This window comes from Tympanuchus pallidicinctus, unplaced genomic scaffold (genome assembly GCF_026119805.1).
Source record: "Tympanuchus pallidicinctus isolate F22 unplaced genomic scaffold, pur_lepc_1.0 scaffold17, whole genome shotgun sequence".
Classification (NCBI taxonomy): domain Eukaryota; kingdom Metazoa; phylum Chordata; class Aves; order Galliformes; family Phasianidae; genus Tympanuchus; species Tympanuchus pallidicinctus.
The window spans coordinates 15,976,188-16,102,025 of record NW_026294690.1 but is presented as its reverse complement, the minus strand read 5'-3'; the positions used below and the strand labels follow the sequence as shown (position 1 = coordinate 16,102,025).

Sequence of the window (125,838 nt, the reverse complement as noted above, 5' to 3'; positions counted from 1 at the left end):
CAGAGCAGAGGTCTGCCCTGCTCTGCTCTCCCAGCTCAGCCCCATGTCAGTGCCAGCAGGTGACTCAGCACCATGCGAGCCATGTAATGCCAACAGCCTTCGCCTCAACACCGTGAAATTCCCAGCGAAATTCCCAGCGTAGCACACGCTGATAAGAGCACATCAGGAGCTGTTAGGAAGCATTAATCTGTCACAGCTCCTAGAGCTGGCTGGGGCTGGAGGAGGACTGCCGTGCCTCAGAGCTCTGTGCAAATGGCAGAAGAAACACTCATCTTCCAGACTTGAGAAGCGTGGAAGTCACGTTGCCGTATGGGATGCATGTGGCAAAGGCTGCTTACCTGAGGCTGCTGCTCGTGCTTCAGCCCAGGGTGAGGGCTGGGGAGCCCCAGAGAATGTCCCATTTGTCGCAGCAGGGGGCGGAGATCAGCCCGGCAGCTCTGCTGTGTGTGACCCAGCCATTAAATGGATTTAAAAAAAATAATACAATAAACAGTGGTGCACTTACCTCAGGCAATCCATTAGGAGTGTGATTTAGTGCAGGGAGGGCTATAAAGGCAGTTGGTAAATTCTTTGTGCAGCACAAATAACATTCCTACCAGGGAAAGGGGCCCTCATAACGGGGCAGGGAGGGGCCTCTGGTTTAATGAGGCCATCCAGGAGAAGGTGATATAAAATAACAGAGCAGGAGAATATGGATCTTCTAAATCTCAGGAAGGACTCCATCCCCTGAAGTCATGAGACAGACCTCATTCAGTGCTTCTTTAAAGGCAACCAACTGGTGGTTTGTGTGCTGTGACCTGGAGCTCAGAATCTGGCTCTGTATGATTACAGCTCCTTCTGAGGAGCTCTCTTGCACTGGCTGCTGCTATTTTTATCCTCCTTCATCCTATGGGGCATTTCCAAAGGGGAAGCAGCACAGGAAACAGCAGTGTAGGGAACAACAGTTCCTAACTCTGCTCCCTGCAATGATCCCTATGATGAGAAGAAGGGAGTGAGGCACAGCCCTGTGCCAGGCAGAAGCGGCCGGCATCACTCCAACGCAGACCATAAATCAGAGCTGCTGTGAGTTATGGTGCCATGGTGCTGCTCGGGTGAGGGGGAGTCTTTAAATCAAGCAGACCTCAAATAAATAAATAACAGTGCAGCACACGCTGGGTTGCACGTCTGGTTCCCACTGCAGGCGGTCATTTAACTCTGACACGTGGAGTTTCTCTGCGTTACCTGGGCTGCTGAAGTCACGGGAGGGAGAAAGCAAAATTTTTCTGCGCTTTGGTTGTTGTTGCTAAAGAAACCGTTTCATTTGGTTGCCATGTGTGTAGCAAAGCTGGTTCTGTCTGTCTGGATGGCAAGAACTGGAGGAAACAGCTTTGGGAAGGCAAACATGCAGAGTGCTCTGCTGCTTCCCGGCCCCAAGTTCGGGAGTTCTCTTCTTCAGGGGATCTTCTGTCACTCACGCAGGGGATGGGGTGCCTTCCCAAATCTCTACGGCTGAAGGAGCATTGTGCACTGGGATTTAAGCAGTGCTTATGTTGCAACAGTGATGCTCTGCCCTGGTTTGTAAAGGGCAGTGAGCACTGCTGAAGGGAAATGGCTTTGCTGCAAAGTCCCCAGCATAGCATGGCTTCCCTTGGGCAGTTTGAGCCTGCCCAGGCGGGCCTGACAGAATGGCTCTGAGCCCTCTCCTGTGCTGTACCCCACACAGCACACTGAGCTGAGCAGTGGAGCTGTTGTTTTCCCAGCACCTTGCAACAGAGAATAAAATGACTGCACAACTGAGAGTTCAGCTTTAGCTCTGAGCTGCTGCACTGGGAACTTTTCGGCTGAAGTGCCCCTCTTGACCCCAAAGTGATAAAGGCCCATCATCACGTAATGCTGTGTCCCCTGCCTCAGCGCAGCTGTGTGACACCCAGGTCTGCTGCTGTGCGATGTCACATTGCACGTCTCCCCCATTCTCCAGCACAACCCCATGGGGAACCTCTCAGCACTCTTCCTGCTGTGCCACATCCCTGCCCGCTGCTGGCTAAATCCTGCCTCGCAAATCATTGACCCCATAGGTCATAAATGCTCCTTTACGGTCTGTCAAGACAAACTCAATTCTTTACGTGCACCCTAAGTCAGCACAGTAAAACTTTTATGATGTTTTTAATAACAAGAGCTACTGCACATGAACAGCAACTAATTTTTAAAGCCCCGGTATTTCAGCTGAAACAGGCTTTTCCCTCTCTGTGCTGGAAAAACACTCAAGTCAGCGCGTTCAGAAGGCAACGTCTGAAGCAAACCTCTTTGCCTGAACCCCAGCGCATCTTCAGCCCAAAAGAAGCGGGGGATCCCAGAGGCAGCAGGGTGCCCTCGCCCCAGGCAGATGCAGGATGAGTCCCTGCTGCTGTGAGGCTGCAGCGCTGCGAGAGGCAGCGAGCGCTGTGAATGCTCGGGGGAGCTGCAGGGAGGAACTGTTGCTGTCGATCTGCTAATTAAGATTAATGTGCGAGCTGATAAGGATGACTCCGTGCCAATTGCTGCTACACGCCAAGATCCTGTGAGGCAGCGGCGGGTGCGTTCCTGCTTCCTCGGCAGCTGGAGGCCCCAGCGCTGTGCTGGGGCTCAAAGTGGGCTAGGGGGGCGCTGGGGGCTGCCCTGGCAGAGGGAGGGGGTTTAGCTTTCAGGCAGTGTGAAGGCTGTGCTTTGGTTTTGCCCTCTTGTCTCACTAAGCACGGGAAAATGAAGGATGTTAAAAAAGATAGACTTATAGGATGGTGCGTGTATGGTTTCCTCCCCCTGGCCGGGGCTCTATGGGGGCTGCATGTGCCCATGCAGTGGGACTCCAGCAGTTAGGATTTGCCTTGGCCACGGCTGTTGGTGCATTGGAGAAGCCTCAGCAGCAGCCAAAGCCAAGCCTTCTCAACCTCTCTGTCTGAAGTCATACTTAGTGCAAATTTACCCCAGTCCCACGTGCAGAATTAGATAACCTTATCGCTGCACCCTGAGCAGATCAGTAACTCTGTGACTGTCGGCTCCTTTCAGCCAGACGGCATCGCCTAGCAACGTCGCGCTGTCTCTTTGGATGCAGCCTAATTCAGTTTCTGGTCATCCATAACAAAACCTCACGGAGGCATCTGGCACACTGTGCCATGGCTGCAGGTGAGCAGGAGGAGTTAAAGTCTTCATGTGTGAGTATAAAATGGTGGTTTGTGTGCCACCTGCATAGGACGGACCTGAGCCTTCAAGGAATGAAGTCTGCAAAAGGTTTTTACCCCAAATTGCTGTTATGTCTGGAGGTGACTTATGGCAGAGGCTGGCATTGGGCTTGGCATTGGAACCTATGTCAATGGAAAGGCTGAGCATGGCTGAGTGGCGTTGCACAGCCTTGGCTCAGAGTGGGTTAAAAACCTTAATTTTATCATTTAGAATTTGCCTTTAGGATCCAAATACCAGCATTCAGCTGTATTTCCTCTGCAGAGTCCATCCATACAATACAGTAAGTGGGCAGGGTGGTGGTTAGAGGGCATGGCGGTGATGGGCTGAAGATTGGACTTCGTGATCTTGGATATCTTTCCCAGCCTTAATGATTCTGACATTCTGTAAGTCTCTTTGAAATAAACGAAGTGCTGATGTTTCTTTAGAAAGGATTTATGGGCAGTAGGGTGTAGCTCCAGATGGTGAAACACAGATGGAAACCTAAGCGTGAAGCTGGGTGTAGGAACCAGGGCTGTGGTATGGGTGTGTGCCAGGGCCATACCTGTGCCAGCCCCTCCCTGCTGACCTGCTGCATCCCCACGGTGGGGGAAGTGCTGTCCATGCTGCCACTGTTCTCTTAATGCTGCTGAGCACTGCTGGATCCCCAGGGATGGACTCGTGCTGAAGGCTGTGCAGTGCCATACAGCACTTGGGATGAGGATGTTAACATTTAAATATAAGCAATTTCTGTTTGCATGGGTGAGAGCCCTTTACTGCTGCAGAAATGCTGCCACTTACTCAGTGATTGCTGCTGGGGATGGGAACGTGCTGCAGACTTCCCTCCAGGTCTGCACTTTCCCCAGAGTTGTCTGAGCCCTGGGACCAGAGCCAGCACTGCCATCCTGCCTGCACATTCAGTTCAGAGGCAGTGGATGAGGATTTTTTAGGCTCATCCCAAATTGAGATCTATGACTAAAGCTGCACTATTGGCCTGGAGAAACCCACGCCCTTCCCTCTGCCCAAAGCTCCGCTCCCTCTTGCAGTGCACCTCCAGGTGGAACTCTCAGCAGTTCTCCTACATAGCTATGCTGGCACAGAGCATGAAGTCTGCATCCTGAACCCCAGTGAGCACCCAGCTCCTGCAGCTCAGCCTCCTTGCACCCAGGGAACAACAGGGTGGTTTTGGATCTCACCGTTACAACCTCATGCTCAAGAATTACTACTACTATTATTTCCAAGGAAACAAGGACTCATACACATATCTTTTATGTGATTTCTCACATCCGGAGGTTTGCACGTGACTTTGCTGCCTATTTTTAGCTCCTCAAACATCCCTGCTAGGATGAAAGCTTTAAAGAAAACCCACCCTCAAACTGATGAAACACGCATTTGTTTCAGTGCCGAGTTACTGAGTGCAGCCCCACATCCCTGAACAAATGATGGGCTGCTCTGTTTGCTGTCACAGCCTCCAGGCCCCCAGTTTGGGAGGTATACTTCAATCTTGCAGGAAAAGTGTTTGTCCCACACTGCCTTTGGACATGTTATCCTCCCTCCGCCTTTATTCACGTCTGCATTTGCTTTTAGGGAGCAAACCACAGTGCCATGAGATGGGACCAACCCAAACAACTTCCAGCTGCAGGAACAGCCCAGCTGTGAGTGGTTAGAGCTGATCCCTGCCTGGCTGGGATGGCTAAGAGAGCCCACACTAAATCTCTGCAGATCACTGGCTGCGTGCAGCAGGTGGGTGATGGTGGGAGAGAAACCCCATGAGCCCAGAGCCACCACAGAGCCTGGGGTGCTGCAGAGTATGCCTTCACCTTCCCGATTCTGGGGTTGGAACAGCAAATCCTGGTGGTGCTGACAGCCCTAATCTGAGGGAGAGTGACTGCCCTGGTTGGAGGTGACAGTGTGTTGGGCAGAGAGCTGGGGCTGAGCAGGGCTGGCAGCTGTCTGCCTTCAGCATCTCGTTAGCAGCACTGTTATTAAACGTTCTTGGGGGCAGGTCCCTGCTGAATGCTGCTCTGTTGTCTTCCCTTCTGCTCAGGCAGTCAATGAAAACCCTCTGCCTGCTCAGCTGCTATCACTGTGGAGTGCCCCCCATCTTGAGTTCCTGTCCATGGAAGGGACAGCTCTGTTCATCTGAGCACTGTGCATGGATTTACCTTTTCACGCTCTGGTTACAGAGCTTGGAGACCCCACAGCCCCTGGCCACATGCTCCTGAGGTGTGGGCTAATTGAGACATGACAGCATGGAGCAGCAAATGGTGCTTGCAGAACAGCTTCAGGACCATGTCAGAGCCAAGTGGGGCTTTAAGGCTTCACCACACAGCTGTGGCAATGGCTGCTGCCCTCATCCTCTGGGGTGTGAGCACACAGATAGCTACTGTGGTGGTGCCTGCCTGATGCTGAGATCCTGTGGCTGCAGGATGGCATCTCCTGGGGCTGGGCACAGTGGTGTCTTGCATTGCACCTTCTGCCAGCTCTAGTCTGGGTGGGCTGGCCCAGCCTCTGATTATGTGTTACACTGAGAAAAGCAGAGATAAGCAGTAAAATAGCATGGAAATGACACGTGTAACTGATGTTCTAACCCTTCACCTTCTTATTTGACCCCTTTCCAGCTGCGACCCACAGAGAGGAGGTCAGTGAGGCTGAAATCCTCTGCACAGCTGTGTGCAACAAGCAGCAAAGAGTTGCACTCCTTACCTCCACTATCTGTACTGCTGAGAAGCAGCCTGGGGTTGCCTCCTCCTTGCAGCTCTTTCTGCTGTGCCCAGAATGGGGTTGATTAGGGCTGGGTGCTGTGGGGGTGCACCCTGTGTGCCTCCTGCAGCGCTGTGGGCAAGGCAGGAGCTCAGGATGCTGATGAGAACCCAGGGATCTCTTTGTGATCTGAGCATTTAATTCCATTACTCGCAGGCTCTGAATAGCTGGTTTAAACACCCTTGACCTTCTGCTGCAGAGCAGATCAAAGCCGATCTCTCTGCAGTGATACGCTTTATCTGATTCAAAAGGGAAGCATCCAATGAAGGGCTTGTTTTGAAAACACTCTTTCACGTTGTGCCCTATTAAATTGTTGACATGTTGCCCTCTGGCTATTTGGCATTAGTTACACTCCAAAGCTATCTGAGGCATTAATCTAATTTTGCCTTTCCTCATCTTTGCTCCTTGATCTCCATATTATGCCACTTAACAAATCTGCTCGGGGCCAAAATCACTTCAAGACGGAGCTCAATAAATGGTGGGGGACTGCGGGCAGCATGGGACACATGAGCTGCAGGGTGCAGAACAGCACAGCAGGACAGGGATCTATTCAGCTGATCCTCTGATGATGTTGGGTTTGGGTTGGTGGCAATGCTGCTCTCCTTGCCCACTTGTGATGGCTGTGGTCTTTTCCCTGCACTCTGAGAGTGCTGGGGGTGCTCTGCCCTGTGTGCTGCAGACTCTGGAGTGCAGTTGTGTGCACAGATGCAGGGTCAGGAGCAGTTTGGGAGCAGTGGCTGTTGCGGTTTTCAGAGCACACTCTTGCTCTGGATGTGCTCCACACACTGGATCTCACTTTGTTGGCTTTCAGTTGTGTGCAGTTGCGTCCATATTAGAACCAGGTGAAAAAAAGTGCTCACAAAGCTCTCAGTGGGAAAAAAAAAACAAAGGCTTGATTTAAAAAGTGTTTCATTTTGAAAAGGGGAAGAAAGCCTAAACAATCTGTGTTGTTAATACTTGCCATTCGCTATCTTTTTAATGCAATACCATTTCACCAAAGCTGAGGCTTTCAGCAGCAATGCGGGGCTCCAGGGAAGCAGCTTTCATCAGAAGTGCACAGAAAAGCTCTGCAGAAGTGGATCGGAGGTTTACAAGATGGAAACGGCACTTTTCATGGAGACTTTTCCAAGTTTGTGGCCCTTTCTGGTGGGACTGTAGAGGGTTCGCTTTGTGCCGGTCCCCGTGGAGCATGCAGTGACGATGTCACCGTTGGCTAAATATGTATCTGTGCAATGTTGGCTGCAAAAATGGGTGAAACAAATAAGGAAAGGTACAGCAAAGGCCAGTGCTCCTTGAGGTTGGTGCTCTCATCTGTGCTCTGTAATTCTGAGCTGGGAGAGGAGTGGTAATCCACCTCTATTGCACGTAAACAGTATCATTTACTGTAGGGTCTGGATTTACAAGGGTTTATGAGACCTGAAAGCCATAGATAAGCATTTAGTAGGATTTACTGAAAAGCCATAAATGAGACTTCCAACAGGAGTTGGGTACCTTCTGCAAGTCTCACTAACTTTATACCTACACTTTTAGGGGTGTAAATACCTTCTAAAATCTAACAGACCCTCCCCTCTTACTATATAAATCAAAGCAGGGCAGCCTGAAGGATAGCAAAACCATTTTCTAAGTGGGGAATCTGGACCCTATCAATAAGGTCACCATTCTGCAAATAGTTTTAGCATAAGAGCATAAGAAAAGTTGTTTTCCTACACATGGAGAGCAAATTGTATGTTGTAAGCAGGTGAAGCTGCAGCAAGGCTACAGATGGGCAGGATTTTGAAACTCCTATGGCTTCTTGCTAAAGAGGCTACCCTCCTGCATGTATCCATGCAAGCAATTTGTTCTGTCATCCAAATGGCAAAATGTGCTCTGTGTTTTCTGGGGCCTCCACACAGCTGAGATCCCAGAGCACAGCACTGGGAGCCCTTGCTCTTCCTCATCTGGAGATGCCAAACGTCAGGAGGTCGATGTGAGCAGGTTCCTGTGTGACCCTGCCTTCCAGAAGGGAAAGAACAACACCAGGCTGTGTTCTGCTTTTGAAAAATTCTTCTGATGTGAAGGGGGAAAAATAGTGCTGCAGGGACAAGGATTGAGCTCAGTTCCAAAACTAACAGACAAACAAAAAACCCCAAATAACAGAAGGCCCAGAAGCCATCGATCAAAAGGAGCCAGATCCCCAAGTGGCTGTTCAGTGGGGCAGTCTCCAGCTCCCCAGGTCTCCGTGTACAGCTGAGTGCCAGAAGCGAAGAGATGCATGTGAGGATGATTCTCGCACTGCAGGATCTGGTAATGGTCCCTGGGGCTGTGGTCCCTTGCTGCACAAGTGAAGTGCTGGTGCAGCAATGTCTGAACACTGCTGGCCCTAAGTCTGGTGATTTCTATCCCTATGGGCTGCGGGGTGCAGGTCCTGCAGCAGGAGCAGAGCAGAGCTCAGGCCATCACTGTGCTGTGCGAGCTGCAGGGCTGCTGGGAAAGACAACAAGAGGGATTGTGCTGGAGTGCTTGGCTGATGTGGAAGTAAATCTTAGGAGGCGACGCAGAGTGCAGCTCCTTACATCAAGCTTTAAGACTAATTGATCGCTTTCCCCAAGCACACAAACCTGTCTTTATTTTGAGCCCGAAAGGAAAAGTTCTCTCAAAGTCACCAGAGACAAATAATCCTTCAGGAGTCACTGCTGACAAGGAATTATATTTTCAGTCATTTTTCAGTTGTGTGCGTCTCCATCCCGTCACATTAGTTTGCTAACACTTCCCATGTAACAATGAGACAAACAGAGCATTGTGCTGGTCCAAGCCAAACATTCATCTCTGCTTGGCGCTGGTTCAGCGGGCCTGTCAAAACTCCTTGTGCACTGGCCAGAGCTCATTAACAGTGGTTGGATGCATATTTAGCATGGAAAAGAGCTTTACCGAGGGCTCTTAGTAATGCAGGGCTGAGCAGGGAGGAGGGTGGTGGGAAGCAGAGAGGGGACACGTTCTTTGCAAAGTTGAAATGAAGGGAAAAAGTACGTATCTGTGGAGCAAACATATTTCAAAGCAATGCTTTGTGCAGAAGAGAAGCGAGTTGCAAAATCCCTGGGCCCAACGCCAGCCTTAAATCTGTCTCAGAAGAGGCTCTGATGTTATCGCTCCTCAACGTGCATTCACTTAGAGCTGCTCTCACTGGGATGGGAGAAGATCTGCTGACTACAGCCTTCCTCCCCAGCCAACCTGTGGGGGCTGAGAGTGGTTTGGCCACAGGCAACTCCACTGAAGTCAATGGAAGGATCTGATGGTGGGGTCTCACACCCCTGGGCGCTGTGTGAAGCTAGCTCAGCCCTCAGCAATCTCAGAGGCCTGTTGGGGCTGGTGAGCATTTCAACAGGAGGGAGAGGGAACTAATTACACAGCCTGGGTGTTTGTGTTGAGCTGGTGTCAAGAAAGAACAATCAGGGTGTGAATGACACTTTCCAACTTGTCCGAGGTGTTCTCGTTGCTTTCTGCACATCTTTGCAGCAGAATCCTCCATCTGCAGGAGTGTTGCTGATTTTCAAAGACATGTTGATATATTAAGGAAATCAACCCCCAGAAATGCCCACATGAAATAGAGAAAAGAAATTCTTTCCTATTTCATGTATCCATAGTCAGGTACCCATGTCCCAATTTGTCTGAGAGCACCTATTACTAAATTCCTGTGTGTGGGGATGGGTTGATGGTTGGACAAGGTGTCTTTTCCAACCTTAATGATTCTACAACCTCCTAAAGCTCTCACACAGTTCCAGTAAGTATTCACTCTTGAAAAGGAACAACAGACCCTATGTGCTGCAGGAGAAAGGGAGGAAAAAAGAGAAAACCTGTTGGTATTGAAGAAAGCTTTTAGTTCCTTTGCAGAGAGATGATTCAGTATGAGGGCAAATAATGAAGATGCTGGAATTGAGAAGATCATTAAAAAAAAATGATGAAAGAAGTTATTCATGGACTAATTGCCAGAATGCTTGAAGCAAATGCTAACAGTTAACTGATTGAGTATCTCAAGGTGTGGCTCATTTAAACCTAGCATCTCTTATTGCTTATTCAGTTAACACTTGCATGCTTGCTTGCAAACAACTGCAGTGCTCATTTAACTTTTTCCTTCCTTCTACCTTGCTGTGCTCTGCGAGATCTTGAATGTTCCTAGTCTGATATCTCATAGTGACGTCCATTCTGATCCATGCAAGTTGTTCTGGGCCCCCAGCAGCGTTCTCTGTGCCAGAATCTGCCTTTTGGAGGTGAGCTGTGCAGTTCTGTTTGTGGTCCTTCAGGTGATGAGGGAAAATACAGCGCAAGGCTCAGATCTCTGCTGCACCCTTATCCCAAACCACTGCTGAGAGGAGGAACTGGTGGAGATGGGCAGTAAGAACTCTGCTAAAATAGAACTTCAATTTTAAATATATTTTATTATTTTAGCTGGGGGAAAACAAGTCTAAAGCATGCCAAAAGGGAGAGTTCCAATCACCGTAAGCTAACTGTTGCATACCCTGTGTATCTTTATGACATGAACCTGAATGCGTGTGCTACACCAAGAACCCCTGGCTTTAATATCAATTTGCTTGTAAAGACACATTCCATAAAGAATGAACAGTGTGAGCAGGGTGGGTCTGGCTAGGGGGGAAAGGCTGCTTTTGCACCACTGAATGTCCCCAACTTGCAGCACAGCTGCTGGCCCTGCATGAGATGGACCCTCCCACCTCCAGCATGCATTGTGCATAACTTTGTGCAGGTGGGATCTTGCTTCCAGCCCTCTGCCTATAGGAATGCATTGGATGGCTCGATTCAGTGTTTCGATGCCATGTTCTTCCTATTCCAAATCGCTGTGCAGCACCAGCAGGTGACCCAGATGTTGTTCAAAGGGAGGAGAAAGCTGGTGATGGTGGGGACCACAGTGGGCATTCACAGAGCGAGATGTAATACAACGCAGGAGTAAAACTTCACCTCAGGCAGTAAGGTTTGTGTTGGGCAAAGGGAATAGCAATAAAGACTTTTAGGAGTTACTGTGAAATGTAAGAGTTCCTTAAAATCAATTACCTTGTCCTTCAGAGAGACTGACTTGATTTTATTTTTTTAATAATGCAATAATCAATAATAGATTAAATCTCCATTCCCTTACAAATCCTCTTGCCTGGGAACAAAGGTCTCCCGAGGTCCATTAGGAAAAGCAATCTGAACACCAACCTGGATGGTGTGTGTCTTAATCCAGAACAGGCACATGCACGCAGTGACCCTTTCCCTCTCACAGGCTGCATGATTGAAGAAGCCCATTCCTTCAGGATCAGGCCACAACCTGCTGCAAACAGCCCTCTACAGTCCCTGCCTGCAGGAGCATTCAGCAACCCATTTGTTACCCTCTGATTTGTGGCCACCGCTCACTGAACTGAGAGCTGAGGGATGCAGTAGGGTGAGTTGCAGCCAAAGGTGGGGGGCGAGTCCAAAGCAAGCAGAGCTGTGGCCATGGGGCTGCTGCATTGCTGCTTTCCTCCTGTCCCACTGCACACACAGGGTGCTCAGGGTCGATGGAGGCTTTCCTGGGGCAGTGGCTGCGGGGCATCTAACAGCATGCCTGCTGCTATGGAAAGAGAATGTTTTGCTCTTGTGTGCTGTCCAAGCTGCATCTCTCCAGAGCATTAAGATTAGCTTGGAAAGAAAGGTTTGGAAGGCAAATTGAAGTGTAAAATTGCTTACTTGGTGAGCTCAGGGAGGAGGGAGCGTATCTGCGGACCTTGGGATTCTGGCACACGATGATGCTAAAGTACCTGCGTGTGATGTTTCCTCTGTTGACATCTTAAAAACGCGAAGCAAGCAGAGGCTGGGATGCAGATAAGCGTGGGGCTGATGAATGCTCACAGAGGGAAGCTTAGCTGGAAACCATATGGGCAGTAAAAAGGCAGTTGTGTAGCATGGTCCCTGGTAAGTGGGGCTTTGCTGCTCCAGCCACAGGGCAGGGCAGTACAGCCTGGCTGTAACAGAGCAGCTTGGTCAGAGCTCCCTGGCTTGGCTTCACATCCATGCTGGGTGTTCACAATATGTTGCAGCAATGGTGTAGGATGGGAGCAATGCTGCTCCAGCCCTGCCCTGTGCAGATCCCAAATGCCACTCGGGACACTGGGGAAGGCAAAGCACTGAGAGCATCACTGCTGATCTCCGCGATGCAGAGGTTGACACATTGCATTAAGTGCAGAATGTTTTATTAATCACCAGAGTAAACGAATACATAAAGCCTCCAGAGCTCACTGGCAGGAAGGCAAGTCCTGCTGCCCCAAGGCTGCAATAATTTATGCTCTTCTCTTTTAATGCGGTGTCTTTTCCTGTGACCCCACAAGATTTAATGCCCTTTGGAAAGGGTGCGTGTTAGTAGGCTGCAGGCACTGCTGTCAGAGCACCTCATGCCAGGGTCACTGCAATGTGCATTGCTAAAGCAGCACTCCAGGTTAATGTCCCTGTTGGGTTTTGCTGCTGACCTGAATGGAGCCAGGAGTTCATCTCTGACTGCACAGTAGCCAAACCAGACCTCTTGTCTATGCATCTCCTTGTAAATCCTTTCTGGAAATAGGAGAATAGGTGCAACCTTCAGGTCCTCCCTCAGCAGGACTGGGATCCTCCTTTGGGCTCCATCACTGCGGTGCTGAGGGTGGGCTCCCAGGGCTGCTCTTGCAGCAGACATGCCTCTCTTGGAGCTGCTGAAGGTTTTCCCTGTTGGGAGCCCCCCGGCCAACTGGTGGGCCTCTCACCAGAAATTTGGGCAGAATCGTCTTTGATGGCCTCCTGCTGCTCTTTTCTTTCCACATTCCATCCCACCGCTCCTCCCACCCCCGTTTCTGTTCTTTAAAAGCTTTATTGCAAAACAGTAGGTTGTTTCCTACCTCTGTGCCTCTCCCTTCTCAGACTCCACTCCTTAGCACTTTTTTTTTTTTACTTCTGCTTTTAGATCGACCCAAATGACACTCACTATTCTCAGCTTACAAAATAATCAAATGGTTACAGAAGTACAGAAATGCTCTGGTTTTGGGTTCTGTTGCTGTCCAGCAGGGAGGGTGATGGGAGGTGGGGAGGGGGAGATGCTTTTCTTTCTTCTGCCCCTTTTCAAGGAGTGAAGCCATGCAGTGTGATAGCGACAGGGTGACCAAACTCAAAGGTATGGCAGTGGGGATGGCTGGTGTCTGTGCGTTAGGGACCCCCACAGACCATCTGGAGCTGAGTGACATCTCCCCATTGGATGTCCTGCTTACCATGGTGATCCATGAGCTGTGTGCAAGGAAGAGCCTTGCTGTAACAGGGCTGTGTGTTAATTTGACTCATAGAATCATCAAGGTAGGAAAAGACTACTAAGATCATCAAGTCCAACTGTCAGCCTATCCCTACCATGCCCCAGCTGCCAATACATTCCCACTATGCCGCATCCCTCGGTGCCACATCTACCCTTTTCAGGAAGATCTCCAAGGATGGTGACTCCAAGCCTTCCCTGGGCAAATTTGGGTGCAATGAATGGGCCAATGGAGTAAAATGTGAGTGAGCCTCTGCTGCAGTGCAAAGCAGTTACCTGAGGTGCAGGACATAAAGCAGTAAGATATTCACTTGCTCCTTCTCTGAGCAGTGAGGGCCATTAAAAATAATTGCTCCTTTCACAAAAGCCAGACGAATAAGAAAATTGGTTTCTAAAATTCAGATATGAAGGACTAACGAGGAGAGGTTAACTGGAGTAGGCCACAGCAGCATAGTTTTGGGGCAGTCCTTCGCACGGCATCACTGTCATCTTCAGGGCAAAGATCACCTGAGGTTGGTCTTGCTCAAGCCTCATCATATGTCAGCACTGCAGGCCTGCAAAACCAGGAGGGGAGAATGAAGACAAGCAACACAGTCTCCCCTTATGTAGCAAACTGGAGGCACCATTGCTATCCTGTCCTGGGTGATGTCCCAGCTGTAGATGCAGGAGCAGCGCTCTGGCTGCAGCCGTGCAGCTGCTGATTTTTCTTCCTGGGCTTTCATGCCAACTCTGTTCCCATTGGTACCCTGACGCAGTTTTCTCTATCAGCCCAAGGTGCAGTGCGAACGCACGCAGCGGGAGATGCAGCCCTCGTGGGAAATCTGTGCTGGCTTCAGATAGACCTTAATTTATTTGATAAAGGCAAAACTGTAAACAACCTAATCTCCCCCTTGGGCCTCGCAATCCTTCCTAATTATTAGCACCAGAAGGAAGCTGAGCTAGATGCCTGCTCCACCAAGCTCGGGGGATTGCATCCCTTCCAGGTCTCGCTTGAGTGTTTTCTAGTAGCATGCCTGGGTCTGTGCTGGCAATCAGGAACAAATCCCTGCTCTTCGCTGTGTGTGCCTAATTCTCTGTGCCTGTGAGCAGCACCAACTCCTTGTGACACTTTGTGGATGGGTGTCCTGGGACAAGGATTTTTGGTTCATCTCAGGAAAAGTGATGGTTTCAAAGATGTGCTGAGAAACTTTCTTTTTTTTTTTTTTTTTTTCCCTCTTATTCCTTTTGTTCATACCTCCCAGGTAAAGTCTTCTTTTTGCCCTGGCTTCTTTTTATCTCAGAGGCTTTAATATTCACAACTTAAAAAGGGGAAGTGCATGGAAGAGGTAATCTCCGAAGTCTGAGACTACAAAGCTACTGAACAAGACAGAGCTGTGTGAAGGTAATTGCAGGGGGACAAAGGAAACCAATCCTCATCATAGGACACAGCTATTGAGCTGCTATGGACTTTCCAAATCTGCTCTGCATTTGAGTTTCACATAGCAAAGACATTTTTAAAGGTACCTGTGTTAAATTACAGGGTCTTGAGCAAATGCATTGCTGAGATAGAGACAATCTTATGCCATTCCTGTGCAAAATGCTCCTTCCTCATCCAGTGCTTGTGTGAATGGTTTCCTTCTGTCCTTTCCTCTCCGCTGCATGAATGACTTTCTGCTCTTTTATCTCCTTTTTCTCATATGTGACTTCACTGCTTCTCTTGGGCCTGCTTTAGTTTTCTTCTTAAATAATATTTTTCTGTTTTAATGTCTGCAAATCCATGGCTGAAAATGCAGAGGATGATGAAGCTGAGGAAACTGGGGTGTTTTTAAGGAGGCTGAAGGACAGCAATGATAGGCACCAGCACCAAGCCTGGCTTAGGCATAGGGAGGCAGCTTTCTGGAACCAGAAGTTCTCATAAGCCAAGGGAAAGATTCCCATCAGACTCAATGGGCTTTTGTCTTTTACCTGTCATGGATAGACTCCAATTTTCTGTGTGAAAACAGAGCCCAGACCCCACTGGTATGCAGGTTAAATCTTTCAGATCAACAAAAGTTTCTCCTGATGCACCATGGTCCCATCACCCGCATGCCAGGGCAAGTTTAGGGTGACATCTGTCCCAGCCCAAAGGGCTCAGACTGCAGAACCCCTACAGAGTGTGCAGGTATTTCATGAAGCAGCACCCATCCTGTGCCCATCCCAGCTGCTCCCTGCTGGGACCATGCTTGCCTTGGGCTGTGGGCTGCTGGAAGTTGAGCGTTTCCAATATGCAACTCATTTCAGTGCTGTTCCAGAGGCTGCTGGAATGCAAGACACTTCCAGAGTATTTTAATAAATATAAAAACTTAAAACAAGTGCAGACATGCTGGCTCTTGCCAATTCTCCTTCCTTTCTCAATCAGAGCCTGTGTTGTATTTTTTTTTTCTTGGAGTATCAAGAAAGAGCAAAGGATATGACAATGAGAGGGGGGAGAAAGCTCTGCTACTCCTAATTCACAGCAAACCTGTGTGCATAGCTTGCACCATGCTGTTCTGCCCTGCTGCAAGCACCTGATGGGAGGCATCTCCCTGTGCCTGGTAAAGCAACCTGGCATTGGTGGGACACAGTCTGTTACCTCACTTGGCACCCCACTGCTGACTGTGCGGTTTGGGGCTTCTGGGCACTGGCTGTGGGCTCACTCCCCTGGAGGAGAGCAGAGGCAGCGGGAACCATCCCTCAGCCAGAAGTTAATCCGACTCCACGCGACCAGAACCTTATGCTCCACAGCCACAGAAATTAGCTTTTCCTCCCTCATTTCAAAGCTAATCCTGCCCAGAGCTGCTTCGGCACAGTCTCCTTCCCTGGTATCTGAAGGCACGGAGCCGCAGCCGCGCTGACATTTCTGGCTGCAAATGCTGCCCTCTGCACACACACTTGATGCTGATACAAGGTCTCTTGGCTGCCTGTGCTCAGCCCCATCTGTCGCAGTGGCACTGTGCCCGCCAGCAAGATGCTATGCTATATTTACTGGAGCAGAGGTGCCAAGCGGACCAGATGTTTTCAGCAGGAAAGTGAAGCAGGGAGGCAGGGGCCCTTCTAAAAGCACTGGCCCTCTTGGCAGCACTGCAAGGCAGCAGCACGGGGAAATGAAGCCATGTCACCCAGCTATCAGCACATGGGCAGCCAGCATTCCGCAGCTGAAGGCGGGAGAGCTCCATCCGCAGCACTCCAGGTCAGCTGTGCTGGTACTGAGACGAAGAGCAGAAGATGGTGCTCGCGGTTGGGTTTTGCAGCCATGAGCATTGCATGCTCAGCCATCATATCTGAGGAGAGACAGTGAATAAGGTGATGTTTCCCCTTCCACCTGAGCAGGAATTTCAGGACCAATGGCACTCCCTTGTCCCCCTAGCAGTGCACAGGGCGTGGGATCACTGGATACAGCACCAGGATGGGAAGCACTGTGTGGCTCTGGTGGCACCTGCAGCACTGGGGAAAGCTGTTCCTCCTCTGCTAATCCAGGGCAGCTTAATGTTTTTCAAGAAAGGGCTGGAAAAATAAAAGGCATCGGTAACAGTGGTGAGGGTTGTGGATAACAACTCACTGGTATCTGTTCACACCAGCTACAACGAAACCAACCCAGGATTACAGGCTGCTCAAATCCAGGAATGAAGGGTGTTTGAAGTGCCTCACTGTTAGCAAAACCCCCAGAGTGTTTTCTTGATATCGTTGTCAGGGAAATGTTGAGTTTGGAGATATTCACCCAACAATTACCTTGGCTCTGCCATCAGCTGTGGATGTGCATGGAAGCTGTGTGCCTCGAGATCTCCTGGTGCTGAGCAGAGAATGAGGCAAACCCACAGAGCAGCTCACATGTGGATGGATGCTCAGTGCTGACAATGCTGCTCTGCCCGGGAAGAGATGTGGTTCTCCAGGATTACAGAGAAAAAAGCATGGGAAAAAAAGCAAAAAGTTTGAGCAACTCTTGCAGAAATCTGGCACTTCCAAATTTATTGTTCTGATTGACTTGAAAACTGCACTGCATCTGTGTTATTCCAATCAAGCAGCTCAGTGCTTCTGTGGTGTCGCAGTGAGCATCTTGTCATGAAGTCGAGCTCTGGAAAATAGTTTTGAAGCTCCCGGGATCACAACCTGTGTTCTATTGCTGTTGGCTGATGCTGTTTGTGGAAGTTGGAGCGGCGAGCTGATAATTTGCCAATCACCACCAAACAAGAACTGCTCAGCTTTCCTCGTTGGTGTCCCATGGGAGATCTCTGCTGCTTGAGATGCTCCACAAAGCACAGCAAAGCTTTCTAAATTTATGGGGAATTGGGATGGACCTGGGATGTGAACGCTGCTGGCTCCCAGACAGACAGAGCTCTCTAGTTTTTGTTTTTTAAGTGTGGAAAATGGAGCTCGTGGCTGTCAGGGTTAGCCCATCCCGTGACTTATGAAGCAAATGCTGGGCCAAGCTCAGAGCTCGCAGTGTTTGTTTGTTTTTAGCAGAGCTGGCCAGAACACAGCAGCACTGTGATATTACCAGAGGGAAGCCTTAGGTTTTCTCACCTTTAGTTCTGAAAACCTGGGAGGCACATGGCCCTCTGCTCCAGGCAGCCCACAGCTGCCAATGCAGTGGTGATGCCATGGGTGAGATTGAGCCCTCAGCTCAGAGGCCATCACTGGCAGCTCGGGGAAATCCTCACCAGAAGCACCGCTCCTGTGCGCTGTTGTGTTCCCCCCAAAATCCCCGGTTTCAGGAGATAAAAGCATCACCCACGCGTGACTCATCTTGTTAGGTGTGTTTTCCCTCCTCTTTCGAACTCATCCTGGAGCTGTGTGTGCTGCTGTGAACAGAAAGCAGCAGGACGGAGGGGGTTTTGGGGGAAGGAAGGGTGAGAAATGTTTGTGGTGAGTGAGTGCCGATGGGCATCGGTGCTTGGGAGCATACAGCCTGCTCTCTGCGAGGCACTGAAGAGCGACTGGTGAGGGGAGAACTTGGGTGCATGGGGAGGGATGAGGAAGGCTCTGACCTGCTCCAAACAGATGGGGAAAGTCCCCCTGAGTCTCATTCCCCTGTGGGAAGGCTGGGAGTGAGAGAGGCTCCTCTTCGCCTCACCGCTGGGAACCAGGTATAGCCACTCGAGGTGAATTTAACAAGATTAAAGCTCCCTGTTTGCTCTCCCTTGCTCTCTTCCAGCCCCAATTAACTCCTGCTTAAGCTCCCTGTTCCCAGCCACAGACCCCAGCAGGGGCTGTGTGATGCCCTGAAATGGGGCACGGTGGCACTCGAGCATCAACCATCTGCTCCATTGCTTCTTGCTGTGTCTGCCTTGAGCTCTGGATGCTCTAGAAGAGGAGCAGTGTCCTCAGTTCAGTGGCAAATGGAGGAGATGGTGATGGAAGAGAAATCCATCAGTTGCATCCCTGCACCACTCCCCATCTCCATCTCCATCTTTGCTCATCCTCCCATGTTCAGGACGTCCCTCACTCTGCTGGAGAAGCAGCCACCTTTGAAAGGTATTTTTAACATCACCTTCTGAAAATGTCGAGGCTGAAACCTCCTGGCAGACAGAGAGCTATTCTTCTCTCTGATGAAGAAACTATTTCCTCATACATCTGGTTCATATTTTTCTTTAGGTTTCTGCCAGAAACAATTCCGAAAACAAAACGCAGAGCAGAGTGAATGTATACATTCCTGAAGGATTCCTTCACCGCTCCTCTCTGACCCAAACTACAGCCCTCCTCACCAACCATTCTTTCTTTCTTTTTTTTTTTTTTTTTTTTCCAATTTCTTTTTAATTAGTTTTCCTTTCAAAATGTGAAAACATACGGCCTGATGAGCTCTGGAACGCTGTTGCCTGCGTCATATAAAATGATCTACTTTTAGAAATTAATTACAGAGAATACGACAAGGAAAATACTCTGTTGCAGAAACTGTTGTTTGTTTGTTTTTTCCTAATCATTTGAGCCCATTATCTTTCCAGTCAGATTTTGTCTGGAAATCCTTCTCAGATACAAGTTTTGCCACTCTGAAATGTTGTGTTTTTCTTGGAAATCCAGGTTTTAACCCCCAAAGGGGAAGCAGTGGTGCTTGGAGCTGCAATTAGGGTTGGTGTGCAGCCCTGTGCCGTCTCTGGTCTGGTGCCACAGGAACAGTGCCAAGGCAATGCTGGCAGGGTGCAGCTGGTGGGCAGGGGGAAAGCAAAGAAAAAGCCTAATGGAAAAAAAGCAAAGGGAGAGGGATATCCCAGATCTGCTGCATCTAAGCCCCAACAACTAGGAAGGATGGAGTGGGAAGCTGATGGATTGGTGCAACTGTGCTGCACGCACCTGCAATGCACGGTGTTGTCATAGCACCACACTGCTGCCCCTGGAGCTGCTGCTGGGGAAGCAAAGCGTTTGCAAGACATTGGTTTTCCCTAATTGGGAACAGACATTGTGCATTAAGAAAGAAGAGTGCAGCCCCAAATTATTTACGTCCCTTGTGGGAGCTGTGACTGCTCATTTGCAGTCAGCCTCTGCTCATGGATTTTTTTTATTATTTTTTCTTTTTTTGCCAAGGTACCCAGCAAATGCCTGAGCTAAAGACCCCTCATTTTGCAGTCAGTTCAATGGCAATGGTCGCAAGCAGCTCATGGAGGGAGGCTTGTTGCTGATGCAGAGCAAAGAAACCCAGGCTAGGAGCAGGACTCCCTCTGCCTCCCTCCAAAAAAATATCAGCTTTTCATTTCTAGCTTAGTTTTGCTGTGAAAGAGCGAGTGTGAAACGCCTGGGAGCTTTGCAAAAGCATCCAGGGTTGAAGGCTTTCCTCGGGCGAGCCCGGTGCTCTCACAGCCCGAACCGAGGGAGGTAGGGATGGTTCACACAAGGGCTGAGTGATGCTGCGGGGCGCCGGGAGCAGAGCGGACGGGCGGGCTGGGGCAGAACTCGTGAGGCTCCTCTGGGAGAACAGCAGGTCAGGGCTGGGGGCATCGGGCTGCCCCCAGGGACACCGTGCGTTCAGGGGAGGATGGAGGGCAAGTGGTGGCTGGGGTGTCACCCTGGGAACGCACTTCTGGTCGCGGTTTGACCCGCTGTCCGTGGTTATTCAAACGTCGAGAGCGAGAAGGGTTACAAGGTGGCACTTTCTGGCTTTCCAGGGAAGGAAAACCGCCGGGACGCGGCGTGAACGCTGCAGCTCGGGCTGCTGGAAGGACGGGGCTGCTCCTGCTGGGGGGAATCCGTGCCAGCTGCCTCTCCTGCAGAGAAATGCCGGCTCTCACGCAGTAATTGCTGCTGCTTGTAAGCCGCGCTGCTAAAAGACCAAAGTGACTGATTACAGAAATGGGAAAGGATTAAAATCTCTAAAACAATGCGAGGGGAAGAAAATAGATGAGTTAGCAAGGGAACCGGCTTATCTCTTCTTGAGCAAACAAACAAGTGGAAGCTAATTTTCCGAGCCAGCAGCTGAATGATTAATGGAACTCCCCGTGATTAACCCTCTGTCACAAGCTCACCCCCTCCGGATAACCGCTTCGCACAGCCATTGCTCTGTTTCACGTCGGGATAAAGACGCGGTTTGATGGTCGTAAATCTGCCGCTCAGGTTGTATTTCAAAGGGCTGTGGCGTCCAGGTACATCTGGGGAAGGCAGAAAGCATCTTGCAAAGATGTTCCAGATGCACAGCACACGCACTTGTTCTAAGCACCGTCCGTTTGTGTCCTTCCCAGCATGCCATCACAACAAGCTCTGTGACACGGGAACAACACGCTTTAAAACACGAACTTGTCTTTTTCACCACATTCTGTAAATGATTAATTTGCCTTATATTAACTTAAAATGAGCTCATTAAGAGATTTCTTTTTTTTTTTTTCTTTGAAAGCACTGCTCATTATACTATCATTTTAAGTAATTAAATCAGAATAAATGGCTCTGTGAAGCTATTTTAATGTAACATCTAATTATATCTGACCTAGACGCTGAACTATAATCATTAACTACATGAACTGTGTAATGTTCTGCAGACTCTTAAATAATTTACACTGGCTGGATTCAGCTGCGTGGTGTTGCAAGCTGAAGTCATTAGATCCAATGCACCTGTAGGCTGTGTGGGGCTGGAGGGTAGAGGATGTTGGGTGGGTTTTCCCCAGCACAGGGTCAGGCTGCTGAGCTTTGAGCTCTGTTTGGTTGGGTTGTTTTCCTTTATGTTGTGTGTGAGGATGGAGCACGTGTTTGCCTGATGCTTCCTTCTCTCGGGCTCGCTAATCAAGGTAATACATTGAAATCAGGTGTATTTAAATAGCATTGTCTCTCATTTAGATGCTTTCACACAAGTGGTCAGAGCACTTGGTTACAAGAAGCTTGGGCTTTTGCTGTGCTGAGCTGTATGATTTCTGTTTCCCTTCTACTGAAGCTGTGCCTCCATTTTAAAGAAGTTTTTTGCATCCAGGCTTCTGTTCCCTGAAATACTCAGGTAAGATGTGCTCTTTAAAATGGGTCTCTCTGGGAAATAGACTGGTGGGACTGTAACCTCTTCCTAACTCAAACAGATGGAGAGGGGCCACGTGCTGTCATGCCATCCCATCCATCTTTGTGTGGGAAGGGGGCCGTGAGCACCATGTTGCAACCTATCCAAAAATTGCTGGTGCCACCTATTGGCGGAAAGTAGTCGGTTATAACACGATTAATGTGTGTGATTGTGCCCTCTGCCTCTCATTTTCCAGCTGGCAGGTGGGTCAAACCAGTTCTACTGTTAGTCTTCATATCGCTTACTGTTGGCAAACATTGTTTGCATTCCTCGTGTATCTTGGGTGTGATTTGCAGAGCAGTGGCAGTGATGTGGCTTGTGGCAGTGGCCCCATAGAGCCCTGGGGATGTGTGTGCAGAGAGGGCAGGTCTGTAGACTTGAGCTGGGAGGCTGGAAACCTGGCTTGGAAAAATAGGTGCTTTTAGACAAACAGTTGAAGCCTACTTGGCTTAGGTTGGGCTTTCCTGTGGCAGGGGGCCACAGTCATGGTCAGGAAGATGAAGGATGGCAGTGTAACTTGGGGGTGTATGGCATGGTACTGGGGATTGTGCCCACAAAAAGAAAGTGTGGGAAAGGATCTCCCATCCTTGGGATTATTTCAGCCTTGCAATAGAGGTGAGCAAAAGCTGGCTTCCTGCCGTGCTGCTGCCTCGGTGCATGAGGCCTTCAGCCAAGCCCTGATAGGCAACAAAAAGCCATGCTGGCCTCTTGCCTGGCATGCTTAAGGAGTTTTATAGCTGTCATATAGTGCAGACCTATATTAGCATCGGGTTTAATACTCCCGGGAAACATTCAGCCACAGTACTGACATCATGGACTGAAGGCTCCAAAGGTTCACTTGCTTAAGTGGCTATTTGTAACAGAGTCTTTTAATAAAAGCTCATTAGAGGAGAGCTCCTGCCTGAACCTGATTTCTGAGACAGATGGAGCAGAGCACAAATGCCCAGCATGGCCTGGGCTTTGGGGAGCAGCCCCACGAGGGCACTATTATGGAAGGAGAGAAGCTCTGGGTATTGCATAGGGACCAATTTCAGCTGCTGGAAGGGCTGGTGGGACAGAGGTGAGAAGGGCTCAGGCATTTCCAGCTCCTCCTACTTGCCCTCACTGCTGATTAGTTTGGTCCCCAAGCAAGGAGCAGAGGGTACAGGGTGCTCCCAAGTTAAGATGATGGGATGTTGGTGCTTCTCTGTGCCACTGTGTGCACCCATAGGGGTGCAATGCCCAGCCCTGTGCCACCACCAACACTGTTATGCTAGCCTTGAGCTGCAGTCTGTGTTCAGGGCTTCCTTTATGCTTTCTATTGCAATTTGGCTGAATTTTTTGTTATTTATTCTTGATGCACAGGGTAAAAACAATCTGAATTCTAGGGAAGAGTTTTTTTAAATGCTTGTCTCCTCTGTAATTTTTCTGTCATGTCATAGAGAGGAGCTGCTTGAGATGTTTCAGCAAAGAAATTACTTACTTCAGTCCTAGGTGTTTTTTTTTTGTTGTTGTTGTTATTGTTGGTTTTTTAAATGCCTTAAAAAATTTGCTCTTTGATGTGAAAATTATATGCACTTAGAGATATGCTAATATGAATCTGAATGGAGGAGTGCTGAGCATGGAGAGCAGCTTGTTTCCAGGCTCTCTCCTTCACCACCTGCATCTCAGACAGCCCCAGCCTCATCCATCCCTGTGCAAGTCTCTCTCTATAGCCATGCTATTTACATGCCTATTCCTCATTTAAATTAGGTTTAAAAGCAGATTCTTCATGTTTGCATTGGGAATTTGCCTTTCTTCTTTCTCAAATGAAGAGTTTTATGCCTTTCTGGTGGCTCTGGCTTTGCCAAAAGATGTTGGTGAGATACGGCTCAGGAGATGCTCCAGAACCAGCTGTGCTTTCCATGGCTGCGCCCTCACTGCTCACTGCAGAGCTGAAGCTCAGCCACAGCCCTGGGTCTCTGGTGGTCCCAGGTACTCCCTCGTTTTTGGCTTTGTGTGGATGAAATCTTACTGCTGACTGAGCTAAAGCTGCCTGGCTTGGCCGCCAGTTTTGAGGGGCTGCATGCTTCTGGTGTCTGTCTGCTCTCAGAAATGTTTTGCCTACAGTTTTTTACATATGCAAAACGAGATAAGCTGGTGGAAAAAATGTAGTGGTAGAATAGCAGCCAGGATTGTATCTTCATGTTTACTTCCCTTGCTGGTTTCTGAAGCAGAGCTTGCAGCCTATAAAGGCAGGCTGGTATCATCGCAGCTGGGGATGACGGTTTGCAGCGGTGCCATGCTGTGTGCCCAGCACGATGGCTGAGATGGGAAGAGCTCCTGCAGAAAGCCTGGAAAGCAGGAGGTGTGCTCTTCTGAGAAGCAGGAGCAGCAAGGCTTAACAGGTGCTGGTGACGCCTGTGTCTTTCAGTGTCCCTGTTGCATGGGGCCATTTTCCTGTAGACTTTCAAGTATAGAACCTCAGGCTGGAGAGAAGGGAAGGGCCCTCAGTGCCAGGCCAGCCTGTTGATTTCCCAGCTGTTCTATGGAGCAGCTCCATATCTGTTTGTTGCACTCATGAGTTCAAGGCTTCCCAAGGGACGCACCCAGATTCCTCCAAAGCTTCCAAACCACCGCATGCTCTGACTGCCTTGCATTTGTTTGTGCATTATTTGCTTCCTGGTCTTTTCTAACCAAGAAGGGCACTAAGGATAACCACTAAATTTAAAATGTATCTCAAGAAGTGCAATGCTTATCCACCTATATGGCACCTGAGAAGCTCGCCCCAAAATCTTGGGGATATGACACAGGCAAGTACATGCACCCTTTACACCTGCTCAGGGAAACACCACTAATGAGCTGTGTGGGACTGGTGACTCTTCTCAGTTATGTCCATCCAAGCTCAGCAAAAGCTACAATCCAGCAGCTGGGAGTGGAGCAGTTCTTAACACCCAGTTGGAAGCTTGCTGCACGTTGCCTTTGCTCCCAGCATACACTGCTGGCTATTGGCTCACCCTGCTCCTGCTGTGCAATGTATTGCTGTTCCCAGCCTGGAGTTTGCCCTTTGATTTCCATTGGTGTTAAACTAAATGTTTAATCTAAAACTTGCATGCAAATGTGAAGGCTTGGGTATAGGCTAAGCTTTGCTGCTTTAACTCCTACACCCTAAGTTAACTTAGAGGAATGTAGGCAGCATTTTAACCTTGCCAAAGGGAGGACAAGTAGGCAGATCTTCCTCTAGTAAGTTCAGCTCTGAACAGAGTTGGCATATTTGGGGAGGAAATAACACCCCAGGGTAAGAGTGGAAAAACAAGCTGTATCTATGAAGCTTTGCATGAAATAAATCAATTGAAACCAGCTTTGGCTTTTCCATCACGTGCCGAACTACAGAGCGTGCTGTCTAGGGTTGTGTGGGTAGTTTGGGAAGCTTAGCCTGAGAAGGTTTTATCTAGGGTGCTTGGGTTCTGTATGGGAATGGAGATATTCTGGCTCTTGGGAGGCTGTTAGGGGAAAGGTATCTTAAGTGTCTGAGATGTTGTGCTGTGAGTGTACTTAGAGCTGCAGGTACTTGGCCCATCAACAGTATAGCAATGAATCAAAATGAACACATGCATATGTCCAGTAGAACAAAGGGAGCATTAAACAGGCACTACCCTTTTTGCTGGGGAAGAGCGAAGTTTCAGAGTGCATAAATAAAACCTTTTCCTCTTCTGATAAATGTTCTGAAGGTAACTGGTAGAAACACCAGACAGGTCACAAGCATATTTCAGTTCTGCCCAGTAGAAGGGCTGTGCGGTTGGGTTGATTCACGGCCCTTTGTAATGCCCTGGTTATCCCCTGTCACAGCAGATTTGTGCAGCAAGTGCTACACTGTGTCAGTGCCTTGTTAATATTTTTAGGGGGAACAGAGAACAACCATTTCATAGTTGGCTGATGTCTTTTCTTTCATTTCTTTGGTTATTTGTTAGGGAACGGTCTATACTGAAAGCCTGTGCAGAAATGGTTGTTGATGTGTATATGCTGTGCACACCCAGTGACTTCTGCCATCTTTGAGTTAGCCATCAGTGTGCTGTGAGGGGCTCAGTTCTGTCAGCTGTACCAGCTGTTCAACACAGCAAAGAGATGCTGTGTGCAGGCACACCGGCTGCTACGCTCCTGCTTGCAGCTGGAATGAGACCTTTTGGGATGAAGGGAGGTGATGGACACTGTGCTCTGCTGCTTTGCTGTGCTGAGCTTCAAAGCTGCTCTGTGAAGTACTCATGCTGTGCCTGCAAGTTATCCGTGTCTGAACCAAAGATACTCCTTAGAAGTCCATATTAAGCAACGTAAAGTCAGAACTGGCTGCTCAAGCATGTGCTTTGGTAGGTTTTTCTGACCAGGCAGCAGGAACAGTCCCAGCCATGGCTGAGCTGCCCCCATCACTCCAAGTGTGTTTTGTGCCACAAGCAGGGATGGTGTGGTTGAGATGGGCTTGTGTAGGTGCTGGACCTGCAAAGCTTTCCATTAATCCTTCCTGAGTATCCTTTGTCGTCTGGAGATGCTTGGTAAATCTAACTGGGAAACTTGAAGAAAGTGTATGGTTAGATAATGAATTATGGGCAAGAGATATAAAGTTACAGATTTGTTTATTCATTGTAGCTAAATAGTTATTGATTAACTTACCTGTACTTGTTTTGAACTTGTGCCACTTCTTTCAACATAAGGACGTACTACAGATCCTGTCTTTCTCAGTGTGATGGTTGAGCTCCACAGCACGTATCTATGTAATGCAACCTAGGGTTGCTTCAGAATATTGTTGATGGCTTAGGTTTCTATACATTTATATTTTTATATATTTACTTCTTGTATGGACTCTGAAACATTGCTGAGTATGTATACAGAGGGGAAAAAAATCTTTTTTTTCCTTGGAGAACTCAAGCCAAATGATATGGTTTCTGGAGAGCACTGCTTTTTGAGGACTTAGAGTTACATGGTGTTTGAGTATTGACAGTGGGGCTGTGGGAGCTGGGCACCTGGAAAAGGCATTGGTGTGGAGACAGCTGAGTGAGGTGTCAGTTTTGGCAAGGGGATCAGTGGGGCTTTCCAGAGCTTGCATTTCCATTTTATTTGGGAGTCTGTCACTCAGCAAACACCTTTAACCTGGAGACACCATTTCAAGTGCAGCCTGTTGTCAAGGCTACAAAGAATCGCAGATGTGTGCGTGTGAAGCACTGAGCAAACAGCATGGGGTTTAGGCAGAAGGTTTAGGAGCGGGGTGGTACACAGAATCCCATGCAGATTGCTCACCCAGCTGCAGCCCTTCTGCACTGCAGGTGTTTCCCAGGGGAGAGGCAGACTGCAGGGTGGGCTGGGTGCTAATGGCCTGATCTGTGTCAGGACAAAGGGCCTTTCCCTTCCTTTCCCTTCCACGCTGGGCTGAGATCTGCTTTCCCAGCCCTTCAGCGTAGACATGGTAACATCTGGTGAAGGACCAAATGGGGAATAGCACTTGTGGGAGAACATCAGGAAAAAGATGGAACTCTGAGTCTACTGAGTGGGAGTCTGGTGTTAATTCCCCTTTTTTTTTTTTTTTTCCAAATGGTATTTTCTGAGTAGGTGATAATCACTAGGCTTTTACTATTTAATTAAAGGGCTTAGCAAGGCAAACGATGCAGAGAACATGAAGCCTGGGAGCGGGTGAGAGATGCTCTGTCATGTCCTCGTGGTTTTAATCTGAAGGTTTTAATCCATCTAATAGTCCTTGGCAGTAGTGAATGGGAAGGAAGGCCCAACCCCTGAGGAAGGGGAGGTTTGGAAGGGGAGAAGTGGGTGGCCAACACCATCCTCAACCACCTGGGTTGGTGCAGCTGGAGGAGCCGGCAGCAGCTGTGCTGCTCTGGTCTGAGTGCTGGGAGACAATGCTGTGTCGTCTTCAAATATTGATGTGACCTGCAGATGACGCTTCAGAAATGTGCACTGATGCTCTTCATGTTTCATTGAAATCCCTGAGAGATTTGTCACTGCCTGCTATGAGAAAAATACCATACTCCAAGATTGCTAATTTAATAACTTTCCAGTAGTTGTACTACAAAATGAATGCATACATTAATGTGAGTGTGCAATAAATGTTTGGAGAATTTAACCTAGCGTAGGTTAGTTCTGAGTTTACTTCTCACAGCGCCTGCTGCAACCTCTGCAGCTCCCCAAAGAGACTTGGCCCCTTGGATTGAGAGGGCGTAATTCCTGGATGTCATTTTAATTCTTTAAGCTTCCAAGATCAGTATAAACTTTTGTCTGCTAAATGGTTTTGGAGGTGAAATTGAGGAAAGGAGGGCCTACATATGGAAAGATCCTTCATAAGAGGAAGGCTGTATGTCATGAAGCTGAACCACATTAACTAGTTTCTATCTCCAGCCCATGTTTGGAACCTAGGTGAATATAGTGGTGCTGGTAATTAGTGTGTTCTAGGCAAGGAGGATCATTTAATGCTAAGCTTTTACATTAAGACTGCGGGAAGCGTGCCTGGACTCTCAGCATGAATGTGATCAAATCCATATGAGGACAGGGTTATCAAATTCCCCAGCTTCCCGCAAAAATGTTGTGATTAATCATGCTGAGAGTTGCAATTAGACCAAATAAAAGCAGCATGTTAAAGGAGCAACGAAGGAGGTGAGATGAATGTTATTAATGAGCGGGAGTTCTTGGATTTGTAGTGTTTTTCAGCAGCTCTTGCCTGAAATATGTCAAACAAATAGAAGCGAGATAAATGTAGAATCAGCTGGCTGCACATTACCCACGAGGATTTGAAATGAGTGTTGGGGAGAGGAAGAAAGATCATAATTACCCAAAGGAAAAGGGCTAAATCTGTGGAGTGAAATAATTATTAACGTTAATTGTGGCCATCATTGCACAGATGTGGAAGGCAATGCTGTGAGGTTTTGAATGTGTGCTGTGTTCCAGGATGGTTGGCAGGTTTGGAACGGGCATTTTTGTCCTGCGTAAAGGACACCAAGCCTCCTCCAAACCTTTGTCTCTTATAGGGATATGAACCTGTAGAAGGAGAGGGAATGGGGGAACCTTCAACTGAAAGAACAACACTGGCAAAAAGCATCTTGTAGCCAGGTTGGCCAGTATTCATCTTCCCTTCATGGATTCTTCCATCAGCAGAATGATGCACTGCTGATTATTATCTCTTGTAACTTAATTAAGTTGTCATACAACACCTTTTTCTGGGTTTACTTGAACTTCAACAACTCTTATTTTTTTTCTTCCATTGGTTATAATCTCTGTTTTGGATTGGTTTCATGCTGGTCCTTTCCAGCATACTATGGCTATTCAGCTTTCCTTATCTGCTTTTGTGCTGTGTGCTTGCTGAGATTTATGGGCTGAAGTATTAGATGCAGAGCAGGAAAAGGGGAAATGGAGCTAAAAGCATTAAAATCCTGGAATTCAGGCATTGAAGGAATTAAGTCTTTAAAAGAAATAAGAGGAAAACCTGAACTCAGACCGGTATGTGAAATCCTTGTGCTTGGCCCCTGAAAAAGAACAGTCTGGGACTGCAGTCCAGGCCCTGCATTTCAGGCTGCAGAAAGGGAAACCAACAGTGAACTGTGAGAGATGCCTCTGGTTTGGAAGGGCTCATCCTGGCTGCAGCACCCAAAGGTCTCAGTGGCACCCACACTTAGTTGGAGCCAGGTAATATCTGGCTGTCTCCCTGACTCCTTGTTTGCTTTTACATCCTCTCAGCCACATGAGTGGCTTCCTCAGCTTCAAGGTCAGGTTGGCTCTTCACAGTCTAATGGGGTTTTTGTCATATTTATTGGGTGTTTGTGTATATCTTACCACTCAGCCTTTGAAGCTGTCCTCTCCTGTACCTGTGTCTAGTTTAATTCATCTGCAGTTATTGGCTGTAGTTGAGTATTATGTGGATCTGAATGGTGTAGTTATTAATTTAGCCTTTGGGCTTTTTTATAGGGCTTTAAAAATAAACTGGGATATTGCAGAACAGAGAGGCTAGCAAGGCCTGATTGTGCTGTCTTGTGACCTCTTCCCAGGCAGGCTGAGTTGGCAAAAGACTTAACTACAGAGAACAAGTCATCTCCTCATCTTCTCCCATAAAACAGGGCTCTGTAAAGCCTGAGGTTTGCAGCTGCCAGCTGCAGTAGACCAACAGTTGTACGAGTTTTGAATAGCAGAGATAAAGATAATGACATGTCCTTGCTACTTGGCATTTAGTTGCAGTGATTGTATCCTATAGAATCTGAGCCACTGCTGTTTCCTGTGTCCCCAGCACTGTTCACAGTGTGCTCTGTGTGACAGGACTGATGTTACCCCTCTTGTCAGGTTCCCCCATTTCTGCTTATTGATGATTTTTCCTTATGCTGCGTAGGTGCAGCTACTTACCTGCTTAAATGCTTCCAAAACACTCATTTTAACTAAAACAATGTTAATCCAGAGCAGATGCCTAAGTGCATCTTACAGAAAATTGCTCATGCCTATAGACCTGTCATCGCTCCTCTCGCAGGCACGTTTGTGCTGCTCACGTGGTGGCCACCTGGAGCTGCTGGTAACATGATGGTGATGCCCAAAGTCCTGCTTTGGTTCTCCACCAAATGAGATTTCTTCCTGTGCTCTGTATCTTTTTTTCTTGTGCATGGGGGGCCATGCAAACCCATTTCCATGATCTGGATGTCAACATGAACCTGAAGTGCTTCTTGTCTAAGAAAATTGTTATAGCAAGATGTGTAAGCTGTGCCAGTGGCAGGGTTTGCTGGCTGCCTTGCTGTCTCTTCTAGGAGCTGCTCTGCAGTGTGGTGGCTGTTCTGACTCACAGCCTGAAGAAGCAGCTCAGTTCTTGTGTAGTCCTCAGCTTTATGAAATGCTCCTTGATACGGCCTCTGCTCCTTGAAATGGCCTTTCCTTGGACTGCAGCTTTTAGAATCACTGCATGCTTGGGACTGCCAAGTCCTTTGTGAATGCAGTCCCCCTGCTGGGAAGTGCCAAATGGTATTTGAGTTCGGGGAAGAAAAAATGCAATTGGGAATGTAGTGGGAACATCCTATCCAGGCAGTGGGTTCTGCTGTGGCTCTGCTGTTGGGCTGCCTCCCCAGCTCTGCGCTGTTGCACGTAATTAGCATTGCTCTCCTGCCCTCTCCTCTGCACTAATTTTCAGCCCCATTGGCAACATCTCTACACACGCTATCTCAAGTGGTCAGAGTTCTCCACCCATGGCAGCCTTGATTTTCTTCTGCCGCACTACATGGGAGAAGCTTAAGACACCTCAAGTGGACTTTATTTATTCTGTACCTTGGCCAGAGGGGAGACTGCTAATGCTGTGATGTGAATGACAGCAAAATAAATAAATGCACTAATTGCTGCTGCTTTACCTTGGAAAGGATTCTTGCTTATGAAAACATCTCAATAGGTGTTAAAAAAAAATAAAAAAAATAAAAAATAAAATAAAAAAAGGAGGGCCAGATTAGCTGTCTGTCCTAATGAGCCATTAACACAAGCCTGTTTAAGATAGAATAATAAAAAATCCCCCCTGCTGAACCCAAATGAAGTTCTCATGTTGAGTTCAGCATGCTCTGGGCGATGCTCTTCTTTGTACAGGAGTGGTGGTGAAATGGAGTGTGTGGGACTGGAGGAGAGGCAAGGCAGAGGTAAATCAAGTTGATGCTGTGAAGGAATTCACACCCGCCAGCACTGTGTGCATGGCTGTAACCACGTTCTTCTGCTGCTCGCGAGCCAAAAAATTGACACAAAAAGAAATGACGGGGGGGAAAAAATGCTAATCACCATCTTTCCTTTCATATAAATGTGTTAATGGTTTAGTAAGTGTTTCCAAAAATGTGTGTGTGGGATTAAAATAGAAACCACAGCCAAGTTTAAAATGAGCTCTTGGCTGGAGAGCAGACAGTAGTGCATGTCCTTGTGCTGCGGCTCCAGTGGTGGAGGGGATGTGTGGGAGCACACTGGGGCAGTGGGATGGGAATGGGGTGAACGGGGGGCACTCTGCTGGTGTTTGGGGAGCTCAGCCATCCTGCTTCATAGGAGCAGTGCTCTGCATGAGCAAAAAGTAACACGTTCTGAAGCATGCAAGTGTTGCCATGGAAATCGGGTGTTGTTACTGGGAGCAGGAAAAACATGAATGATCTGAGAAACCATGGGTTATTATAGCTTCCTACCCTCTGCTCTGCAAAACCCTCACCTAAATTATTTAATTATGGTCTAGCAGTTGGCTGTGCATGCATGCTGTGGCTGGAGCCGAGCAGAGAGGCAGGTATGCAATTGTACCATGCTGAAGCTTGTAGCCCATGCACTCCATCATTATGCTGGTCTGCAGTGCTGGCTGTGGGTATCCATACTGGACCTCCCTGGAGAATGCAGCAGCATGTGACCAGCCCCAGAACACCAGGAAGCCATGCCAGTGCCATCACCTGCAGCATCCCAGGGACACAGGGCAAGTGGGGGGAAGCCTAAGGAATCAACTCCAAAAAGATCAGATGGGAGCTCTGTTGAAATGGGTGCAGCAGTGCATGGAAGTGAAATGGTGTTTTGGAACTGCAAGTTGAAATATATTTAACAGCAATGAAGGCTGGAGGTCTGCATTGGAAATGGCAGCACACTTGCTGCTTCCACAGTTTTATTTTAAAGTCAAGATACTGAAATTGCCATTCAGTGTGCCTTCTGAGAGTTGCAGTGCCCCCTGAAACACTGGGTCTGTAATAGCTGAAAGGCTGCAGAGCGGGTCCTGCAGGAGCAGTCTGGGAGCTACTGGAAACTATGGGGTTTACCTTTGGCAGCCTGGTGACTGAGTGTGCAGTGCCCTGTAAGGATGTAGCTGCAGTTTGAAGCCACTCTTGTCTGTGCTTCACAGGCAGCTGTGCTCAGCTACAGGAAGGGAAATAGAATTTACTTCCAAGGATGTTTCTGCTGTCTGTGAACTTGTATATTTGAGTTTGCTTTGAAGAGCCAAACCACTCAACCATATCTGGGTGGCAGGTGATGGAAGGCTTTGGTGCAAGGTGGCACAGTGCAGGTGAGAGCTGAGCAGGGATGATCTGGCTGAGTGACAGTGGTGACCTCATGGACACTGCTGGGCAGCATGTGGCTATGGGGAAGGACCCAGTACTTCCACTGCACTGGGGTATTTTTGGTGTTGCTGTGATTAACTTTCTACCATTGGCCTCCACCTCTGTGCATATAAACTTGAGCCGTTCCTTTAGTAGAGGTCTCAGAGCATCATCTTACAAGGCGGAAAAGAATTTTCATTTATAATCCATGAGCCCTATTCAACCATGGGCTGTTCTCCCCCTCCCACTGCCAATAGGCCTCTAAGTGAACAAACAAATGTCTGGAAATACAAGCAATTTAGCTCGGAAGAGATATCATCAGCATGGTTCAGAGGTTAATGGGCATGGAGGATTTATAACAAACCAGGCCTGTAAAGAACAAAAAAGAAAAAAGGAGGAAAGGAAAAGTGGGGGGGGGGGAAGAGGGGAGGGTGTAATCTAGTTGACATCTATTGTTCTTTGTGTAACAGCTCATCTGTATTCTATCTGGTCGAGGGTATTACAATGAGAATTCAAAAACGTGTGCACGTGCACACGCACGGCTCTCTGTGCGCACATAGATGGGCTCGTATAAACTGAAATATAACGAGGGAAAAAGCCCCTGTAAGTTCGAACCAACAACAGCAATCCATATATCTTTATTTGCTGCCAACATCCAAGCGCTGAACTCTCGAGGAGCCTGGATCTCTGCCATCATCTGTCCGTGTCTGATCTCTTTGGTAAATACGACGGCTGCCAAGAATGAGGCAAACGCAAAGCACTCGCAGATTAGAAAGAAACACATGGCAGCCACTGACCTGCTGAAATCATAAAATACATCATGAAGTAAGAAAAGAGGGAAACAAATCATCCTCTCAGGGACTGCCCATCTGCTCGCATAAAGCCGCAATCATTATTGCAAATAAATACATTCAGACTGGAGAAGCCTGGGAATAATTTAGGGGGTGGGCTATCAGTTTTTGCTTTTCTTTTTCTTTTTTTGGAACCCTCTGGAAGTTTTCCTACATAAACACGATGATATCATCAGGCAGAAATAGATATCTATCAATTGTACCCTTCTTAATTATGTAAAGAGCGAGCCTTTATTTTATAGGTGTAATTATAAAAAGCAATTACCTCCAGGACAGGATGGGGCCATGGTGCTGGAAACAGAGCCCTGCGAAATGGCAGCTCCATGTTTTTTCAATGGAGGGTGGATGTAGAGGTATTTACTTCATCTGAAAGGCTCTGCAAAGAGAACGGTGTCTGTGTTTTTGCTGTGAAACGAAGGAATAAGGCAAATGGCTTCTATTAGATAACTTAATCATGCTTTGCTATTTATTTTTTTTCTTGATGCTCCATAGGGCTTTATCCAGGTATTAAATTCAAGGACACAACTTGGGTTGGATCTTTTTCAATTTTGGGCTTTCTGGATTAAATTTTACCCTAGAGGCCTGGTGTGCATACAGACCTTGCTAAAGCCCAGAGTGAAGGGGTGAAGCAGGGAGGGCTGGCACGGGAGGAGAGAGCTGACAGCTGGAGCGACATGCAAATTTTGTCATCTCTTTTCTTCATTATTTTCTTTCCTCTTGTTCCTTTTCATCAAATTGCTCTGGAAACCTTCCCTGCAGGGGTTATCCTGTATTTCATAGTGCTTGCCTTCTCCTTGAGACAAAGGTGCAGTTGTGAGGCATTTGGTGCCTGGTTCTGCTGAGATGGTTTTCCTTAGTGTGTGGAGTGAAAGCTGTGCATGGTGTGTGTTGGCTGCATGGGGCTGTGTGCTCAGGATGGGTCCTGTGCATCCCCATCTCTCATGTTGAGCTATCTCCATCACCACCACGGCACTCAGAGAAATGCCTTTTCTCTTTAGTGATCACACATGTTCCTTTTGAAATAAGCAAAGGAAGGTGTTAAAAATATCAAAATGGGGAGCAAAAGGTGCTTGCATGGGTTGATTCCCTCCCATTTGGCCAAGCAGCTGAGCGTGTTCCCTCAGACCTGTGCGTTCATCCATACACATGCTCACAAAACCAAGCAGTGTCTGCCAATGGGGTCGGTGTGGAGGGATGCCTTCACATCTCACTAGTTGTCCCCAGGGGTCTCAGACCAGCAGCATTTCTGAGAGGCCCTTGGTCGCATGAGAGCTATGCCACTTGTCTTGGGGCAGGACCTTGCCAACTGCATCCATGCATCCTCCCTACTCCATACAACCAACTAGCTTCCCCTACAGCAGGGAGGAAATGCAGCAGGAAACACACCACAAGTTCAAAACCTTTCCAGTTCCATTTTGGAGTTTCAGGAGTTAAAAGAACAGCAGTTATACCGAGAAAGGCTTTTTTTTATGAGATGACTTAGCAGAGTCAGGAAGAAAATGAGGAAGAATCCCCCAGTGCCAAAGGCAGGCTGGCTGAGTGACCCCTACTTGCTGGGAAGCCAGCAGGGTGGCTGGATCTTGTCACGATGTGTTAATGTATAGGTTCCTCCCATATACATGGAAGTGAAGATTTTGTGCCTGATGCCAAGCAACTCTAAAAGCACAGGGTTTTTCATCGCTGTGAGCTGCTGCTCCTGTTATGTTGTTACGCCTTTAAAACTGCATGAGAATCCCTGCTTTCTGGCTTCTCTGAATTTATTTTTAATACTCCTTGTCTGTTCATTCTTCTGCTTTATACCCAAACTCCTCTGGGAGCCTTTTCTGTGGGTACAGCCCAGCACAGACTGCACAGTGCCAGACAGCAGAGTGGCACCTGGCTGCTCCTCCTGCTCAGTTACAGACACTGACAGTGGTGGGAGCAGTCCCCTGAGCATTTGTTGGCACATGTTATTTTCCTTGGATTTATGAGCATCTTCATACACTTTGCAGTTATATTCTGATCTTCTAATTCTCCTTGTTTCTCTATAGGGCTAAGTTAACATAAGAAATTGAACCTTTGCTTAACTCTTTGCCCAGTTAGCAAAGAAAATCAGTTCTCCTTCTCACCTGTCCTGCAGGACTGGAATTGCTGCCTGGTGTTTTTAGTAGATGGCTCCTTACCAGTATTTATTAGTTTGTGGTATGGCAGAATTTCCAGTTTTCTCCCTTGCTTCGTGCCAAACTTTTTATCCTCAGTGACAATGGGAATCCAGATATATAACATGGGCTGTAATATGTCTTCTTCAGAAAATAACAAGCCAACCAATTTATCATATTTTTAGTTTCCTCTTTATGCATCCCAGGGGATGCTCTGTTTTGTTTTCTTTTGCTTTTTTTTGTCTCCGTTCCAAGATTAGTGATGAAATGACATAACTTATCTTCCTTATTCCCTCAAGATACTGCATTTGCACGCTTGCCATGCTGCAACAGCTAAAGCTCCTCGTTCCCTGGGGGGATGTTGTCTCCTAGTCGCTCAAGCCTTTGCAGGACTGCATGCCAAGCTGTGCTGCCTGAAACACTCCAGCTCTCATATGGCCACAGAGAGGGAGTGCAAGATACAGCTTTGCTGTGGCTTTGCTCCAGTCTCCCCTTGTCATGTTCCTGCTCCCTTGGGAGCTTGTACCTTGCTGTAGGGCCTTTCACAGCTTGCTTCCCTCTTCTGACTCCCAAAACATTGTCCAGTGCAAATGATGAAGTGATGTGGGTATGTATAAGTGACCACAGCAGATGGCAGATTTCACTTACAGTGTGGGCTCTGCATTGTGGCACCCAATTGGCTATTTTCCATGTACAGACTGGGGCTGTGTGCTGAGATGCTGGCTTTGGCGTGGTTCTCCTTCTCAAATGATCATTTAAGGCAGCTAACCTGAATTTTTGGGTGACGCTGGATGTTTGTGGGAATAGCCTTGCTGTAAATGGTTGCTAGGACAGTTGCATCTGAGGACAAGCTGCTTGTTGATAACCAAATGCTGTCAGTCTGAGGGCCTGGTTTTGCCCTCTCCCTGCCACCCTGCAAGCAGAGGTGAGATGGAGTTGCATCATTTTGGCACAAAGCAGGGTTGTGGCTTCAGAGCAGCATGCTGCAGGTGTGAGTCCATGTGGACTAAAACATGCAAGGCAGCATGCAGGCGTTTGTTGAAAGCTGGAACAGATCCATATCTGTTTTCTCCCTCACCTTTAGTAGCCTGCTTGGATGGTTTAAAGGAAAGCTGGTCACGTGCCAGATCACACGCTGATGAACCATGTTGGGCTGTTATGAAAATTATTGCATTAAAAGCATAACATTGGCAAGAAGCTTCTTTAATAGAGCATCCTGGGGAAATTATGCACCTCACTTCAGCTGAAAGCAAGAGCTTGCCTCAACCCCTCTGCTATGAACACGCTTCCCTTCCTCTATGGTTGAGATGTGCTCCCATCCCAGCGCAGGGCTGGAGCCCAACTCCTTCCTCCTCTCTGTGGTGTAAGAGACCTGTTTTGCTCAGGAATTTGGGGCTGTGGGACTGGTGCACGTTCTTACACAGATACATTGTGCTTGTAATGGAAACACATTGCTTTCTGCTTAAAAGCCATGCATCAATCTCTGTATCAGCTGTGAGACACTGAGATATAGATCTGCGTCTTTGGTCTTTAGGCCATGCAGGAAAATAATGTGGCAGACACCTCAGAAACATCAATGGATGTCATCATTGAAGTGTTGCATCAAAGCCAACTTTGTCAGCTGTCACTGAGCCCAAGTGATGTGCTCGTGGTGGAGTGATGGAACACCCCAAACTCTTGGGATAGGAGCATTTCATCCATGGGTAGCCCATAGCGTCTGGGCCTGCAGCACCTCCATACCCTTGGGAAGCCCAAGGGCAGAACCCACCTGTGGAGGCTTCATGCCACAGTGCTGGGGTCTGGGGGAGGACCCACAACTGTGTCTGTCCCACATGGGTGGAGAAAAAAACTGGGTTTGGTACAGTGCAGTCTTGGGGAAAAGCATTTTCTCACCTAAAACCATTCTTCAGAAACATTGAGATATTTTTGGAGGAAAAAAAATCCTAAATTGTACTCTATGAATGTACTTGTAAATCAGGATTGTATCCTGTAAGATGGGAACAGCTGGGCTCTGGATATGGTGGGGGAGAATAAGGACCTGGGAGGCATAGGAAACATTTGGAGGGGTACTAAAGGGGACAAAAGAGGGATTGCTCTGGAGCTGCCTGCGTCTAGGGCAGGGGTTGGATGGGCTGAGCCAACAGCACTGACCTGCTTCCCTCTGACACAAGTCCTAACTGCACGGGGCTGCTAATTTCACCCTAAACTCTTGCTTACAATTTCTGAGATGGGCAAACTGTCTATGCAGTTGGGAAGGAAGAATGTGTATGTCTGTCTGCTTTATACAGATGCAGAAATGCTCTTGTTTGCCGCTGCCTGGCAGCTTTCTGTGAGCTTTGACCAAGTGCTGTGCTATTCCCAAAACTGGAGCACAAACCAATGTCACCTATTGCAGTTGCCTTAACAAGCAGTCCTGGCAGCAGGATGCAGCTCCAGTTTTGTGGTGCTGCAGAATATGTGCCCCAGGGTCAAAAGGAGAAGGAAGGGTCTGTCCCTGATGCCTGTACCTGGGACAGAGGCTGGCTATGACCCTTTGGGGATATATGGTCCTTTGCAGTACTGTAAAGGAAAAAACAACAACATTAAAAAAAAAAATCGCAGCTCATTCATACTGGGGCTTTGGACAGGTGTTAAATCCCTAGCACAGACCATCTTGTGCATCTGTGTGGCTGCTGCGGGTTTGCCTGCATGGGCCACCTGTCCCTTTACGTCTAACTTTATTCTTTGCTTACATTTTCCTAAATGCCTTAGGCAAACAAATGTAATTCTCTTAATGAAAAATGCATATATTTCTGTTAAATGGATCTAGCTGTCACTGTGTGGCTGCATTTCCCCCTTTCAGGGCTTGCTAACAGGCTGGGCTCCGCACATGTGCCGCATCCATCATCTGTCATGAGTGTGCGCCGAGGCATGCAAGGATCCGAGCACTAACTCTATTTCCTAGCAACCAGAGGAAACCATCACACACCACTATTTTCCCTCTGTCAGCAGGATTGCTCCAATTTATGTAACCTACAAAATGTGTGTTATCACCACAACAAACCATATATTCTGAGGCGTTATTTACAGCCCGGTAATCAGAGATGCATCCCTGCAGCCTGGTGCCTAATGCTTCCTTGCTTGGGACTGTGGTTGGTTGGAAACCTCATGCAAGTGTGGTTAAATGCTTCTTTGACAATGGTGCTAACCACTTAATTATTGAGGAAGAGAGCAAATTGTGTGTTGCGTGCTGAAGTATTGAAAAATAGCTGAAGCAACCTTGATTTGCAGGCTAGGGAGAAGGATTCCTACCTGCAAATAACTGAGTGGGATGTGTCAAAATGGACTGCTGGCAATAATTAGCTCTACAAATGACAAAGCTGGAAGTGTGGAGGAGTAAACTCATCCTAGGGCATGTCTGATGGAAGCAACACTGCTGCAGTAGTGCTGGGAGAGAGAGCTCTGCCTCACTGCAGAGGCTGCTCAGCAGCTCCACACGGACTGCCTGAAGCCTCTGCAAGCGGTCAGCCTGTTTGGGTCATGCAGACCTCTGGGTTCTGTCCTTGGGATGCCCTGGTCCTGCTGGGCAGCCTCTCTGGTTGGCTGGAGCCCACCCGGGTGCCACCTGCCAGGGCCAGGCTGTGATCCAATTAACTTTTCAGGAAGAAAAAGGGCTTCTGGCTCTTTGGCGCATTTGTAAATCACAAGAAGCAAATGATTCAATCAGCAGATGAATATCAAGAAACCTTAGTGAGCAGCTTCTGCATCACCAGCCCGTTTAACAGCAGATTGAGCTGCAGATTACTGAGACATTAGAGCACAGTGTGATGCATCACAGCGTAAATGGGAAGGCTGAAATCAGCGCAAATTTCCTGGAGAGCTGCTTTATTTTCCTGTAATGCCAAGCCCATTATAGTCCAAAGGTTCTTAAATAACTCTTCTAACAGCAGATAATTTTACAGACTATGGCAAAAAAAAAACCGAGGACTACAAAAGGAGACAGAGATGAGGGAAACACGGTTTCGGAGAGTTCAATAGAATAGGAGAGCTGTGCAGCACGAGGGAGCTCACAGACTCATAAAGGCTCATTATGTGAATGCTGCAGCGGTCTAATCCAGAGCAGATTGCCCACGGGTATCTGCTCAGATTAAACACCCTGGTGGTGTGCCGCCTACTGCGAGGAATGGCATCACACTGCTAAACCCATCTCCAGCCTGCATGCTGGCATGATAATGATGATGCAGAGAGACCACAAAAATGTCAAGGCTGAGCCCAGCAGATGAGCAGGCAGTGCCAGCCTGACCTGCAGACCCACAAATGCTGGCTGCTGCCAGCCCACGCACATTTGGGTTTTGACAGTGATGCAGAAGCTGCTCAGGCTCTGAGCGTGATGGATGTGTCACCTTCAGGATGCATAAAGGCATCTGTTGCGTCACTTAAACAGGAGCATGGTAGGCTGTGGAGTTGTTGTTTGCTCGTTTGTTAGCTATTCAGCTCGAAGTAGTGGAGCCTATTTACATGTGTAGCTTATTATTTGAAAGAAGGCAGCATGGTGCATAATGTGGCCTCTCAGTTAGAGCTGAGCATCACGGTAATGATAAAACAAGCCTGAGAGAAGGAAACACTTATTTTTCTTGGCTGAAGCTGTTCCCTATTGGGATAGCAGCCTTGCCAGCTGCCAAAGGTGTTTACTGCTGAGCACACTGGCGCTGCTGGGGTCCCAAAGGGTCGGGAATCCAGCTTCATGGTGTTGCAGGTTTGTCCTGTTCTGGCTGGGACAAGCCCGAGCTTCTCTTGGTGGCACTGAGCAGCCCATACACTCCCTGCTGCTCTCAGCTGTCCTCATATTGCTTGCTCCTCCTGCATGGAGCCGTTGGTGGGTGAAGTAAGAAGCTTAAAAATAACCTGCCAGAACCAAAAAAGCCTGGGGGGTATTTTTAGCTTGTAGCATTTCCCTGTGTGATTCACCACGTGGCCTGTGTGTGTGGCTGAATCAGCCCTGGTAGGGATGAGATGCAGGCAGAGGACAGGTGGTGGGGATGGTATGAGGGCTGCTGAGGCATCCCCTGCGCTCTTCAAGAGCTCTCCTCTCACCCCCACATCTCCTCCAGCGTGAGGCTGTTTTGGAAAAACACACTTTGTAAGCACTCTGGCATAGTTTGGTGTTTTTTGGAGGCTTTATTTTGTTCCCTTTGTAAGTCCAGGTGCTGAGGCCAAGCAGGGTGCTGAAGGAACCAAGGGGCTCCTCCTTGCCCGCAGCACTTTTTGCTCGATGTTGTTTAATGCTGAATGATTTCAGCGTGTAATAGCATTACCAGGGCTTTGGGTTTGTTGAAACAGTTGCAGCAAATTAAACCTACTGGGGGCCCTACGAGCATGTGCGTGCTTGGAGCAAACCTCAAATCTGCCACCCTCTTGGGCTGCATTCCAACCCCTGGGAGCTCACAGCTGTTGGAACGGTTCCCTGAAGGATTTGTTTCTCTCTATTTACAGCTCAGCCACTCGCTACTCCCAGCTTCTGCAGGCACAGCTCCACTGCTAGCAGTGGGATGGCTGCTGTGAGCAGGGGATGCTCTCCCACTTATTTTGATTTGTATTGGTTTTGTTTCAGCTGACTTTGGCGAGAGATTTACGCGCGGTGGTTTTGGGACTATCATGTTTTAAATGAGGGTAATCAAGCCAGCACACTGTGAGAGCCAGAAAATGCAACAAAAGAACTCCTGAGTGTGCTGCAATTCTGCCTGTAGTAGGTTGTACTTGCAATTACCAGGATATAGTTTAGCAAAAACCAAACTTCACATTCCTTATAGGCGTTAATTGCATCCCTTCTTCTCCCAAGAGTGCAATCTGGCGTCCCCCAGGGACTTTTGCAAGCTTTTCCAAGGAGGAGAGAGTGAGTGAGACAAAGTTTGCTGCAATATCCACACATATTTTGAAGTGTTTCTATCTTGCACCAATACCCATCTGTGTATTTCTGTGTAAGCAGCTTCAATTCTAAGCTCTGATGTGCTAAAATATGTCCTAGACAGTTTTGATGAGACACATCACTCCTAGATATGCATGTTAATGATAGGCTGGCTGCCCAAACTCCCAAGGAAGCTATGAACAGGGTGCATAACCTGGGTGTAGAAGCAAGTCATTCCAAGGACTGCAGTATGGGGCTATGTCCTGCATCTGAGCTGCTCTTGCCATCTGTGCAGGACAAGCTAATGCAAACAAAACAAAACAAAAAAAACAACACCAAAACTCTTTTATTGCACTTTTCCCCAATAAGATCTTTTCAAAGAAAGCCTGCATCACTATCTTTTATTCAGGGTTTTTATGTTACTAGTTCCAGGTAACTGATGTATGTGAGAGTTGTTCCCCCTTAAGACACTGCAGCCTATTGTGTGCTGTCTGTATGGGGCTCTGAGTTACTCATCCCCATGGCTTGAGCTGCTCCCACAGCTGGGCCAGGAGCTGGGTCAGGTCCTGCAGCAGGATGAGGAAGGAACAGGAGGAGCACAGGATGCAAAGGGCTGCTGGCTCTGCCCACACCTGAGGTAGCCTTGCCACAGCGTCTCTCCAGCTTTGCTGTAGTTGCTGCTGTTATTAATTAGCAAAGTGCCTGTGAAATACAAGAAGCCGATCAACGTTTTGGTGGAGTTGGGCTGCAAAATTCTTATTTCCATGGAAACCACTCCCTCTCTAGGGAGGCTTGTTCCCAGACAACGGGCCTCACTGTGCCACAGGGCTGGGAGGGCAGCTTGAGGTGATGCCATGAAGGCGAGCAGCTCCCATGTCCTCACTGCTCACATGCAGTTGCTCCGCAACTACACTCACAGCCTCCGCATGCATGTGTCAGCCTTGCCAGTACTGGCTGGCTCTGCACAGAGCTACAAATAGTCCTTTAAATACAAATGATTGAGGTTAAAGGCTTTGCAGTACATGGGTACAGTGCTTCAGTTGTAATTAAACAAGAGAGTCGCAGCCTTGAGCCCTTGCCGTGTCAGTGTGACAAGCAGAGGAAACAGCCTCTGAGTGGCAGTGGTGAATGAGCATAAGGCGAGGAGGCCTCCCAGCTGGCAGATCCCACGGGCACAGCATCACCCCTCTGCATGGTGGGCTGCAGGGCACAGCGTGACTGCAGGAAGGGACCTCAGAGCCTGGAAGCTCAGGGCACAATGCATCTGCTCACAGGTCCTGGATAAAGGCAGAAAAAAGCCAAACAGAATTAGCTTGATGAAATCAAATTGGATTTTTATTTTTAATTTTTTGCTGAGGAGATAGGAAGATAGTCTTATATCAAAAGAAGTTTGTCATTAGACCTGAAACAAAGTTTTTCCTTAATTTCCTCCTTAATATACCTTTCCATTGTTGTATGCACACCAACATCAGCGTGATGTTTTTAATAACATGTAGATGGAAATGCTCTGCTTCTAATAACAAGAAAGCTCTGAGTCACTGGTCTGTGACAGAGGCTAGCAATTTGCAAAATTAGACACAACCTTTCAAAACAAGTGACCCCATAAAACTGTGCCAGGTCAAAGTCAATCTGGCTTGTTTTTACATGAAATTTGTCTCAGCACAAACAAATCCACAAAGGGTGCTTCTGGGCTGCAGCGTACATTTAAGCAGTGCTTAATATCTGTTAGTACTTCGTGCCTTTGAAGGAGAGCCTTAAACTTTCATGTTCAGGTGACTGCTTTTGTAAAGAAGATAGTGTCAATTAAGGGTGCGAGGAGAGAGCTCATCAGAGGCTTCTGTGCAATGTCATCACTACAGTAATGAATGCAACCTGCTGCCTGGGGAGCCCTGTGCCCTGCTGGGCTGCTTGGCTCAGGATCTCCAGCTCTTTCATAGGCAGCTTTGAATAAAAGGCTTTGAATAGTTAAGTCTGAAATCAGTGGATGTAGGAGTATTATCTTTCCTCTGCCCTCTCAGCTTCTGCTTGTATCCTAAAGCATCACTGATCTGAGGATGGAGTGCTTGCCTCCATATGTCTGCTTCACACAAGGGACAGCCTCAGAAAGCCACAGGACAGGCTATGACACTAGGTTTGATCTGCACATGAGGCTTTCCGTTAGCATGGGGAAAATCTGTCCATTGTAATTTCCTGCCAGTGGGTAAACCCTGCTTGTCAGACCTCATTAGCTAAAAGGCTGCTCCCATGAGGTGACTTTGTACTTCTGCTCGCTGCCACCCAACAGGGAGCCCACAGCCCTTGCTGAATGCTGTGCCACTTGTACTCCGTTTTCCAGGTTGTACCCAACAAATTGTTCCTCATTCAGAAAAGGTGAAGAAGACAGTCCTAGAGGCAGCCAGTCTGGCTGTGTGACAGGGTTAGTTTGATGTGCTTGCACTGCTCTCAGTCAAGGTCAGGTCCTCAGCTGGTTTCTATCTCAGCAGATGAAGGCTTTCCAGAAGTGACAGCAAGGTTCTGGCTCCAGCATGCTAGTGGATCGTCCACAAATGGTAGTTTCAAAGGGAGCTTTGGGGTTTGCACAATGCTGTGTTGCTCTGCTTGTTGCCGGCATCCTCAGGGTTCCTCAGGCAGAGCTCAGTTGTTCCTTCCCTGAGGCCATTCCATCTGGTTAGGCCAGAACAACATGCTTCTATCAGCTTGGTGTCTTTCCAGGTTTGCTCCCTTAATTGTTATAATTAATGCTTATTTTATTCAAAGTGTCAAATTGCTTTGCTATGAAGCAGAGTAAAGCACTTCACTCTAGAAAACAAGACAGTATATTTAATTGATATTGAGCTGCAGCCACTAATGGATTTTCAAAATACAATAATCAAAAGGAAATCGGTGTAACGTGACACGGAATTAAAGTGTTCTGACATAATATCCAGTGACCTCACCTGGCATATTGTACGGCCGTGACTGCTTTTGTCATGAAATAATACAAAAACAAAATTAATAATTTTCAAGCAAAATAGCCACAAAGCAATAAAAATCATTTTGGGAAGAAATTCTGTAGCTGCCAGCTGCATCCTTGCTGCTCTATGAGGAGAGGTGGCCTCAGTGATGGAGCTCCCTTTTGTCACTATACTGCGGAGAGGGCTTGGTCGCATTTGCTCAGTAGTGGGAAAGCACACTTGGAGCAATGCTGGAAGCTGGGGGCTGCAGAACAAACCCTCTGTCTTTGCAGGATACAGCTGCAGGACATGAGGAGCATAGCCCAAAAGCAAACGAGGTGAGCACAGACCCCGGGAACCTTGTAGTGTGAGAACCAGCTCTGCTATTCAGCCAGCCTTCTCATTTCCTGTTGGTGCTTAGCTTCCTCAAGGCTTTTTGTTGCATTCACCTTTGTTGGGTTAAATATCACCCGACAGCTGTGTTATGAATCTTGTCACTTTCTCTCCAAAGGTTTTCTTGAGGTTTTTCTCCCTGCTGCCGTGGAAATGCCCCTCATTTGGAGCGGGTACCAAGCCCTATCTGAGCAGGCAGGTGAGCAGAATGCTATGAATGCTGTTTTGCAGCCAGTCACTGTTGTAGCAAGCGAGAGATGCCAGCCTGGGAGCAGTTGTGCTGCCTATGCTGAACGTCAACTCATGCTTGAACACTTCGCTGAATCTGATGGACTCAAACATGTGCTAAGTGCTTTGCTGAGCTGGGTCTTTCTCCTGATTTATGCCAGGGCAGATTAAAATAGAATCAACCCCTTAAGTGGTCTGTGCAGTGTTGTCAGCAGGCTGGGGCACAGCGTCTGTGCTTCTGTTTTAATTAGAGGTTCCACCTATTTACGTGGAATCGATCAATCTCTGCACAAAAACATCTTTGCTGCTGATTAGCGCCGTGCTGCAGACAAACGGCGTTAAACACAAATGACTTTTTGGAGAAGTGATTTATCTATGTGGAAATGAAAACTACCATTATTTTAACCGATGCCGCTGTGTGATTGATCGCACTGGGCTCCAGCATTGACTCTACACGTGGAGCAGTGCAGGCTTTGCAGCGGTGCCGGTGCCAGCGGTGATGTGATGGGTACCAGGGATCCCAAATTGCTGGGGCTGGGCTTTGTGGACTAGGGCTGCTCAGCTCAAACCTCTGAAACTGCGTTCATTAGATCGTGCGTGGAGCAGAAATGAGCTGAATGTGGCTTCACTTATAAATTCTTAGTGGGCTGAAGGCTAATGGGTGCTTTAATGGAGAAATGCAGCATTCCAGTGTGCTGGAACAGCAATAAGGGAGTCTATGGGCCATCGGTAATATACTCCTGGTGATTAAAATCACTCTTCTCCCAGACCCGTGTCTCTCAACGCACTCAAGGCATTTATTAGTGGTCCATTATATGCCCACTTCTATCTTACTGCTTAATTTGAACGCTAATTAACATCATCATACTTTCTAAAGCACAAATGGCACTTGGTAGTATTTCATTAACTCCAGGCTCTGTCTGGGAGCAGTAAGAGCCCAGGTTTCCCTTAAAAATGCCTCGATGGTTTCCCAGGGCTGCAGTGGCAGAAGAGCCCTGCGTCCACGTGGTCCCATCCTCCAACTCTCCCTGCTGTGAGGGAAGTTTGTGGGAAGTAAAACCATGACTTCATTTCCCGAAATGCTCGGGCAGTAGCCAGCAGGCTGCCTATATGTCTAAACATGAGCTTAATAACTTTGCTGAAGTGGGGCCCGAGGCTTGGCTTTGAGGCTGCTCCCAGCTCTGGGTGGGCTGAAGCTGGGAAGGCAGAGCTCACCCAAAATACTGTGGTCACTGTGCCTCTCTGAAGCAGCCTATATGGATCTGGAGACTTTTGGAGCATCTATCCTCAGGTGTCTCCTCTTTGAAGTGGACAATATTTATTTTCCTTTCAAGTTCCCATGAAGCTCTATCTCTGCTCCCTCCCTGGGCAAAGCAGGGTCCTTAGTGATGTCCCCTTAGCAATGGATCCTGTTGGGATGTTGGCTTCATATTTTGCAAAACCAGAGCATATCTGCCCTGTGCTGCAATTCCCAGGTCCTCTTCTGGAGGACTGCTGCCTAGACACTTACTCTGCATCTTGTACTTGCACAGCTAGTTATTCCTATTCAGTGCAATAATTTCTCCTGCCAAATCCTTCTTAGCAATCACTTAAGCCTCTCTACTGTCTAATCACCTCTATTTCTAGTCTTTCTTCTGACACAACAATAAAGAACACCCATTTTGTTAAGTCTGGACTTTGATTATAGTGAGCCTTAGGGGGAAATGTGCTGCAGGACAGTGAGGTGTTCCCATCCCTAGAGCCCTGTCCCAGCACTGGGGCTGTCATCTCCCCCCTGCAGAACATTTGGGGCATCAGAAGCTCTCTTTGCAGTTTCCTCACAATTTTAATACAGCGATACCCGAGGGGAGGGAGCGCAGCACACCATCCCCTCGCCTCGCAGGAGCTCATTTCTCATCTCTGCAGTGCTTTTGTCGCCATCTCCTTGGCGCTGCTGTAAGTGAGAAGCTAGGGGCTGGGTAGTGCAGCATCCCTCTCCTCAGGCATTAACACTTAAAGGGAAACTGGGGCAAAATCAGTGAGCAGGAAAAGGTGTGGGGTGTTGTTGCCCCCCTCCCCCCGGAATTTCTCATTGTTGGCCTTTTGGCTGAGATTGAGCATAGTGTCATTAGTTCAATCTGACATATCCTGTCAGCAGACCGCACAGTGCTTTTGCAATGAATTTCACACTGGATATATTTCTTCTGCAGCCAGCTTGTCACGATCCTGCCCTGTCATGATCCCTTTTTTCAGCCTTCTCAGCTGATGTATAGACAGCAGCAGAAAAATGAAGTGCCCTTTCTCAGCAAAGATAAGCAGCAAGGTGAGTAGGGAAGTGACTGGGTGATTCAAGTGCTTCTCCAGCACGCACAGACAGGCAGGGCACGGTATGAATAAAGACTGGGTGCCAGTGAGAGGCTGTCAGTAACATTACTACCTGTCATGCGTGTGTAAAGGCATCAAGCAGCAGGTGGGCGGCCGTGACAGCCCCTGGAGAGACATCTCTATTAGTGCTCAGTGCTGCACTGGTGTGAAGCTGCAGTGTGGTAAGGGTAGGCAGGCTGCTCTGCTTAAGGTGGAAAGCGACATGTTCAGCAGTTGGGGTGATTTGATTTGGCTGAGGTTTGAGGTGGTTTAGAATCTGCTGTGAATCTTCCTATCATTGGATCCTGCCCCAGATTCCCAGTGCTGCAGCATACTGCATCTCGCTTTCGGTCTCTGTGGAGCAAATGAGCTTCTGAGCCTGATGGTGTTGATTTGGTACCCAGATGGGTGACTTCTCTCATCTTCTGTTCTAAACTGGATTTCAGGATTGCAAGAAAATATAGCAGGAGTGATTTTCCTGCGCTGACTGACTTACAGAAGCAGTCAGTGATTGCATGTAGCAGCCCATTTTCTCCCCCACAAGACTTCTTCCCTCTTCAGATCAGATCTGCTTTCTAGAAGCAGCCTTTGCCAGTGTTGGTTTTGTGCTGGAGAGGTTTCTGGCAGTGGGATATTTTTGGTGCTTAGTGCCAGGCTGCTTTGGGTGCAGGCAAGGAAAGCTGAAGGCTGCAGGGATGTTTGCAGCAGGGTGGCTGTCCCTGTGTGAGCACTGCACACAAACCTGACCTGTGCATGGAGTGCCTGTCTGCACTGTTGTAAGTTCCAGGGAGGCCTGAGAGTAGCCTTGTGATACCTAAAGGGAGGCTATAAGAAGGAAGGGGGCAGACACTTCAGCAGGATCTGCTGTGAAATGACAAGAGGAAATGGTTTCAAACTAAGAGGGAAGATCTAGACTGGACATAAGGAGGAACTCTTTTTCATAAAAAAAAGTGGTGAGGCACTGGAACAGGTTGGCTGGAGAGATGGTAGATGTTGTATCCTTGGACGCATTCAAGGTCAGCCTGGACCAAGGTCTGAGCAACCTGATCGAGCTGCAGCTGTTCACTGCAGGGGAGTTGGACTAGATGCCCTTTAATAGGTCACTTCCAACTCAACAGGTTCTGTGGTTCAATGAACACACCAAGACTTTGTGCCAATTTTAATTGTGTGAATTTAACTATAGGATTTTCTGGCTGTAGTGAGGCTTGTATGCCACCCCTCTTAGCTGAAGCAGCAGAGCCCAGGCAGAGAGGCAGCCAAAGCCCAATGGTCCTGCCACAAGGCAACAACTTCTTTCTGCCTGGGATCTCATGTATTCTTCTGCACTGAAGCAATCCTGATTTTTTCCTGGGCAGTTTTTCTCCTGATGATGCAGGCCCCAGTGAAAAGCCAGATTCAGCAATGGATGGCTCTGCCCACTGAAGGTACAGCTATCAGAGCTCTGGTCATGCTGCTCATGCTGCCATAGTCATTTTCACAGTGAGCTGTGTCTTTCTTGGCTTTCTATGCCTCTTCTCCTAGGCTGAAGGTGGTTGGTAGGAGAGAGATGAAAAGCTGGAGGTGGCAAACAAGTAGTAGCACCCATGTCTGCTGTGTCATGGGGGTGAACAAGTCATTGAGCTTTCAGCAATTCTAGAAAATCCTTTGTCTTCTCTAAAGTTTCACAAGTCATTGAGAATACTTGCTCCCGTGTTGGGGGGCAGAGATGCAGTTTGGGGTTCTCAGTTATTCAGCATCTCCCTGCTCTCACCAGTGTTGTGCTCTGGTACCTCTTGACCCCGCTTCCCCACACTGGTAAGGTCAATGCAGAGCAGCACTGTCTGCCCCACAGCGCTGCTCCCTGGAGCTTTCATTGCTTATTCCTTCCATTTTTCCACTTTGCACTGTTTAAAAACAAGCAAGTAAGAGCTCCCTGGAGCCAACCGCTCGTTTGCTGGCAAGGACTGCCTGTTAATCAATTAAAGCTCTGCAAATGGAGCAGGGTGGATGATTAAGATGCTCTCTCTCTAATGCATGCCAATGGGAAGACTGCCTGCATGGAAAACATAGGCATGTTGGCCTCAGCCTTGAGCTCCTTGTGGTTCTGTGAGACCCCCTGCAACCCCAGCTCCTGGACACTGATATTAGGAGGAAGAAGTACTTATCACAGTGTTTCTGAGCTGTTCCAAAACTGTGCCCTGCACCTCATTATCTTTCTTACATAGCTGGATTTCTAATCTGAGCTGGAATTGGAGGTTCATGAGGGACAGAGTCTCTGACGTGCTTTTGCCTGCAGGTCTCCTTCAGCACTGCCACCCCTGGGAAAGGGCCAGGATGGGGAGAAGTTCCCCTCATCCTAGCAGATACCAGCACCTTAATTAATTGGGGATGCTTTTCCAGATGACAGATACCTGACTTAGTGTAGTAAAAGCAGCCAAAGGTTGTAATAGAGAGTAAGGATGGCTGAGGGAAGGATAGCAAATATCAGCTCTTGCCAGATGTAAATTATTGCCTGGGCACATTCTCCAGGGCAGCATCTCCTTGGGGGACCCTTGCAGATGAGGTCCTCACTGCGTCTCTGCCTGCTGGGAACAGGCTGACACTGGGGATTTCCAGGAAAATCATGCTGATGAAAACAGCACTGTTGCTGCTGTGTCTGCATGCTGCAGCAGTGTATGGCGTCCTTGCTCAGGTGTCACTCTGAAGGATCACAACATAACATTGGTGTCCCATAAGCTTCAGTGCCAAAAAACTAAACAAACCCAAAAAAGCTGCATTCATACTTGCAGTGATGGAAGTGATGTGCCCATGCCCTCAGCTGGCTACTGGTCCAAAGCCCATCAAGCTTTTGAACTGGCACCATTTGCAGAACTGTGACGTAATGCAAAGTCTATCAGTGCATTTTAAAGGGCTGAGAATAATAGGAGAGGAATGAAAAAAAGCTTTATGGGGCAGGGCTGTGTACCCCAGTTGTCCTCTGCGCAGCAGCGCTGCACAACTCCCTGCCATAGCTGCTGCCGTGGCTGTCCCTGAAAGCAAAATACATCAGGACAATTGACGATTTGAAATATATCTATTTACTATTTTAATACTCAGGTTTCATGGTAGCAGCTGGTCCGTCAACAAACTGGCAGCAGCTGAGAGGAAGCCCTGCATACAGAGGCAGGCAGCCGCCACCAGAGAGCAACCTTGTATGCTGTTTCTGTGGAAATAGCACTGAGCTGGGGAGTAACACGTCTTTCACCAGTCTGTCTCTTTTCTGCTGCTCCCCAGTCACTTAAAGATGCAATAATTGAAACTTGTCCATCAATCATGTTAGCAGACAAAACAACATTGTTTCTCTTTTCTTTTTCTCCAAAGTGCCGTAGCCTGATCGGCTTAACGTTGGGAACAAAGGTGCAAAGTCAAAAATCCCACTTAGACCTGTTCAAGTGTAAAAGCACATCATCTTTGGGGCGGGGAGGTACAGCATTCATTGTTTAGAAGCATTCTAGAGGAATACTCGAAAAGCAAAAAGAATACCAATACGTGCGCACAGAATGTCTTTGGGATGAGTAAAAAAAAATGCCAAGACATTTACATAATGTCTGCACATCTGTAGGCCTCTCATCCCAAGGGGTGAAACGTGTAAAGGGGTTTAGCAGTGATTGCTGTTTGGGCTTTCTTGCTAAACGCTGGGCCTGTGCTTTGTCATCTGATGTGAACGTGGGGCTGCGGCTCTGCTGCACCGTGGAAATGATGAATGTTTTTCCTGAGCAGGTTTTCTCATTTGCCACCCTCCAGCTCTTCCCCAGTCCTTGAGGTCACTTTGCCAACCTCATACACACATTTTTCTCCAGAAATCACTGCCTGGGCCTTGGCACATTGAAACTCAGAGCAGCCTGAACACAGAATTCTTGTTTTGGGTTCTTGTTTCTGCCATAGCGTTGCATTGGGTTTGAATATTTATGTATCCGTTTACACAAGCTGATCTAGCTGAGGATGCTGGAACGGGTCTAAGGTTACTCAGTAGAAGAGCTGAAGACAAATCTCTCTATGCAAATCTTTTCCCTTTCTGTGTCAGTCAGGGAAAACTGCCTATAATCAGCTAAATAAGCTGTGGGAGGCACCAGCTAGTTTATAGCTGCTTGAGCAACAGGGGGACTAGCATTCCCTGAGTCACAGCGAGCTGCTGCCTCCCACCCGGCCGTTCATGCTCCCGTTTGCAAACACTAACCAGTGGCTTTAGTGAGCCTTAAAATTAGTGGTCTGATAGTTACTGTGCGTTTCTCCCTCTGTAGTCCACTGAGGACACCACAGCTGTTAGAGCTCGTAGATGCTGTCCCCGAGCTGAGCTATGATTTCAGCTCTAGATGGTTATAGTTCTGTTAATTAAAGCATGATCGTTAACTTAAATGTGCTGTTAATGTCCTCGGTACCTTGTGCTTGTGATGCTTGCTGCTGCCTCAGATTCCTCTGGGACGTTGGTGGTGTGAGAGGGGGTCACTCACATGCTCACCATGCCATGTTTGATGCTAGACATGGAAATGCTCACGTTAGTGTTAGGCTGAACAATGAGTTTTCCTTCTGCTAAAATTCTTGACCTGTAAGACACAGGTCCATCACAGACCAAGCATGTTTCCTGAACTTCACATGGTTCTGGTCAGATGGGCAGAAGGATTGAATCTGTGCTTTCTACGTTCTAGTTCTTTTTTGTTGTCCTTACAGGAGTCTTATTTTTAGATGATTTTCTGACTTAATTCCAATCCTATTGCAAGGAACTCATAAAGCTGTTACTGCTCAGTCACTCCATGTCTCCTTGTTAACATAATATGATAAGCAAGGTTCACAGAAGCTGCCTACACTGGAGAAATGGAACAAGAAGGCATTTCTGAACACTGAGGGTTTTTGAAAGCTTCTTTGTTCAGAGATTGGGAAAACAACCTGTTAAACCCCATCCCCTCACAAAGAGAGCTGCAGATTTAAGGCTACTGAACAGAGTCATCTCTCCAGATGTAGGTTGGCATGTGGGTTCACCGTCACAGATATGACTTATGATTCATCCCTGGCATACTGGTGATGGGGGCAGAGAGTCTATATTAGGATGCATGTTGAATGGTGAGGGACAGCTCACAACTGGAAGAATGCAGAGAATGAGGTCACAGGAGACAAAATGTTTCAGTATAGCCAGGCATATGCTCATTTGCTAAAAGAGAAGAAATTTCAAGTGGTTAACATAAGGGGCAATATTAGTTTTCCTGCAGATAGGCATCTTGATGGCTATTTTTACTCCAAGCAGAATCCTTCCAGGCTACCGGGTTCCTCCAGAGCTCATGTTGCTCCTGCAGCCTTGCAGTGCTTAGAGGCATCCAGCAGCCAACTGGAGTGAAGAGGAAACATTGCGAGGGAAGAGTGTGGGCTAACTCCTTTGGGGAAAAACAGTGCAGGTACAAGTGATGGAAAGTATCTGCCCCATTATGTCCTTCCCAGGTCCCAGATTTGCCCCAGTTTCTGGGCAGCTCCCAGCTGTGGCAGCTCTATGCCACCTTGGGACTCTGCCGTTCAGATCCCTCCTTCCCCAGACTCGAGGTATTACTGCTGCCTTTGAAAATGCTCATGCAAAGCAGAGAGTTAAACCCAAACTTCCATCTGTTCATAACAAGACATCTTCACTGGCTGAATTTGATTAATTTAGTGATTACTATCAGGAGACAACAGTCTCTCCAAGCCCCCCAGCTGTTCCAGCATGGAAAGCCTCTTGCTTCCCTATAAAGAGCTGCAATCATTTCCTCTGTGTCTTTTATCTAATTTCATTAAAATAATTCAGCTAGTCCACTCTGGCCAGCTGTTCTTCAGGCCTCCTGGCCTGCGTTGCCTATCCAAGGCTGCTGGTGATGATGTTGGATTAATCTTTCCAATGGTTTTGCATCTGTCCTCTGCTCTTGGAGTTGTTCCAGCTGTTCTCCAAACACAGCTGATAATTTAACCACCCCCCCCACCTCCACTGATTCACCAACCTCTGAAATCTCCCAGCCGTGCTCCTCTTTCATGCTTCCCAAGTTGGCAATAGTCATTGATAATGTCGTACAAGTGTTCAACATGCCCTTGACCCCACAGATTCCTTCTCTTTGCTGTGTGCCAAACCCCAGAGTGGTCCCTGCATTCCTGACCCACTCTGGCCCAAATGCTTCTTCCCTGTTTTCTGCTCACAGTGTCCCACTGTGCATATCCCCTTTTCCTCCTCTGGATTTGGGTTCTGCTTCACAGAGGCACTTCACAGCTTTCACAGCGAGGAAGCTTTGCTCTCTTTTTTTATCACCAGATAGACAACTTTGGTGCTTTCTGAGCCTGAATATTCTCTCCTAGTTGACTGGAGAAATGTGGCTATAGCTTTCTGGATGCTGTACTGTCCGTTAAATCCTCCCAGAGATGCTGAAGCATCGGTCTACACTGTAATCACTGAAGGATTACAACCAGTGTCATTCCACATTAGTGGGATTATTAAGTAAAATTGGCTTACAGGCTCCGGCGTGCTGGCAGCTTCCCCCGGCTGCACAATAGCTGCTGTCCCTCCTGCACACCGCCCCTGCACTGCCTCCCTGCCAGCCCTCCCATTGATTTTAAATTTTACTATTGACTTTTAAAGCACTCAGGGGCTCAGGGTTTTCTGTGTCATTGATTTATAGCTTTCCTGGGAGCTGGGACAAGCTTCGAGATCTTCATCCATCAGCCTGCTGTCATTGTTGGGGTTTTGCCCTCAGATAGCAGCAGTGACACACTCTGGATCCAGCACTACTGGTGCTCACTCAAAATTTGAAGCCCATCTGTTCATGACAAGACAGTTATTAGAAACTGTCCTTACTGCACAGCAGGTAGAGGTGGCTGCAGCATTGTAGAATCATAGAATGGCTTGGGTTGGAAGGGATCCCAAAGCTCATCTACTTCCAAATCCTCTGCCATGGGCAGGGTTGCCAGCCAATGCATCAGGACCAACTCCAGCTGCCCAGGGCCCCATGCAGCCTGGCCCTGAGCACCTCCAGGAATGGGGCATCTCTGTGCAGCCTGTGCCAGCACCTCACTATCCTTTCCTGTTTAGTTTCCCACGGCAGCCAGCATCAGGGACACATGGAAGCAAGGGACAGGTTATGGGAAGATGCTGCCCAGTGGTCCTGAGGCACCTGTACCTCCTGATACACCCCCTGTGCATGCGTGAAGTGTTTGTTCCTTATCTGCAGACACGTGTTATATAATACACTTCACTTCCTACTAGAATTTAAGAAGAAAACTAACACAGACTGCTGCATCACGGCAATAGCAACGCCAATTGATCATGGCAGCATTTTGAGGTTGTTTCTAGCAGGTGCTTTGGGAATTCTTTATCAAGCATGTGAGGGCTCTCTGAACTGAGTCGTTGTCTCAGGGACCCCCATAACCCAATCCAGCTTTATGCTTCCTCTTCACGATTAGCACAAACAGCATTTACCTGAAGCATTGCCCATTTTTGCCCTGCTTGCTGCCCTTGTGCTCCTGGCTGCACTCTGAGGTAGACGCTGTGCCCATGAAGACCCAGCTTGGGGTCTGTGTCGTTCTGTTCAGCCGTGTGTACCCTAGGAAGCTGAAGAAGAAACAGTTGAAAGCTGTAACTTCCGTTTCTGAAAGCCAGAAAACAGTTATAATTAATGCACAAAATGGGATGGGATGGCTCAGGGTCTGTCCCAGCTATGGTGTCCTTTCAGTTTAAATAGGGTGAAGTGATATGCAATCTCTTCTTCTAACAGCTCTGCATAGAATAGTTATTGCAATTCAGGGGGCAAGAGCATTGCAAGACTTCCTTCATGCTTTAATATCTCTCATCATTTCATTGAGAAAGTCCCAGGAAAATCCTGAATTTCATCATGGTGATAATACTGTACTTTCATTTCCCCTTCCTGTCTCTGTCTTGCCCTGGAGCACTGATCCCAGAGGAATCCCCTTCCCTGCTTTGTCCTCTGTCAACTGTGATGTGTGTTGTGGATCTCAGGAGCTGTGCTGGTGCTTAGGGCCATCCGTTGCCCTGCTGAGCAGGTGGCTGGGCTCCCAAAACCCATAGTGCGTGTAGCTGCAGCAAGACCACGTCTTGCCTGCCCTGAGTTACACTCTGTGTGCAACGAGTGGAATAAATGAATGAATAAAACATTGGCATTGTAATGCTGCAGACAACTAGAAACATGATACAGCCACTGAAGGGTGGATCTGTGCTTCCCAGCAGCGTTTGATGTGGGTCACAGAAACTTTCCCCCAAGGGACTTCTGGTCCCTGAGGACCTGGTTTACGCCAGTGCTGGAGATCAAAAGCCAGGATGTGGTGTCGCACAGCCATAATAACTGCTGTCCAAGCTGTGCTCAGCTCCAGGTCTGTGAGACAATGCTAAAACGCAGCCATTGGCCAGCCAGGAATTAAACAATTTGTGTTGGCTGGCTCTGAGAGGGGATTCACTGTTTTCATCACATGCCAGTGCTAGTTCAGCTGCGTGTGGAGGAAAAGAAGAGGCTTTCTTAGGCTTTACGAATTGGCTGGCCACCAGGTCCTGAGCCCCTGTAGATATAGAGTTCATCCTTACAAAATTCATCTTCCAGTTGTGGAAATGAGCAGGGCTGGGTTCCCGTCACGCAGCCTGGATTGCTGTAACCACTGATGAGATCTTCGGATACTCCGACCGGTGAAAAACCATTGCATAAAGCACCGAAGTGCCAGACGTGTTGCTAATAAATTCCTATGATGACTTTTTAATATTTACTTATGCTAGCCATTAAGAGCATTCCAGCCCTTGCTGGGACTGGGTGAACCTGTTTCTATGCAGACAGGAGCATCTGTTATTTGCTGTTGAACCGAAGCAGGGGCAGTCCTTAGCTGTAAGGAAAGCACCATGTGGGAGCCCACATGATGTTTCTGCACTAGAGACCCCCCATCCTGGCACCCTTTCCCAGGACTCCCTTTGCTAGGTATCTCAGCCTGGGAGAATGGTGTGAGATTTCCTCTATTTGAAAATGTGTGTTCCTGCGTAGGTTGGTTTGTGCCCTTGGGGAAATCACACCTCATCTGTAGATCACTGCATATTAGTCTATGGCTTCTATAAATATGAATTTAAATAGTCTATTATCTCAAAGCACTGTTAATGTTATTATTCCCACTTGTTAGGTGCACACCATATACAGAATATGCTCCAAATTCATTACCTTCGATTTTATGTTGCATAAATTTGTAGTCTGCTCTTTCCAAAGAGATGAAACCTGGCTGTAAAATTTATTGAACAATTACTACAATGTAGCTTAATTAGCAACTTGCAAGGATTTTGCAAACCTCTGAGCTTGAAGTGCTTGAGTCACTCTATTAGTGGATTTGAGGTTAATATTTCAGATTAATAATACACATGAGCATTTTTTAAACTCTAGACAACAGTTCCAAAAAACAAAAATAAAATTATTATATCTGTAACAGTCTGAAGGAACAGAAGGTTGCAGCTGGCCCAGTGGCCCAGGTTCCACTCTCTTTTCCTTTGTCAGTGTGGCTGAGACGGAGGGATGGCTGAGCTCCCTGGAGCATGATGGGCTCATGGGTTGCCATTGAATTTCCTTCTTAGAACAAGCGGATGGTAACCTTTAAAATGGGGCTCTTTACTCAGAGGAAGGGGAGGAGCTCGATGTTTGTAAGGCAGCTGCTTTGTATCTTTGAAAATAAAAATTCCTACTTGAGGGTTCAAGTTTCCATGTAGCACCTGTTGCTGAAGAAATCACTGAGTATCACTTGACCAGTTTTGGAGTGACGATGACTTGAGTGATCTGGTTCTTGATGGCTCTGCTATGCCATGCTAGTTTGTGAGGCCTCAGTTTCCTTTAGTACTTGCTGTGTTGCAGTGAAGAAGAGCAGGATGTTCCCTAAAGACATCACAAGGCTTGCAGTACTGATGAATGCAAATGCATTTGGAGAGCCAAATTCATGCGTAAGGACTGTGTATAACTCATCAAGTTAGTGCTTGTGAGATGCACCAGCCTAGTGCTGGCTCTCTCCATGGGAATGAATTTCTTCCAAATGACTTTCATGTGGTGTGCAAACTGGAACCAGGCATGCTCGTGATGCTGTGGTGGCAGTGAAAGTCTCTGTTGGAGGGCTGGGAAGGGCTGCGGGAAGAGAAGGGCATGCAGCATCCCAGCCTCTTGATTTCATTTCTGCTTTTCACTGCCTTTCTGGCCCTTGCATCAAGGTTGACTAAACTGATCCTTGCTCCATCTCCCCCACATCCCTTGGAGATCACCAGAGGAACCTCTAAAGGTTTTCAGTGAGTGATGTGGAGTCTGTGACCTGCTAAGCCAGAGGCTGAGGAGAACTGTGATTGGATCTGATGGCATCTAACACCCAGTGAAGGTCTGAGATGGGAAGGAGCTTCCTCCAACCCTATCCATTTAGTGAAGTGCCATCTAACTGGTAGTGAGAAGGAGGCATAGGTTCTTTGCACAGACATGTGGCTTGCGAAAATTTGATAGCAGTATTGTGAAATGTTGGAGACTTCATCCAAGGAGCAAAGATCACCATCATCATCATCATCACCATGCTGCTGCCTTGCCCAGCTGTGACAATCCCAACAATCAAACCTGGTTTAGGTTAAAGGCTCTGTTGCATGAAGGGCTTACCCCTGCTCCTGCCCATTCAGCGTCACCAAGACAAACCTCCTCCTGCAGCCATCCAGATCAATCTAATTGTAGGCAATAGAAAATGATGCTTTAAATAAACCTCATTTGCATACTGAGAAAAACTTCTCAGCTTACTGAGTATGGAAATTACCAGCGGAAAATCGTTTATCGTCTCGGTATCAAAATATCAGAGGTTGCCTGGTGCCTTTGGGAAAATCAATTGTGATACAGCAGTATTTCTCACTTCCCCATATATAATGTGATCTGCCAAATTTAATCCAATTTTGCATTTGATGGTCCCCAGTAGGATGAAAAGGTGAAGCTAATGTCATATAAACAATGCCAAGCATCATCCCCCATGAAATTTTCTGTGACAGTTGAAAGGTGCCGAATTATCCCAAAATAGTCTAGGGACTTCACAGCTCAGGCAAGCTGGCAGTTTGCAACAATGCATAAATGTTGTTCTTCATTTTGCTTCTGTTCTCTCTTTTTAATTGTAAATTGAATATCAGTATTTCAAGCCAGTGGGTGGAGGGATGAAGGCTGACATGCTGTGCCTTGCACTACCCTCAGTAAGGAAATGCTGTGTAGTGAGAATGCGGGGGCAGGAGCAAGGCTTTGCTAAAGCCAAATCCTGTCTTCACCTGGATCAACTGAGCGTCTCATCTGCTGCCATTGTGGAGTAATTGCTTTTGGTGCAAAATGAGTGTAAAGGTAAAGCGTTGTTACAGACATGAGTAATGTCTGCAATGAGTAATGAGGTTACCACAACCCTAAGAGGGGGTGAGACTGGTGAGCTGCTGAACCTGCAACGTGCTGGATGGCAGCAGCCTGCTGCCAAATTACTGGCATTCAGCTTGGGAGCTGCCAACAAGCTGATGGAAGTGCTTCCTGTGGATTCATTGTCCTGGAAAATATTGTGAGTGTATCTTGAAAGCAGTCCTGTGCTTTTAGCTCCTTTTCAAACTATTCTTTGACAATATTCCTTCATTTGTGCTTTCTTTGCTTTGTTTCATCACTGAGAAGTGCTTTTCTAGCCTTTTACAGCTGGCAAAGGGACAGAGGGAGGACTGAGTTTTTGGCCACTCCACCTACTGCTCCCAAGCAGCCATGGTGCCCTGTGGCATTGTTCCATGGCTCAGCAGGGACAGCAGGACATGACTCCCATCCTGGGCTGAAGGATTTGGGGAGAGAAAGGAACTGTTAATTACAAGCCAAATGTCCACCTTTCTCTTGCATGGCAGCAGCTGCTGTGCCCTTTGATAGCACCTAAGTCCCCTCTGGCAACACTTGAGGTCTGGTTTGGTTCCTCCAGGAGGGGTGGAATGTCTGTTCCTGTTGCCTGACATGCGAGAGGACATGGCTGAGACCACGGAGGATTTCTCCTACTGGGGTTTATGCAGCAGAGCCACACCTCTGGCTATACCACCTTCAAACCATTTTGATTTGTCACTTTAGGCTGGCTCCAGAGCCCAGCTGAACAGTTTTCCATTAGCTATAATGGGCTTGTGGACCAGCCGGGTGCTCAGAGCAGGGCTGTAGGCAGGGACGGCTCTGTCACCTCCTGATGGAACACTCTGCAGAAAGTGTGGAGACCTGGACCCTGCCCTGAGGCAGGCAGTGGGTGCTGATCCTGCCCCGGGGTCTCAGCTGAGGGTGGGCAGGGGCAGGGGTCTGCATAGCTGTATGAGCAATCCCCAGCAACAGCGTGAATTCTCCTGCTTGTGCTGTGAAAACCAGACAGAAAATCCTAAAGGCAAAGTTAGCATTAGACAATTATGAGACATCTCCAGCTAAGCAAGCCCAGCATCTGTTCAAATGCTGATATCTTTAGATTTCAATTGCTGCATTACATAAAATATAAGAAGAGAAAGGCACATTACTGTTTTAACTCAACCTTTCCAAACAAATCTGTATTCACACTGCACCATAACAGAGGGACCAAGGAAGCAGACAGGAATTTATCTTCTCCAGAGAGTGATCCATCAGTGCCTGGTTCACAGGAACATTTTTCAGACATCTCAAGAGCACCATGCACAAAAATATACATACCATGAATCTCCTGAGCAGACAAGGGCTAGCTGCAATGACGGCAGCGGTGGGAAGAGCACAGACCAATAGCAGAAGCCTGGCAGGAGAAATCAAGATTATTCCACTGAAAACCCAGCAAAAACAGCAGCAAAAGTTGGTCCCCTTATTAAGCAAATGATTCACATTTCCATCACCACCTGAGCGCAGCCTTTCACGTACATCTCAGCTTGCAGGACATCAGTCTGAGCGAGCGCCTCACTCTCCCAGTATCTGTGTATTGGTCTCCAAGTATCTGTGTTTGGTCTCTGGGTGAAATTGGAGCCAGTGGGAACTTCTGAAGGGAAGTACCACTGTCAGGTAGAGGCCAGCTGAGGTCTCTTAACATTCTGCAATAAAACCACTTCTGTGTGGGGCTTTTTTCCTACCCGAGAATCCAATCCAATGCATCTCTGGGGCTGAACTGTGGTTGAGGAGAAGACTCCCATGTATATTGTGAGTCCAAAACTCACCCTGCTTTGGGAGATGCTTTTTTTCCACATGACTCCTTGGTGAGTTGAGCTGTGTTGGCTGCTGCAGCATGAATAGAGGCACTGTTTGAGCTGCCCAGAGCACGCTGAGGCTCTGCAGGCTCATCTGATCAGCAGCAGCTCAGCAGGGATCCTGTGATAACAAGGATGCTGAGATTAGTTGTTCCTGCTGCTCGATGTCAGTGTATTCTTTGTGCCTTGAGGACAGTGCTTGATTAGTGAGAGAATTCCAGAAACGGCAGATTGTACTCAATTGGTGATGTAATTAGTAATGTAATTACAAATTACCTAATGCTGGAAGTATACTGTGGCTAATAACTGTCTAAGGCAGGAGAAGGATGCCGGCTCTCCAACCAGTGTTAGCATAAGAACCCATGGCAGAGATGTGACTGCCTTTCTGGAAGTGTGTGGGGCAGAAGAGGAGGGAGTAAGGATCATGGTGCTCTGGGTTACACCCAAAGCTGGCACTTGGACCTTTTTCAGCATTGCAATTTTATGGCAGGACATTTATGCTTAAATGAGGGTCCGGCGAAACAAATGAATCTGGCCATGTGCTTCCCATGTTGGACTGAGATCTTGGTTTAAAACTCCAGCATGAAGAGCATTCCTGTTTCTAGCAATGAAAATATTTTCGGCCTTATGAGAAAAGATTATGTGAGAAATATGGCACTTCTTTGCATAATTATTAAATGGTCATTATCCATAAGTGTAAGCTTCCAAATAGCTGGCTTGGTGTCTTTTTAAAACTAACGTTTGTTATAACTTACTCCAAAGTTCCCAGCACATGGCTATGGAGTTCTGTAGCTTCATATTCTTTCACCAGTCAGCTGAGTAATTAAATAGTTGGGCTGGAGACTTTATTATCCAGAAAATCTGCAATTGAGCATTTGTTGCACAGAAAATGGACACATTTCTTTTCTGGATGCATTTGGATGCAGTAGGAATCTGAATCTCTGGTGATTTTGTTAATAGAAGTTTTCCAAGCATTAAGCGATATCAAATTAAGTGAAATGGAACACTTTGTGGCTAAATATTTCACATCTCTGTACAAATGGCTGCTTCTCTTATTGAAGGCTGCGAGTTGCAGGCTGGCTCTATGTTTTCAGCATGGTGAGTGAGACTTCAGCCCTGGGACACCTATTAAGGGTGATGAGTGTCAGAGTGCCTTGTACTTCTTTTCCATCTGTGCAAGGTAAAATGCAGGCAAAGAGCCTTTTCATTTCTTCATCTCTGCAAAATGCCTTGCAGCTTGTTTTCTTCTGGCGTAGCTGGAACTCTATGCTGTTGACACTGTAGAATAATTTTTCTTTCAGAAATGATTTGTGTTATAGGGCCTGGCACCGTATCTCCAATAACCAAGCAAATAACACACTGCATTAGGGGCTGGTCGCCCAGAGTGGATTTGACTCAGCCCTGTTGTTCTTGGGTTTGGATGTACACTGATTGCGAGGCAGGGAATGAATGCTACCCAAGACAGGGATGGATGTGAGGAGCTGACCTCACCCACGCTTTGCCCCAAGATATGGCATGTGTTGAATAGCACAGCTCCAGCCCACCTGTCTGCCAGCCAAACATCAGTGCCAGATGCCTGTTTTGAACCATCAACACTTCTGCACTGTAGGAACCTGCCCTGATTTGAGCAGAGGAATGGCATCTTCTCATGCATGGCATGGTCAGGTCCCATTGCATGGGAAGGTCTGCAAGAGCCACTCCTTGATGCTCTGCATGCAAGAGAGGCTGTTAACAGCTGGCACTCAAAGTCTGAATCCAGGCATTAGCCGTAGGCGGCAGGGAAGGAAATCATGTTATTACACAAAGCTGATTGACTTAGCCTTGATTTTAAATGGTGTGGTGTGTGGGTCCCTCTTCAGGCTTGATCCACAGCCTGTTAGAGTCACTAAAGAACTTCTGTGGATGTCAGCAATCCTGGGCTCAGGCACTAATGTGATAATGGTGCCTTTGTTGCTCAGTGTAGTTTCTCAGAACCTGGTTTCTATAAAGCAACTGCTTCAACACAGCCACTGAATGCAGAAATACCTGCCTTGATCTGCTTACACTGCTTTTATTTAAGCTGGTCACTGGGTGCTCTCTTGAGAAGTACACTCAGTTAGAGTCCTAGCAGGGCCCTTGCAAACCATGCTGGGGGCATCTGGTGAACGCGAACAAAATGGAGCCAACAGGAGTGCCATGGGTTTCTTCAGTGGTTGGACCCTTGAAGCCACACAGGCTGGTGCTCATTGCTCTTGGTTGTGAGAAAGCTCAGCAGCATGGATCCTCTGCTTTGAGGCAGGTTTGCTGGCAGACAGAAGAGGCATTGCCTGGGACCTGCAGGAGCACTCATTGCATGCTCTGCCCGCTCCCAGCTCCTCACATCTCCCCTTATGTGCAGGGGTTGGTGTTCCTTCAGTAGATGCAGCCCTTTAAAAGCAGACCTATAAAAACTGCCTCTGCTCAGATGTCTGAGTACCTGGAAATTTCTTGTGTATACACGCTTTAAGGTTTGGTGGTTTCCAAGCCTCCTCACTCACTCTGATTTCTGTGCTCTGTGGCTCAGGGAGTCCCTGCCTCGGCTATCCTGCTTCAAAAGAGACACGGCAGAAAACCTCCTTCTTCCTAGGCAGAAACCACTGGTCTGTTTCTTCCTTTGAAGAGCAGCCACGGAGACTTAACAGTCCTTTGTTATCACTGCTGTTATCACCCGCTTGGCAGCAAGAGGGGAGAGCAGCTTTGTTCCCATTCTTTTGCTATAGCACCTACCAGCACGCTGAGCTTTGTTTGAAACAATCGTGGTTTGCATTGAGAACTCTGGCTCTGAGGATATTTTTAGGGTGATAAAATTACAGAGATGATTTGGGGCAATGAATTGAATGAAAGGAGTGGCTTTTGGCTCCTGTTCCCTCGCCAGCATCTCGTGCTTTATTTATAGCCGCATGTATGTGCGTGCATTGCTACGTGTTCACCTCTTTCCCCAAATCAGATGAAATCTGCCTGGCACAGATGATATCCAGACTATGTTTCCTTATTCATCAAAGGACCGTTGCGTCATGCTTCATGTCTAAGTCATACCTAGAAGTGCATGAAGCGCAGCTTTTTGAGCTGAATTAAGATCAAATGAGTAGGCGGTGCAGCTCCAAGCCTTTGATGTAGACAAACCAGGAAAGCTCTCTCCATGGCAAGGAGCCATGCACAGCTCCCTGTTCTTCCAACAAACTGCTTAAACAACTAATAGCTTCAAAAGGTGCTCCCATGAGCGCTCACCCGCTTTCTGCTCATTCAGAACCATCCATTTAGAATGTATCTAAGATCTTTTTGCTCTGCTTCCATCATGCTGCTAAAGGAGTGGTGATAAAAATTAATAGCATGACAACCAGCTGTGTTTGATGACTGCCACTAAAGCTGGACAGGGAGAAAATTATATTTGGATTTCGGCCCACCTGTTTTAATTGGGCTTCCAAGGTACTTTTCACTTGTGTATGTACCTGTGAGCTTTCACCTGAAGTAAATGTTTCTATTAGTCATTAGAATCATAGAATTATAGAATGGCCTGGGTTGAAAAGGACCACAAAGCTCATCTACTTTCAGCCCCCTGCTGTGTGCAGGGTCGCCAACCAGCAGACCAGGCTGCCCAGAGCCACATCCAGCCTGGCCTTGAATGCCTGCAGGGATGGGGCATCCACAGCCTCCTTGGGCAACCTGTTCCAATGCCTCACCACCCTCTGTGTGAAAATGGATGCATTGCAGCTGATGATTGATCTGTGGTGTGAGCTGCATGGCTGGGGAAATGGACTGAGATGTGCACACCCGGAGCATGGTGGTCAGCAATGAGTGCTGAGGGCTCAGGCTCAGTGTAATTTCCAATGTGTTTTAGATAGAAGGGGGAGAAGAGAAGGAAGGAGAGGCCCAGAGTGGTGTGGATGGAGGGGAGTAGCTCAGTGTAGCTTTACATGTGGGACTTCAGGTCAGGGCTGGTCTGAAGGAGAGATGGGGCAGTGCTGAGTTTGGTTGCGCACGAAGCTCTTTGCCATTCTGAAGTAATGCAGACACACAAAAATAAAATCCTAAGTGCTGCCCTGACTCATGCTGGCTGTAGAGCTGCTTTCATGACTATCACATTGAAAACTTTCATGTCTCAAGGTGCAAATGAAGCAGATAAATGGAGTCTTCCATCTCCTTCAAATGGAAAAAAAGAATGACAGCCATCATCACCAAAAACCTGGTGTGCTCTGACCAGCAAAAGGGATTTTTCCTTCATGGAAGAGGTCTCTTTGCCCATCTCAGTGCTCCCTCAGGCCAACAGCTCTGCGCATCTAGCAGGGGCTGCTTCACCTCTCTGTGCTCATCCTGTGGAGCAAACAGGGCTGAATGAATGCTAGCAGAGAGGCGAGGCAGCTTTCTTCATCTGCTGCTTCTCTGCCTCTCTTGCCCAGAGCACTTCACAATTATAGAACTCAGACACTTAAAATAACATCTGGGTAAGGAAACAAAACAAAGTGTAACTTGCAGTTCACAACCACCTCCCCAGAAAAGAAAAGAGATTAACAGGTAATGACTCGCCTAAAGAAATCCATCTGTTTAATCGCCTTGAAACCTCAGACAGGCAAGGCTAGGCAAATGCTCTGAGATGACCTCTTCTACCAGAGATGCTTCTTTTTTAGAAAGTACCATGAAACAAAGAGCTCTCTTTTGGCCCAATGGAACTTCCCTGAAGGACTGGCTTGATTTTTTTTTTTTTTTCCAGACCTGCTCTCCGTTGGGTTTGGAGAAGGAAGGATCTGGTAGGAGGGTGAGGAGAAAGGCAGAAAGATCCTCCTCATAAAGCTGAAGGCCAATTGCCTGGAGTCTGTCCTCTGCTTGAGCCCTGCAGCTTCCCTGAGGGTGAGAGAACAAATGTGAATAAATGTTAGAGGAACAGAAAACAGTAAGAGCCTTAGACTGGAAGTCATCTGGGAGGAGTTTCAGGGAGGTAGCAATGACTGCGGAGACTGCAGGTCCGGGTATCTCAGGCAGGAAACCAAGACAGGAACTTTCAGTGGACAGATGCTTTGCAGTGACCTGCTGTGTAGGAGATGTCAGCTCCACATAGGCCAGGATCTGCTGGACAACTCTTGACTTGTGGCTTGATCAATGCCCAAGTTAAAGCTGCCGAACAAAAGTGCTCTCCTTACAATTCTATCAGCAGAAGTTTCCTTGGTCGCCATGTTTCTGATATTATTCAGGCTCTGATGGTAACAGCAAGAGTTGCTGTAAGGTATCGTGAGACAGGACAGCACAGCAGCATCCCTTCCCCACTCCTCACCTTTGCTCCTGGGAGGATATCAGTGCTCTTTTGCAGCACCACTTGAAATGACAAATTACAAACGAGTTGATTTTTCAAACTTCAGATGCTGCAACGATTCGACACAAACAAATGCAACGAAAATAATTAAAGGTCAAATGAAAACCCGATATTGTTAAAGATCAGCCATCATATCCACACAGACCCATAGTAATTATGATGCATGCACAGTAATAGAAGCCTAATGGTTGCAAAATGTTCTTTGGATTAATTGGCTTTGGCAGCTTACACACTCACATGATTTTCTACATTTTTGCCCATCCTGACAATCATTCTGTGCTCTAGGCAGTCTTTGCCTGAGCTGTCTGTCTTTATAACCATCACATTATTCTGGCTTTTTGAACATCATAGTGTAGTAGTTTGCCTCTCAGCACCCAGTATAGTTTAATCATGTCCTTATTGCGCACCATTGTGTAGAGGATAGTTGTTTCTTTCCTTTATAGACAAGGCAGTTTGCCCAGGGAAGGCAATGGTGAGAAGGCAATGGTGACCCTGGAGCCATGAAAAGTGAGTTGATGAGAGTTGTGGGTCCGCAGACAGAGAATTTGATCTCACTTTGTGGCAGAAAGTCATGAAGCACATGAAGTCACTACAGGAATAACGGTACGTCTTAGAATAGGTCAGGGAATTAATGCCACACCACAAATGGAGCAAGAGCTAGGAGAGTGGCTTCCAAACCCACTTCAGTTTGATAGACTCATTCCACAGGGTACAGAAGCATAGCTGCAGCTGGGCAGCACCCATCCCCACTCCCCCAAAAGCCAATATGCTCATTGGGGCAGCTCTGGGTCATTGAGAACATGGCCCAGAGCCAGCACCCTCACCTTGCAGTGGTACCACACCACATCCAGTCCTGCCACAGAACAACAGGAGGATTTTGAAGCACTGTATCCCTGACTCAGCGAGTGCTACAGCCCATGCAGTGAATGAGATGACACTTAAACAAGTACTTAAGTGCCTTGCTGCATCAGGGTCTGCATTGCTTGGAGTAAAGCAGGATAACTTGTAGCAGACAGGCCACACTATGGCAGATTAAGCCTGCCTTCCAAAATTAATCTGAGCAAATCGGCAGCAGTGTCAGCACTGAAGTCAGCCTACATAGGATGAAGTTTCCAAGTGAATGGCGGAAGTCATGCTTTTTGAAGCTGCAGTCTGGGAGATTCTCAGATGCTGTTCTGTGGTCCTACCAGTAAGATAAAATCACATCAGGCAAGAATGATAGCATTGCTGCTATCTTGCAATATACCTTGAGAGAAATGAGCTAAAGTCTCCAAACATATGTTCACGGAGGTCTTTGCCAGCTCTGCTTGTGCAAGTGACAGTTCTATTTAAATTGCTGCTTAGCCCTGCATTGCATGGGATAGGGCAAGGAGCATGGAGGGCTGAGCATCACTGCAGGAATGTTCTGCCTCGCACGGTCTGCATGCACAGCAAAGTGTGCTGTCAGAGCCAGCTGAACTTCAAAAACTGGTCCTGACTGAAGCTGCAGCTTGAAAGCAAATCTGCAGAGAGAAACTAAAGCAAACTTCTCATCTTTTTTTTGTTGTTGTTGCTTTTTTTTTTATTTTTTTTTTTTAATTTTTAATGATATATATAGATATATGGAAAATGCTGCAAACTAAAAGCACTGTCTGCTTGTAACTCCAGATGAAGCCTAGTAGATGGCCAAATCTCAGAAAAGTCTCTTGAATGTTAGTTTGCTGATTTTGGTTCTCTCCTGCACACAAATACAGGGCTACAACCAGTCTCCCTTTCTGAAAGGTTGCTGTGTTACTCTCAGCACTGCTAATCATAGAATCAGGGAATCATTTAGGATTGAAAAGACCTTCAGGATCATCAAGTCAAACTATAACATTTGTAGAAACTGTTCAAAGTTGTTTTTGTTTTTTTTTAAAATTCAAATTAAAGTCCACTGAGTGTAAAATCTGGGCTGTTATGCTTAAGAATTCCCCATCTTGCACCATTTGGGCTTCTTCCAGCTGTCCTGCAGTTGCTAGCACAGCAGAGAGCTTCGGGGAGGCGATGCTGTAGTCCCTCTCAGCATGTGTTGCCTTGAGAAATGCAGATACCTTCTAAGAAACACATTCTTTTTCAGAAAGCACTGGAGATAAGGTCACATTTCTGACGCAGCCACACGTTATGGCATGCTGCCTGTTTGTGACAGTCCTTTAAAGAATGATTAAACAAACGTAATAGGCAGGCACGAGTACTGAGGCCCCATCTGTCTGAGGAAGAGTCGGGAGTTAATTTAAGTGACTTCTACAACATGTCGCCTAATTCCAGTGGCAGCAAAGCTAATTAAGATGGAGTTGGTCCAAGAGCATGGCGGTGTGTCAGTGGTTCGGAGGCTGCCATAAAGGCACAATCAAACCGTTATGTTAATGAGGAAGTCGGGCTGGGCACTCTGAGCCTGCGAGGAAGTGCTGAGCAGCATAATTAACTGGGTATCTCGGTGCCATTGATAACTTCATGAATATTTCATACTCTTTTCCCACCAATCTGTACTGACAACTTGTGACACGCAACTAGCTGGGGTAAAGCGCACTTAGCATGCAGTTGCTGTAGCTGTAAATTTGTCATCAGACGTTATTTTCTTAAGGATGCTCCTCAAGGAGCCTAGCCAGCAGCTCATCTGAGCTCTGAAGGCCAAAGAGCAAGCACAGCCCTTCTCTAATGACTGCTTTAACGGTCTGTTAGCACCGAGCCAGCCAGCCACGTGGGGCTGTAGACCTTGTTAGGGAATGTTAAATGAGCAGGTCCTGAGGAGGGGAGCTCAGCTTGGCAGGGTCTTGCCTGGAGGCTGGGTGTAGTGGTGCCTCCTCTTGTCCTGATAGGGGTTGGTAACTTCGTGCAACATTTGCTTGATGTTGTAGGGTAAGGGAGAGAGGATGTAGCTAGGGTTGGTTTGAGGCTGCTTCTAACTTAACTTTTCCAGGATCTAAAGGAGCCTGCTTTGTTACCAGCCAGAAGTGACAGCAGTATCCAGGTGGTGGTGCATTGTATCCCCCAGAAGAGAGTAGCAAGGGCTGCTGTGTTTGGGTGTGATACCGGGTCTGTGGGTTGCATGGGGAAAAAAATAAAAGAGAGGAAGGAATTGTGCACCTCAGACTGAAAGCAAGCTATATGTTTACATAAACCTCCTGTTCTTAAGCCAAAGCTGTGATTCAAAGGGAGGATTTGGGCTAGCAGGAGGGAAAACGGATGTGTCCCTGCTGTGCATGGTTTCCTTGTCCAGTGAGCTCACTCCTCCCCCAGCCCTGCAGAGCTCCTGGGGCTCCCTGCGTCAGCTGTGCCTTGGGGAGCTGAGAGAGGGCACGGGGTGTGGAAAGAGGGGAGATGGCTCCATCCTGCACCTGGAGCAAGCTGCCCCAAAGGCTCTCTGCCTTTTGTGTGTGCTCTCCTTCCTAGGAAAGGGGCAAGCATCCCTGGGGCCTCGTGTGGCTCCCAGCTGGGATGGCTTAGGGCACGATGCCTGGGCTGTGGTGGCAAAGATGTGGGGGTGGCACTTGGGGACACGGCTGGTGAGGATGCTCAGTTTTCAAAGCACGCTTGGACCACCTGGACTGACATGCACTTTGCCTCTCTGTGCAAAGTGATCGATTTAAAACTTGAAATGTGTTTAAGTAGCACTTAATCAGAAGGGCCAAATGTTAGTGCTGCATAATTCATTTTGCCTTAGTTAACTTTTGGGCACCATGCTGAAAAAGATTAATTTTGCATCTCTCCGTATCATCTGTGCAATAGGAGCAGCAGCAGCCTTGCCACAGATATTGCAAGCATGCTCTTACCTTTTATTCAGTTGAGTTCATTTTTATGTCTTTAATCGTAAAACTATAAAAACAAGATGATATTGGCACTGGTAATTGTGTAACAAACCACTGGGCAAGAAAGAGCACATTTAAAGTTGTGTTATAAGCAAAGAAGATTTGGGGGTATTAACGACCTTGAGTATTGAAACTGAGAGAGTGAAACAAATGTATGGGGTTACAGTGCATTTAGAATACAGGAGGGAAATAATAAATCAGATGAATAGTTGTAAGGAAATTGAAAATTGTGGGGAGAGAGTAGCAAAACTACACAGAGATTGAAGGACTTATGCCTCTTGCTAAGAATGGTAATGAGAATGTGCGATTTGAATAGGTCTAAACTGCCCTTGAAATATCATTATAACTTATTTGAAAAGACATTTACCATTTGTATGATTTTCCCAAATGTAATACATTTTCTTGCATCTTTGTTCATTCAAAGCTCCTGAAATATGCCTGAAATAAACCCACATTGGAGTTGAAAATAACATAATGTTCCAGGAAGTCAAATTAAAAGCATTTTTTTAATCAGTGGGGCCTCCACAGGAAAGCATTGCTGTGCAGGGAGACAGAGGCAGTGTCCAGGTTAATTTTCTTTTCTGTTCTTCCTCCTACAAATAAATGACCCAATGGAATGAGAAACATTGGTCACAAATCCAACCATCCCAGCAGTGTGCCCCAGCACATCAAAACACCACACGTTAACCTTGTTAGCACTACCTATTTTTTTTTTCCTTGCAGTTAGCTGTGAGCAGGGCATGGACGCGTGCACTGCTGTGTTTGCTGCTGTTACATGAGGGTTGTCAGCACTGTGATGGGAATGCTGGGAAGGCAGTAGAGAAGCTGAAGAGGTGAAGCAATTTAAGACACAACCTAAAGGTTATCCAAGCCATCAGGAAGCTTCGCGTTGGTTCCTGCAGCCTTCGGCAAAGGCTTCCCCTCACTGCAACCACATCTGAGCCACTGCAACAGGCATTTCTTAATAGCACTGGGAAGAGAAACAGAAGAAAATTTCTTTGAAGGTATGTGCCAATCTCCCAAGTAGCATTTCCAGCAAAAAGGCAACATAAGAGCTACTACCGCTGCAGACAGAAAAGGAAAATGCAGTCTTCTTCACCTCTCCAACGCCGCAGTGCAACTGGTGCTGGTAAATGGCTCTGAAATAGAGGCTCAGACTTTCACCACTGCTTGCTCCATTTGTGAATATGTTCATCTTGATGAACTTAGAACTAAGGTTGTGAATGTCTTCCAGTTAGCTGTATATTGGAGGTTATTCTAAGTCCCTTGCAGGGAGAGGGTAAGATTTATTTTAAATGGTGATTGTGAGCACTATTTTGTAAATAGAAACTCACTCCCAAGGCTGTTGTTGTGTTTTTAAGGCAGTCTTCCTGCCAAGGTCCCGTGTGGGTTGGGATTATATGCAAAGATGCCATCTCTTCTTTTCAACAACTATTCCTCTCTCATTGTGTAAAATCCACAGTTTTACCTGGGCCTGAAGAGGCAGGAGGAGAGGAAATAAAGGCAAATGGAGGAGATCCATTTGCCACCATCCAAACAGGTGACTTTTTTTTCCTTTTCTTAAAGATTCAATGCACAAAAGTCACAAAAATCAAAGTTACAGTTCCCTCAGCAGCCATAATTCTGCTTCTGGCAGAGCAAGAGCGAGGCATAAATATGAGCTCCTACCCTGCTGTACATGCTACATATGTGCAGGGAGCTAAGTTATGGGTGCTGCGGGAGCCATGATTTTGAATGTCCTGACTTGTGAAGTCCAATATTCTGGTAGTTTTTTTCCCCTCCTTTTTACTCTGTGTAGTTATAAATTATATTACAGCTCTTGGTCTCCATCATACTGGCACAGCAGTTTGGGTTATGTGATTGGCTGGAGACTCTCTTCTCCATGACGAAGTGATCACAGTTATTATGCGTAGAGTTGTCAAAGCTGGGTCCATCTTCCTTTGCAGCACAAACTTCTAAGCTGATCTGTATCGCTCAGCTCTAACACTAATGGTGAGACAGGGAAGCACACATCATTACCAATCTACATGGGAATGTAACCCCATTGTACGAGTGGTGATGCTGATCATTCAGTAGGTATGTGAAGGGAATATATGTACATAGAGATATGACATGGATATATGGAGAGCAACCCTAAATGCCTCATGTCTTTTTGTTGATGTGTTTCAGGTTACCAGGTGAGTCTTTCCTGTGGATAACTTGCCACGTTCTGATCGTGGATGTAAAACCTAAGCTTATACTGCATCTAAAAAAGCATCTTTATCAGTTCAAAGCTAAGACTAAAGGTAAGTTTTGATTGATGCTGAAAGATCTTTAGTTGCATAAAAATTTATCCCTGCAAAGGACAGTGCCTGAGATTCATGTGTATAAGTGTTTTGCTGAATAGAGGTTCAGATATGCTTTTTGTTGATTTGTGACCATGGTTTGTAAAGTTGAGCTTGTGCTATATCACTGCCTTAAAACCTCATCCACATGACAGAGCATCATCTTTATATTCTGACTGCAAATCTTCAGTATTGAACTCTACGAACGTTCAGACTCTGTGAAGGCCTACGTAAGAAGAAATAATGTGGTATAAATAAACTCCATCTGACTTTTTTTATAACGCTTTGTGCAAAATTAACATGCAAGTCAGGTGTCACAGTAACTGTTGGAAAAATGTAATGCTGACAGTATTTGGTAATAAAATAATAATCGCTGCATGTATCTCTGATGGAAAGAGATTCACATCCTTTTGAATCCCTAATTGTGTGCCACACTACATTAGAGACAGATAGCTCCATTGTCTCCACCTTTCAGAGATGGGAAATTCAGAGCAACAGCAAGATGTTCTAGAAATAAGCCGGTTTAATGAAGCAGCAAATTAGACTCTTCTATCTCTTTATTTAACATGTAGTCCCTTGAATTTATCAGAGTTCATTACAGGGATGCAAAATAGAAAAGAAGCTGCAAAATTCATTTGCAATTAGAGCTAATGATTTTGAAAATGGCTTTTCATATTTTTATAGATAACGGCTATTATTCATTATTAAATTTGTGTCACGTTTACTCTAATGAAATGACATTCTCTCCCTTCCCTTGTTTCTATTGTTTATGGCTTGGGTTCCATAAAAGGAAGAATCGTAAAGATGTTGTATGTTTCTTGCCAGCCTGTGACATGGCTCCTGATAGCTTACTTCTGTGACTCATGTCAGAAGAATGGTTTTAAAATTTCCTTCCCAATTTAATACTTCTATAGTACTTGACACATAACGATACTGAGTAAATGCACTGATCCATTCTTCCCCATAATTTCAGCTTCACAGGAGGAGTAATGGACTCAGGGCTGTAAAGTTAAGGGAGGAAAATACATTCAAACAGCAAAATGAAGACAGATTGAGCTGCTGCCCCTTTCCAACCTCTGCTCCCCACCCAGACAGCCCCTCACTGCTCCTCTGTCTACCTTCCCCTTGTCCTCACTCCTGTTGTTTCACAGATTTTTCATTAGGACAAGTTGAAAATATATTGGTATTGAGGCAGGGATGGGCAGGCAGAACAGAGCAGTGGATGAATTTGAGGGAAGAGATGGAAATTGAAAGAAGCGAGCGTCTCTCAGAAGTCATGGCCAGCCCTGTACTACACACCTGCTCTGAGAAAATCTGCTTTTGTGGTTGGTATGAGCACAGCATTCTGAAGCTGCAAGCTTCTGTCGTGCTGCAAGCTTATTAAGATGCTCTTTAACTGCTTAATAATCATCAAAGTTGCTGAAGATAAGGTATCGTCAGTTTGCTTACCCGTGTAACATCATTTCTCTGCTTTCTTTAATGTCTGTATGTATTATTAATAGTTAACAGCCCTTTCTCTAGAATAACAGATATGGAATCACCATTTCTGACGTAGGAGGCGAAGTGAGCTGTTTATGTTATTTTTGAAAAGGATCTCCTGACATGTTATTGCTAATGACTAACGCTGCTTTGCTCTGCTCTTTGTTTCTTTCCATCCCCTCTCCAGTTTCAGCCTTTCTTCTGTTTCTTCTTAATGTGATGAAACCTGAGTCTGAATGGAGAAAGTTCATTCGTAATGTGGCCAGCCCTGCGGTGTTGAGCTGAGAAAGTCTGCGGTTATCATTTCCTCCTCTGGGGCATTTGTGGATGACCATTGCTGCCCTGGGAGCACCCGCCTGCATGGCAGCCCTGGCCCAGTCTGCAGCCATGCAGCATGGCGTATCCCACCCACAGTGAGGCTTTGTACCAGCACCAGCTGGCTGGGGGTTACAGCCCAGGGCTCAGCACTGGTACCTTTTGCCTCCCCGTGCACACAAGGCCAATGTGGGTCTCCCTGACCTCGTGTGTCACCAAGGGAGCTTGCTTGTAACTTTGTACAGTGCATGGCTAGGAATCAGCTGTAGCAATCTGCCCACAGAACTCAAGCAACACCAGAAAAACTCATTATTCAATACCTTATTTCATACTCTGGAAACAAGAGCAACAACCCCAGCCCTTCCTCCCCTTACAGTGGTGCGGTTTCCATCAGTCTTTTCAACTCCTAATGAGATTTAGCGCTGGGGAGGGATATTTGTGCCAGAAGGACCGAGGCTTCTGATCAAAAAGGCATTGAAGTGTGCAGAAAAGTTCCTACAACATTTGGATCAAACCCCATTTCTGTATGGAAGAACAGAGCTAATGCCACCTTAGTGAAGGTTTTAGGAGCTGTCTCTCAGCTCCTATGTCAGGAATGTGTTTGTGGAAAGTCTGTGAGATCTCACCAAATGAATTCGTCAGAGATTCACCCTGTGCCAAAAGACACGTCGCCCTGGGGATGCTTGCACCAGTTCGTGGCCTCCTCTCCTGCCCCAGTGCAAAGAACAGCTCCTGCTCATGGAGCACAGGCTGCTGTCAGAGAGCTCAGCAGCAACTCGAAAAGCAAAACCCTCTGCTCCTCCTGCAGGAGATTAGAGCTGAAGGAGGGAGTGCAGAAAAAGTACATTTTCTGCTAACAAACAGAGCTGAAATGACAGGGAAGTGGCACTGTGACACACACACACACAGTGTGCACCTTACTCTGCCATTCCCCTGATGATCAATGTTACCCGAGGCATTTTGCAGATGAGTGCAGTTACCTCTTATTCCCAGTAAGGATGCAATGTGAAATGCAAATACTCGAAAGGTTGGGCTGCTGTACAGCGGTAATTAATTACTCATGCAGTTATGCAGGAATAGAACAGCAGTAGATCTTTGAGTTTATGATAAAACAATCTCAAAAATACCCTGGGCTGAAATCGACTGTTGTATACATGCATCGTTTTCCCCTTACTGTGACCCACCTGGATGCAGCCTGAGGCTTTGCAGAACGGCCGGCAGCCCCCAGCCCTGGCCTTGGGAGCAGCCCAGCACATCCTATCATTGACCTGATGGTCCCATCCTGGCTGCTACAGAGAAACACCAACTGTGGGGACTGGGACCAAAAATACCCACAAGCCACATTACAGCAGAGCTTCTCTGGTTCAGCTCTTTCCTTCTAATTAAACCACTTTGATTGTTATCACAACAGCACAAGGGCCATGGAGGGGAGAACATGAGCACCTCAGGGCTGGCTGCAGGCTGCAGTGCCTGGAGCTGAGTGCTGGCACAGTGTCCCAAAGGGTCGGGTGGCACGGGAGCCATCATCAAACCCAGCCCCATACATTCAGATGATTAATTTCTGTGCCAGCACAGCCTTCACAGATACACCCAAGGCCCTGATCTTAATGAATCACGTAAAATGTTATGCCCTTTGGAAAGGCAAATATAACCCAAGTAATTATGAGCTGCTTTTTTTTGCTTTTTTTTCCCTGTCTCTCAAGGTCCAACTTTGACTATGCAATATGCTGCTGCTACATTTTGTGCATGAATGCACGTTTTGTGAATGAATCTTCACTGTTGGAGCTGTTGTGGGACATGGAGGGAGCTGAGATGCTGAGGGCACCCTCTGCACTGACCTGCCCATGAGTCTGGAGGAGTAGAAGTGCATGGGAGGACGTTGGGTGCTTGCCTTGATGGCACAGCCCGGCCTTTGGAGCTGCTGAAACTGCTGCCACCCGTGGGAATAGCTGAGGATGGGATTTTCTTTATCAAAGACTTTATTCCCCTGACAGCTGAGTCTGAGCTGTGTGTCCACTGAATCCAGCCCTTTCATTTTCCCCCTTTAAGTTTTGAGCTCGCAATTCTCATGCAGCGAGGGCAGGCTTAAGCTTGACTGTCAGTATAAAAGCCTTTTCTTTTCGTATCACTTCTCCTCTGCAGTTCAAACCATCTCCAACCTCACTAACGTCAACTTCAAAGGCTTCCCCGTGCTGCAGCCACAGCTTTTCCTGCAGAGCCCATCCTAGTGTCACCATTAGGTGCGTGGATGCCAGGCATCAGCCATCATTTCTTCTGCAGGCATTGCTGTCCTGGCAGCAGCAGGCTGAGAGCTTGTCCTTGTGCACAGAAAGCCCCCAGAGCCTTTTTTTTTCCAGCTGACGTTGGATCAGGGATGGAAACATAAACATGCGCAGCCAAAGTCCTAAGTTCCTTGGTTCCAAGGCCAAAGGAAAGCCCCAGCTCCAGCGGGAGGCAGTTCGTTCCTGGATGCTGCAGGATGAACTTGCTCTTGCTGCCCTCATTCTGGGCAGCTTTCTGCTGGGGGAAGTTTAAGATGTCGATAAAGATGATAGCGCATGGAGCGATTTCTTTAAATTCCTGATCTATTGAAACAAGCTGTATTTCCCTGGGTTTGTGTTTAACATCATGCAAATAGGAGCATTCAGTTGGAGAATAATATGTGCATGATAGATAATGTTGAGGCGTTTAGTTTTATTTTGAGCAGAGTATCCTGTTTATGCTGCTAGGAAAAGTAAAAGCCCCATCTATGAAAATTGCTTGTGCTTTTTTCAGATCTGAGCAAATCGTTGACCACGTTGCTCTGAGCTGTACTCAGGAAGGGCAGAGAAGGGAGCAGAGGAGGGGAAGTCTCAGCTATTTATGTTCATTCATATAGGAGGAGGAAACAGCAGGAAAAGGTCAGCTGCAGGAATTTGGATTGGTGCAGTTGTGCAATGGAAGATGAAATATGGAAGACCTTTTCTCATAGGCAATTATCACCATGATGTGAACAAGCATTTAGCAGCTTCCTGACTGAACAAGGGATGGGTATGGGTGATGAGAGGTAAGTCCCTTGACACAATGCTTGTTAAACATAGAGCAGTTGCAGCTTAAAATACCATCTCAGACAGGGTAGCAAAACGAGCTGGAAGTGTCCCAGCTCCAACTGCTGCCCTTGGAGAGACCAAGTGCAAAGGATACTTTGATGGAAGCTGTCATGAAGACTGAAATGGGAAAATGGAAAAGATTTCACAGTGGCTTTGAACATCCCCTAGAGCAGTCCCTGGAGAGCCCATTGAGAACCCTTGCCTTCCTGCTCATCACAGCACTCAGCAATGCCAAAACAAGGAATCGCTGGTTACAGCACTGGCTGGGATTTAGGGTAAACTGAAGGAAATATTTCTTCATCTATAGTGTAGTCACTCCTTGTTGCTGCAGGAAGTTGAGCAACTGGGTTTAGAAAGAGCTGGTTTTAGAAAGAGATGGAGCACTACCTGCACACTGTGCTCCATGCATCTGTGAGTATGAATGCAGCCAGTGGTTCATGCAACTGCATGCTGGGGGCCTCGATCTGATGTCCCGATGCTTCTCAGAAAAAGGACTCAAATCTCCAGCTGTGCAAGATGAGCCTGGCTGGGCTGTGGTCTTCTCAGTAAATAAGAATATCTGTTCCTCATTTATCTGCTGCACAGGCTGGCTGCAGGAAGAGTAGCATTAGGAAATGAGGCTCCGCAGGGACCGCACAGTGGTGTGAAGTTAGGAAAACGTGATGGGCTGTTCCTTTCCACTGCTCACGAACATCATGGCACCAAGATATATTGGTCACCAAGGAGTTCCCGAATTAGATGGGCCATGATTTGAGTTAATAGCAATATGAAAGAGGCAACACTTGCAAAACACAAATGGCAGCACTCCACTGGCAGCAGCCCACTGGTTGCTCACACCGTACGTGCAGAAGCTCCTGTGGGCCTTCTTCAGACTCAGCAGAATTTGGAGGAGGCTTTACTCAAAGAACACGAGCATCTTGACTATTGGGGCTTCTTTATGTCTTCTTGAACCCTATTTTCAATGCAGTGTGCTGAAAAGGGATTTGCTACACAGCACTTGAAAATGCAGCCTGTAGAGCAGGAGTGTGGCTGCTTACTGGCAAGCACCCAGCCCCTCTCCCAGGGCAAAAGGCCACTCACCCTGGTGATGCTACTGCATGTGTGAGAACGTGCTTTTGCAAGTGTAGTGGCTGGACTGGTTTCCACCAGGATTTAATCTGCTGCTATCATCCCAGCACAGGGTTAAAATAGAGCTGTAGCGTGTGAGTATACTGTCAGGTCAACAAGAAAGTACATGATGCTCTCATTCACTGATGGTCTCACTCAGCTGAGACCCACTCACCCACGGCCACATTGCCTCAGGCAGAGATGCTTCTGTGGAACCTTTGGGGATAGGAGATGATGGCTTTTGGTGAGCGGATAGGCGTGGAAAACATCATGGCCTTGTCCCTCTGGGCTTTACCTCCATATGTGGTCCATCTCCCCAAATAGAGAGTTGCTGAAGGGATGAAGCACATCTTCCCAGCATGGCGCTCACCACTGCTGCAGGGAGCCAGCCCCAGCCTGCATTGCTGGGGTTTTGCTCTCGTTTGATCTTTACCATAAAAGCAACCCACGTGAATTCCTGCAACAACGAGCTGCCCTTTGCACTAGTGGCTGTGGAAATGGGAGCTGGCAGGAGATCAGAGCGAGGAGGGTAAGCGGGGTCATTTGTCCTTTGTGGCATCTCACCCGCAGGTGACGCAGGAGGTCGCACTCGCTCCTTGCAAGCTGGGTGGGAGCTGCACCCACAGCCTTCCACTGCCACCTCCCTGCCAAGCCCAGTGTCTCTGGGAGAGATGAGAAGATGATAACCTCCTGGAGATGAGAAGGACACCACGACTTTCCCTCTGAGTAACCCCAGTACACTGAGATCCAAGGTCCATGTCAGTGTTTTATTTTCTGTATCCTAACAATAACAGGAAAAAAAAAAAAGAAAAGCCCACAATAAAGCCCCAAAACTACCAAGCCGGGGTTTTAGTCCTTTTCCCATCCAAAGCTGTTCTTTAATGTGGGCCTGGGAAGGCAGACATTTGTTAGTTGTCACCCCAGCCATGGCTGGAGTGATTCAGGAGCATGCAATTTGCTCAGTACTCTGGGGTCCTTGGAGATGCGTGTCACCAGAGAGACGTCAGAATCCTCAAAGTTCACATTTAGAACAAGGAGTGTAGTTTCCACACTGGGGATGGCTCTGGTGAGGTGAAGCAGTTTGCAGCTGTCCCTGCAGGGCTTTCAGTGCGTGCTTTTTGCTAATGTGCCTTCTCGCTGGGATTTTCACCTTTCTGAGCAATCTCACTTATGGATGAAAAGAAGAGAAAGGGATTCAGCAGTACTGCAGCTCTGGCGCTGAGTGGAAGCCCTGCCTTTAAGCAGTGGTGGCAGGGAGAGAAAATGAGGAAAAAAAGGACAGAAGTGAGAAAGGTGGAAAAGATAGTGCAAGAAAAAAATCTTGTGATGGAGCTGAAGGCACAGGTCGGGAAGCAGATGAGATCTGCAGCTGTGTCCTCTGGCCTCGAGCTGCTAATAAATGACCCATCCCTGGTGGAAGCAGAGCTGAACAGAGCATCCCAAGGCTGGCAGTGGCATGGCAGGAGCATCTCCATCCCCTTCCCACCAGCCCATTGCTTGGCTGCAATGAGTTGGGGCTGGCAGGAGGCCGTGCTGGTGTGTGCTCAGAAGAGAGAAGCTTCTTCCCCAAAGCAATCAGTGGGAAGAATAAAGATTGAAAGCATATTTCCCCAAAGTCCAGTGACCTTCCCGAAAGCAACACTATGTCTTCTTGGCAAAAGGTCTGCATTATTTAAAAAGACATACATGAAAGTTGCAGAGGGGCAGTGAGTCCCTGTCTGTCACATAAATCCCATTGATTCACTTGCAGTTGTGCTGCCCTGGAATGTGGAAATGATGGGCACGAATGTAGAAGAGTAAATACAACAAGGGTATAAGTCAAAGGAGTTGTTTCTCATGAGAAACAAGGAATCAGTAGTTTTGTTTGTGTGACTGCAGATTTTATTCTTATTTTTGTTCTACTGATGCCACAGTTTCATGAGTAGACACTGTAATCTTCAACTCTGAGCTGATGGGAGGATGTATACTTTGCAGTGCAAGTGATTCATGTGCTTACATGATCCAGCACAGTGTAAGGGAGCAAGAATCCCTAATCTAGAACATTAGCACTTATCTGTTAAATGCTCTTTTTTAACAAGCTGCAGAACCATCATCCTTCTTCTTACATAAGGTTCTTCGCAGACTACTATGACAACGGCCCTGAAAAACGGCATAATGAGACACAAAGAGTGCGAGGAACACGCTGCTAGAACAGCAGCTCATCACTGCTATTCTTATCTGACCTCAGAAAGGAAAACACTTCTGGATGCTTTTTGGTCGCTAATGATGTTTTCAGCTCTCACTTTATTCCTGTGCACAAAGGGCTGCTTCTGTTGTTGAGCTCGTGGCTCACTGGGTCTGTGAAGCTCGCAGGGCAGAGCTGGGTGGCTGTTCCTCCTGATGAGGAGGCTCCTGCAGTAACACCAGAGACCTGGTGGAGTTTGTGGGTGTGCTGGGGAAGGCTGGGGGTGGGATGGGCTGAGGGTTGTGATGATGGCAAAGCCTGGCTGAGGTGTTGTGGAACTTGTTCCCAGCTTGTATTTCTTTGCAGAAGGTGGAAACCTGTGGTGCTACAGGGTGTGATATCACCTGCTGCTCCAAGTAGGTTAAACTCAACTGGAAATAAGGTTTTCAGGGTCAGAGCAGTTTACTGTTGGAGGTGGTGAAATCTTCACTGTTTTCAGTCCAGGTTTGATTTCTCTTGAGGTATGCTCTTGTTCAACAAAAGGTTCATTCTGCCTATTTAGCATTCACTAATGGAACTTAGACCAAACCGCCCTCTTCTAACCCTAAAACCTGCAAATCTCTTAAGACTTGTCATTTAACCAGTTGGTTTAACTGGTGCTGGAGGCGAGTCCGTGGTGTGGTAACCACAGAACAGACGGCCGTGGCTCTGGCCAGCAGGCAGCGAGCTGTCCCCTCCTGGTGGCCAAGGCCCATGGTGGGGCAGATCCATGCTAATCCCACACTGCTGCCTGCCGGCAGCGCATGCTGCACCCCTACTGCAGCAGATACAGTGTGCAGCTGAGGCAATCTTTAGGAAAAAGCAGAACTTGCAGCCCTGGGGAAGGCTGGTCATGGTCCTGCACCTGTCCATGGAAGCACTTGATACAGGTGATGCTATTCTTCCCATTCTGGAGTCAGCAAACTTGCACTGAATTCCACCCATTGCTTGACACGTAGTGTGAAAGATCGAACAAATTACATGCTGTTGTTATTAGGAGAGCTTTTAGGACAAGAAGTTAATTCTCCTGTCTCACATTATCTGCTTTTTCTCAGTTCTTTTATGAGAAAATTTTCTTTTTAGATGGCTGATTTATTCCCATTCTTAGTTTTTTCAGGAACCTGTAAACTCTGTAGTGCATTATCACTTGAATAGGCCAAATAATTATCTGAATGCCTACCACAGACAGTTGGCTTTCAGTGAAATTGAGGCTTCAAGGAGAATTAGATAGAGCTACTAACCACACTGGGAGCTAAAAATATGCATCTTCAAGAGCTGAGGTCTTTTACGTGATCATCAATTCACTGTGTCAAATCTAACATCGCGTGGGTATTTCAGAACGGTATTTCCTAATTCTGATGTTTGAGTTTTTACAATAGGAGACATTCAGCAAATTTAGGAAGGTGGTCTGAAAATTCGGCTTTTGGGGTTCCTTCTTTTGAAACTTAATCCTCCTTGAGCAGCCAAAGGTGCAGCTCCACAGAAGCCCTAAGGCATAACAGCACTGAAATATGGAGACTCACCTCCCAAGCTTTGACTTTTTTTAGAACATCAGCCATTTAATTGGACCCCTCAAAAAATTGGTATTTTTCATACCAATTTTGCAGTCACCTACAGGCCATGTAGATGTGTAAGATCTTTTCTAACAGCAGACAAGCTCTAGCACATGTTGGTTGTGAGAAGAATGGCATCGTGATGGATGTTAAGTCCATTGCAGCCATCCAGGCTACAGCAGTGACCTCCTGGGCTGGCAGCCTCTCACACATCACACCTGTGGTGCAAACAGCATTACAAGCAATGATGTCCATGATGTAGAGCTCCATGGCGTTATTTCCTCCTTTTTAATTCATCTTTAGTTCTGCTGTGGTTTTGAAGCTGAGAATGATAATTTGTACTTTTTTTTTTTTAACTTCTGTGCACCTGGGCATTATGGAAATAATAATTCATGTTTTATATTTATTTATTTGTTGTTTGTTTCTAGGATACAAATAAGAATTAAAGCACACTGTGCCCTTCAGCTGGCTGGACTGGTGATGGCTCAAGCCAGCCACGTGGGCTCACAACAGCCACAAATCCAGCCTGGTTATTTTTAATACTTCTTGTGCGTCAAAATCGGCCTATCCCAATTTGCTTTTAAAGCATCCTTGGAGTGTGACTCCATTTACTCAGACCGTATTTGTCTTGAGTGCACTTTTACAAAATAGCCATGAGCACCAAAAAGGCCACGTCTGTAATGCAAACAGTGCCAGACAGCCCGACCCCCCCGGGGGTGCTGCCAACAAATCGATCCGACAGCTCCCGACCAGGATGGAGCGGAGCAGGGCTGCGCCCAGACAATAAGTGCGTTATATGCTCCCCTTCAGCTGCACTTAGCCTCACTTCAGCCAAAGAATGAGACTGTTTCAGGAATCGTGTAAATATGGGCTGTGCAAAGACTCAGCCTTCCTGTTTGGAAAAAGAGAATTTGAAAAATCTGAGAGAACAGGGAGCTACGTGTGGGAAGGGGTGAAGCAGTGGGGGTGGGAGGGAGGGATGGGCGAGGTGGGGACAGGGAGGCAGAAAGGGGATAGAGATGAATTAGAGGAAAGGTGAAAATAAGAATAGAGAGTTGAAAAATAAGGAAAAGAGAACAGACAAAAATACAGTGAGGGGCACTGAAGGGAGCTCTGCATGTGTTTCACTGCTTCTCTGAAAGTTTGCACATTCACTGCGCTTTGGTGTCTTCTCTCCAGAGGGGACAGAGGTTCTCAAAGGCAGCACCGTCAACCCTTCCACCTCAGCAGCCCACAGAGGTGATCAGCTATTGTGCTGGTGCTGGGGCTGCAAGAAGTGCCGAGGGTCCCCAACCCCACTCCTCTCATTTCTTCCTCTAAAGCTGGACTGGGGGGAACTGGAGAACCACAGAACCTGCAGGAACAAAAGCAGAGAGGACTCGGGCATTGGTGTGGGCAGATCTTCAGGCTGGCACCAGCCACTTTGGGCTGCCGCTAGCCTAGGATGTGCCCTAACCTGCTGCATGGTCTCCCACCTGCTGCAGGGTCCCTTTGGACCTGCTGTGTGATGCTCCCTACATCTCGCAGGACGCCCCCTAGGATGTCCCCTGGCTGCCGCGCGATGCTCCCTACTTGCAGTAGGATGCTCCCTGGGGTTGCCCTCGGTTACTGCGGGACATCTCCCCAGGACCCACTGAGCGATGCCTCCGGGGATGTCCCTCGGCAGTAGCGGGACACCCGGCTGCTCGCCCCCCCGACGTGCCCCGGGCTGTCCCCAGCCGACCGCTGGTGCCCCCCCGCCTCGCCCCGGCCCCGCGGAGGGGTGCGCACGGCGTCCCGCGGCGCTGCCAGGGCGGGGGTGACTCACGGCGCGGCACGGCAGCCCCCAGCTTTATAACGGTCGGGGCGGCACCGGGACGGCTCCACCGCGCCGCGCCCGCGGGGAGCGCAGGGGGCCGGGGGCAGGCAGCATGCGGAGCCTGCGCGGAGCTGCGCTGCTGCTGCTGCTGGCGTTGCTGCCCGCGGGGCGCGGAGCCGTCATCACCGGGGTGAGCGCCTTCGCAAGGCACCGGGACGGCATCGCCGGACGCGCCGACGGGAGGAGGGCTGTGCGGGGGTAAAGGGTGCCGGGCTGGGGGTCTCCGGGATAACCGATAGCGGGACGGCGGTCGCGGGCTGTGTGGGCGCCGGAGAGGCGTTGGGACTTGTGTGGGTAAGCGACAGAGAGACGTGCGGGGCTCTCTGGGGCTGGGGCTGAGCGGAACTGGGGGTCTCCCTGCGCTGAGCGACACCACGACTTAGGGGACTCTCCGGGGTGAGAGATGTCCGGGTGGCGGCGGGACCCGCGGGGCGCTGCGCCGAAGGATGCGCAGCACGAGGTCTGTGCCCGGGGCGCTGCTCCCGGCGGGGCGGGGGCTCCGGCCCTCCCGCTGCCCCCGGCGCTGCCCGACTCGGGGTCCGCGCGGCTCTTGCAGCCGTGTGCCCACCCGGCGGCACCGCTACTGCCATCATCTTTACTGCCATCACCGCTAAACGCTGCTTTTTTTTTTTTTTTTTTTTTTTTTTTTTTTTTTTTTTTTAAGTATGACCGTGCTGTTTTTCTTTCCTCACTGCGAGCGAATCCTCTGTTGTTGTTGTGTGTTTAGGCTTGAGATTTACTTTGCTTGTGATTTATTTTTTTTTTTTTTCCCAAAGACGTTATTCAACCCGAAGCGTTGCATCACTCCGAAGTAAAATGATTTTTCTCGTGTTTGCTTTGGGTCGGTGACCCAGCTCTGGCATTCTTTCGGCAGCTCACATGGCTGCTGGAATCACCAGGCACTGCGGGGCCGTGCGGGCTGCGGGTGTCCTCTGGACTCCAGAGCAGCTCCCGGGACGGAGCCGAGTGTCAGCAGGAAGGAATCTTTCCGTAGTTGAGAAACGAATGTTCCTTTTCAACAGAACTGTTTCGAGCAACGAAAGGACGGGTGTGCGTTAGCCTGTAGTTAAGGTTGTGGCTACACCTCTAAAGCATAATGAATAAATTAAATAATTGCGAAGCTCTGAATCATAGATTAAAGACACACAGTGTTAAAAAATCAAAAATGTTTATACTAAAAATGTTACTTTGGTAACTACTGCAGTGTGTTTCTGCTCAAGCTGCTCTGATGGGTTTTTGGCTTCCGAACGAAAAGGGAAATCTCAGGTGGAAGCTGACATACGTGTTCTCATCCACATCCTCTGAGACAAAGTGCTCTTCCTTTGCAATTTAAGACTCAAACAGAACCTTGTGGCAGCTCATGTGCTGATTTCCGCTGGCTCTGGAGCCAGCATTTCTTCATGGACTTTTTCTCAGGCTGCGTTTTCCACAAAGCTGTGTGAAAAGGGGCACTGAGGGGGGATGAGCTGTGCCCAGAGCACGGCAGGAAGGTCGGGGTGAACAGCAGCACTGGGGATGCATGCTTTAATAGCTCATCAAACATTTTGGAAGGGGGATCTTAAAAGCTCTGCCGGATGAATATATGTATGTGCATGAGAGTGAGTTCTAAACCATAGCACTGTTCAGCACTGCTTGCCTCTCCCCAAACTGTTCTGCACCCCTTACACTGCTCTGCTGCGGGCAAAGAGACTCCAAGACCATCAGTCCTGTGCCTAGGGTAAAATTATACCATCAGAGGGATTGTTTTATTTTATTTTGAGAGAGAGAGAAGAAAGAAAGCAAACATTACCTACCTGGAAGGCTGCATTGGTAGTTTTATGGCCACTCTATTCTTGTAAGTAAATACGCTGCGTGTTTGGGCTCGCTCACAGCACAGAGCTCTGCTTCCTTACATGCGTTGAGGAGAAGTGCTGGCCATTGGGTTACACACATACTGACAATAATTGCAACAGCTTTTCCCTAAATTACTCGCTGATCTGGCATTGCTGTTTGAAACAGTGCAACGTTTACTCAGCAGAGTGCAATCTGTTGGCATTTATCATGTAGATCCCAAGGTGAGACCCGTAGGCACTGACTCAATGACTGTCCTGCTGAGCAGCCTTCCTGGCTTTTAGGTGCATTTTTAGAAACTGCCTCTTGCTGTGCCTCTGGCCTCTCAGCCCCACTGCCAGACATGAGAGCAGCAAGGTGCCTGACCCTACTGTTGGGGCATCATCAGAACCTTTAACTGACAGAATTTCTCACTGCTTTGGCAATGAGTGCATATGACTGAGAGTCCAATGATCTTCTGGTCTACAAAAAGAAAGATGTGCAGTAACCTGTTCCAAGCCCTAATATATCGATTGCTCTTCATGGTTTCTGGTTTTTGAAATACACCCAGTAGCTTAATTTTAGTTTGTGCTATGTAGGCCACAAAACACATTGGATAAATGACTGATAATTTCAGTTTCCCCATGCAGGGTATGTGCTACCACATTTTCTTGGGCACCAGCACTCACACAAAGTGTTTTCAGTTATACAGTCGGGACATCTTTTAGTTACAAGTGTAACAGCCATACATTCCCTATTTAAACTTGTATTTTATCTACTTCCACTTGCAGTTTGCTAACAGAACTATCAAGCACTTGCATTTGAAAGGCACTCAACCATCAGACATTACCATAAGAAACTAGAAGGAATAAGTCTCTAGAAGTCTTTAAATTCATGGATGATTTCAATTCTTAGCTTCTCTTTAAGATGGGATTCCATTTGTCTGGTGCCCTGTGTCCTTGCATCTCCCTGAGCTCCCTTAGGCTCCGGCTATGGGTGGAAAGTATTTATGCAAACAGAATAAACAATTTCTCTTTCTGGAACCTCAGGCCTGCGACAGAGACCAGCAGTGTGGAGGAGGGATGTGCTGTGCTGTCAGCCTATGGATCCGCAGCCTGCGGATGTGCACACCGATGGGCAATGTAGGAGAGGAGTGCCATCCTCTGAGCCACCGGGTGAGTAGGGCTGAGGAGCAGGGCTGCAACTGCAAATGGTCATAGCCTCTGTGGTTATAGGCCCTGTGATGTGCAGAATGTAACAGCATCCTTATTCCTGGTGGGGATCCTGGCTGGGACCAGGTGGAACAGAGCTTTGTGTCCCCATCAGTAGTGACCCTAGTGACCCCATGGCCACCCCAACACCTTGGAGACTTCCAGGGGACCTACAGATGTCTGGCGATTGGCTCCCCACCTTCTGCTTTCCTTCTCAGCAACTAGATGGTGTCAGCTTCATGCTATTAGCAATCTGATGGCATCACAAGGGCAGGGTCTGCAACACGTCTGTAGGTGGCATCACTGCTATTCTGCACCTTGCATATAGACCCTACATCCCTCCCGTGTCTCTGTGTTACCATGCTGCTATCACCCATCCTAAACCCAGAGCTATGCATGTGGAGGGTTTAGAATACATCACTTAGGCTGCTGGAAGCTGCAATGAGTCAGTCCTGCCAGCAGCAGAGCTGGGATTGCAGGTTCTGTGTTGCGCAGGCAGCCGAGAGATGCCATTCCTGCAGGCTCTGCGGCCGGTGACCCAGGCTGTGCTGGGATAAGGTGCAGGGAAGTTGGAAGGGGTACTGGGCGGGGAGAGCCGGCCACTGTGGGTCGTTATGGTGCCACTTCCTGCGCAGGCTGCAGGGCGCTGTTCTCTGAGCGCTCCTTCCGCAGCTCCGCCGTGGCCGTGCCCTGCTGACACCCGCGTTCCTCCTTCCAGGTGCCCTTCCCAGGGCGGCGGATGCACCATACCTGCCCCTGCCTCCCCAGCCTGGCCTGCATGCGGGCATCACCCAGCAAGTTCAGGTGTTTGCCGGACTTCAGGAAAGAAGACGTCTTCTTTTAGCAGGAGCTGCTCGGTGTTCTGAGGAGGAGCCGCCCGTGTTCTGTTTGTTGTTGTGATGAGCAAGGTACTCGCTGGGACCCCTCTCCCATCCTTCCCTGCCTCACCAACATCACAGTGATGATGCCGTGCTGTGCTGTAGCGGCCAAGGTTTTCTGAAGGGCTTTCATTTTGGGGGGAGTGAAGTGGGATTTGCTGCGCAGTGCAGATTTCTGACATAAGGAGCACTGTTGCTGGACAGTCCTGTTGTCTGTGTGGCTCCAGCTTAACCCCAGAATGAAACCAGCCACAATAGTTATCACCTTTGGAAAACTTTGGCTGCATTTTTACTCTTTGGAATGCTTGAATCGAACTGAGATTTGAATAATTATACGGAGGGAAGCATATAACAGTTACCAAAAACCTACCCTTCTATTTCACTCCTTGGTTAATATAACTGTCTGTAAGTTAGGCACACCTCCATGTTAAACGTTTAACCAGTAGATGTAGATTTTACACTTTTAAAAAGTGGCTGACAGAACCAAAGCATTTCAATACTCAAAGCATTACAAGACTCTGTTATTTTAATACTCTGAGATTAGGAAAAGTCTTTGTTACTGGAGTTGGTGTAAAACTACCTGATCATCCCAAACTATGTATTAAGATGTAGTTTATATTAAAAAAGGAACCCTGACATTTATTGTAATGGGCTGCCTGACTTCTTGTATATGTACCGAATTTGCTGTGTAAAAATTCTGTATCAGAATAATGGCAGTATATTATTTGATTTATTTTAATATTATAACATTATTTTGTCATTGTGGTTTTCAGTTTTTATTCAGTGTACACTGTGATCGCATCCCTGTTATCACAACCAAGCTGTGCTCTGGGAGGTGGAGGATGGGGAATGTTGGAGGAGTTAATGTGAGAGGTTTGTCTTTGCACATGCCTCAAAGCCTTCAGCCTGTCAGACGTGCAGTTGGTGGGTTCTCTATGGAGTACCATGCAACTATGCAACTCCATGCTTACTTGTGGCCCTGGAGATGGAATTCTGATAGTTTGTGTGAGGTTCACACATTTCTGCTCTCAGACATGCAAACGTATGCTGCCTCTGGGAAAGGGAAGCTGCTCATCTTCCAACAATCAGAGCCTTTGCTGGTGGTGATGATGGGATGGAGCAACTAGCATGCTACACTAAAGCAAACACCTGTACTGCTGAGAGGACACATGTCCCAGTGCATTCACCAGACACCTGCCCCCACGGCCCTCTGGAAGCAGCAAGCAGCCACTGGAACTGCTGCTTTGGCATTAGAAAAATAGATTTGGAGAGACTGGAGGGATGGCATTGCACCTTTCTGGCTCAGAGCAGCCCAAGCCCAGGGCTCATGTCCTGATGCCAGCACTGATCTTTACCCACTAAGACCTTCTCAGGTTCTCTCTGGGCTTCCATTTTTAGGAAGGAACACAGAAGCAGCCCAGATGTGTGTGTGTCCCCACCTCTCACTCCATTCATCCCCACAGAGCACATGGTCAGAATGGATCACAGCAGCAGCTCTCAGTCCTGCTCCTGGCTGCCACTGCTGTGACCCTGCAGCAACTGCAGGCTGGTCTGCATCAGCTTCTGGCTGTAGTGCTCTCCTTCATCCTCTCTACCTGGGAGATCCGTGCTAATGCTGAGTGCAGTTTTATTAATATTGGAGAAATATTATTAATTATTAATACAAATATGTGCATTAATCTTTAATGTTATATTAATATTGATATTACAGGCATGTTACAGAATAACGATGCCATCACTTCAAGCTGGGAGAAGTTCCCTGTTTATCACCAGATTTCGGCTTAGCAAAAAGCCATTGTAAGAAAGGATGCTGCAAAACATAACGAGCTGCTGCCTTAATTTGATTTCTTGCTAATTAGGTAGGTGAGGCGAGGTGCTTTGCAGGGCAGGCAGCACCTGTGAGCCTGAGGGATGGGGAGCAGCACAAAGCCCAGCTGGAGTGTGGCCTTGTCTGCACTCTCCTGCATATAATCCCCCACTGGGAAATGCCCCTTTTGAAAGCCTTATGAAGTCTTTGGGTGTAGGTGGTGGTGTGTAACAAATTCTCTTAGCTGCTTGGTCAGTGGGGTTGAGATCTGAGCAGGTGTTTGCCCTAACCAAGGCCTGGGTTGTGCATGAGGAGCTGAAGTTAGTACAAGGCTGGGGGTCATCCAGGTGGGCTGGAGAGCTGGAAAAACAGCCTGTACTGTGTGGGGCTGCTATAAGGTATGTGAAATGGGGTATTTAGATTTTACTCATGCTACTATGAAGGTGGGTTGGAATCCTTGGGCTTGTTGTTGTTTTGTGGCTGCACCATGTGAGATCTCATCATGTGCCCAGCAAAGAGGCCCTTTGCTGATCTGCACAGTCAGCACAATGAGCCCTGATGCTGTGCAGCCCCAGTGAGCAGAGTGCAGCCCTGGGTCCTTGTGGACACCCTCCCACTCCAGCAGCACTCTGATTTGTTATTACTGCACAGATGGATATTCAAAAGAAACAGAAGGTGCTGAGAGTCCCTTGATTTAAACAAGATGTCTCAGGAATTTGATCTTGACAATGTGTAACATGTTTTCCAGAAGGAATTAGAAAATTGCAGGAGGAGAAAAGGCTGTGCAAATACAAGGGGATTTTGATAACAGCAAAATCAATGTGCCTCTCTCTATTAGATAGAAATGAAATGCCAAAACAGCGGGGGTACAGCTGTTACTGATCAATGCTGTGAGCACAGGAATGGAGATGAGCTTAATGCATGTCAGACGTAGAGAAAATCACCTACAATTTCCTAGAGGAAAGTGAGCAGAACCAAGCCCTGCTTACTTCTCTTGCACATGTGAGCATGCTTTGTTGTTCATCACGTGGCTATTTGTGGGCTCTTTCTCAGCACAAAAAGGAGATTTTCTTGTCTCCTTTTTTTGTTCCTACACACATGGATGAAGCCTTACCAGGAGGGTCCCTGAGCCCTCTTGGTACAATGGCAGAGCTTTTTGGCTGCTGTGTTGTCATCATTTCACCCTCCACTCTGGTTCCTCTGAACTCCCTGAAGTCTCAAACAGACCTTTACGCATTGCAACAGAGCTTTTGGTGACCTGGGGCTGGCTTACATCAGCACTTTTGCTCAGACAGAGATTGTGTAAGCATAGAGTAAGGAAATGTCGTCCTCTGAGTGTTTGGGATCTACAGGGACGAAGTGGGCACACCTCCATGCCCAGAGGTGATATCACACCATGGCTTCATGCTGCCTTGTCAGCTCCTTGACTTGGGTGCCCACGTTCCCCTTGGTCTGACTGTACGTTGTACGCTCAGCTGCTGTCCTCTGCACCCAGATGTCCTCTGACCAGCTGGATTTGGCTGGGCAATGCTGTGTATGGGGCCCATGGAGGGGGAGCAAGCAGGAGGGCCCCACTGATTCACCCAGCTACCGGGTTGCTCACTGCCTCCTTCAGCTCCCCTGTGACAGATGGGAGCAGATTGAGCGGTTTGATGGAGGGAGGTTGTATTTCACTAAATCATCCCTCTTTCTCTCACTGTCAGAAAGCACCCAGACTTCTGCTCCACTTCTAATTCTGCCTGTGTTTCCCCCTTCTGGATATTTTTTTAAATGGCAAAGCCCTTTGGGCTCTATCTCTGCTGAATTTTCTGAGAGCTGCACTGGTGTTTGTAAGGAGTGATAATAGGTATTGTCAGGCAGTGAAAGAAAGGAACGCATTGCTTTCAGACAGGGATGTGGTGCTGTGTACAAGTGCTCCTGGTTTTTGCCACCCCAGGCACTTAGGCAGAGCCCTGGGCATAGTGTGGCTGCTGGCTGTGGGTGGGCACATGGGCTGCCGCTGCTCACAGATGGAGTACCCTTCCTTCCCTGGGTGACTTGTTCCAATGATTAATCATCCTTCCACAAACATAGGATTGCATTTTTTAATGGCACACCAGTAAATAATGCTTTAGGAGGGGTGTCTCTTCCCTGGGTGATCGCCTGATTGCTGCCTACTCTATCAGCACTGATGAGTGCCTAAAATTAGCCAGGACTTCACAGTTCCCTGTGTCCTTGCAAGACTCGCTTTGAACTTGAAAGCCTCCTACACAAAGTGCTCTGCGGCATCAACCTGGTCATAGCAGAGGCGAAAAACACAGTGTTGAAGAAAGTGGCCTTCCAATAAATGCATCCACAGTCAGACCATGCGTGACTCATGAGATCAAAGGCACAGTGCAAGTGTTGAGGTCATTAAACATGAATAGAAATACAGAAATGCAACAGCTCGCATTAAAGGCTTAGCTTGACTTTAAAGCTGAGTGATGAAAGCTTCTATAGTCAGCAATTGTTTGCCTGTGATAAAGGTTTGCTCTGGCCTTCAGTGGTTCTGGGCTTTACGAAGGTGAGCCAGAATAATTAATCATTTTTTCAGATATAACACCAAGGCTTGGAGCAGCCAGTGACATGGCCAAGTGAAAATGGGCTCAGGGATGTTCAGCATCAGCTCTAGGGAAAGGCAGAGTGGTGCAAAAGGCCCACTGAAAATTCAGCCCTCAGTCACCAACTCTACAGTTAATGGGTGAGTGAACACCATGTGAGGCCCTGTCAATGACATAGCATCAATCGAGGGCACCAGCACAGGAAGGTGTTGGGGCAAGGCTTCTATCAGCCTCATCCCGGCATTCTATGCTAGCTTTAGGAGAACTCCTTCAGAGATGGTCTCTCTTTGATGGCTCTGCTGCTGTGGTTGCTGTGTATCTTATGATACTCCTGTGTGTACCAACACCCAGTATAGGAGATGCTTCCTGGTTCCTATTGCAGTGGCTGATTGTAGCCTTTGCAGTTCTTGAGCAACTATGAAAGAAGCTGTGCTAAAAATCGTAGGGGGGGCGATCATAGGAGAGATCTATTAGAAAACAGCCCCCTTGCTGTGTTTATTATCTCACTTTGGTTTGAGATATAGCTATGTTGTATGGTTTCTGGGATATTCTGATGTCACAGAATCCCTCCTCTGCAGCATAAGTTGATGAGTGCCTTGAGCCACCTGGCATCGTGTTCTGCCTGTAGGTGTGTATCGCTGCCCGAGCCACTGCTCTGCTGGGTGCTTTGCAGGCAACTCTGAGCAAATACCAGCACCGCAATGGGAAACGTAACTGTTTGTAACCATGTGGGCAGGTGGCAGAGATCCAGCCCAATGCTGAGCATCCTTTGCTTGGAAAGGAGGGACAGTGCCAGCTCTGAGCTGAGCTCGGTGTGTCCTGGGGCAGTCCTGCAGCATATGGCAGAGCAGCCTGCCGGAGGTGGAGCTGTATCACAGCCAGGTAGAGCCCCAGGGAAGAATTTCTGCTATAGGAATAAGCCAAATTCCTGCCCTTTTCCTCAAGGCAACTGACTTCACGCTGTTCTGGGAGGCAGTTTTGTCTTCCCTGGTGCAGACTTGGCGCTGTCAGAGCAAACAGCAAGAGCCCACGGGCTACATGTCCCCCGCTCACCTCCACCACCAAATGTGAGACCTTCACACATCAATGTAAAACGCAAGAGTTAAATATTTCGGCTCTTCCCAGCAAACTTTCCAAAGCTGAACAACAGAGGCACCCTGCAGTATTCACAGGCTCTGAGTGCTGTGAAGCAGAGATGCCCATAAGGCAGTACTTGCTGAGATTTCAGATCAGTGTCACTTTTCACGCTGCCCTGATATAGAAATTTGTGCTAAAACCTCCGCTGACACAGCATAGCAAGATTTCTGCTGGGAACGCTTGCAAGGAATGTGTTAAATATCTGGGGAGTGAGGGAAGATGCCAGCAGCAGTAAGATTTCCCAGTGCAGCACAGCTACCACAGCAACTGCAACTCTTTACCACAGCCATGCAACAGCAAGCGTGCTGTGAGCTCTGAGCCAGACAGTGGAGAGTCTCCAGGGGGGATGATGATGGCATTTCACGTGATGCCGACTCCTGTTGCCCAGAGAATATGAAACCATCACAAATGTCCTGTTATGGAAAGGGTTTGATCTGCACGTTGACTGAGCACAGGTAGGTGGGAGAGGTGAGTGCCCTGCTGCTGTGCAGCCCACTGAGCTCACCATAGATTTGCATTGAGGTTAGAGGGGATGGGAACGGGTTCAAAGCATCTGAGTTTTTGCACGTGAGCCCAGCACTTGCACAACGAGCTGCAATAGCTTCCCATGTGGCCGCAGGAGGTAATTATTGCACTCAGCTCCTGCTGAGCTCCATCCATTAGCACTTTGAGGCAGAGCAGAGCAGTGGTGTTCAATGGGCAGCCGAGGGCACAGAGCTCACAGCTGCTCCTCAGGGGTCCTACCAGCACCAGAGAAGACTTCCAGGCCTCAGCCCATTCTCCTTTGCTTTATTACTCCACTTCACAGCAGGTTTCATCCTCTGACTCCCCTTCTCTAAGCATAGCCAAAGCAGTTAATCCCTGTGACCCACTTTCCCCATATCCAGACTGAAGGACACTGTGAGAATGTGTTAATGTTGTGCCTTGGTGATGCTCAGCTTGGTTGTTTTTGTTTGTTTTTTGAAACTTCCTTATCTGTTCTCAGATTCCAGAAGGAATACTCATCACCTGGTGCTCCCCCAGCCCTTTCTGGCCTGCACATTTCCTTGGCATGCTCAGCCTCAGGCTAGACTTGTAGTGCTGGTCACTGAACACTGCTACATTTTCTGCCACCTATCTGTCCTTTTATACATAGTTTCACCCCCCTCTCCCCCTCTGGAATGAAGCTCTATTGTTCAACACCCATCTAAAGCCTGAATTAAAGCTACTGGAGTTCCTTCTCCCTTGTGCTGGTGAAGGGATGCCAGCAGCATCCTGGTATTAGAAGGACCTCAGGTACCAAATTAACTTTTAAAGGCACCAATTCTGTCCTAAGGGAAGTCCTGACAGGTCTCTGTGCAAACAAAAAGTATGGTAGAGATACCCATTCTACATCTCTCTGTATCTTTTTGCCATGGGTCTGGTTGCCACCAGTGGTGACAGCAAGGCGGCAGTTCCATCCAGCAGACAGCAAACAGACCAACCCCCCAAAGGGCAATTCATCACCCCCTGTATATCCAACCAACTACACAACCTGTGCTTAATTCTCCTGGAAGAGAAAAATGTGGTCCTTGCAGCTTTTAGGGCTGTTTTAAAATAACAGCTCTCCTATCTCCGGGGTTTAAATAGAATCATAAGCACACTACTTATAGCTGGGATGCCAAAATATCTGACACTTTTAATAGCTTAAGTGAGGAAACATGGGCTGTTTCTTAATTGGGCTGCATGAGAACACAGGACTTCAGTTGGAGATCACAGTTCTAGGCCCCAGAAAGATACTTTATCTGCACAAGAGATTTTTTAAACTTTAAGGAGATGATTCTGAACAATTTGGGATCCCGTAAAAAAGAGCTAAACAGTAAAGCGGGCACTCAAAGGACATTTGGAATGCAATTACTAGTAACAGCATCAGTGCGTTGCACGTTCCTCTTCATAACAGCTCTACCTGGATTACTCATCCAGGTTTACTAAGCCACTATCTGGCACTTGAGGATGAAAACATGAGCAGTGCTGATAGCCGGCTTCTGCCACCACCTGAAGTTCTGACAGGGTTCCTGCTGTACCCAGATGCACTTTCACTAACAGATCTGGAAGCAATAGTCCTGCTTTGTTCTACCCTGCCCAGGAGCACGGTCCTTAACAGCCACACTACAGCCGTTGCTCAGCTGATGGCTAACAGCCTCTGACTGCAGAGCTGCTTCCAGGTCAGGCATGATTTCTTTATGGAAAGGGAGCTTGTTGCTGTCATTGTGCGACAGGCAGCAGCGCGGCGCTGACTGATGTTTGCTAAATGCTGCACAACGCACCTGAAAGCAGCGCATCGGGCACAGCTTCCTCTGAGTCACATCAGGATCCTGCCATCGTGCTGCCAGCTGCAGCACTTCCAAAGAAGTTTTTCTAAATGAAACAAGTTAGGATGTGCTGTGCTGAGTAAGTTTAAGTTACCCATTAATAATGCAGTTTGAGACCAGTGTTACCCGAGCCATCACGTTAAGGAACTGCTTCTCCAACTCAAATCAGTGATCCTCACAGTCATCTGCTCTACCATTGCGCTACATAAACCTGTTGCCCATTATGAACTTAAGTCTCCTTAAAAATAGCATCAGTCATTTTTATTGGTAAAAACACCTAAATTGAGATCTAACAGCAAGTAAGGATTGTGCTTGTCTATAATGACCCCGGCTGTGAAATCTACTCAGACACAAGACATACAACCTTCCAGATACACAAGCTATTTGTCAGCAAAGCAGAATGCTGTCATTCTGAGACAATTACATACAGTCAAGGTTTTCAAGATTTTATTAAAGAAAACAGTCAAAATGTACAAGTGTTACCCAGGTTTGTAGATAACTTCCTATAAAGGCAGTAAAATATGAATTTCAATCTAGGTTTTTAAAAACTGCTATAGTTGATTAGTTTTAAAGTTGGTATTTTAAAATCACATTTCACAAATAGTTCCGAAATATTACCAAATAAATAGTGCAACGAGAAAATCGAAATTAGTTCTACACTGTTTGCATGTCAGGCAAAAGTTATAAGTAACTGCTTCAAATACTCAAACCATTTGAGAATGAATGAACCCACAGCTCCCACCAAAAACCGACTTCCACTAAAGCACACCAGGAACGTCCTCTTCTTGTTCTTCACTGAAATCAAATGATAAGAAAACAACACCTCTTGAGGTCATCAAAAATAACTTTAGTATAAAATTGTCTTGGCTTTTATCAAATATTACATGAGTAAAATTGTTAAGCCTTTATCAAAACAGACAGGAATAGGAAAAAAAAAAAAAAGAAAACGTCATGGCCTTAATCCGTATCTGTTGGAATCACGTCTAGAAACATTAGAAGCAAGACCAGAAACTTGGAGCCCTGTTTTGTTGTTAAAAACCACATAATCACAAAGAGAAACAGCTTCGTACAGCCTAAGGTTTGGGGGTGTTCTGCTCAAGTACCTGTTTCCATAAACAGCAACCTGTTATGTTCTGGAGAGCACACGCAGAGTATAGAAAAATAAATAAAACAGCTTCTTACAGCCTAAGGTTTAGGTGCCGGGTGGTGGCTCAGTACATCCCCCACGGGTCACACTTTCTTGAGATCATATGCAGAAACATGGAAAATGGTATCCATCTTTCTTTTTTGTAGGCTGAGGAAGCCCCCCTACATCCCAAAGCTCTTGAGATCGCACAGGATGGTGCCCTGGGTGCTCTGGATGCTTTGGCAGCATGGGAAGTGGGCTCGGAGGCAGACCCTGAGCTCCTTGTTGAAGATGAAGCAAAGGATGGGGTTGACCCCAGCCTGGGCAAATGTCATCCAGACAGAGGTGGTCAGGTACACCTGGGGGATGGAGCTGGCCTTAATGAAGACCCGCAGGTAGCAGGCCACAATGTAGGGGGACCAGAGGAGCAGGAAAAGCAAGGTGATCATGTAGAACATCTTGCAGAGCCTTTTCTCCATCTTAAACTCCTCCAGCACCAGCAGCCTCTTGATCTGGCTGTGGGTGGCCTGCCTGATGCCCACCAGGGTGGGCGGCGTGGGTCCCCTACCAAAGCCAGCCGTCCAGTTGGCCGCCGCCTGGCCCGTGGCCCCCGGCCCATGGAAGGTCCAGTTCTGGCTAATGGCTGGGACCAGCTGGGCCGGCTTCATTTTGCGGTGGCCGTGGATGAAGAAGAGCAGCTTGATGTAGACCAGGTGGGTGGCGGCGATGACGGCCGCCAGCATGAGCATGAAGCCCAGTGTGTCGTTGGCCTTGACGTAGCGGTGCTCAAAGATGCACTGCTCCTCCTCCCGGATGAACTTGTAGGTGCCCACATCGAAGACGGGAGGGAAGGCCATGGCCATGGAGAGAGTCCACACCATGCACACCACGGCCAGGCAGGTCCAGCCCGTCATGCGCTTGGCATAGAAGCGGTGGTGGGCGATGGCCATGTAGCGCGTGACCCCCACGCAGAAGAGCAGGAAGGCGGCGTGGAAGCAGAAGAGCACAGCCAGGAAGGCCAGCACCTTGCAGCTGAGCAGCCCGTGGGGCCAGGCGGCCCCGTTGCGCACCGACAGCATGACGAAGGGGAAGCAGGCCAGCGAGCGGAGCCCATCGGCCAAGCAGAGGTCCAGCAGCAGGTAGTATGGGGCACGGTGCAGGTGTCGGTCCTTGAGGATGAGCCAAGCGAAGAGCACGTTGCCTGCCAGGCTCACGCAGAGGATCAGCCCCAGTGTGGCCAGCTTCAGCCCGGAGGCGCTCAGCAGGCCGCCGGCGCTGGGCAGGTGCGGGCTGCTGCTGCTCCCCAGCTCGCTGCTGTTCGCCATCGGGTCCTTCCTCCTCCTCCTCCTCCGCCTCCTCCTCCTCCTCGCGGCAGGCCCGGGGGCTCAGCGCAGCGGTGGCGCTCCGGGGCCGCGGGCCCCGCCATCACCGCCGCCTTCCGCCGCCCAACCCGCGCCGCGCGGCACCCCCATCCCCGCCGCCGCCGCCGTTCTCCCCCCTCCGCCGCCGCCGCCGCCGCTCGGGCGAGGAGCGGCGCTGCCGCCGCACTCCCCGCGGGCCATGCGGCTCCGCGCCCCGCTAGGGCCGCGCCCCGCGCCGCCGCCGCCCCATGTAGGGGAGGGATGGAGTGATGGAGGGATGGAGGAAGGAAGGGGCTCCGGGGGCGAGGCGCGGAGCGGCGCGGATCCCCCTCCCCCCTTACCACCGCCGAGCTGCTCCGCCGCCGCGCGGGGCGAGGGGCCGGCCGAGCCTGCGCACAGCGGCGGCGGCTCTGCCCAGCTCCCGGCGAGGACAATGGGGTAAATCCCCCTCCCTCCTTTCTTCCTTCCTTCCTTCCCTCCCTCTCTCCGCAACTGCCTCCGCCCCCCGCGCAGCCCGGCCCCTGCGGAGCGCGGGACCGAGGAGAGCGCGCAGCGGCGCGGAGCGGTGCGGAGGTTTCGCTGCCGCAGCGCGACCCGGAGCGGAGCCCCCTGTCCCCGCCCCGCTGTCCGTCGCGGAGCCGAACCGCTGGCGGTGTGCGGGAGGGGAGGGCACGGCCGTGCGGTGCCGCTGCGCGGCGGCCTCGGAGAGGTGGGGGCGGAGGGGTGAAGTCATGGCTGGAGGTGCGTGCGCGGCACAGGTGGGTGCGCACCCACGGACGTGCCCGCTGAGAGCCGCAGCGTGCGGGTATCCGTGTGGCAGAGATGTACCTCGCCGTGCCGCGGTCAGCAGCGCGCTGCCGCTGGATACAGCCGTGCCGGAGCTCTCCCCGTGTGTGCGCGGAGGGAAGATGCCGCCTGTTGCTGCGGTTGTCCCCGCTGGGCAGGGAGTGCTTCAGAGGGTGCAGCTCTGCAGCGAGCTGATGGACACACGTCTCAGCGGGAACACAGTGCCGCCTCTCCGAGTCAGAGCCCTGATGTGTGGGGTCTGATGCAACTAAACAGGCAGAAAAGAAGGATATTTAGGGCAAGGCCCTGGGCATGCTGAAGATGCTAATGCAATTATTGTGCTGCTGCTGAATTTCCATCATGGCTCTCATGAAGGACGCATCCAAAATCCCTTTCAAAGGATTAAAAGCCATCAGTAAATTCGGTGTTATTCCAGAAACGATTGCAAATAAATTATCCGCATCAGCCCCAAATGCTGGTTCTGGTGGAGCAGCCTTCAAGCAGCGCTTTGTGAGCGGTGTCAGAAATCTGAGCTGGGGCTGCATGCAGACCTCAGACATCCGGAGCAGCTGTAGTGTTTGGACACCAGTGGAGTCTACAGCAGACTTCAGCCCAAAGGGTGGTTGAGGGCAATGTGTCCGTTGCCCTTGAGTCTGGTTTGGATCTGGTATTTACTGAGTGCAAAGAAATTCTAAAAGCACACACACACACACACACACAAAAAGGCAGATAATTGAGGCTGCTTTTTGCTTTCTACCAGCACATCTGAGCTGTTCGCAATAGTTAGGTTTCTCATTTGCACTGGAGTTGTGCTGTGACAGAGGATTGCCCACGGGTTACTCAGTGCTCTCTGCAGTCTCCCACACAGGCACTGCGGGCGGTGACAAGCTCTGGGTGTGTGGTGTCCTCTTGGCAGCTGGCACCGGGAGCAGCTTTCTGTGGGACATGGGGGGATCTCGTGCCTGGGGCACTGGGGCCACCACCAGCAGTGCCTGTGGGGGACCAAAGGGGACCTTACCTGCTATGGGAGCTCTGTGAGCAAGGCAGCAGCTCATCTTCTTCTCTCCTCTGTTCTTCCCTGCATGCACACCAGCGCAGCTGAGCTTTCTTGGGCACTGCTGTAATTCACGGCTGCTGTGCCAGGCTCGCAGCAAACTGCTAGGTCATCTTTCTTCCACCTGTAGCTTGGAGAGAGCTTAAGCCAGAAGGAAGCGCAGGGACAGTCACAGTGTCTTCACCACGTGTCCTTGGCACCACTGCAGCAGCAACCAAAGTGTTATCTCCTGGGTGATCCAAGGGAAGCAGGAAATGTCAGGATGTGCCTGAAGGTTAAAATCAGAGCTCCTGCCATAGCAGAGACACTGCTGGGAAGTGGAGTAGGTGGGAGCAGTCAGCCACAATGATTTTGCCATCACATGCAATTCAGGAAAGGACAAGTTTTCAGGTATAGTAATTGAGGAATGATAGAACCATTAAAGTTGGAGAAGATCTCTGTGATTCCTGAGTCCATCCCCAATCCATCCCCACTGACCATATCCCTGTGTCCCTCCGTGCCATATCTCCACAGTTCTCTAGCACCTCCAGGGATGGTGACCACACCACTTCCCTGGGCAACCTGTACCAATGCTTTATTGCTCTTTCTGAGAAGAAATTTCACTCAAAATCTAATCCAAACCTCCCCCGGTGCAATGTGAGGCTGTTCCCTCTTGTCTTATCGCTGTTACCTGGGAGCAGAGGTCGACCCCCACCTTGCTATGCCCTCCTTTCAGAGAGTTGTAGGGAGCTACAAGGTCTCAGTGATACTTGGTGACAATGGCAGAATGAAAAAAATGACACATTAAGGTAACGTTCAGATACTGGCTAACGTGAAAATAAAATGAGAGGCTCTATGTCTGCAAAATTTATGCTACTACCTTGAATGCTTTGAACAGGAGTCATGCTTGCCTTCGAAGCATGGCACAGCTTTGCTACATGGGAGCAAAATGAGGGAGAGCAGCTTTGAAGCAGCTTTGGGAAAGCACTGCACAGGTGTTGGGGCAGGGGGTTGGGGAGGGCAGGCACAGAGCGCTGCCATCAGGCTGAGTGTGATTCCTCGGTCAGCAGGGCAGTAACAAAGGGTTTGGATGTGGCTTTGCTCACAGAAGTGTTGGCACAGGCACACCAAATGAACAAATGACAGCAGAGCAGATGGAGCATTAGTGTCACTGCTGAACCCAAAATTGCTTTGCATGCATTTGGAGAGCGGCATCTGACAGCCCTCGCATCTTCCAAGGGCTTCTCCCCGGCTGTGCAATACTCCATGTGCTCTCCTGGGGAGGGAGGAGAGAAGAGTGGAGGAGTGCAGTTGGCACAGCGGGGAGCAGACTCGGGTCTCCTCCATCCCTCAGAGATGCGCTGCTGCAGAGCAGCACTCCTTCCCGCTGCACCGATCCTCCTCCACAGCAGCAGAACGTTTTGAACTCCAGCAACTCCTCTCATTTTTCCCCCATGTGACTGTGAGTCAGGCTGAGCTCCTCTATTCTTCTCCATAATTGAGTAGGAGATTATTTTGACTGGAAATAACCAGACGCAGGTATCATGGCTGTGAGTGCCTCCGTGTGTGCCACTTGCTGGAAGTTCTGAGCGCCCTGCAAAGGGAGCAGGCCTTTAAAGTGCACTCAATGGAGAGGGAAGAAAGCAGAGGGGAAGAATGGCTGCCTCCTGCTCGCTTCTCTCACTGCCTCTTCTTCGCTGAGCCTCTGAATGGCCGGGGACTTGCTGCTCTTCTGAAGCTTTTGCAGCACTCCCCCGCTGCAGGGCACGGCCTCAGCGAGGCACAAGCTGCCCACAGCACTGAGCCTTTCTGCTGCTGCTCCAGGCCCACAGCAGTGCTGAGCAAGCTACAGAAAGTCCTTCCTCTGAGGTCTCAGGGGCATCTCCCCATGTACAGATTTTCCTGTTAGTTCTCTTCCTTATGCAGTTACAACCATCTAGCCAGTCTGTGCTTCACACCTTTGTTTTGGTGGTACATGTGATGCATTTTGCTTTTTTCTCCCTTTTTATATATCACCTAGGTAGAAATTAGCCCAACAGGGTATAACAAGGAGCGTAACTTGGGATGAATCTCTAAATTTTTCATTAGCTGATTACCTTTGAGCACTTTGGGGATAAATCTAATTGTCAGGGAGAACTATTGACTTGTTTACATTGCTGGAGGTACTTGAGTGGGTTCCTGTACCACTGGTGACATTAGTTCAAAGGTTCATTTACCAGAGTCTTTCAATACAATCTATTCTGAGGAATACAAAATAATGACTTCAGTTGCAATTATAAAGTATAGGTTCTTCTCTTCTCTGAGAGAGCTGCTAACACTTCTGTGCTCTTAAATTGCTGCTTCAACAAAGGCACTCTCTTGGTTAGTTTTGAACTACAGAAATAGCACATAAAAAGCTTATGCAGTTCGGAAGTGTTCGTGAGTCTCAAGCAACTTTGTGGGCCAAGTAAAGCACGAGAAGCACTTTTTGTTGTACTGTTCTATCAACTGAGCTTTTAAGGCAGCCTCATGAGAAGGAATTTATTATTTTAATGGCACTTTCTCTCTGCTAAAATGTCTTGCTAACTCACTGAAGCTGAGCTTGAAATAATAGAGAAAAACTATCAGAAAAGCTGTGATGTAATTTGGAGCTGAGTGAAAATTGCACCAAAATCTGAGCCTACCCAAACCCTGAGCTAAATGTAACATACCCCCCAGGACTGTTCAGATCATCGTGCAAGCTGTTATGGATAACGAGCAGCCAATTTCTCTGTCGTTGGGTTGTGTTGCTGTTGCTGGTTGTTTTTTGCTTGATTTTTTTCTCCTTTATTTGGTACTGTGCACAGTGCAAAGCCCCTGCATACCCTGTAAATGCCATTTTACCTTCCCAATAAGAACATGACGATTAGAAGAGCCGTGGGGAGCTGTATGGGCTTCAGCTGAGCAATGTCTTGAGTACAACCTAGGGAACAGCTCCCATCTGCCAACCCCCATTTGCACCTTTTCTTCCCTGAGGTGGGACTGGCTCTCTCACCAACAAATGAAGTGGAGATTTTGATGCTGATTTCAAAGGATGCTAAACTGAGCTCCATGAAAAGGCAGTGCTAGCATGCAAAGCTCCTTTTCTTCTTTGCTTATTAATGTGACTAATTAAATGTTTGTATTTTTTAAGCACTAACTGGTTTTTGATGGTCGTTTAGAGACTTTGAGAAAGTCAATAATTTTGATGAAATAAGACTGTAGGCTCCAGAACAAAGTCCACAAGGAATGTGTGATGTTGCTAGGATACAGCTATTAGTATTTTCAGTGACTGGGGTATTTTTTGGTGTGTTTTTTTACATAGGCTGGGTCTCACCTCTCTTGCAGACAGTAGGATACGTGATTGCCTGATCCCATTTACACAACGCTCTCCCACTTTACAGTAATAAGGCAGACTCGACCTATTCGTTTCATACACTTTTAGTTGAGAGGAAGCCACACACGAGTAGTTTTGACTTGAGCTATTTGGAGCGCGTTCGATCTGAATCTGGCGTTGGAGGTGCGGGATCGATGTCACAGCATGAAGTCAGTCTCCCTCTAGTGGTTCGCTTCCGGAGGGCCTTCGGTTTCATTGCCCTCGCTGGGTACAATTCGCCGGAGTGCGATGCAAAGTTCGGCGACCCTCTGTGAGTGGTGTTGAGCTCCTAATGTGCATGAGATGAGCATCAGGTCTGCACAAATGAGTTTATTTGTACTTCTTTTCTATTTAGTAATTCTTCCATTTCTTGCAGTATCAATACGAGATGAAGCTTCCACCCGTGGCTCCCTGCAGCACAGCCCGACGCGTTCTGCTCAGCCTGTAGGATGTGACTCTTCCATATTATTTCCTTCAGCTGCATGCTAGGCTGCCTGTCAAAAAAAAAGATCAGTATTTAAGCTCATGTTCCACATCAAAGCCATTGCCAGATGTGGTGCCAATAATATTCCTTTGAATTTAATGTAACACATTGAATAGCATGGTGGATGATGCTATTTTGAGATCCCCGTGTTTGGGGAAGCAATATCTAAGTAGAACATTGTGCAGATATTTTGCTAGGAAATAAGCAAAGGAAAGCTGTTTGGAAGTTGTGCCCAGTGTATAATTCAGCTCAGATTTGTGGTCCACAGGTTTCTTGCATTTCTGCCCATGATCTCATTTCCACTAGGCATTGTTTCTTTAGGTCCTAGGATAGGTGTAGTGCCTCCCGTGCATGGGGAACAGGAAGGGATGAAATCAGAAGCCTGTTATCAGTCTTCTGAAAGCTGTGTCAGAAATTCAGGTCTCCCAAAGCCTGCTGCGTGGGTTGGATATCATGCCAGTTCAGTTCCCCAAAAGCAGCTGGGTCAAAAATAAAGATAAGGGCTTTGGGTTGGGCTGAAACTTCATGAGCAGCTGTGACCAAACAGCAGTGATTCTGCAACACAAAGCACCTGGAAGGGCTGATGTCTTTCACACTGGTGCACTGAGCAAAGGTGAGCAGGGAGTTTATACTGTTTTCTTCATGAGCATATTCACTTATGGCAAAAAAACAAACAAAACAGGGTTTTATTTGCTTTGTCATAAACCTGAGTTGTTATTTAGTGTTGGTTTTGCTTTATAAACTGTAAGGAAGAGAATGCTGAGAAAAGTTTAGTACCATCTGCCCCAGAGTGAGCAAACCCCCATAGGATTTCACAGGACCCTGGAACAAGAAGTTGTGATGTGCTGTCACCTCTCTGTGCAGTTTTGCAGTTCTGTGAGGACTTTAAGGGTAAGCTTTACTTCTCTTTAACTTCTTCCTGATGGTCAGCTTCTTGGGCAATCACAGCTTCTCCACCTCTCAGGAGATCACCCCAAGTACTTTCCTTTGCACACTGCTGAGTAAAAGCTGCACTTCTTAATAGCGGAAAAAAAAGTGGATGTAGGAACTGAGTATCCAGAATCCTGTCTGAGATTTGCTCCACTGTCATTCACAGACAGAAAGTGAATAGTAGGCTGTGTTTGCAAGGAGGTGATGGACACCTGTGGGATGTCCACAGTTGCATGTGTTTGGTAGGTCTATGCCCCTTGCCTCTGTGGAAGGCAGTTTCCAGGAGGCAGGGGGGAAAGCCTGTCCTGCAGAGCACTGCTCAGTGCTGCTCGCTGTCCCAGGCACTGGCTCATGTCTGCTAGAAAAACAGGGGGTGCAAGCCAGTTAGTTTTGAACAAAACTAAGTTATGCAATATCATTTAGTTCTGACATGTTCCCAATATGCAGCAAATGAAGAACTCACTAAATACAGTATATCTCTGGCCATATCATTTGAATATAACTTGTTTCCATGACAACCTCTGCTTAACAGCTTGGCTGATATGAAATCATTCCTAGATGGGGGAGCTTTTGCCAAAAGCATTTGGATTCAACTCTTTAATATCATGCTTTAGGTTTAAAAAAAAAAATGTTTATTTAAGCCTTTGGAAGCAAATATCAAATCAAATCCCTTCATCCTCACCTCTGCTTTGGCTTCCACTTGATCACTTTATCTTCCTGAGAAGTGATCAGAAGCAGCTCCTGAATTACTTAATATGCTTCTGAAGGCACAGGCAGTGTTTCAAGAGCCAGTGATCATGACAGCAGCCTTTGGTACAGGAATCACATTTCATGGCTGTTGGCTCTGTATGCCAGCAGGGCACCAGCAGCAGCTGGGCACAGCAGCCAGGGCTTGTGCTCCAGCCAGCAATCAAGGCCAGGGAGGTTTATGCTGCAGCAGGCTCTTTGAAAAAGAGGAGCAGCAGCTAGACAGAGGTCTTTCTCAACATCTCACTAAGTTCCTTTTTTTATCAGGAGAACCAAATAAGCAAAAGCTGGTTATCAGCTTGATGTTCTCCAAGGTGTCATACCTACTGCCTTGGAAATAGCTTGGAATGCTTCCAGCATGGCAGTGCAACATGACTGCTCAGATGGTGCTTGTTCTCTTCCTCGCTTGCAGGTGCTAAACAGTGTTAAAACATAGCTAAAATAAGCTTAATGCTTTCCTAATATTTCTCATGTATGCAAGCACTGTAGTTGCCACAGTGATGTTATGCAACTGCCAAGTGGAAGGATGGTCCTGAATGCTTTCAGAGGCTGTCTGCCCCTTCCAGCCTCTGCTGCTTGCATTGCAGGAGTCCTCTACCCTAGCTGGAAGCAGGAGCTGTGAGAAAAGCCACCCAAGCAGGCAGATAATGCCTTGAGCAAGTGTTGCTGCCAGGCTTAGGGATGATAAGGGCAAGGCTTTAAATGTCAAAACCATGGAAGGAATTACAGTGTTTTTTTCCAGCTGCAATGCGCCTGCTTCAGTGCTAGTCAGCTCCATGCCAAAGTGCTTGGGCACTTACAGCAAACAAGTGCTTAAACTAGGTGCAGGAAAGCAGTGCTAAGAGCGCGCAGAATGGACCTGAACTGTATCTCTCACTCCACCTCACTTGTTTTCTTTCTTCCCAGTCCACCACCTTGGCAGTGCTTGACTGGGAAAATTCAGCTGTTACCAGTCTGCAATCAGCTGAGCTGACCTACCTGCTGACTCCTCCTCTTAGCCACCCAGTTCTGCTGCGTAAGAGCTTTTTATGGCAGAAAATCCTTTTTTTTTTGTTTTTTTTTTTGACCTTCTGCAGAGGTGAGCTGTGGTCACCCCATCTTTGCACAGCCTTGGAGCACGGAGTTGCACGCTGACACAGTTTGTGTGTGGCAAATCTGCTGGGGAAGGTATGGAGGCACAGGAGATGGCATCAGCAGGGTTTCTTTAAAAGTGAACATTCTGGGTATGCGGTAAATATCAATGAAACACGTTGTTAATTAAAGCCTATAAATCTCTCTCTCAAAGTGCTAGCAATTTCCTGGGACTCCTAATCTCTGAATTGGTTTTGTTCAGTGCAAGGAGGCTGAGCAGGATCAGGACGTTGCTCTCACCTTCGTTTCTCCTTGTGAGATCCCCCTCAGGAGATGTGTTCTTGCCTCTGTGTCACGACTTCTTAGAAATCTCTGTAGGTGTAGGATGTATGTGCTAATTCAATGCATCCTGTGATTGCCCTTCCTCCCAAACCAGATTAATTTACTGTTATCTGAGATTCCCATGACAAAACTTCTGCCCCTGTGAAGCCTGCTATTTACTGCTGTAAACAAGAAGTAAATGGAGGTTTACATGTCTCATTTGGCATGATGACACAGGCTGTGCTGCCTGCTATTTGCTCTGTGTTGGAAGTGTGGGGGTTGTGCTTTGATATTGTTCCTTACAGCTCAGGTTGTTTGCAACAAAATCATTTGTTTTCAGCCTCAGCTGTAATATTCTGGAGGATGAGCAGCTCTCTGGTGATGGGATCTGGAGGCTTTCACTGAAGTGTGTTTGTACCATCAGAGGTGGCTTCAAAGGGATTTAGTACTTGTAATGTGTGCTGCTGGCTCTGGCCTTAGTTCCAGAGGGACTGTGCAGCATAGTAGAAAATGAACACTTCATTGGCAGCTTCAGCAGAGGGGCAATAAAAACATCACATGTGTGAGGGCTGTTGGTGGCCCAGAGGAGAGTGGTGCCCCTTTAGGTCACAGCAAATCGGTTCTCTCCTGCTTACTTCTCCATCTCTGCTGATCAAACCCAGGCTGCTGTGCCCAGATACAGTCATCTATTGCAGTGCTTTGCTCAGGTTTAACATCTTGGATGGCTCACCGTTGGAACAGAGAGCTTGCTCAGGGTGGGCGCACCGATGAATTTCAGACTTCGAGCTCTCCCAGTCATTATCTTGCCTTCTATTTAAAGAGCAGTAAATTAAATTGCAGGAGATGGTGCAACTGGTTTTCCAGACCTGATTTAATTTAGCTGAGCAGTTAACATTTTCCATCTGCACAACATAATCATTAACTTTTTTTTTGTTTGTTTCTTCACTGTCACTGTGCAGATTGCTTTTCACAGGCAATCTCTGCCCTGACTGCCACATTTCATTTCTTTGCAGGAGCGCAGCTCCATTGATTCTTCTTTTAGGAAGGAGCATGTATGAAATTATTCATCCTACTAACGGTGCTTGCAAAGAATCCTATGTGATTCATGGTCTTTGATCCTGCTATCGCTTATGTGGGTGTTTAACTTTACTACAGTCCCACTGGGGAGAATCTTAATTTAAGAAAACAGTATTACAAAAATAACGTGAGCCTTTTAAGCACATGCTGGATGATGAGAAACACCTCCCTTTAAACAAGCATGCAAATTAAACAGGTGGTAGAGAAGATGAGAAGAAACGAATTAACCCCTTCAGGTCTGGAAAGCTGTGCCAGGGGAGGGCGGGGGCCGCGGGCTCACGGAGCGTCCCGGCAGCCTTACGATTGAATTCGGGCGATGCCGTGCGGAGCAGCCGGGGGTTGGACTCGGCCATCCCCGGTCCCCACCCCGCGCCCGCCCCCGTCCCGCCCCATCCCCCGGGGGCGGTGCTGCGGGCCGGCGGGCGGGACATGGAGCTGAGCGCCCCGGGCCCGGAGCCGCCGCGACCACCGGGAGGCGATGAGGAGGGGGCCGAAGCTCCGGGGCTGCCGCTGCACTCGGCGTGGACCTTCTGGCTCGATAAGTGAGCGGGGCGGGGCGGCTGGGGGGAAATCGCTGCTCCTTCTGGCTCGGCGGTGGGACAGCGGGAGTCGGGTCGTGTGCTGCATATAGGAAAACTTCTGGTGTAACGGGCCGCGTTGCGGGGCTGTATTTCACGCAGCCACTCGACGAGCCGCTTCTGTTGTCCTTCGACAGCCGCACGTCGGTGCGGACGATCTCCAGCCGCAGTTTTAGCCGTGACGCCGCTCGGGGCAGCGGCCGTAGTGCCGTAACCCTTCGTGCCGGGCCCGGGATCCTACGGGTGGGAAGAGAGCGGTTATGAGGGTGAGCGAAAACGCGTTATCACAGCGCTGTGCCTCCGTGCGTACCGCACTTCGTGTGCCTGAACTTTTATCTCCCATCTCCAGCGGTCACAGGGAGTTTCCCCGTGCTGCATATAAGCACTGGAAACCGAAACAGAAAGCTTGAATCCTGCCCTACTTATTTACCTTGCTTTGCTGTGCGTTTGTCGTCTTGTTATTAATCTTCTGTGTTCCTCCGTTTTCTGTTTCTGGTGTTTCTTCTCTCCCCTTACTCAAGAGCACTCCTGCTCTGAAGGCCTTTCCTCACTCTGCAAGGCTCTGCTCCTCCAGGTTGTATCTCTTAAACACGGTGACAAAGAAATGGAGCAGGTTCATTGCAGGGCAGTTGGACTGGATGACCTTTAAAGGTCCCTTTCAACTCAAACATCTCTGTGGGTGGCGTGGAACCTCTGGAAGCGTGCAGGTGATCTCAGGTCCTGCAAATCAAGTGTTACAAGTAACCCCAGCAGTTATTTCTGACCTCCTGATTTGGTTGCAGGTAGGGTCAGGGTCTAAGCTGTGCTTTCAGTTTGGTTACTCTTAAACACTGCTGCGTGCTGCTGAAGCTGCTGTGCAGGTGTGCTGTGTCCATGAGCCAGGTAGGGAGGAGCAGCCCAGCTGTACAACCACAGCTGGAAGTTAAAGGCCACTTCAAGTTACTGAGGTGTATCATGATTTACTTTTTTTCCCTTATGTCTTGATTCTGCTATATTTTAGAGTCTTAGAATTCATGATCTTACTTTATCCTTCATTCTGATCCCTTCTAAGTACATTTAATTAGGCAGTGTTGTTCTTCCTTATCTTATTAAATCATATAATATATTAAGAAAGTGGTACCAGTGCTCTGCATGTCTTCAGTAATTCATACACACGACACTGAGTTGTGTTTACCATCAAGAGTAAGAGAATGATGGCGGGGAACAGGGATGAGAACAAAACAGAAGAGGTGTTCCGTGCATTAAAATAAATACCTAAGGCATTTAAAAGCACACATGAGATATCTTTTATTGCATGGCCAAGAACTGCAGTGTGAGGAGGTTGCTGTGTCGCTACGGGCTCTGTAATGTTGGTGGTGCACCTGCTGATTTGGTGTTGCTTGGGCTCATACAGGATGAACGCACCACAGAGTACAGCTGGGTGTTGTTGCTGTACCTCAGTAACACCTGGTATGGAGCAGCGCTGTTAGCTATGAGATGGTATTGATTTTGACTGCAGCTGTGTGTTAATCCTGGTATTTGGGCTGACATGCAGGAGGAAGTGACACTGGAGGGTAAATACAAGTTGGGAGGGGTATGTAGAGATGTGTATTGTTCTGTTATACTCTAGTGTGGGAGATCCATGGCATGTGTTTCAACACCACCACTGTGTGTCTTTTTATTAAGTCACACTTAAAATATATACCCAAGAAGCAGCACTTCCTATAGCAGCTAGTGATACGAGCAATTCACCTGGGCTCAGCGGCCTCACTTTTATCACAGCTTCCCTGGTGCAGCTCCTGCCTCAGTAGTGAATGGCTTTCTTTGTCTGATCCACATCAGCACTGCTTCTCTAAGTGCCATGGCACAAGTGTAGCATGTGGGGGCTGTGATCCCGTGCCCAGGTTTGTTGCTGTTATCTCACACACATGATGGGAGATTTGCATTTCCTGTAAGCGCAGAGCCTTCCTTGGTGTGTGTCTAAAATACTAAGTCTGGTAATGCTCTTTGTCATAGAATCATAGATTCATTAAGGTTGGAAAAGACCTCTAAGAGCATCCAGTCCAACCATCCATCCATCACCAATATTGCCTGCTAACTGTGTCCCTTTGCACCACATCTGTCCTTGCCTTAAACACCTGCACGGATGGTAACTGCACCTCCTCCCTGGGAACTGACCACTCTGTTGGAGAAGGAGCTGTGTGGAAATACTCATAGGCAGACATGAGACAGAGAAGCTGGCTTTTTTTTCCCTTCTGTGGGAAGAAATGAGATTTCTGTCTTAAATTGTTGAAGTGCTTCAAGGTCAAGATCTGCAGGTTCCCGAGCTCATACTAGCATGATGTCTCCATAGTGCTTTGCATGCAGTGCTCTGGTGACATTGGAGGCCTGGGCAGCGTCAGCAGGGTTTGCAGATGCCTTTGGTGTCACACTAGGAAGAGGATTCCTGCTGGTGGCTTGTCACACGCCTGCTTGTCACAGCGAGGGATTGGTGTGGGGCTCTGCCTTTTAAATGAAAGGTTGTTTTCCTGATTTTTGCAATACTGTGGGTTGATTGATATATATGCACACACACTGAACAGTGTCATTATGCCTCACAAAATGTAATAATGTAAAAGCGAGGATTGGAAATCTGGTCATTATATTCTTATTGGACAGTGTATTCAGTGTGAAGATTGCACAAGTGGGAATTGAAGTGAAATCGCAAAAGGCTCCGATGTCATGGATAACAGGACAGGCTGGCAACCTGAAACCATCCCTTAATGAGAGCTGGGGTTGTACATCTGTGTAAATATATAGATGGTGAAACTGATTTTGTTTTTTCGATGTGTATGTTTGGCTGTGATGTAAATAGCCTGCTTGGTTCAGTGTGCCCTTAAATGTTTACAGCTATGCTAGGTAAGTCCTTCCCTGCTGAAATAAGAAGGTACCAGAGCTGCTACCTGCCTGCTTTTTTCCCATGGAAAGCTGCAGGTTTTGGCAGCAGCAGCTCTTGTCCAACACGTGTGTGCTTGCAGGGATGGAGAGGATGTACATCCTTACAAAAAGGCACCTTTGGAAGATCAGAGTGCATCTGAGCTGCCAGCTTTGCTGGCATGCCGCTTCCAGCCAGCAGCAGAATACCAGCAGCCTTCTTTACAAATCAGTGCCACCAGAAATGGAACAGAGCTCACACAAGAGCCCACTGCAGAAGCCTCAATTCTAGATAAACTGTCCAAGATGCACTCCTGCCAGTGGCAGTGTGTGTGTGCACAGCGGTGCAGGTTGCACTGCAGGGCTCTGACCCAACTGCTTTTCTTCTCGCTTTGCTCCAGCAGTGCTTTTGTTTCTGTTGTAACTTTTGTGTAACTTTCAGGTGAAAAATATGCTAAGAAGTGTTATCAAATGTAAAGTAATGTTTATAAACTGGAGGAAAGAGTAAACATTTGCGGGTAAATGTATCTTTATATACTGCTTTTTCTCTCCCCAGGTTGTACTGATGAGATCCATACAAATGTCATTTAGTAGATAAATTCTGATAACCGAGCCGTTTCCATAATAATTGGGAATTGTTATAACTGAGCACATCAAATATTTGAAACTAAGCTGAATAATTTCCCTTTTTCCCTATAGCAAAATCCTATTTATCTAGAATCATCTATTTCATCTATTAAAGCTCATGAGTAGGTGGCTTACAATGAAAAATGATGGTTAATATTATAAAAATGTTCAACCCAGTAAATGCATTTTGACAGGCTTTGATGGCTTGAAATCAGTCTTTGTCTGCATGCAGAATGGATTGCTGGATTTATTTAGTTGCCACAGCATGTTTTTGAGCTTATGCTTTGTAAGTAAATATTTTGCTTATTTGTAGCAAAGCCATTGGGGCTGAATACTGACAGTGGTGTCTCCAGAAGTGCTCAGTGGCTTTTAAGGCTCCGGCGAGAGGCAGGGATTGATTCCCACTGGGAAACAAAGGGCAGTGTGAGCACGTCTGAAAACAACTCCTATCCTTGGTTCTGTGCAGGGAAACAGAAGAGCCACAGTTCAGCAGTAAGCATTAACATCAGCACAACCACCTGGAGGTTTATTCATGGGTAAAACAATGGAATTTATCTTTGGGTCTCTTGTTCTTTATTCTTGAAGCTGGCAGCAGGGCTCAGTTTGGGTGGTTATTCCTGTTCCTGTTTGACCAAACAGCCCTATGAGATGTGGGACGGTGGGTTTGAGCTGCTTGAGCAACCCTGAAGTAGCTTTGAAATGCGTAATGTCACCCCCAAATATTCAGAAGGTGCAGGAAAGTGTTGGGAGCCGCAGAGCGGGCAGGTAGGAGAGCTGCTGGATATTCCCTGGGCAGGCTCTCCGTGGGGAATCCAGATGGGCAACTCCAGTGGGCCACCAACCCATTAATGCCCATCTCCAGCTGAGCTTTCTGTGTCCAGCTGCTGCTCCTGGCACGGCTGGCTGGGCCGTTCCTTCCTGCTCATAGCTATTTGCAGTGCTTGTTGAGTTAATTCAAAACTAGTTGTTTGCAGTGGCAGTAATTGGAAGTTCAGTATGGATGTATCACCTGAATTCTGTTGTTGATAGCAGTAAGATTATCCAAAGTGGAAAAACTCCATAATAACCTGCAAATACTGATCCTTAAATGAAGCTTCCTATCTTGTGTATGGAGCCTTTCAGCAAAGGCCTGACCACCTGACTGTTCCTCGCTTAGGAATAGAAATAAATGAACAGTCCATGACCTTAACTTAACTTCCAAAACCAAGAACTTGATGTCAGGTGGTTTTTTTTGTTTTGTTTTGTTTTGTTTTTTTCAGCTGATAGTTCTTCAGCATCAAAATGAACCACCTTCTGGCCTGGGAGTGGAATATTCTGTTTCTCATTTTTAGCTGAGCTTGAAAGTGGCATTAAATAGCTACACGGCTACTGCAATTACACAGATAACCTTTGAAAGCTGTCGTTACGGAGCAGATAATCTGTTTTTAAGAGAGCAGCCCTTACCATAGCAGCACCTCAGAGCAGCATCAGTGTGAGCACATGGAGAGAAAAGATGCTGCAGAATGGTTGGGTTGGAAGGGGCCTTAAAGATCATCTAGTTCCAGCCCCTTGCCCAAATCCCATCCAGTGTGGGCTTGGGCACCTCTGTGGGACACAGAGCTTCACTGGGCCGTTGTACCGCACAGCCACCCCCAGGCAGTGGAGGCTCTGAGGTCTGCAGGCTGGTAGCAAGACACGGGTCGTTTCTTGGTCAGCGGTGTGAGACATAAAGGAGCAAAGTTAGCTTGGATTTTGCCCACTGATGGACGATGATATGTGCTTTTGTAGTTCATGAGCCACACAGATTTCTCTCCCTCTTTCTCCTCTCCTCTCTTCCCTCTCTCTCTTTCCTTTTCCTCTTTTCTTTTCCCCTCCCCTTTCCTCTTTTTTTTTATTTTTTTTTCCAGTCAAGCTCACAGCAGGAATTCACAACGTCAGGCTGTGTTTTTGCCACTCCCATCACTCAGCCTCGCACCCGGCGCTTCTCAGCGCGCTGCCCCGTGCAGGACCAGTAGCTCTGGCTCCTTCCCCCGCCCCGTGCCGACCCCTCAGCGGCAGTAGGCGCGGTGCTGGCCGGGACGCACTGCCACACACCGCCACCTGGCGGCGGGAGGGGGCAGTGCCGCGCCGTGACCGCAGCGAACGCTGGCGGCGCTGCCTGAGGTTCAGTGCGGGGAGGACGGCCGGGCACGTGGGAAGCGGGTCGGGCTTGCGCTAATTGCAATTACTCAGAAGTTTGCTGGGAGACGAGATGCTCGAATTGGACAGCTTTGTTTTTCTTTCTTTCTTCCCTCAAGGTCCCTTCCTGGTACCACAGCAGCTGAATGCGCCTCAAACCTAAAGAAGATTTACAGAGTACAAACAGTGCAGGTGAGGTACTGGAATTGCGTGCTGCAAGCATGAAACATAAGATGTGAAGTTACCTGAACGCCCATCTGGGTGAGACACGCTTGGCTTTGCTTCCCCGTGGTGGGAGATGCACCTCATGGCTGTGTGTGGTGTCCTTTGGTCTGAATTGCCCTTGGCTTTGCCAACCAGAAGAGGGGATGGAGGGACCTGGTGTGAGCAGACATGCCCACTCTGCCATTTCCAGTTCCCACTGGTGCCTGTGCTGCACTGTTACACTTGGTGATTTCCAGTGTGTTTTCTGTCTTTTCTCAAAGTTTGAATGCAGAAAATCATTGCACAAAGGCGCAGTATTACAGCCTGTGCTCATTTTTCTCTCTGTGCTTGAGCATGAATTTTTCTGATACTTCCATCAAGCTGTCTTGCATTAAAGTGCTCTTACATCACAGTAAGTACTCACAGCAATGAGGAATTCTGTGTGTGTGTCATCTGTTGGTGCCAATCAGTGGGCATCTCTTGCAAGTAAATCAGTTTTCTCTTTTAATACCAGTGTTAGTGTGAAATTCAGAGGATGAGCATCGTGGTGCTCAGTTCATGAAGCCTCTGAAGTCATGCTGATGGCAGTGAAGTAGGAATGGTTTGCATTGGGTTTCCTCGTCAGTGACTCTCAGCCCTGCACTGTGTGTGATGCTGTCTCCAGCAGCAGCCCTGGGAGGCAGCCTGCACTAGGAGGTGCTGGGTGAGGCTGTCTGCAGCTGGCACAGGGCATGGAGGCTGTTGGCAGGCCCAGGGTTTGGGACCAGGAGTGCAGGGAGGCAGCAGGGCAGTGTGGGAGGGAAACTGGAGTGACTTTAATGGCTTTTAGAGAGAAGAGCCAAGGGCTGTGGGATTTTACCATATAGCGTTGCAATCTTTGTTTCTGAAGTTGTGCTAATGATTAAATAGTAGATGAACTAATACTTAATTAGTTGCACTAATGCTCAGTGTTACATCTCTGCATGTCGGTGCAACACAAGTGTTTAAAGACCTTTCTTCCTCTCAACTGCTGGATAAAGAAGAAAGGGAGTTGGGATCTCTTTACTCTTCCCTCCCTGTTGCTCACTGCTGCTGTTAGTGCCTTTTATCCACCCAAGTGCATCACTGCTTCTAGTTTTTTTCAGCAGAAAAGTTAGAAAGTGAGCTGATGGGTCCTGGTCCTTTCATTCTCCCCCATTCCTGCACTAATGCGTGCATCTCAGGTTCCTGGTCTCATGAAACCTGTTCTTGTGAATCTAGGCAGAGAATCTGGATTATAGTTAGGCACTTGGCTCAGCAGAACTATTGCTTGGTTTTGTCTATTCGTTGTAGTTGAGGCTGATTCCAGTGAAGTTTTGGATGAGTCCTAATTGATGCAAAGTGGAGAGTTTTTACATAAGGTACAATTAAGTGTGTACTTCTAGTATGTTTAAAAAGTTTTCAGTGCTGGTTTGTTCTGACGCAACTCAGCATAACTCTGGTTTTGATACTTTTTTCTCTCTATTCCTACAGACTTTGGCTCTAAAGCATATTAAGCAAATTAAATAACCACAACAAATATTTGCCCACATGCTGGGGCACAGTCATTTGGAGTTACTGATAGATGTTTGGTAGATTTTAGGATGTCATTGGTGTCCTTCTTTCTACCTCCACCTTAAGCAGGATTGGATCTTCCCCACCCTCCCCTGTAAGCTGCAATCAATTGACTTTGGAGCATTTGCTTGTAGTATAGAAGGGTCTTTGACAGTAGGGTGCACAATTGTTTTAGAGAAAATGACCACAGAAGTAAATTTGCACTGAATCCATTCTCTTAATGCAATTAGTATTTCTGTGTGTTTGCTTGATGAAGGATTTCTGGAGTGTCTACAACAACATCCCTCCCGTGACGAGTTTGCCCCTGAGATGCAGTTACCACCTGATGCGTGGAGAAAGACGGCCCCTATGGTGAGTGCTGCCCTGTGGTGCTTTTGGGAATGGGCAGGGAGAAACCGAGCCTGGAGAGAGGTGGGGGCATGGGCAGGAGGAGGGCTGTGTTTCTGCTGCCAGCCAGTGCCACAAGGTGAGAGCCACAAGGAGTGTTCTGGGCTCGTGTCGAGCTCAAAAGAGAATCTTTCTTAAAAACGCAGGCTGGAATTTGATTGTCTGCTTTGGAACGTAAAGGTCAGAAAGAAATTCAATTGTGAATTAACAATTGAGAAATTAAAATGTGGCTTTGAAATCCAGTTTGGGAATACACAGAGCATTACTTGTGTCTGAAATACTCTGTGGCTTTTTTCTCTTTGCACGGATGCTGGTTTAATCATGATGCAAGTGACTGCATCCTTATCTGCTCTTCACCTGTACAGAAGCAGAGTGTGCATAAAGATGTGCATATGAGCTTAGGTTAAAAATAATTTAAGGCATCATGAAGTGATGCACTGCAGCAAATTCCCACTTGATTGTGGGACGGTAATGAAGTAATGTATGAATCACTGATGTTTTCCTTTTGGAAATTGAGTTTAGCATGCCTTCTTCCTGATCCAGTTCCTTCACATCTTAATTAGCTGAGCCATTTACCGAAGAGACTTGATCTCTTGGACATCATTTGCACCAGATTGTGATTGGATTAAGGTTTCCTAACCAGATCATAGTCTCAATAACTGGATGTTGAGTTACTCTGGGAGGTTTCTGGCCTACCCTGTGTTAAAAGGGAAATGCATGTGAAGATCAGTGTTAGTTTTCTAACAATACTGTGACTGAGCAGAATAGCTGAGTTGATTTATAGAGAGATGTTGGTGTCTGTAGAAGCCCTTGTATGCAGTACTTGGGAACTCTGGAAGGGTGAGAACACTTTTGGCTTTCTTTTAGTTTTAGTTTTGGTTTGATTAGACAAGTAAAATGCAGAGTCCTTTCTTGATGGCACTGCATCTGTGTTAAGGCTGTGCAAGTACAGGTGCTGCATTTTGAAAGGGATTGCAGGAGGTCAGTGCCATCAGTAGCCCAAACAAGCTTCAGGATGTTTTTTTTTGTTTGTTTTTTTTGTAAGAATAGGGAAATTAATTTCTGGTTGTCACAAAGCTGAAATGAAGTGTGCTCGTTTGTTGTGGTTTTGTTGTTGTTTTTGTTTGTTTGTTTAAATTAAACTGGGTAAACTGGAGAGTAATAAGCTGCTTCTGTGAAAATATGCCCGAGTTTTTCCAAAATAAAAGGTTACCATAGTAAGACATGAAATTGCTTTGTGGCTTGTTCCCATGCAGGGTTCAGCCACTTCAAAGCCTGTCTGTAGCCAGGGAAAACGTATATATTTTCCAACACACAAACCTGAGGAGAGAGATTAGGTGTTGAGAGATGCAGTTCATATGAACAATGAAAGAATTATATCTGATGTCAGAAGTCATAACTTGAGTCATGCTACCTGGAGTCGGTAATTGCGTTTCAAAAGGGAATTTTCCAGGCAAATTAACCCCCAGACATAGGTTTATCTAGATGTGCATTTCAGTGCTTATTTTACTGATCTATTTCCCATAACTAGGGAAGAGGAAAGCAATGCCAAAGGAGGTATATGGAAAATGAAGGTCGCTAAAGAAAGTACGGTATGTAATACTTTATTTAGAAATATTTAATAAGGGGTTTCTTTTAGTTCCATGCAAAGTAGCTGTTGTAAAACTTTCTAGGTTTGACATTACCCAAAGTAACAAGCAAACACCATCTAAGTCTACAATGTTTTGCTTTAAGATAGTGAGGGAAAGTTTCTTTTCAGATGATTCAGTATTTTGCACTTTCGGTCACATTTGTTGATGTATTACAAATCAAATGAAAGCTGCAGCATTCTATTCCATTTCCATTTGGCAAACACCGTATTTTCTAACCAACTGTATCCACAAGACTTGGTTTGCCTGCAGGCACTCAAAATATACAGACATCTCTTTCTGATTATAGCCAGAACCTCAACAATGCTCTCAAGACTCCACGCACCATTCAGCACAAGTGCCAGAGTTTCACTGAGCATCAAATGCTCCCAAACTATCCGACTCAATAGGAATGTTGTGCTTGGCATTGCCTGTGCCCACCCTGTATGGGGGTGAGGAGCACTGTGCTTTGCTGTGCCCAATGAGGACTAATGTTCTCAGGGGGTGGTGGGTCTCATCCAGTGTCTCCCAATGGTAGGGAAGGATCTTGCTCAGTCTCTTTTCCCAGCCCCTCCTGTGATGGCCCTGCTGCTTATCAGGCTGTTTGTGATGTCATATAAAGCCATTTGTGCTTTTTTGTAATATGATTGTGTAGCCAGGGGAGTTTTTTGTGAAGTGTATGGGAGTAAAGAAGAAGAGTGGTGTCCCCTGTGCAAGAGTTGGTTGCCTGTCACTGTGTACCTCTTGTGAAACTGCAGTTTGAGTTTTCTTTCTGAAATTTGGAAACAGGAAAGATGAGATCTGTTCAGACACGTTGTTGTTCTCTCCCTGCTGAAACAAGTGGCTGTGTGCTGGGTGTTGTGCCCCTATCAAATGCGTGCTGAGTGACTTTCCTGCAACCTGTCATGAAGGGAAGGTCTGAGCTGTTCACGTGTTATTTGTGTGCGAGTAGGGGCTGGGTCAGACCTTCCAACAGTGAACATGAAGTGTGAGAAAAATGTGACAGCCTTGAGGAAGGCATTAGATGCTGAAAGATGGTACGAGAAACTTCAGCCAAAAGCTAATTGGTTTTGCCTGTGAGCTTTCTTCCGTATGTGAATTGCAGCTTTCTTCCCTCCAGTCCCAAGTGATCACAAAAGAGTCTGAAATGTTATTTTCTTTATTGTAATCCAAGGTGTGAAGATGGTCAGAGGCGATAAATGGTTTTGGGAGCTGCATTGCCGGGTGGTGAATTTAGGGAGCTCAGAGAAGCCACGTGTTTCAGAGGATGAATGATCACCACTTCTTGAGATGGGGATGCTTTCTGATATCTCAAATGATAAATACTCCCACTTGCCCCTGAGAGGTTTAATTGAAAGAGAACTTTACTCAATTTTTATTACTGTTGTAAATAGCATGAATAATAACCCATGCCCATTTCTCCATTTTTGGCTCTGTGCTTCCAACCATCACAAATCCCCACAGCATCTCTTTGACCAGACAGAACTATCTTGTACAGCCCTCATTGGAAAAGCTGATATGCTTGAGCAAAACTTGGTGAGGGTGGGAGGGAAAGGCAGTTTTTTGAGGAAATCAGTCTGTCTAGTGGTATGACTGACAAAATACTGACACTGTAAAGTTGTTGCATGTGTACAGTGCTTCTGTATGCTGGTTCTTAATACAAAAACTAATACTTTTTAGATCCTCATAAGCCTGATCCTGCAACTGCTTGCTACTGGATGAGGTGCTTCCTACCCGTGAGGCCATTAGGACAACTCAGTAGTGAGCACTGTGCCTGGTAATGAGAGTGCATGGTCATCCCACATTCATGTCTGGGCTGGTCACTGGCAAGAACGTCGCCTCACATGCTGTCCCACCTCTAGAGCATCAGCTGTCCCATAGCCTGGCTGTATGTTATATAGGATGAGATGATAATGAGTTACAGAAATGTGCAGCCCTGTGTGTTCCCAAAGGTGGTATAGCAGTGCTTGGAAACTCCTTAAAGCAGTTTATTGGTTTGTTGTCTTCATAGCTGCTTGCTTTTTGCTTTAACCTCTGTGTGTTTAAGTTGCTGTTTCTTTTTAATAGCACCAAAACTCAAGTTATCTCAAACAGCAGAAAAGGCATTCTTTTAAGGCAGCATACACTGTGGCGATGCAGTCAAATACAGAGGTTGATATATTCTTTATATACATGTATATATTCTGTCACTCAGAATGCTCATCTTGGAGCGTATTACTGTATGCGTTGGTCCAGAGGCATTCCAAGTTTTGTATGGGCTTTGACTTGGGTGATAACAAATGTCAAAAGGAGATAAGACTGTAACTGATCTAACAGAGCCAAAGAAAACTGCAGATAGCTGCTCCCCTTATTTGAAATCCCCAGTGAGCATTCGTACTGTTGAAAGACAGGCTTATTTCATAGGCAGGGCAAATCAGATGCGATGCTTAAATATACATCCATTTCATTTACTGGTAGGGTTTTTCTGGCACTTCTCTTAGCACAGGTAGTGATTCCTTTCCACAGAAACAAACCATCACAATTAAAGCCTTTGGGTCTTTTCTCATGGGAAATTCTTGGGAGAATTCAATGTGCAGTGAGACATGGACATAGTGAAGGTAAATTTATAGTTTAAATATTAAACATTTTTTTTTTTCTAAAATATATTTTTATCAGTTTTTATTTTCAAGGTCTGAATTCTTGTTCCAGCTGTATTGAAGAAATTGTGTAACACAATGTGTACTTGCTACAAACATTCTTTTTTGTCTGGACAACCTCATAATGAGAACGCACTCAAAACTGAGCTAAGAAAGGGAACTTTTAAATTGAGATAGCAGGGCAAAAGTAACTACTACTACTTCTTCTTCTTAGGCAGCAGTTTGGAAAGAGCTCCTGTTAGCAACTGTTGGAGAGCAGTTCACAGACTGCTGTGCTGCAGGTAACTTGTGATTGCTGCTGCTGTGTCCATATGATTACCAGGAGGAGGAGGAGGACGAGGCATTTTGGTGTTGCAGCACGGAGCTGCCTCTGGTCCCCAGCTCACCAGCCTGTGTTCCTGGGAGGACGGCAGGTTATCAGGGTTGTAAACATCTCTTAGCCAGCATTTAAATGGTTGGTATTAAATTCTACAGTGCCACAGTTCTGGAGCCCCAAATTATCTTTGTGTACCACAGTACTGTCAGAGTTGGAAGAAGCCAAATTGGATAGATGCCCCTGTTAGAGCCCTGGTGGGCTCTTGATTCCTGTGTAGGCAAGGATAGAAGTGATATTGAAGGTGAATGATTTTATGGCACTTCATTAAAGCCACTATGAGGTACATTTACATAGTACAACAGTTCCTATAAATGCAGTGTTTGTTTTCTTCTGTTAACTGTTCTGTCTGGTTTGAGCATTGGTATTCTCTTCATTGGGGACTGCTCTTTCGTTGCTTCAGTTTGTTCAACTTGTGGGCGCTTTCACAGCACATAAGTATTGAATTAGACATGTCTCATTTAAAGTAGTTTTTAATGATGCTTCCTGTGCTTTGCAGATGATGAAGTCATAGGGGTGAGCATCAGCGTTCGTGACCGTGAAGATGTTGTACAAATCTGGAATGGGGATGCCTCCTTAGCAAGTGAAGCAAAAGTGTTAGAAAAGATACATAAACTTCTGCCTCACACCTCTTTCAGAGCCGTGTTTTACAAACGTGAGTATTCTCTACTGGCTGATCTCCACCTTTGTTAGAGAGACAAGGTGCTGGTGGGGTATTTCCATGGGAATAACCTCACTAGTTCCTCATCAGCTATTTGGAAATGCAACATCTCTCATTGCACTGAAATTATAACTTCGGGAGTTGAAGGGATCTCTTTCTTTAGGCTCTATTTAAACGTGCATTTAAGTAGTGCATTCCCAAAGATTGCTCAGCACACTGCGTCTTCCTAGGCTGCTTGGGCATCATTGTCTTCTGTTCATCTTTTCAACTCCTTGGCAGAACTGATGTTTTTTGTACATCTTTCCCCTTCTCTCTCCCCCAGCACACAGAGAGCACCATGCCTTTGAAGGCCGACGTGGGAGGCATTAAATGCAGCCTTACGTTTGTCACTTGCACTGTGGTGAGGTGTCTGAGTGAGAAGGACAGCAGGAGGCCCTGCAGAAACATAACATGTCATGGTCCTCTTGAATTTTATGCTTCTCATTGGGCTCTTGCTACTGAAAATGAGGAAACACAGTTGGCCCTGACTGCTAAATGTGCCATTCACGACTTTTTTGCTTAATTGTGATTTTAATTCATTGGATTTTTTTTCTTTAAAAAGTTATTTGGCCACTATTTTTTTCCATCAGATCATTTGATTCCTATGAAGATACAACACTTTGGATTTTTCTGAACTGTTTGTAGTTAAATGCAAACATGCACAAACGTTGGATGCTGCTTTTTTGAGATGGAGGAATACTGCCTGGGTGAAATGTGTTTCAGTTTTCCTTTTGAGACATTCCTATCATATGAAGATTTACTCCCTGTCTTTGTCCCGGGAGATGAAGGAGTTGCATGGCATTATCCTCACAGGCTCTTGCACTGACAACAGCACACATCCTGCAAAAGTAAATAGCAAAGTATTCACTGAATGGGCAACTGAAGAGATGCATTTATATGGTCTGACCCCGGGTGAGATGATGTTGAATGTTTAAAGTGTGGTGACTCCCAAAGAACCCTGGTGCAGGCTAGGAGTTAGAGATTTTGCAGTAAGAAACCCTGTGAACCCCTCACCTCCAATTTATTTCAGAAAGGATGGTGCTTATAATCTTTTCAGCTTATGATCTTTCTCTGTACATTCATGACAGAAGTCACAAATTCTTTCTAACCCATTTGCCTAACCTGATTCATCCCTCATGCTTCTGGAGATGTCAGGCCTGCACCTGTAGAGGCTCAGATCAGAAGTGCTGTTCGCTTTGGTGCAAAGGAAGAAGTTCTGTCACTCGTACTTCCAAGCTGTCATGGCTCTCCAGGTCACCTATTTTCTTTAATTTACAGGAAACAAATGGATTTTGTTTTGTGGCATGAATGTGAATATTAACTGCATTAATCTGTAAATGTTTGTGTTAATTGAGGTGCTGGTTTGCTTTACTGTTCTACCAAAGATTAATTTATCTCCTTGTGCAAGAAGAAGCCATAAGATAGAGAAGGATTTGCACTCTGCTCAGCATTGCTTTGTGGGCAAGAGTTCTTGTTTGGCAACTGGTCCAACGGCACTGATCTCCACATGTTTTAAGAAGCAGCCATTAGAATCAAATGTAGCAATAAGAATTACACATAGGAGAGGTTGGTTTTTTTTTTTTTTTTTTTTTTTTTTTTTTACAACTTTGTATTTATGAATTCAAACTGTGCAGTTAGTGAGCATTATTAATTAAACAAAGCTTTGAAAATCCAATGTCTTGCTTCTGCGGTTGCTTTCTGAATCATCATAGAAGCATAGAATAGCCTGGGTTGAAAAGGACCACAAAGCTTATCTAATTCCAACCCCCTGCTGTGTGCAGGGTCTCCGGCCACCAGACCAGGCTGCCCAGAGCCACATCCAGCCTGGCCTTGAATGCCTCCAGGGATGGGGCATCCACAGCCTCCTTGGGCAACCTGTTCCAATGTGTCTCCACCCTAAAAATTGCATTTCTGGGATGAAGTGTTCCTGCTCTGTGGCTTCGGTGATGCCTGGCAGTGTCATGGGTTAGTTATTACCTTACTCATCTCATTGAAGGGAAGGATTTTTCTAGCTGTCTTGCATACCCTTTCTTTAAGAAAGATCTCTGCTTGAATATTGAATAGGTGGTGATTTTATTTTAGCCATGATATGGAAGAGCTGTCTGTTCACCACCAAAGGATACCTTGCAAACTTGTCAAGTTTTCCTTATTCATTTTCCTTATTCAGTGTCCCTATTGTAGTATTAAAATTAAATTACGGTTTGGGGTTTTTAATTTGTTTTGTGGATTTTTTTTTTCCTGGTCATCTTAAAACTCTGATGATGATAATTAATACCTGGTTTGATGAGTGATGACTAAAATTCTCCAAGTATGCCACAGTCTGAAACTGAGCTTGGATCAAAATGTGCAATACAAGTTTTCAGGTACCAGACAAATGGCATTTTGGAGTTTAGCAAGCACTGCATTTAAAAGCCATGCAGAATGTGTGCAGCCCCCTCCTCCCTTGCTGTGAACACCCACCTCTGTGCTGCTCATCTCTCCAGGCTGTGGCACAGCTGTGCCCACGGGGATTAGCTGGGAATGCCACTTAGTGGGGATGAAGGGCCGTCTTCTGGGCCAGGCTAATTAGCAGGATTCTGCTCTGCTAATTAAATGGCAGTTTGTTGAACATAGCTTATTTGATGAAATGTTAAGAGTTGCCTGCTAAGAGTTAGCAGGCAAGGATAGGCAATGCTGCCTCAAGAGCCCATACTCAAGCAGTTGCTTCTGGCCATAGGGCTTTGTTCTTTCATTCTCCAGCAGGCGTGTGACTCAGCCAGCTTGGGTTTGCTGCTGTTTTTATTTTTTATTTATTTATTTTCTCTTGTGCAGTGTGTGCCTTAGGGATGCTGCCTGACTGTGGAGGAATGCATCAAAGCATCTTCAGTCTAAAGCCACTTTGTGCTATGGGTCTTGCTGGGTCCTCTGTGGGCCTTTATTGCAGCCTGGCAGGCTCAGGGCAGGATGACATGCTCTCCTCAGTAGTAATTAATCAACTCAGTACTTGAGAACACGAAGCTCTGCAGGGTAGGAGGGGCCAGGCAATGCCCTGCTGTAGCCAGGTAATGGCACAGAGAAGTAACAGTTCCAATTTTTCCTTTGGTGGGGTTGATATTCCTATGGTTGGGAGGAGATAAAGCTGAAAAGGTAAAACTGTGCAAGAAGGGTTTCCACTAGTGCTGCTCCATAAATAAGCAAATCAGAGCAGACTGAAAGCGGAGCCTGAAGCAGGCATCATCCATCATGTGCAGGGCCTGGACTGCGTTCAGCTTGTAATGAGTCTGGGAGAGCAGTGTTATGAATAGGCATGGGATGAATCCCCTTCTTCTTGGATCATGATTCTGAGCAATAAACATGCGAGACAATTTGTATAAAATAGTGAGGATTCTTTCCTAGAGAAGTCATTTAAAGCTATATTTGTGCGCTGAGGAGTAGTTTGAAGGAATGTTTTGCACTTAAATTTCCATACAAGTGTGCAAAGGAAAAACGAGGCATCCAACAGGTGCCAGGCAGTGTGTGTAGCCCTGTGCTGTACTGCAGTGTGCATTGCCTGGTGCTGTTCTGGGTGAGCAGAGCATCATCGTGTCATTGAGGGTTGGGTGGTTCATCAGCAGAGCTGTGTAAACCCAGGGTTTTTCCAAAGAGGGACCTATTGGTGTGGTGGGGTTGGTCGGAGATCTTCTGGAGCTCTGAGATGTAAAATGGGAGGAACTTACATTCTTCACTGCTGTGCCCGACTTTACTGTAGCCACATGTGGTGCCAGGCTCCAGCCACCTTCCAGGCTGAGAATTCTCTGTGGGTTGGGCTGGCTTTGCTCCTCACTCCTTGCATTGCATGCTGTGAAATCCCATAGCTGTGACTGGGTGCTGCTCCATGGAGGAGATGACACCCATGGTGCCCCAGGATGGGTCCTGTGCTCAGGTCCCAACTCTGTGATAACGTCCCATTTCCCATCATGGTTTTGTCCTTTGCAATAGGATCCTGAGCTATTGGAGAAAAAAAAAAAAAAAAACAGTTCTAGTTTTGCTGGGCTTTGCTGCTCTGGCAGCTGCCCCCTGCAGCACTGTGCTCTCACAGCTCACAGCTGAGCCCTTCCTTCCGCCTGCATCCAGCCCTAATCCCTGGATTAGGCCTCCTCTGATCCTCCTGCAGGCACAGCGAGAGCTGAAGCCTGGGAGGAAAGCTCTCTGACAGCATGGCTTTCCTGGCACACCTCTGTGGCTCGGCAGCATGCTGTGGGACGGGGGGTGGCAGCTTTTTGGGTGGCAGCTTCTCCTCCTCCTCAGGGGACCAAGGGTCCCTCTGTGCACCCAGAGGTGCAGCA

At 47.5% G+C, this 125,838-nt stretch overlaps 3 protein-coding genes and 1 long non-coding RNA gene across 10 annotated transcripts; 3 read left to right on the top strand and 1 right to left on the bottom strand.

Moving 5' to 3' along the window:
* Positions 1–21,239: 21,239 nt before the first annotated feature.
* LOC128078584 (uncharacterized) lies at positions 21,240–79,377 on the top strand. 4 transcript variants are annotated; one of them, XR_008205707.1, is made up of 5 exons: positions 21,240–21,611; positions 70,516–70,796; positions 71,255–71,332; positions 71,962–72,077; positions 76,789–79,377. It is a non-coding gene; the product is annotated as an uncharacterized LOC128078584 (long non-coding RNA). The 4 variants fall into 4 exon arrangements; XR_008205705.1 differs by lacking the exon at positions 76,789–79,377 and adding an exon at positions 73,783–76,649; XR_008205706.1 differs by lacking the exon at positions 76,789–79,377 and adding an exon at positions 73,090–73,561.
* Positions 79,378–83,763: 4,386 nt separating this feature from the next.
* On the top strand, positions 83,764–88,266 carry PROK2 (prokineticin 2). Its single transcript, XM_052678624.1, has 3 exons — positions 83,764–83,850; positions 86,579–86,704; positions 87,459–88,266. The coding sequence occupies exons 1-3, from the start codon at positions 83,773–83,775 to the stop codon at positions 87,582–87,584; spliced, it is 330 nt and encodes a 109-aa protein (XP_052534584.1). The 5' UTR covers positions 83,764–83,772; the 3' UTR covers positions 87,585–88,266.
* A 7,635-nt stretch (positions 88,267–95,901) lies between these two features.
* GPR27 (G protein-coupled receptor 27) lies at positions 95,902–98,053 on the bottom strand. The gene has a single exon (XM_052678941.1). It carries the CDS (start codon positions 97,920–97,922, stop codon positions 96,780–96,782), a length of 1,143 nt encoding a protein of 380 aa, XP_052534901.1. The 5' UTR covers positions 97,923–98,053; the 3' UTR covers positions 95,902–96,779.
* Positions 98,054–108,175: 10,122 nt separating this feature from the next.
* Positions 108,176–123,209, top strand: EIF4E3 (eukaryotic translation initiation factor 4E family member 3). 4 transcript variants are annotated; one of them, XM_052678961.1, is made up of 7 exons: positions 108,176–108,322; positions 114,154–114,226; positions 116,067–116,161; positions 117,729–117,789; positions 120,676–120,742; positions 121,334–121,489; positions 121,818–123,209. In XM_052678961.1, the coding sequence occupies exons 1-7, from the start codon at positions 108,210–108,212 to the stop codon at positions 121,862–121,864; spliced, it is 612 nt and encodes a 203-aa protein (XP_052534921.1). In that variant the 5' UTR covers positions 108,176–108,209; the 3' UTR covers positions 121,865–123,209. The 4 variants fall into 4 exon arrangements, with proteins under 4 accessions (XP_052534921.1, XP_052534922.1, XP_052534924.1 ...); XM_052678962.1 differs by having other exon boundaries at positions 108,180–108,322; positions 122,125–123,209; XM_052678964.1 differs by lacking the exon at positions 108,176–108,322 and adding an exon at positions 113,712–114,019.
* Positions 123,210–125,838: the final 2,629 nt, after the last annotated feature.

Excerpts from the sequence above, each read along its gene's own strand:
- GPR27 (XM_052678941.1), bottom strand. The coding sequence starts at position 97,922 with ATGGCGAACAGCAGCGAGCTGGGGAGCAGCAGCAGCCCGCACCTGCCC.
- EIF4E3 (XM_052678961.1), top strand. The coding sequence starts at position 108,210 with ATGGAGCTGAGCGCCCCGGGCCCGGAGCCGCCGCGACCACCGGGAGGC. Across the intron at positions 116,162-117,728 it reads GGAGAAAGACGGCCCCTATG|GGAAGAGGAAAGCAATGCCA; the intron begins GTGAGTGCTGCC and ends TCCCATAACTAG. Across the intron at positions 117,790-120,675 it reads AGGTCGCTAAAGAAAGTACG|GCAGCAGTTTGGAAAGAGCT; the intron begins GTATGTAATACT and ends TCTTCTTCTTAG.
- PROK2 (XM_052678624.1), top strand. The coding sequence starts at position 83,773 with ATGCGGAGCCTGCGCGGAGCTGCGCTGCTGCTGCTGCTGGCGTTGCTG. Across the intron at positions 83,851-86,578 it reads GCGGAGCCGTCATCACCGGG|GCCTGCGACAGAGACCAGCA; the intron begins GTGAGCGCCTTC and ends CTGGAACCTCAG. Across the intron at positions 86,705-87,458 it reads GCCATCCTCTGAGCCACCGG|GTGCCCTTCCCAGGGCGGCG; the intron begins GTGAGTAGGGCT and ends TCCTCCTTCCAG.